Source organism: Dendropsophus ebraccatus, chromosome 14, assembly GCF_027789765.1.
Source record: "Dendropsophus ebraccatus isolate aDenEbr1 chromosome 14, aDenEbr1.pat, whole genome shotgun sequence".
NCBI lineage: Eukaryota > Metazoa > Chordata > Amphibia > Anura > Hylidae > Dendropsophus > Dendropsophus ebraccatus.
The window spans coordinates 59,613,152-59,732,950 of NC_091467.1; the positions used below are offsets into that span (position 1 = coordinate 59,613,152).

At 43.3% G+C, this 119,799-nt stretch overlaps 4 protein-coding genes, 1 long non-coding RNA gene and 2 pseudogenes across 5 annotated transcripts; 1 reads left to right on the forward strand and 6 right to left on the reverse strand.

Annotated features, from left to right (window-relative positions):
- Positions 1-23,175: 23,175 nt before the first annotated feature.
- Positions 23,176-46,100, forward strand: PLTP (phospholipid transfer protein). The gene is made up of 16 exons (XM_069954072.1): positions 23,176-23,282; positions 35,625-35,749; positions 36,407-36,506; positions 36,749-36,877; positions 37,397-37,552; positions 38,832-38,895; positions 40,667-40,730; positions 40,917-41,008; positions 42,050-42,226; positions 43,915-43,974; positions 44,240-44,404; positions 44,581-44,648; positions 44,931-44,973; positions 45,052-45,115; positions 45,306-45,382; positions 45,466-46,100. Exons 2-16 carry the CDS (start codon positions 35,638-35,640, stop codon positions 45,586-45,588), a joined length of 1,494 nt encoding a protein of 497 aa, XP_069810173.1. The 5' UTR covers positions 23,176-23,282; positions 35,625-35,637; the 3' UTR covers positions 45,589-46,100.
- Positions 46,101-51,729: 5,629 nt separating this feature from the next.
- On the reverse strand, positions 51,730-52,795 carry LOC138772846 (uncharacterized). Its single transcript, XR_011359834.1, has 3 exons — positions 52,724-52,795; positions 51,886-51,975; positions 51,730-51,815 (listed from the first exon to the last, which is right to left on the reverse strand). It is a non-coding gene; the product is annotated as an uncharacterized lncRNA (long non-coding RNA).
- A 1,820-nt stretch (positions 52,796-54,615) lies between these two features.
- Positions 54,616-60,024, reverse strand: LOC138772845 (lysosomal protective protein-like). Its single transcript, XM_069953567.1, has 10 exons — positions 59,858-60,024; positions 59,676-59,787; positions 59,541-59,591; positions 58,321-58,407; positions 56,994-57,149; positions 56,140-56,231; positions 55,942-56,009; positions 55,101-55,192; positions 54,897-54,969; positions 54,616-54,672 (listed from the first exon to the last, which is right to left on the reverse strand). The coding sequence occupies exons 1-8, from the start codon at positions 60,019-60,021 to the stop codon at positions 55,143-55,145; spliced, it is 780 nt and encodes a 259-aa protein (XP_069809668.1). The 5' UTR covers positions 60,022-60,024; the 3' UTR covers positions 54,616-54,672; positions 54,897-54,969; positions 55,101-55,142.
- Positions 60,025-66,968: 6,944 nt separating this feature from the next.
- LOC138772842 (lysosomal protective protein-like) lies at positions 66,969-91,005 on the reverse strand. Its single transcript, XM_069953564.1, has 15 exons — positions 90,920-91,005; positions 90,530-90,693; positions 90,348-90,459; positions 90,213-90,263; positions 83,411-83,497; positions 82,678-82,833; positions 77,441-77,532; positions 76,372-76,456; positions 75,662-75,753; positions 74,641-74,713; positions 74,341-74,489; positions 70,436-70,511; positions 69,506-69,595; positions 69,291-69,392; positions 66,969-67,694 (listed from the first exon to the last, which is right to left on the reverse strand). The coding sequence occupies exons 2-15, from the start codon at positions 90,691-90,693 to the stop codon at positions 67,611-67,613; spliced, it is 1,413 nt and encodes a 470-aa protein (XP_069809665.1). The 5' UTR covers positions 90,920-91,005; the 3' UTR covers positions 66,969-67,610.
- LOC138772829 (sestrin-2-like) lies at positions 86,467-87,630 on the reverse strand (annotated as a pseudogene).
- Positions 87,765-89,388, reverse strand: LOC138772830 (sestrin-2-like; annotated as a pseudogene).
- Positions 91,006-92,826: 1,821 nt separating the features above from the next.
- LOC138772843 (lysosomal protective protein-like) lies at positions 92,827-105,500 on the reverse strand. The gene is made up of 15 exons (XM_069953565.1): positions 105,429-105,500; positions 105,043-105,206; positions 104,861-104,972; positions 104,619-104,669; positions 103,336-103,422; positions 101,913-102,068; positions 101,674-101,765; positions 99,309-99,393; positions 98,206-98,297; positions 95,699-95,771; positions 95,403-95,551; positions 94,200-94,275; positions 93,811-93,900; positions 93,263-93,364; positions 92,827-93,046 (listed from the first exon to the last, which is right to left on the reverse strand). The coding sequence occupies exons 2-15, from the start codon at positions 105,204-105,206 to the stop codon at positions 92,963-92,965; spliced, it is 1,413 nt and encodes a 470-aa protein (XP_069809666.1). The 5' UTR covers positions 105,429-105,500; the 3' UTR covers positions 92,827-92,962.
- Between the last annotated feature and the right edge of the window lie 14,299 nt (positions 105,501-119,799).

Genomic DNA, 119,799 nt, shown 5'->3' on the forward strand with positions numbered 1-119,799 from the left:
CTCCTACTGCATGAGGCATGTGCAGCAGGAACTTATATATACAGATTGCTGACATGACTGGAGATACAGGGTTTAGCATGAAAATTATTCCTATACCATCATCCTCCTCTAGCGATTTTACAGTCGGCACTATGCATACCATCATGTAATGATCTCTGGGCAGCCGCCAAATCTAGGTTTGTCCATCACTTTATGGCTTCATCATACTGTGGTCCCGACCGTTCACCTGTTCTCTATACATAACATATCAATGACTGCCTGCAGTGCCATTATATGTGGGGTAGTTCCCTGGATGTGGGTAGAGGTGATCTGGGGTCTTCCTGTGTTATTACTCGGGGGATTAGCCGCAGATTAGGCGATGGTCGTGCTTTGCATTCAGGTGGCGTCAGCACACAGAGAGCTTTCATGTTCCCCATACAATGGCACTTTGTGCAGGCAGATCCAGCAGCCAAGATTCTGTCTTTACCCCGTCTCGCTCCGCCGTTCAGGCTTTTGATTAGGAGATTTAGGTATGGACAAAAATGTCTCAAGAACTAGGATTTAACCAGGGAAGTCTTTGGTTAAACCTGACACGTAAAAGCAAACCTCCTCTCTTGACCTTTCATCCTCAAATCTACTGGTCTGTGAGTGGTCGAGTGATGGCTACAATCATGTATCTCACCCCTATTGACATCAGCAGAAGGCTGATATATAAGTACACTCTGTCCAATGGATAGCGGAAAAGGGGGTATCCGCATCTCAATCCTATCTGTGGTTTATACATCTCTTTCACGAATCTCTTTGGTCTATTAACACATATAGAATCACTTTATGCTAAATGTACACATCTCAAAGGAGTATCCCGATCTGAAGTCATTCAATATCCACAGAATAGGGGTAACTAACTCGTCGTGGGGGTCTGCCTGCTGGGGCTTCCGCTGTTTCGAGAATGGGGACCCCGGTCTCCGGTTACTGCCAAACACTAGACCGTGTCCACTGCTCCTATAGAGATTAAATGGATTGGTTGGGGGTTAATATTGGAATGGGTTTGGGAAATATTGGTTTAAGGGCCCTATTACATACATGGAGACCTGACCAGAGAAGGCATCAGCTCATATACAGAGAATTATCAGTCTTAAAGGGGTAGTGCGGCGGTAAAGAATTATTCACAGAATACCACACATTACAAAGTTATACAACTTTGTAATGTATGTTATGTCTGTGAATGGCCCCCTTCCCCGTGTCCCACCACCCCCACGCGCTATACTCACCTGTCACGTGCCGACACCCGTCTCCAATCTTCATTCAGTGACGTCTTCTTCGGCCGGCCGGCAAACAGCTCCGTCTGTTCCGAATGCCGGCCGCCCTCTGCAGCGTCATCCGATGCTCAGCCGCGATTGGCTGAGCATAATTGTGCTCAGCCAATCGCGACTGAAAAGCTGATGACGCGGCCGCGTCATCAGCCGCGATTGGCTGAGCATAACTGTGCTCAGCCAATCGCAGCTGAGCACAGTTGTGACGCGGCGGAGGGGGGACGGGCGGCAGCGACTCGGCCGTCCGTCCGAAGATGACGTTTGGCACAAAATGGCGGACGGCCCTCAACACGGATCAGATAATGTATAATGCACCAACACTTCCGGGTACACGGGTGGGGGGGGTGGGACACGGGGAATATAACACATTACAAAGTTGTATAACTGTAATGTGTGTTATTCTGTGAATAATTTTTTTGTGCCGCACTACCCCTTAAAGGGCTCAATATTATAGGAACAATGGGATTTTTTCAATCTTCTGCACTTAAAGGGGTATTCCCATCTCAACTAACATAGTCAAACTTGGAGGGGACATCTAGTTAAATCATTGGCCGCTTGATAGAACAGAACGGCCGCAAGAACAATCATGGATCATCGTTTGTGTAATTGGGTGAATGATTTCAGGTTGTTTGCCATAGCGGTCGTTTGAGATTGTCAGTCGTTAATTCAAAAAATCGATTCGTGGAATAGGACCCTAAGTCTTTGCGGGCAAGGTCCTCTATTCCTATGTACCAATCATTCATGTAATGAGTTTTGATCTTGTAATGTTCTGTTTGTCACCCCCTATTACTTGTATAGCGCTCTGGAATCAAGGGCACTTTAAAAATAAATTATATATATATATATATATATATATATATATATATAAATTTATATGATTTCACTCCAGGGAAGCCATAAGATTATATAATAGTAGCAGTGTTGCTGTAATACGATATAAAATATAATAAAAAATATAACAATATAAAAATCTAAATGACTAAACTGCAGTCATTTTGCGAAATTCCCAGAATCAGAGCAGTTACGAAACTACTATAACCATATAAATGTGCGGGAAGAATTCCCTGAGTATAAAGTGTATGTAAAGATTATGTCAGCAATGTATAAATGAGGATGATTCTACAAAGTGGCCATTAGGTGGTGCCTGTGTCTCCTGCTATAGCTATATATGCATCCCTGTAACCCACACATGCACCAGGGTCCCCCAGATGAGTCAGGGCCTTGTTACTGTGATAAGTAAATGCCTCAGTGACTGTAAGGGCCCTATTACACAGGACGATTATCAAGCGAAAAATCGTTTTATCGTAAGAATTTGAACGATAATCATTCCGTAATTGATTGTTGATTTAGATCTGAACCTAAAATTATCGTTAATCGTTGGCTGTAACTCCACATTCGTTCACTCAAGTTCCGCATTTGTTCACTAATCGTTCAGTGTAATTGGACATTGATCCTTGTTTTTTTTTTTGCTATGATCAGAAGGTGTAAACGATCATAGTAACGATCGCAATAACGATTACAGTAGCGATCATAACTAACGATTATTGTTCTGTGTAATATGGGGAACAATTTCAGGTTAACGATAAACAATCCTGTTTGCAATAGTTTTTCGTTAGTCGTTAATCGCCCAAAAATGCTCCTTGTAATAGGACCCTAAGGCTGCTACACATCAGGTAAGTGAATACACGGGGGGGGGGGGGCTATGACAATGTAAATCAGGCACAGTAAAAACGCCATGATTAATGTATGATTGATGCACTGTGCAACAACCCATAGATGTTAAAATCTACAGAGTTTCTCTAAAAATAATATATTATTATTAGTATTTTTTATATGAATAATTATAATTTTTTTTTCTCATTAAAAAAAAGTCTTTTTTTTTCAGGGTATGTGTTAGTTTTTTCCATGAACAACAATCATACATTATGCTCAATTTCTTGTACTTCATGGATGAGCTTTTTTTTTTTTTTTTTTTTTTTTTAGAGCAAGACTTACATTTAAAGGGGCACTTCGGTGAAAATATTTTTCTTTTAAATGAGCTGGTTTCAGAAAGTTATATAGATTAGTAATTTACTTTTATTTAAAAATCTCCAGTCTTTCAACACTTATCAGCCGCTGTATGTCCTGCAGGAAGTGCTGTATTCTTTTCAGTCTGACACAGTGCTCTCTGCTGCCACCTCTGTCCATGTCAGGAACTGTACAGAGACGGAGAGGTTTTCCATGGGGATTTGTTACTGCTCTGGACAGTTCCTGACACGGACAGAGGTGACAGCAGAGAGCACTGTGTCATACTGGAAAGAATATACCACTTCCTACAGGACATACAGCAGCTGATAAGTACCGGAAGACTGGAGATTTTTAAATAGAAGTAAATTACAAATCTATATAACTTTCTGACACTAGTTTACTTGAAAGAAAAAGACTTTACGCTGGCGTACCCCCTTAAGGCCTTTTCTAAAAACCCAGCAAAATCAAGCCATGGATTATTTTTGGGAGAAACAGGGTATCTATTAAAAGGTTTTATAACTAATAAGAAAAAAAAGTTTATTGCCTAGACCTTGTATCAAAACTGTAGCTGATGTGTTACCCTTATGTGTATTATACATCTATCTGTGTATAATACACTCCATGCACTGCACAGCACGGGTACACTGCTGGAGGGATTGATGTATACGGCTTTTACACTCAGTGTTTATCAGCGCCTCCGCTGCTTAGTTATGAATAATTTATTTCTGTCCTTTTCTATCAGCTGTTGGCTGCCCAGGCACGCTGGGTGTGAGAGATCTGCTGGAACCAGTTACAACCCTAAAGGGAGTGAAGCGCTCAGCCATGCACTTCACCAGACTCTCTAGCGACTGGTGGGGGTCTGTACACCCAGACCCTGACCGACCAAAACTTGTGAACTTTTTGTACAGATAGCGTTTCTACCTTACCTGTGTAAGTTTTTTTTTTGTTTTCTTTTATTATGTATGTTTACCCGGCATTTTGCATTATACATACATTTGTATAGAGTTTATATTACACAACATAAAGCTGACAAAGTGGAGGTGTTTTTTTATATTTTACATTGTATTACATTAGTTGCTATACAAAACTGTAGTCAAAATATACACTGCAGAATATACACACTTAAAGGGGCTGTAGAGGGATGATATTTTAATTTGGGCATGGTATAAAAATTTATCGCACAAAACTCGCATGAAACTCGCACGAAAGTAGCTGCGTTTTTTTGTGGTGTTAAACTCCCCTGTGAAAATCAAAACTCGCATGTACAAATCGCACCAAGCACGCAGCGAGAATACACATACATTGACTTTATAGCAATCGGTATCACTGTGGATTTATGTGCGAGAAACTCGCAGCGATAAATACACAGCGATACAGTACGTGTGAAGGCACCCTTAGGTAGCTCACAGAGCATTGCCAGGACTGGATAGAAGCAAGTCTAGACATGTATGGGTTAGCAGTATCTGAATATCCTCATTCTCTGACAGCAAACTAATGGTACTTTTAGAGTACAAACACACACACCGTATACGCAGCTTATTTACTGCTGCAATACGCATCAGATACGCAGCAGTTTAGATCTAAATAACTGAACACAGCATCAAATCTGAACCACCAAGTCTGCTGCAGATCTGCTGCGTATACGGTGTGTGTGTTTGTACCCTTACACGGAGCGATAATTCACCCGATCGCACGATTAACGATTTAGAATGAAAAATGTTTTTTTCATAACGATCAGCGTTTACACGGAACGATACATCGTACGGAAAAATCGTTTTGCGATCGCTTAAGCCTATCTCATACATAGGTAAAATCGTTGAAAGACTGTTTACATGGAACGATCTGCGAATTTTTTGCGAACGATCAACGACGATTTGAGAAGTTGTTGAAAGATCAAAATGAACGATTTCTCGCTCGTCGCTTGATCGTTCGCTGCATTTACATGTACGATTATCGTTCAAATTCGACCGTTATCGTGCAAATTCGAACGATAAATTGTTCCGTGTAAAACCACCATAATATACTGAATACACACACATATATATACTGTATGTTGCAGTGAAATGGTAGAATCCAGAGATTTGATCAAATCCCGGGAAATGATTGAGGATGCCTTCACACACACCGGATCCGCAGCAGATTTGATGGTGCAGGTTTGATGCTGTGTTCAGTTATTTAGATCAAAAATTCGCTACAATATAGTGTGTGTAGTTATCCTAAATGAACGCGCCGTTCCATGGAAATGGTGGAATGAACGACTGAGGAGTTGCCCGGCTCTATGTTTGGCGGTGGAGGCGGACGGGGGGAGCAGAGTGGCACACCTCCCCGGCAGGCGTCTGAGGTGGACGGGGGAGCAGAGTGGCACATCTCCCCGGCAGGTATATGATGGCCATGGCGTCCGAGGCGGACGGGGGAGCAGAGTGGCACACCTCCCCGGCAGGTATATGATGGCGAGGCGGACGAGGGAGCAGAGTGGCACACCTCCCCGGCAGGTATATGATGGCGAGGCGGACGAGGAAGCAGAGTGGCACACCTCCCCGGCAGGTATATGATGGCGAGGCGGAGGGGTTAGCAGAGTGGCACACCTCCCCGGCAGGTATATGATGGCGAGGCGGAGGGGTTAGCAGAGTGGCACACCTCCCCGGCAGGTATATGATGGCGAGGCGGACGGGGGAGCAGAGTGGCACACCTCCCCGGCAGGTATATGATGGCGAGGCGGACGGGGGAGCAGAGTGGCACACCTCCCCGGCAGGTATATTAAGGCTGGGGCGTCCGAGGCGGACGGGGGAGCAGAGTGGCACACCTCCCCGGCAGGTATATGATGGCGAGGCGGACGGGGGAGCAGAGTGGCACACCTCCCCGGCAGGTATATGATGGCGAGGCGGACGAGGAAGCAGAGTGGCACACCTCCCCGGCAGGTATATTAAGGCTGGGACGTCCGAGGCGGACGGGGGAGCAGAGTGGCACACCTCCCCGGCAGGTATATGATGGCGAGGCGGACGGGGGAGCAGAGTGGCACACCTCCCCGGCAGGTATATGATGGCGAGGCGGACGGGGGAGCAGAGTGGCACACCTCCCCGGCAGGTATATTAAGGCTGGGGCGTCCGAGGCGGATGGCTGAGCAGAGTGGCACACCTCCCCGGCAGGTATATAAAGGCTGGGGCGTCCGAGGCGGACGAGGGAGCAGAGTGGCACACCTCCCCGGCAGGTATATTAAGGCTGAGGCGGACGGGGGAGCAGAGTGGCACACCTCCCCGGCAGGTATATTAAGGCTGAGGCGGACGGGGGAGCAGAGTGGCACACCTCCCCGGCAGGTATATTAAGGCTGAGGCGGACGGGGGAGCAGAGTGGCACGCCTCCCCGGCAGGTATATGTTGGCGAGGCGGACGGGGAAGCAGAGTGGCACACCTCCCCGGCAGGTATATTAAGGCTGGGGCGTCCGAGGCGGACGGGGAAGCAGAGTGGAACACCTCCCCAGCAGGTATACGATTCCAAGGCGGACAGGGGAGCAGAGTGGCACGCCTCCCCGGCAATCATGGGCGCGGCGGGGTGGACGGGGGAGCAGAGCGACACACCTTCAGGCTCCAGCTTGCTTTTGCTGCAAATTCGCAGCGAGAAATCCGCTGCAGTTCGTGTACGTGTGTTTGTACCCAAAAGTTACTGTCACTTAGGCTGGGTTCACGCTATGTTTTTGCAATCCGTTTTTTGCCAAAAAGGATGGAAAAACTGGATGCATGTGTGTGCATTAGTTTTTCCATTGAATTTCATTATAAAAAAAAGGTTTAAAAAGTTTTTTTTAACGTACCAAAAACGTAGTTGACCTCATTTTTGTGTCCGTTAAATAAAAACGGATACGTCTTGATCCGTTTTTTTTTTTTAATAATGGAATTCAATGGAAAAACAGATGCACACACATGCATCCATTTTTTCCATCCTTTTTTTTTTAATTTATCCGTTTATTTTTATTTTTTTTTTGCAAAAATGTAGTGTGAACCCAGCCTTACCAGTTGTTCGCCAGTCACTAGATAGAGCCTGGAGAAGAGTATGGCTATGCGCTTCTCTCTTCATACATGTCAAAAGATTTTAAAATGACATTGACCCTTTAAAGGGGTAGTCCGGCGATAAAAAATTATTCACAGAATAACACACATTACAAAGTTATACAACTTTGTAATGTATGTTATGTCTGTGAATGGCCCCCTTCCCCGTGTCCCACCACCCCCACCCGTGTACCCGGAAGTGTGGTGCGCTATACATTACCTGTCACGTGCCGACCACGGTCTCCGATCGTCAGCAGTGACGTCTTCTTCGGGAGGCCGGCGGATCTTCCCGAGTGCCGGCCGCCCTCTGCAGCGTCATCCGAAGCTCAGCCGCGATTGGCTGAGCATAACTGTGCTCAGCCAATCGCGGCTGAGCAGGTGATGACGTGGCCGCGTCATCAGCCGCTCAGCCGCGATTGGCTGAGCACAGTTATGCTCAGCCAATCGCGGCTGAGCTTCGGATGACGCTGCAGAGGGCGGCCGGCACTCGGGAAGATCCGCCAAGCTCCCGAAGAAAACGTCACTGCTGACGATCGGAGACCGTGGACGACACGAGATGCGGTGAGTATAATGCACCACACTTCCGGGTCTAGCGTGGGTGGGGGGAAACACGGGGAAGGGGGCCATTCACAGACATAACATACATTACAAAGTTGTATAACTTTGTAATGTGTGTTATTCTGTGAATAATTTTTTATCGCCGGACAACCCCTTTAAGTGTCTGTGCACACTACATATGTATTATAATACAGTTCACTGCCTCTTTCTCCCATAGACTGTAATGCAGCTCTCAGCTGATGCAAAACAACAACTCCAAGCATGCCCGGACAGCTAAAGATATGCTGGGAGTTGTAGTTCTGCAGCTAGATTGGGGGAAGCTGCTGTAACATTAAGCATTTTTTTTGTACCGAAAAGTTTTATGTGAAAAAAAAACAGGATTTTATTTTGTGTCAGATCCAAACTTCTCCAAAATGCCGAAGGAATCAAAGGAATTAGCCAAATCCTCTTAATACTGCAAGAATTCCTGCAATCCTGCCTGTACGTGGCTGAAGGACAGAACCCAGCATGGTCTGAAAGCTACATGCACAATACAGGACAGACTCACATACTATAACATATACAAGAAGCTGGCTACAGAACATATATAATACGGTATATATGCACATAGGATTCTCAGTCCAGTTACATCTAAGCTATCTGGCTCAGCACTGCCACACTCAACATGGCCGCCCCCTCCGACCTTCTCCCATGACATCATTAATGGCTCTAGCAGCTGATTGGCTGCAGCAGGTTTGTTTCTATTGGCTGATTTTGGAAAACAAACAAGAGGCTCCTCCTCGGTGCTGATTGGCTGACGGATAAACCATAGCAACACTAATTGAACTGTGGGAGAGGGAGAGAGGAAAACGAAAGAGTGTTTGTAAGAAGAGCGCGCAGTGTGTTCAGGCTGAATGTGGCGCCTTCCTTTTCACTTGAATTCTTATGACGACACGGCTGCTGCCTGCGAATGGGCTGGGGAAACACTGCCTGGCAACAAGCGGATAATTCGCCCGCCATAGCCGCCTGCATGTGGTGTTTACCAATAGCGTCCGGCTTTATCTGGTCTCTTATTAGAGGGGCATCTGTCACCAAGCAGACCCCATAATATACCAGTCACATGGTCTCCTAATCCTCCAATCACATGGGGGTTGTGTGCGATCAATGCTCATTCCTAAGCAGGATTAACCATGTCACTGCTCCATAAACATATACAATCACATGGACATTATAGCTGTATACAGGACTGAGGGGGCAGGGATATGGTGTGTTATTGTAGGGTATTACTATCTGATGGGTTTCTGCTATCTAGCTCTACTATCCATAATATAAGGCGCTATTATCCATACCATATAGTAATACTACCCAAACTATATAGCCCTATTATCCATAATGGCGCTATTATTCTTACTATATAGCGTTATTATCAATACTATATGGCGCTATTATTCATACTATATGGCACTATTATACATAATCATTGGCGCTATTATTCATACTATATGGCACTATTATCCATAATCAATGGCACTATTATTCATACTATATGGCACTATTATCCATAATCAATGGCGGTATTATTCATACTATATGGCACTATTATCCATAATCAATGGCGCTATTATTCATACTATATGGCACTATTATCCATAATCAATGGCGCTATTATTCATAGTATATGGCACTATTATCCATAATCAATGGTGGTATTATTCATACTATATGGCACTATTATCCATAATCAATGGCGCTATTATTCTTACTATATAGTACTACTGACCATACTATATAGCGTTATTATCCATAAACATGGCGCTATTATTCATACTATGTGGCGCTATTATCCATAATCAATGCCGATATTATTTATACTATATGGTCCTGTTATCCATAATATATGGCGTTATTATCAATACCACATGGCACTATTATCTGTACTATATAAAGCTATTTGTGCTATATGGCGCTATTATCCATACTATATGGCACTATTATCCATAATCAGTGGCGCTGTTATTCATACTATGTGTCAGTGTTATCCATAATATATGGCGTCATTATCGATACTATATGGCGCTATTATCTTTACTATATAGAGCTATTTGTACTATATGGCGCTATTATCCATACTATATGGCACTATTATCCATAATATATGGCGTTATTATCGATACTATATGGCGCTATTATCTGTACTATATAGAGCTATTTGTACTATATGGTGCTATTATCAATACTATATGGCGCTATTATTCATACTATATAGTACTACTGACCATACTATATGGCGCTATTATCCATAATCGATGGTGCTAATATTAATTATACTATATGGCTTTATTATTCATACTATATACTACTACTAACCATACTACATGGCGCTATTATCCATAATCAATGACGCTATTATTCATACTATGTGGCGCTATTATCCATAATCAATTCCTATATACTATATGGTGCTGTTATCCATAATATACGGCGTTATTATCAATACCATCTGGCGCTATTATCTGTATTACATGGCGCTATTATCCATAAGATATGACGCTACTATCCATACAATATGGCACTATAATTCATAATCAATGGCGCATTTATTTATACTATATGGTGCTGTTATCCATAATATACGTCGTTATTATCAATACCATATGGCGCTATTATCTGTACTATATAGAGCTATTCATACTATATGGCACTATTATCCATAATCAATGGTGCTGTTACTCATACCATATGGCATTGTTATCTATAATATATGGCACTATTATCCATACCTCAACTATTGCTTCTATATCAGTTTCCTGTCATCTTATGTTACTATCAATCCTAGTTATAGAGCTGTAGAGCCTTTATATTTTCCTACATGCAGTGAAAACTCTCCACTCTTTGAGAAGACCACCCCAATATCAAGACTAGATTATATGCCAATATAGTGGCTATTTTCTTTGAGAAGACCACCCTCATAGAAGACCACCATATTTCCTTGGATGAACAGATCACTTTTCCAAATATATAATATACCATACCTTTGGATGTAGTTCTGTTGCAGTAATTCCCACTCATCTTCAAGCAACATGATACGGCCATAAGGTTTGAAATGGAGGCCGCATTCAGAAGGCATATGTGGAATTGCTCAGTGGCCATAAACATGTCTTAATGGTGCGTTCACACCTACAGGATCTGCAGCTGATTTTCTGCAGCAGATTTCATTTAAATAACTGAACACAGCATCAAATCTGCTGCAGATCCTGTAGGTGTGAACGCACCCTAAGGGTATATTCACACGGACGGGCTCGCAGCGAGATTCTCGCTGCAAGCTCGGCAGGTCCTGGCAGTTCCCATACACTACATACTTGCTGCGGTCTAAACGACCGCAGCGAGTATGTAATTCTGCCGCCCTTAACCCCTCCTGCTCCCGCCCGGCTCCCCCCCTGTAAACATACTTTACCTGTCCTTGCTGCACAGGTCCGGCGTCCTGCTCTCCTGTCCGGCCAATTAGTGTGTTGCCCAGCCGCAGCCACTGATTGGCCGGACAGGAGAGCAGGACGCCGGACCCGTGCAGCAAGGACAGGTAAAGTATGCTTACAGCGGGGGAGCCGGGAGGGAGCAGAAGGGGTTAAGGGCGGTATAATTACATACTCGCTGCGGTCGTTTAGACCGCAGCAAGTATGTAGTGTATGGGAACTGCCAGGACCTGCCAGGCTCGCAGCGAGAATCTCGCTGCGAGCCCGCCCGTGTGAATATACCCTAACTCCGAATTCCTGAGTGGGTTATAACACGTGCCAACCCGCTGGAACCACAGTGCAGCAGAAGTGGAACTCCATGATACGGGGGTGCAGGGGGGCAGTTGGGTTATAAAGGCAAGTATAGGTTCTCTTTTATGTAGAGCAATTTTGACCATAAATTGGCATAAAAAAACCTCTGCTATTGTCTCCAATTGTCATAAAGTCTGTTTCCTTATTGTGGACAAGGTCCTCATGTTGTTGGTTGTTTATCAACCTGCGGCTGACCCCCACATTACCCTCACAATGGCATCTGTCATCATTTTCTGTCATGGCTATCTGTTTTATGGGTCAGAAGGGAAGGACCTTTTGCTCCCATTGATCTCATTATGTTCTTATGAAGGGGGCATTCTAATTTGGGGGGCTGTACTAATGAAAAGAAAAGGATACCCACCTGCTCACAGCTGTCATCATGCAGGAAATGACCAATAAATAAGGGCCCTATTCCACCGGACGATTATCGTTCAGATTATCGTTAAATCGTACAAATCTAAACGATAATCGTTCGTTTGAATAGCAGTTAAAGACTAACGACTGAACGAGAAATCGTTGATCTTTTAATAAGACCTGGACCTATTTTTATCGTTGCTCGTTCGCAAATCGTTCGCATTGAAAAAGAAGTTGGTTGGACGTTCGCAGCAGTGACGAACGCAATAACGACGACAAGACGACCGCAAGAACGATCATAAGTAACGATTATCTTTCCATGTAAATGGGCGACCATTTCAGGTCTTTCGTAATAGCGGTCGTTTGGATCGTTTATCGTTAACGATTATGCAAACGATAATCGTCTGGTTGAATAGGGCCCTAAGTGAGGCAGGCAACCGCAGCAGCCATTGACTGACTGAGCAGTGGGGACAAGAAGTGACAGGACCCAGGAAGCAGCTGAATGCAGTGGGAATCAGGAGATATAAGAACATCAGCTGTGGGGGGATCAGGGCAGGTGAGTATGGCCTTTTTTTTCACCATAAAGAATTTCGTACAGCTACAAAACTCCTATAACTTGTACTTCAATAATTCTAGCAACTGTTCCTATAACTGTTTTCTATGGCCTCAATTATGAAATCTGGCAAACAGAACAACTTGTTACCATAACAACCAACCACGGCGCAGCTTTCGTTCTTCCAGAGAACTTTAAGGAAGCCAAGACTTATATGTAAGATCTTCAGTTGCATGAAGCAGTTTTGTTTCTATCCAGAGGCTGTGCAGACTGAATGGGGCAATGACCAAGCATGGGAGCCGCCCTGTCCGCTAAAGTCTATGGGAATCACAAAGACAGCAATGGTGCAGTTATCTGATATTCAAAAATTTCTGTGTGTGAACAGACACTAAATGGTTGTTTTTGTGCTGCTTCCATAAACTAATCTGTCTAAACCAGCAGGAAAATGGTTATCTCATAAAGACGATCCCTATTTATGTTCCATACTAGAATATATGGACCTCGCTTGTCCCCTATCTTATATGCCAGATTGTTTTATGGGAAACGTTCCAGGATACCTGCACATTAAACGGCATTTTTAGGCTATGTTTATACAACGCATGTTTTGCATAAATCACGGCCGTTGTTGCAATTTGCAACAATGGCCGTGATTATAGTATACATTCCAGCCAGGATCCCATCTGGCCGCATGGCTCCGGCCGCACGCTCCATTGTGCGCAGTGGTAATTTGGGATGCAGGCACACCTTAATTCACCAGAAATTCAGAATTCACCAGAAATTCCGATCATCCGGCCGGTACTGCAGTAGCAGCTGGGATGATCTTCAGTAACACCGGCCGTTTTGTGACCCCAGCCTTAAAGGGGTTATCCAGTGCTACAAAAACATGTCCACTTTCTTTCATAGACAACACGACTCTTGTCTCCGGTTCAGGTGCGGTTTGCAATTAAAGTGGTACTCCAGCAGGGGGGGGGCACTTTTTTGCTGGGACCGGGGAGGAGGTGGCTGAGGGAAAAGACGTCCAATCAACTCCCCGGTTCCAGCGGTGGGTCCCGCATCGCGGCGCTCCGGTGCCCGATTCCTGGTCGCTTCCGGGTGTCTGATGCGGGCCCGAGACAATACATCTCAGGTCCGCTCAGCCACTCAGTGACAGAGGCGGGATCCGTTTCAAGTCCGCTCAGATCCCGAGTGGCTGAGTGGCTGAGCGGACCTGAGACATCACGTCTCGGGCCTGCGTCAGACACCCGGAAGCGGCCGGGAACTGGGCACCAGAGCGCCGCAATGCGGCACCTGCCACTGGTCCCAGCAAAAAAGTGCCCTCCCCCCCGCTGGATTACCCCTTTAAGCTCCATTCACTTCAATGCGACTAGGCAGCAAACCCCCTGCCCAAGCTGGAGACACGAGTGGGGCTGTCTCTGGAAGAAAGTGGCCATGTTTTTTTGGCACTGGATAACCCCTTTAATGTGGTGTATAAAGTAAAATACAAGCAAAATGTAAAAAAAATGCATTCAAGAACCAGACGTGTAATGCTGTATTATTATTCATAGACAGATGGATATCCCAGAATAATAAGAATTAGGGAATAAAAGTTTTTTTAGATGAACCCAGTAACCTACTCTTTCTGCAGTATTGAGAAAGAAGGTCAATGCAGTTCATAAGATGGGTCATGAGAGGATGAAGGACGTCTCACCCTATGGTAGAAAAGATCTGCTGGTGTAGCCCTAGACATGAACTTAAAGCAGACACTCCAGTATTATCACATGATGTCCTGTGGTTACATAGATCTTAAAAGCATATTACTGACACAGCTAAACCAAGACTATACATAGATACCACAAAAAGTCACCTCTATCTAAAAGAATAGCCATAGATTATAAAAGCTGACCATATCGACCAGGTGTTTCCCCAACACTCTATGACGGGGCATAACTTACCTAGGACTTTACACCAGATAGTGAGTGCTCGGGGAAGCCAGCAAGCCATTTAGCCTTGGCCAGGATATGTAGACACAGGACTAGTGTAGTCCCGGGTGAGAGAATACCTAGCTATGCCTTAGGTCTATGTTCCTCCAGACCATCCCCCCATTTCTTTAGGATTACTTTGATGGTCCCATTGGCTCTACACAGTGCAACTATTAGTCCAATTTCCAGATTGAGAATACAGGCTAACAGTGAACAATGGGAGAGAGTGATGTGTAGTTTTAGCATAGTGCACTGCTGAGTTGTCTCAGACAAGCTGGTCTTACATGGCACCATTTTCCAGGAGAAGGGGGGGGGGGCGACCTGTCAGGTCAGCACCAGCTTTCCCCTTGTTCCCTGCTCGCTGCCTGTGCTATACACAAAGACATCGAGCAGGGAGAAGCAGGAGGGGCTGCCCGAACAATCCTTAGAACGTTTGGGCTGCCCATTGAAGTCAGTGACGGCTTGCTGCCACAGCTCCTACCAGGTTTCCCCGAAAATAAAACACCCTCCTAAAGTAAAACACCCCAACTACCCTACCAACTAACCTAAAGTAAGGCATCTCCCCGAAAATAAGGCACTAAGGTACTCTAAACAAGGGCAGCCCCAGAAAGTAAGGCTGACCTTTGCCATCTGCCGCCACCCAGGACTCACCAAATCCCCTGGTGGATCTTTATAGCTGGCGCCGCAGGCATAGAAATAAGAAATCTCCTGAAAACAAGACATGGTGTAAAGTGAAACAGGCTAAGTTGCCCCTAGCAACCAATCAGATTTCATTTTCCAAAGAGTCTGTGAGGAATGAAAGGTGGAATCTGATTGGTTGCTAGGGGCAACTGAGCCAGATTCACTTTACACCATGTTTGATAAATCTCTCTAAGTGTGCCTGTTTTTTTTTGGGAAAAAAATATAAGCACTGTCATATTGAAATGCTGATTGTTGCCTTTCAACACGCACTTTTACACTAAACTATTATCGGCCTGATAATCGTTTAGTGTAATAGGGCCTTTAGACTGAGGGTGAATGACAATGACAATCATTAACAGACCAATGTGAGGATGCAGATGCCATGATCCTTTTATTGAACTGCCACCCTACACAGCATCGGCCCGGCCTGAAGCACTGGGGGTGGGCCTAACGAAACCCCCTCCTTTGTGTGACGTGGCTCCATTAGAATCAACTCCCCCCCCCCACGCCCCTAACCCTAACTAAGGGACCTTTTACACAGAAAGATTATCTGGCAGATTATCTGCCAAAGATTGGAAGCCAAAACCAGGAACAGACTATAAACAGAGACCAGGTCATAAAGGAAAGCCTGAGATTTCTCCTCTTTTCAAATCCAGTCCTGGCTTTGGCTTCAAATCTCTGGCAGATAATCTATCAGATGTGTGTAAAAGGGCCCTAAGGCTAGTGCTCATAAGGTGTAATGAATAATGAATGATGGTGGTCAAGCTTTCTCAAGTTCCCCTGTAAGTTTGCTTTGCTTCTCGCTGTATTGTATTACTTGCACACTAAACTTTTTATGCTGTTAGGGTGCGTTCACACCTACAGGATCTGCAGCAGATTTGATGCTGTGTTCAGTTATTTAAATGAAATCTGCTGCAGAAAATCAGCTGCAGATCCTGTAGGTGTGAACGCACCATTAAGAGACATTTTTATGCCTTAGGGTAGCTTCACACACACCGTATTGCAGTGAATTTTCTGCTGCAGATACTCAGCGGATATGCAGCAGATACGCAGCAGATTTGATGTAAATAACTGAACACAGCATCAAATCTGCACCATCAAATCTGCTGCAGATCTGCTGCTGATATGCTACGCATTGGTCGTGTGTGTTAACACCCTTATGGTGCGTTCACACCTACAGGATCTGCAGCTGATTTTCTGCAGCTGATTTCATTTAAATAACTGAACACAGCATCAAATCTGCTGCAGATCCTGTAGGTGTGAACGCACCCTTAGGCTATGTTCACACTACGTATATTTCAGTCAGTATTGTGGTCCTCATATTGCAACCAAAACCAGGAGTGGATTAAAAACACAGAAAGGATCTGTTCTCACAATGGTGAAATTGAGTGGATGGCCGCCATATAACAGTAAATAACGGCCATTATTTCAATATAACAGCCGTTGTTTTAAAATAACAGCAAATATTTGCCATTAGGTTACAAACACACACGGCATATACGCTGCGTATTTACTGCTGCGATACGCAGCAGATACGCAGCAGATTAGATCTAAATAACTGAACACAGGATCAAATCTGCTGCGTATCTGCTGCGTATCTGCTGTGTGTGTTTGTACCCTAAATGGCGGCCATCCACTCAATTTCAACATTGTGTGAACAGATCCTTTCTGTGTTTTTAATCCACTCCTGGTTTTGGTTGCAATATGAGGACCACAATACTGACTGAAATATACGTAGTGTGAACCCAGCCTTAAAGTGTAACTGTCATTTAAATGTCACTTTTCAGAAGTCAATATATATCAATAGTACAAGCGATTTTAAGAAACTCTGTAATCAGTTTTATTAAGTAAAAAAGACTTTCCTTCTGTATTCACTGTACTCAAAAAGCTGTTTTGCAGTCCCCCCCTTCACTTCTGAAGAAGCAGGATTTCTGTGTCCATTATGCTCTGGGGAGGGAAAGGGTGAGGGGGTGAGTGAGCACAGAGAGGAAAAGATGCAGCCCTGCACAACACTACATCCTGCAATCTTCTCTCACCAAGCTCCCACATAAGCACTAACCTTTCTAACCTGCGATTCCAGTGTTTTATGTGCCCAGACAGTCTCCAAACTGTACAGCTGCTTGTCTCCTCTCCCTGCTCACTCATCCCCCACGCCCCTCCATAGGTTATAATGTACTCACAAACCCGTCTTCACTCTGCTCCTCTGTAATAAAGACGGCTTTGCCTGATAATGAGCACATAAGAATTGTGTGTGTGGGGGGGGGGGGGCTGGGAAACAGTATTTTGAGTATAGAAAGAGGCTTTTTGCCTAATAAAGCTATCACACATTTTCTAGAAATCACTTTCCGCAAAAATATTTTAAATGACAGTTACACTTTAAGGGCCAGTGTGAACTGACCTTAAAAGATGTTACTAAAAGGCTGTTTTTCCCTCTAAATTCAATAGCAAAATATCCCATATTTCCCATTCCCACCATTGTTATGGGAAAACATAGGCGCTGGCAGCTTCTTTTGTGCCTTCCTTGGGGGACCATAGACCACCTAGTGTGCCCGGGCCCTGGGTTCTAGTACATACAGAATACTATATTTCTCAAGATAAAAAAACAAGTATTTATTGGTTCCTTGTCACTCCACAAAGTGCCTGCAACATTGCTTTGCATGTTAGATAGAGATAATGTGATCTGTCACATGCTGGCTGTTCCTTAAAGTTCATTCAAAGAAAATATGGGTAGCTTCCTTTTTGTGCCGACTTCAGCTTCTCTAGAAACCAAAGATAAGGCCAAGTCAGAGCATGTCATTCATGGTGTACCAGGGTTACTAAAGGTGAAAAACAAAGAAAAAAATATATGTAACCACTGCTCCCAACACCTCCTAACAGCTTGGACAGAGCAGTCTACGACCATCCAGCAGTCTCACGATGCATACCCTCTGTCAACTGAGCAAAATGTCATTGCAGTCAACCTCTTACCATGAGATACACTACCCAAAAGTAGCCTTTGAGAAGCATTTTCTAGGGATGTAGGGGGAAGCTCTTTTCTCAATGGAAGTTATGCAAATGGAAATCTTTACATTTATTTTTATGACGTTATATTACTGGTGGAATCCCGTGGCAGAATCCCGCCAGCTTCCGTGTCATAATGGGAGTCTATGGGAGGCTCGCGCGCCTCCTCTCTCTATGTGCTGAAGAATGAACATGTCTGTGTGTATCTGTCTTACTGCCCTTACCATCGTCCAGTGCTAACAATCTATATGTACACATTACGGTGATGGTAATGTACGTATATTGCTATATACACACACAGAAGGCCCACATATATTATACCTGTTCCTTCGCAGGAAGGAGAGTGTTTGTTACAGTGTATATCCCCTAGGATTGGTCCCCACCCTCTATGGACTCCACCCTAAGACCACTCATATACCGTATTTTTCGCTTTATAAGACGCACTTTTTTTCCTCCCAAAGTGGGAGGAAAATCTAAGTGCGTCTTATAAAGCGAAGACGGCTCCCAAGCAGTGCAGAGCACCGCATGGAAGCCGTCCCGCCCGCCCCCTGTATTGCCGCTCACTATGCATATGCATAGTGAGCGGCTCTGAGCGATCCCCTCCGCCCGCCCAGCCTGCCCCTCCATCGCCGCTCAGCTGAGCTGATCAGAAGCCCGGGAAAGTGCAATGAGCAGCACTTTCCTGGGCTCCTGATCGGCTGTCAGCTGAGCGAGCGGGTGGAGGTGGTCCCGGAACTCACCTGTCCGGCGGCCCCAGCAGCTCCTGTCTCCCGGCGGCCGCGCGCACTTCCGACATCCTCCGGGCACAGGCAGCGGGGTACAGAGACTGCCTGTGTCCTGCATGTGTTCTGCAGCCTCTATCATTCATGATAGAGGTTGCAGGACACTTCCGGCACAGGCAGCGTCTCTGTACCCCGCTGCCTGTGCCCGGAGGATGTCGGAAGTGCGCACGGCTGACGGGAGACAGGAGCTGCTGGGGCCGCCGGACAGGTGAGTTACTGGTTTGTTGTTTTAGGGGGGGAAATGGCTGCTATGGGGGGCACAGGGTACTAAGGGGGTCACTGGCTACTATGGGGGCACTGGCTACTATGGGGGTCACTGTCTACTATGGGGGTCACTGGCTACTATGGGGGCACTGGCTACTATGGGGGTCACTGTCTACTATGGGGGTCACTGTCTACTATGGGGGTCACTGGCTACTATGGGGGCACTGGCTACTATGGGGGGATTGGCTACTATGGGGGGATTGGCTACTATGAGGGGCACTGGCTACTATGAGGGGCACTGGCTACTATGAGGGGCACTGGCTACTATGGGGGGATTGGCTACTATGAGGGGATTGGCTACTATGAGGGGCACTGGCTACTATGGGGGGATTGGCTACTATGGGGGGCACTGGCTACTATGGGGGGCACTGGCTACTATGTGGGGCACTTTATGGGGGATTGGCTACTATGTGGGCACTATATGCTATCTCCAAACTGTGACAATGAGCAAAATATTTTTTTTTCTATTTTTCTCCCCTAAAATCAGGGGTGCGTCTTATCAAAAGGTGCGTCCTATAAAGCGAAAAATACGGTACCTTACTGTGGGGGAATGGAGAATATTGACCAACTGGCTACTTCCTGGACTCCAGGCCTTGATATGCTAATGTACAAATGGCCTTTGGACACACTGAGAGTTCAATGAATGATATACCAGATATATATATGTGGTCACAGCTCCTGTAACAGTACATTGGCTTTAAAGATTCCCAGGTCGCTCTATTAAAAAGACTTTTGGATGAGAGGGAACAATACTGTAGACCAGCCTGTGCTGCAGGACTACATAAGAGCTGTGATCAGAACCAATCATACTATTAGTGCCAGATCCGGGGCCACAAAGCTACTCACACAGCACCTCCTGGCATTACCCTTACAACACCTCCTGGTATTACTCCTACAATACCTCCTGGCATTACCCTTACAACACCTCCTGGTATTACTCACACAGCACCTCCTGGCATTACCCTTACAACACCTCCTGGCATAACCCTTACAACACCTCCTGGTATTACTCCTATAACACCTCCTGGCATTACCCTTCCAACACCTCCTGGCATTACCCTTACAACACCTCCTGGAATTACCCTTACAACACCTCCTGGTATTACTCCTACAACACCTCCTGGCATTACCCTTACAACACCTCCTGGCATTACCCTTAAAACACCTCCTGGCATTAACCTTACATCACCTTCTAACTATGCTCCTACAAAACCTCCTGAACACCACCTGACATTATTCTTCTGGAATTACTCTTGCATCACCTACTGATTATACTTCTGAACATCTCCTGGTATTACTGTAAAAATACTTCCTGGCATTACTCCTGCAAGACCTCCTGGTTATAGTCCTGAACACCTGCTTGTGTTACTCCTTTAACTTCTTCCGGTGTTACACCTACTACACCTCCTGGCATGGCTTCTGCTGTACACTAAAGACACGGCACATACTATATGTTGGAATACCTTTTTAGGATATCTTTGCCAAGACTGCAGTACTTTCCGGATGACCTTTATGGCCGTAGTGTTCTGATGCGGGCGCATCAGCGCGCGCCCGCATCAGAACTCCCCATAGCGCTCAATGAAGCTTCATTGTGTGAACTGACAGGGTTTCCTACGGCCGCAATTCACTGAATTGACATGTCAGTTGTTTGTGGTCCGGCATGGGATCCCGACCGGAGCTTATACGATGTGTATACGCTCCAGCCGGGATTGGACAAAACAAGTGGCAATGTTCCACACTGCATTAACCCTTTAAGGACGGGGCCAATTTTCGTTTTTGCGTTTTCGTTTTTTCCTCCTTGTGCTTAAAAGGCCACAGCACTTGCATTTTTCCACCTAGAAACCCACATGAGCCCTTATTTTTTGCGTCACTAATTGTACTTTGTAATGACAGGCTGAATTTTTGCATAAAGTACACTGCGAAACCAGAAAAAAAATTCAAAGTGTGGTGAAATTGAACAAAAAAACGCATTTCTTTTATTTGGGGGGGGGGGGGGGTAAAACTGACTTGTTAGGCATGTTCCTCAAGTCGTTATGATTGAAACGATATATAACATGTATAACTTTTCTTTTATCTGATGGCCTGTAAAAAATTCAAACCATTGTTAACAAATATACGTTCCTTAAAATCGCTCCATTCCCAGGCTTATAGCGCTTTTATCCTTTGGTCTATGGGGCTGTGTCAGGTGTCAGGTGGATTTGATGCGACCAAAAATGGGCAATTTTGTTGCGCTTACGCCATTTACTGTGCAAGATCAGTAATGTGATTAATTAATAGTTGGGGCGATTACACATGCGGCGATAGCAAACATGTTTGTTTATTTATTTATTTACTTTTATATCCGCCATGGGTGAACCACTGTTTCCTATAAATCCTGATAAAGCAGGAGGGGGTGGCCCTGATGTAGACCTTGTCTATTAGTCATACATGCAGTATTGGAGCCAAGCACAGGAGAGGACTGGATTACTATAACTAGCTGTATACAGTATCACTACTCTGTATAATACTGGTATATTGTATAGAATATGTTTCCTTTTTTTTCAGTCACACTGACAGACTACTAATTCTGAAAAGGTTTTTTTTTTTTTTTTTTATAGCTAATGGCCATCACCTAAGCCCTCCACCTGCCCTGTCCCTGCTCCAGCAGCTCTCTCTGTCAGCTAACAGACCATAAGCATCACTGAGCATCAGGTGACCTGGGTCTATATACACCCAGGTCACCTGATGCAGTCGGTCAATCACTGCTATCCTTGCAGCCAACTTGGCTGGGACATAGCGGGATGTGCCTGCCCCTTCCTACATGGTGATTGGCTAATTAAAGCCGCCAACCATGCATGGAGGAGACTATCATTTTTACTTGAGCACCACATGGTTTTCAGTTGAGTATCGAGTACTTCTGATACTCAAGTGGATAGTGAGCTTGAACCAGCCTGTTCTTTCATCTCTAGCGATAAATCTTACCAGTAGCATATACTTCCACTGGGATTTCATTGGTTTTGGTTGAAGTGGTGAGGTTCATGTGCAACTCTTGGAAGAAACCCTCTAAAAGAAGTTTATTATATTAACACAAGGCCGTACACAGATGTGTATACTGCACCTGTATTCAAGTGTTTCTATTACAGACCCTACATTTTTACTGAACCACAGTTAAAGGACCCAATGGGCATGTGGTTGTCATTAGGAACCTTAAAGGAGAAGGTCCTGCGTATTATAAAGTTCTGCAATCAGCAGGGAGGAAATTGATAACAAGTACAGACTTACCTCTCCTTGTGCCTGTGGTGAGTGGTGGGATCAGCCGCGGAAAGTTGTGATGACGCCATGACTCGGGTAAAGGCCTGTCCCAGCTGATGGACTGGCCACTCAGCCACTCAGTTACTAGAGCGGCATCCCGTCCTAGTCACTGACTGGTTGGGCGGCCAGTCCATCAGCCGGGTTGTGACGTGTCAGCCTCGGACATCCCGGTGGGGATCCCGAGGCCAGTCCAGCCGCTCACCGCGGGCATGGGGAGAGGTAAGTTTGTACTTGTTATCAATTTCCCCCTTTTATAATCCACTGGACTACTCCTTTAAATTTCTAAAATAGGTTTTATTCCAAAATGTCTCTATCCCATCCTGTAAACCATACTGGGGAGTACATTTTGTGTATTATTCTAGCTCCCCAGTGTGTACACCTCTGCTGGGTGTTGCTCGCCCCTCACTTCTGTGTGCACTTTGTGCGGTTCCCGTGGTTTTGTGCTGTATGTTTGTATCAAAGTCCTCGTGTGTTCCCCCCCCCCCCCCCCTTCTCCAGTCTGTATTACAAGACGAGATGCTGCCTCAGGCTGTGTTCCTTGTCCAGCTGTGTGGTCTGTGGGAAGGAGGAGGGGCTGTGCGTGGTGTGTGTGTATGAATGTGTATGAGAGTGCTGTATATAAGCCTCTGCAGGCAGCGTTCTGCTCTAGTACCAGTGCAGGGACTGCGCAAGCAACAGAATCCCACGAAGAGTAGGGACTGGGTGAGTGTGTACATAGATGGATGCTCCTTCTCAAATCTACCAGCACTTCTGTACCTTTCCATTTCTCCTACATCCACTTTCTTAGCAACAGATGTCACATTTTATCGTTAAATACTAATATTGGACTAAAAGGGTTTTAGGAACTTAAGAAACTAACCTGACCTAGAAAACCTGAATGCTGCAACTGCATGTGGGGTTACAGTATATATAGATACAAAATGGATAGGCTGTATCCCAGGTCTTATGTAACGGTGTACCTTATATTAGGCTAATTATGGTAGTGTTATTTGCCTACACATACTACCCCCACTAACATGTAACATTTTTAGATACAACTTATAGCAAAAGAGAGACTGTCTCCTCTATACGTATCCATCTGTAGGTGACTATATACATATCCATTGGAGGTGACTATATGTATATAGCTATTGCCTTCACTATATCCCTTCATTGGCGGAATGAATACTGGATGATAGTAAGACCCTTCTACATGACTCCCATAGATTTCCTATACACCTGTATTGTATTCATTAAGGATAATGTTCCTTTATTGAGCATTGGCCGAACGTGATCTCATTTTCTAATTGCTCTCTAGGCAATGGCTTCTTGTTCCCTGAAGGATATGCACAGTATACATAGGCGATCTATTATCCCGTTCCCAAGTGGACAGCTTGATCCGTTGATTTATTCTGATTTTTTTTTTTTAAGATAAAAAAAAAATTAACTTTTTGCTTATGGGGCTTTTTGACTTTTTCTGGATCAACACTGCAGGAGATTAGGCTGAATGGGATAGCCTTACAATGTTCAAAACTATTCATGTGTTCTGCATGTTGAGAGGAGAGATAAGTTGCTGCCCCGCTCCTCTGTCGGGGGCTTCTCAACCAAAACAAAAAATTTTTTAAATCCAACTTACCTGACCTTCCTCTTCCCCAGTTTTATCTGTAGTAAGGTAGTCAGGAGGCGATCAGTGGATTTACAGTAGGTGACTTTTGACTAATGTTTTTTTTTAGCATGATGATCATGGTGCAGTCTAGATTCTCTGGTGGCCATATATGTAGGCTTCAGGGTCTTCCCCCACACTGTAAGCCACTATATTTACTTTATTTATGTGATATTTGTGCATCATTTTTATTCTGTATTATTTTTCCATCATCTTTACATGGATTTGGGGAATGTTTGCCTAGTCAGTGTGTGTGTGTGTGGGGGGGGGGGTCTAGTCACAGTCCTGCACACAGGACCTTGCCATGATGGTATGTACCATATATACATGTTTTTAATTGTGCTTGTGCTGTATAAATTGATTACTATATTATTGGTGCATAGTTTTTAATTATATTTTAAGTGTACCATCTAGAGATGAGCGAACCGGGTTCGGGTTTGAGTCCATCTGAACCCGAACGTTCGGTATTCGATTAGCTGGGGCTGCTGAACTTGGATAAAGCTCTAAGGTTGTCTGGAAAACATGGATACAGCCAATGACTATATCCATGTTTTCCACATAGCCTTAGGGCTTTATCCAACTTCAGCAGCCACCGCTAATCAAATGCCAAAAGTTCGGGTTCGGATGGACTCGAGCATGCTTGAGGTTCGCTCATCTCTAGTACCGTCTAATTTTACATGCAGCTTTTTTCATGTCACCATGAAAATGCTACCTAAGCTATCAGCATCATGTTTTAGAGCAGAAGGAGCTGAGCAGATTGATATATATCTTTGTTGGAAAAGATTCAGTATAACTTGTAATTTATTGATTGAATGTTTACAGGCTAAAGAGTCCAGTCCATTGAGTGACCCCGCCCACTGGACTCCTTACCACAGAATGAGCAGGGAATTCTATCAACAGGTTGCAAGTTATACTGAATCTTTTCCAACAAAGATATATATCAATCTGCTCAGCTCTTCCTGCTCTATAACATGATGGTGATAGATTACATAGCATTGTCTTAGTGACAGGTTCCCTTTAACTATCAATCTATCTATCTATCTTTTTTATTATTATTATGTTCCCTGTAATTGTAGGTAGTGTATAGAGCATGGTGCAATCTTAAAGGGGTAGTCTGGCGGGGGGCATTTTTTTCCTGACACCGGGGAGTAGGTGGCTGAGGGAAACAACGTCTACTCACCTCCCCGGTTCCAGCGGCGGGCCCTGCATCGCGGCGCTCCGGTCCCCGGCCGCTTCCTGGTGTCTGACGCGGGCCCGAGACGTGACGTCTCAGGTCCGTTCAGCCAGTCAGTGACTGGCTGAGGCAGGATCCGTTTCGAGTCCGCTCAGATCCCGCCTGTCACTGACTGGCTGAGCGGACGTGAGGCGTATCGTCTCCGGCCCGCGTCAGACACCAGGAAGCGGCCGGGGACCGGAGCGCCGTGATGCGGGACCTGTCGCTGGAACTGGGGAAGTGAGTGGACATCGTTTCCCTCAGCCACCTCCTCCCCGGTGTCAGGAGTACCCCTTTAAAGGAATTTTTTTTCTTAGTTTTTAGTTAATAGATGAAGTTTTTGGTTACACATTATACTAAAAAAAAAAAAAAAAAAAAGATGCACCTATGTATAATTTCAGGAAATTTCTGAAATTTTTTGCACAGTCCATGTCACCCGACAGAAGTAACCTGATGCTAGATTGAATTTACCCTGTAATTTCAGGACATGGTTTGTTCTTTTCCAGGAATCCCAGCTCAGCATTCCTAAGACTGTAGAATATTTCCTATTACACTAGAATCTATATACTATACCAATAGAATTGCGTCTCCTGAAGGGATACTGGACACGTCACCAGTGATACAGAGGTGTAAATGAATGTTATGTCATAGGCAGCCACGTTTCCATGTCCTACAGAGGGTTTGCCCTAGGCTTTGAGTTCCAGAAGGAACCTGTAGATTAGGATCATCAAATTTTTTTACCAAAATATTCTAGATTTTTAGCAGGTAATAGCATCATGGGCAGCATGCAAGTATGTGTACTAGCTACATTGATGGACGGTATCCACCTGAAGTTCTTCTGGTCTCCTCGCTGACCTACATTCTGCATAGCTAAAATAATCATTCGAATGCACAACAGGTTAGGGCGCGTTATAGACTCCGCACACAGCGTCCGGCTATCCCAACCTTACATAGCATCCTATGTGCATTTGCTTTATGGCGCTGCAAGTGGAATTAGAAGCTGTATGTTGTCTGAAGAAGGCAACTGGTAAGTCTGCTATGGCCTGGTTTATGCGTCCCAATGGGCAGATTGGTAGCTGGACAAAGCCGGTGACAGATTGGAAGCAATTGTAGAACAGGAGGTGAGATTTAGGTCACTCGAGAAAAACATCTGTTGCCCCTCTTATTCAGATTTTATATGTTAACTGCATAAGTAGTTGTATTTGTAAGGGTTTAGGTTCGTTATATTGAAGGGGTACCTTTTTTTGCTTACTCTATAATATAACCATAAAATAAACGTATACTTTTTTTGTCTATATATCAGTTTCCATTGAAAGGCAGCAGTAAGAAGCAACACTGGCCTCTCTGCTGCCTCCCGTGTTCATGTTGGGAACTGCAGGACTATCTAAACCCTACAGCTCCGGTCCCCTGTCCGGGTCTGAACATGGCCAAGATGCACTAGATAATGACAGGGCAACAAAGGAGAAACTGAATGGTATACATATTAAAATTATTATTCCTTTTGGGAAACTTTCAAAACTTATTAGTTTGGGGAACTATCAAAACTTTTTAAAGGGGTATTCCACTTAAACATAACTTTTTGATATGTTGCTGCCCATGGTGAGACTAACAATTCATTCCATACTTGTTATTATCTATTCAGTCTCCTTCCCCCAGTTCTGAGCTTTTGCTTTCTGCTGAAGACACAAAAATCTGTCTGTGAGCTTTTCTCTCTGTCTCCCCCTCTTCCCCCCTCCCGTCTGAGACAGCTGATGTAACCAAGTCCCTGGTAGGCTTTATCTGCAACACTGTAACTTCTTTTTAATGCTGGGATGATTAATGATGAGTTTGTTAGCAAGTTGACCTCAGAAAAACCCTCCCAGCATTACAAAGAAGCTACAATGTTGCAAATAAAGCCAGCCATGGACTTGTCTGCATCATCAGTATCAGAAGGGAGGGGGGATGGGGGAGATGGAGAGAAAGGCTCAGATTTTTGTGTCTTCAGCATAAAGCAGCAGCTCAGAACTGGGGGAAGGAGCCTGAATAGATAATAACAAGTATGAAAGGAATTGTTAGTCTCGCCATGGGCAGAAACATATCAAAAGTTATGTTTGGGTGGATTTCCCCTTTCATGTGCAGTCCCTGGCTCACAGTGATTTCCTACTTGTCAATTTAAAGGACAATTTAAATACATGTTAACCATGTAATATCTTGTTGTCACAACATACCGGCTCATATTATTTTTGAGGAAACTGACCTGAAGGTATATTGTTTAAGAACTGTTAAAGATCTACAAGTCCGGGGATTTGTTGCACTGTCCGCACTGGCAGCTCATCAGAGAGAGTGTCTATTATCCCCAGGCATAGGCCCAAAGCCAAATTCTGACTGTGTCTTTTCGTGTTGTGACTCCAGAAACAAAAACACTCAGTTCCTTAGAAAGATCATATCAACTCGCGAACAACAAAACATATTTTGCAGGGATTTTCCGGCTAGTTAAAAAAACAACAACACATACCTCGTGCAAAAATATTTATAACCCCAAAAATTGCCATTATTAAGTTTCTTTTGTTTTCTTCTTAAGGATGGGAGTTTTATAACATTTCCGCTTTACTAATTGTTCTCTTATGACAGAAACTTCATGTGAACTTTATAGTCAGAGGTTATTTCTTACCACAACCTAACATTACCTTGGAGGTTAGCGATAGTTGAGCAACATTTTGTAGTTTAAATGTTAAAGGAGAAGTCCGACGAAAATTTTTATTAAAGTATTGTATTGCCCCCAGAAGTTTTACAAATTACAATATACACTTATTACGGAAAATGCTTATAAAGTGCTTTTTTCCCTGCACTTACTTCACTTCCTGGATAACATGGTGATGTCAGTTCCTGGATAAAATGATGATGTCACTTCCTGAATAAAATGGTGATGTCACGACCCGACTCCCAGAGCTGTGCGGGCTGTGGCTGCTGGAGAGGATGATGGCATGGGGACACTGAGGGACACAGGGCACTGGAGGGACACTGAGCATCCCTCTGCCATCATCCTCTCCAGCAGCCACAGCCGCACAGCTCTGGGAGTCGGGTCGTGACATCACCATGTTATCCAGGAAGTGACATCACCATGTTATCCAGGAAGTGACATCACCATTTTATCCAGGAAGTGAAGCCTTGATGCAGTAGTAAGTGCAGGGAAAAAAGCAATTTATGTGTATTTCCTGTACACAGCTGAACAGCCGTTGTTTGTACAGCGTGTCAGCATAAAGGGACTCTGTCACCTCCAACCCACCCCCTCAAAACTAAAGTCATCTGTAAGTAGGATAAAGGATGCTGATTCCAAATCTGTAATCTGTTGTTTTTTACTCCTTTGTATTTCCCTGCTGTAAGTCTACAAACCATGCATGTGGATGCATAGAGAAGGACTACTTAGCTCAAGGATATAATGGAGAGGACTACTCAGACTCCTTCATTTGTGGTTTGGAGCAAAGGAATTCAAGAACATAGAGACATAAAAAATGAAGATCTAGAATCAGCGTTGTATAGTCCACTGGTGTATAATCGACTGATAACATGAGTTTAGCGGTTTGAGGTGAGAGAGTCCCTTTAAAACATATGTACCATCAGGTACATTTGCTTTAAGATTTTCCCATGAATAGAACGGCACCGGCGCAGGGAAACTGGTGCCACAATCCTTTTTCTGAACCGCGGCCCGGTTCCTGTGTACGGCGCCATTCTATTCACGGGCACTGGCTGAAGCACTGGAGGTGGGCCGGCCCACCCCCAGTGGGAGGAAACCCTTGTCCCTCTATGACATGGCTCCATTAGAATCAATGGAGCGGCATCATAGAGGGGCAGGGGTTTCCTGGGCCCACCTCCAGTACTTCAGCCCCGGCCTGGCCGCGGTTCAGAAAAAGAACCATGGCACTTCCCTGCACCAACACCGTTTTATCCATGGGCAAAGCTTAAAGGGAATGTACCTGATGGACTGCTGACGGTATGCCATAATCTACATCAGCATAGCCTTTTTAGGCATCCCGATGTATACTTGTGAAATAGATAAAAAATTAGATATGAATGAGTCCCAAGGTAACATATAGTAGAAGGTATGGCCTTCCCATTCATTGGTAAAAATATACACAATACACATATATTTTTAGATTTTAGAAATAACTAAAACAGATATATATATATATATATATATATATATATATATATATATATATATATATTTCTGGGGTAGGTTTAGTTTTGCTGCAAGGAAAACACATATTGACCTGTGCAGTTTGTCATGGTTGTGGGGACACGTGAAATGCCATATTTTCTATCTACAGAAGTCAATGGTGATGACTTAAATAATCTGCACACATAGGATTTGTGGTTTAGAAAGTGAGGGTTGTTCTGGTCCCTAAACGTCTTGCTTGTGCTGAATAAAAGAAAATTTTTTTGAAGGTCTTGGTTGGTCCTCGGTTGCACTGAAATAGTCCTTATTTCTCTGGGTTACATATTTACTTCTATGTACAGATGGTTGTACACCGCAATAAGGATGGTTTCAAACAAATCATACTTACCTGCCCTTTTGCCCTGCGGCTGCTGTAACGACGGCTCCATGTCCCTGACTTTCTGTAGTGGATCACTGCTGGGGCCAGTGAATGGGCATTATCTGCAGGAATGAAACATCATTGGAAGTAGGCAGCAGACGTGAGAAGTGGGGACTGGGGGCCATCATAAGAGTGGGTTCTGGGCAGGTGAGTATGATTTGTTTGTTACTTTCAAAATGTTCTCAATCCTTTTATATGGATAAACCCCTTTAACAGTTATATGCTATTTTTAATACTGAGGTCTCTTATGTCACAAGAGAACCTTTGGGCCTCTTTAGGCTTCAGAGCCAGCAGTGCCTGCTACTTTTGGCCCCCTAACTACACCCTTGAACGTATCTATATGGTCACATGACTCAGCAAATTTTGAGCTACAACTTCCGAAACTAGCAAATCTCCATAGCCATGTGTTGACCGTAAGCCGATTTCATGGTCCATCACGGCCTTCAAGGGCATGTCACGCACTTTGCCTCTCTTCAAGGCCCTTTGTTGTTGACGGGATGTGAAGACATAACATTTTTTTTAGTCAAACTAAACAATATTGTGCGACAGAGTCTGAAAGACAAATCAATTTTTCAGCAAGGCTTATAAAACATTCATTATTACATGAAACAGAAGCGGATATGGTTAAATAAATCAGGACGCATTTATTTACAATGCTCCGGAGACCGCAAGAACTTCACAAACCTGTCCTGAACATGGAGGAAACATGTCCCTAAGGTAGTCCGGACACTACAACTTTGGCTTTATGAGCATTTAAGCAGAAATATACAGCAGTTCCTACTTGTTATAGGAATTCCATGAAAAGTTCCAGATGCATTGATGTTATTAGCATAGCGAGAATAACATCTGCTATGGGGCCCAGCAGCGGAGGCGCCCACCTTCTCTGGGTAAGGTGCAGCTACTGTGGATAAAGAACGGGACCATGAAAAATTCAATACAGAGCACTGTAACAGTAAAGATGACCATATACAATTAATAAAAGTAGGTTGTTGGTTATTGACTTATGTTACTTAATATTAACGACTTATCGATATTGACCAGTACAGTTGTTTAAACTTGCCAAATATTTTACATAAGTTTCGATCCACAGGTCTATAGTCCTACCGTCTTGCAGCGGATTTTGAATGTAGTGGCAGCTTTCTTCAAGTACGTCTATGCCGTGCTGGTTAAAAAATAATAGACACCATACTTACCTGCTCCCGTTCCTGCTCCTGTCACGCTGCTGTCTGATTCTTTGGGTCTCAGCTCACTGACAGCCCGCTCAGCCAATCACTGCGCTGTCCCATTGCAGCCAGTGATTGGCTGAGCGAGCTGTCAGTGAGCTGGGACTCCAAGAATCAGACAGGAGCACGCCAGAGGAATGGGAACAGGTAAGTATGGTGTATTTATTATTTTAACTGGCATTAAAGCAGCCAAAGAAATCTGTCACTACATTGTCGCAACGAGAATCAAAATCCGCTGTGAGAATACAGGACTATAACGGTAATGACTATCGCAATGAATTGCGCAGTGCAAGATCTGCTACAAACTCGTTACTTGTGAGTATATTCTAAATGGAGTATTTCCATCGGGGAGTAGTTATGCCCTGCAGTTATGCAGCATTCAGCTCTCTTCAGTGGCTCCATAGAGGCTTGCAACTCCTTTCTACAAGGATTTGGACTTCCTGTTCTCGAGATGGGTGGGAAGCAGTCGGACGCCCTGCAATCTCTTCGTTATGCTCTATGCTGTAAATAGGGCTTTGGGAATACCCCTTTAACTGTCCTACTGTTATCTTTTCCGACCTCCCCATACATGTAAAAGTTTGCCATGGCCGAACGTTCATATGTTCTCTATAGACAGCCCTGGTAGTGGCTTATCTCTCTAAAACAATCGGGTATCTATCTAAAACAATAGAGTCAGGCAGAAAAAGCACATCTGACCCTTCTCTTTGGTGGAGAGTCAGGAGGCTGCCATACACCTTAGGATGGGTTCATACTAAGTTTTTGCAATCCGTTTTTTGCAAAAAAAAACGGATGGATGTGTGTGCATTGTTTTGATCCGTTTTTCCATTGAGATCCATTCTTAAAAAAAACGGATCCATTTTTTTAACAGACACAAAAATAAGGTCGACTACGTTTTTGTGTACGTTAAAAAAAAAACGTTTTTATTATTTTGATCCGTTTTTTTATAATGGAATCGAATGCACACACATCCATCCGTTTTTCACTCCTTTTTTGAAAAAAACTGATTGCAAAAACGGAGTGTGAACCTAGCCTAAGACAAAACCAATCTTATTATCCAACTTTAGTCTGAGGTGTCTCTACACCATGGGTCTCCAAACTGCAGCCCTCCAGCTGTTGCAAAACTACATTTCCCATCATGCCTTGACAGCCAAATCCAAAGCTTTAGCTGTCCAGGCATGATGGGAGTTGTGGTTTCGCAGCAGCTGGAGGGCCGGAGTTTGGAGACCCATGCTCTACACCAAACATTTTCTGAACACATTCTATTAAGCAAAGATTATATATGGATGAATCTTATATGGATGATTATATATGGATAATTATATATGGATAAATCTTATATGGATGATTATATATGGATGAATCTTATATGGATGATTATATATGGATGAATTATATGAATGATTATATATGGATGATTATATATGGATGAATTATATGAATGATTATATATGGATGATTATATATGGATGAATCTTATATGGATGATTATATATGGATAAATCTTATATGGATGATTATATATGGATGAATCTTATATGGATGATTATATATGGATGAATTATATGAATGATTATATATGGATGATTATATATGGATGAATCTTATATGGATGATTATATATGGATGAATCTTATGTGGATGATTATATATGGATGAATCTTATATGGATGATTATATATGGATCTTTCAGATGAGAATTTCAAAAACTGAAAACTTCTTTCTAGATAATGATGCTATGCCATTGGTCACCAGACGTTCCATTGTGATCAACTTTAGTCTTATGTTTATGACCACCTTCAAAGTTTTTCCATCTGAACACCCCCTAAGTGTTTTTTTTGTGGGTAATTACTATGTGTCTCCCTCCCTACCCGCTATGGCTTTCTTTATAAACTACCTATAAAAGTTACACTGCTGTAAATAGTGACCATGAGTAAAAGCTGGCATTACGTAGGGTGTATATTGTGTGACTATAAAGAGCGGGTTAAATCTTACTCATATGGACTTGGTTGGCCACACATGCTTTATAGGTATAATGACAGGGACAGAGGCGGCTAATGTTACATTGTGGAAACGTGTGATGTGGTGTTGTATGGTCCTCAAGTTCTAACTTAGATCTGGAAAGGGTTTCCATGCTGGTTAGCATTTCACATAGTCATCTGCAGGCAGTTATCATAGACATTGAGATATGTGGTAATGCCTATTGTGAAACTTTCAGGTTTTGTTTTTCATAGGATCAGGTCACAAGATCCCGACATCTGTTAATGACTGTGGTATACTAAATATAATCTGACCACATCTGCTGAATGATCAGTACTGGGAGCGAGAGGCCCCTGGGCCTCAACATGGAGCTCTACATGAGGGTGGCATTTTAGGGCAAACATTCCCTAACAAGTAGCAGGTGTGGACCTGCTGAGATACTCAACTGGATCGACTTTGGGCCAGACTCAGGAGTGGAGAGTGGAGCCTAAGGGTCCTATTAGTCCTACTAGATAGTCGCTCTTTCGAATAGAGACAACGATCAGCCGATGATCGTGTCATCGGCTGATCGTTTATTTAGGTTAAAACCTAAAATCATCAGGCACCGACCACACATCGATGCGTGGAATAGTGATGCGCGGCAGGCGACCGACGATTCCACAAACACCATACATTACCTACACATGTTGCAGGTCTTCTCCTGTGCTCCTTCTTCCTCCCGGGCCCAGCGCAGCTTCAGAGCGGCCTGTCTAAGCTGACAGACCGCTCAGCCAATCACTGACCAGGACCGCCTTGGCCAGTGATTGGCTGAGCGGTCTGTAAGCTCCGACAAGCCGCACCGAAGCTGCTGCGCACGGGACCGGGAATCAGAAGGAGCGCAGGAGAAAACCTGCGACATGCTAAGGCAATGTATGGTGTTTAAACAAGGGCTGCAAGAACATCGGTAACAATGTCCCTGCAGCCCTTGCTAAACGATTATCGGCCCAGTAAACGAGCGCCGATCTAGCAAATCGGCGCTCGTTTACATTATTGATCGGACCATGGAATAGGACCCTTTCATCCCTCTAAGTTTTCACTCTTTGTCGCACTCCAGGAAATGGAAGCTGGACTTAGATGGTAGGTGGTATCATGTCACTTTTTAAAGAATGGTCCATGTGTAGGTATGGGCAGGCCATCAGACATAGGAAACCAGTGCATTGCCCTGATATGTAAAGGCAGGTCTAGGTGCGAGCATAGGTCTTGGGCAGAAGACAGACCATGTTGTCAGGAATGTGGCAAGCAGCTCAGGTTCAAAGGTCCAGGTCAAACACAGAAGAGACAATATAAAATAGAAGAATAAAGCAGGGGTGCACGTGTTATTTTCCACAACTCAAAGTGCAGCATGAAAGTGGATGGGGAGTTGAAGACACCCACTGGAGCACCCTTATTTAGACGTTAAGTAGATCAACAGGATGAAAGTAGACAAATGTATGACTTCCAAAGGTCACACCCTTCAGGACCCAAGGAAAACTGAGTCCAATGGAACTCAGGTGTTTTTTTTCACGACTCAAAGTGCAGCATGAAAGTGAATGAGGAGCTGTCGACACCCTCCAGAGAACCATCCTTTGGCTGTTAAGTAGATTAACAGGATGGAAGTAGACAAATGTATGGCTTCCAAAGATCATATCCTTCAGGATCCAAGAAAAACTAAATCCAATGGAACTCAGGGCCCTGAGTCTAACAGAACACAGGTCCCCATGAAGACGACACCAATAAGTCCCTTGAAACACGTTGTTCATTTTACCAATAAAAGAGTTTTACATTGGAGCTTTACTCGGATCCTGAAGGCTACAAGTGCCTTTGGAAGCCATCCATTTGTCTACTTTCATCCTGTTGACTGGAGACCAATGCAGTACAAAGTGGTCAAGCAGAAGGAAAGCCAGGCATGGGCCAAATATAAAAATTAGACATCTCTGGACACCTGCTGTATGGTAAACCACAATGTTGCTCAAGCACAGGTGAGTGGGTGAAGCAGTCTAAAATAGGACCAGGATTGGTGGAGGGCAAATATGGAGGGCACACTTGTCCTTTATGTTGCAGAGAGGGCACAAGTGGGCACCCTAAAGGAAAGAACATGTACTGCTGCAGGGAGAGAGGCAGCATGGCAGTGGCTCAGTAGGGCGCGGACCAGGAGGTATATATAGGGCGCGGACCATAAATCCTGAGCAAATAATTGTTGTGAATACTATGTGCTTACTGTGGCCAAACAATGGTTCCCAATAATAGCCGCCATAATGATCACCTGGTACATGTATACTGACCGGCTGGTCTATTACTTTCTGCAGACATTGGATGGCCTTTGGCATTCCCACCTAGGAGTTAGTTCATGCAGAGTTTTTAGATGTCTTATATCATTCCTTTGTAATTTGGTTTTAGGTTGTAAGGGACAATGGCAGTGTCGGCGTACCTTCTTTTACTCGTCCTACCATTTGTATTGTCAAAGTCGTCTTTACAGAACCCTGGTTGCAGAATACGGATCACGTCTAAAGGTCTACAGTTTGGTGAGTAGAAGTCATCACCTGCTGTCCTATACTAATACTATACTATTGTGTCTCTATACTAATACTATACTATTGTGTCTCTATACTAATACTATACTATTGTGTCTCTATACTAATACTATACCATTGTGTCTCTATACTAATACTATACCATTGTGTCTCTATACTAATACTATACTATTGTGTCTCTATACTAATACTATACTATTGTGTCTCTATACTAATACTATACTATTGTGTCTCTATACTAATACTATACTATTGTGTCTCTATACTAATCTAGAATTCTCATCTAGAATATAGCAGCGACCTACATCTAGGCAGCTCCATAATAAGTCTGTGGGGTCATCTGGACAGACATGATGGAGAGTGGGGAAGCGCTGTCATGTGCTGCCCCCTGCCTCCCGATCAAAGGGGGTCTCATCTGGGACCCCCACCAATCACAACTTTTGACATGTCCCAGTGCTTTAAGCACCGTGAGCCATTTATAAAAAAAAAATAAAAATACGGCTTGAATACCCCTTTAATGTTATGGCTGATCTGGCTATAGGTTAAGCATGTGAACCTCGAGCACCATAAGTAGAAAAATGTTATGTATGTATAGAGTCCATAAGGTTTTGTTCTGTGTGGGACTACATAGATATTTTTTTCAATTAGTTAAATATGAAGGACTAAAGTTTGTGGAACAGGAGCTGGAGAACATCACAATTCCAGATCTGAACGGAACTGAGGGGAGATTCGCCTACAGTATAAACAAGTGAGTACTCCTTGTAGTGTAAGAGAGTGCATATTCCATGCCAATAATACACTTTGATGGAATGTAAATACTATTTGTATAATGAACCTGCTTCATGGCTCTCACTTTGGCAGATAATTCTTGCTCTCGCGCCATCTTGGTTTTGCCTGCCAGCATTGGCAGCTTATGAAGCAGTTCTACTTGGTTACAATAGTCACTGTCTCACTGATAATTGTTTTCTTGGTCCTCTCTCTCCTCCGCAGTGTACGGGTCACACACTTACAGCTGTCACAGTCGGACTTGAAGTTTCAGCCAAACAGACAACTGGTGTTGGACATTAATAATGCGTCTATCAGCCTAAACTTCCATAGAAAACTTCTCTACTGGCTCCTGTGAGTATCATCCTCTTATATCACATAGCTAGGGGTTTAGCACAGGAGACAAAACACATCTGAGGCCTGGGTGGGCCCCCCACTTGATAACACATGTTTACTAGTGCAGAGGCTCTGCAAACTGTATAAGTGAATACAATGCAGTTACATCCAGTGACTACAGGGGGCATCATCACTGATTGGAGCCATTACCTTTCCCTTTTCTTCCCAATTCGTCCATCAAAATTTCGTCCAAGCATCATACTCTGCAAAGGCATCTTTCCACCACCATCCCTAGTTATTCCCACCCTCTACTCGGACCTCCCTTCCTGCCGCAACTTTAACAGTACCCTGCTCCTACTTTTATTAATACTGTGCTGGCTGCTGCCCCTGGTGCCCTTAAAATTAAAGTTACCCCCATTAAAAAACAGTGCGAAGCAGGCAGTTTTCCAAGTGGTAATACCTACACAATAATAGTGCCGTCTGCTGTGTCCCACACAGTGTCATTGCATTTTTGTGAATGATGTTGTTACTCTCTAGCTATGACGTGGGGACCATCAATGCCTCAGCGGAGGGAGTGCACATTAAAACTGATCTGGATCTTGCTAGAGATCCAAAAGGACGTCTGAAGATTTCCAATATGACATGTTATGCGTCCATCAACAGAATGCAGGCGGGATTCTCCGGTACTCTCAAGTAAGCTCACTAACATATCAGTATCACTATGCCCAAAAAGTCCATCTGTCTGCTTGTATTAGTGCAAAGGAGGTGAGCCATATTCAGGAGTGCTGGCATCTGTTCTTAAAGAAGTCTATCTATCTATCTATCTATCTATCTATCTATCTATCTATCTCCTATCTATCTATCTATCTATCTATCTATCTATCTACCTCCTATCTATCTATCTCCTATCTATCTATCTATCTATCTCCTATCTATTTATCTATCTATCTATCTATCTATCTATCTATCTATCTATCTATCTCCTATCTATCTATCTATCTATCTATCTCCTATCTATCTATCTATCTATCTATCTATCTATCTATCTATCTATCTATCTATCTATCTATCTCCTATCTATCTATCTCCTATCTATCTATCTCCTATCTATCTATCTATCTATCTATCTATCTATCTATCTATCTATCTATCTACCTCCTATCTATCTATCCATCCATCTATCTATCTATCTATCTCCTATCTATCTATCTATCTATCTATCTATCTATCTATCTATCTATCTCCTATTATCTATCTATCTATCTATCTATCTATCTATCTATCTCCTATCTATCTATCTCCTATCTATCTATCTATCTATCTATCTATCTATCTATCTATCTCCTATTGATCTATCTCCTATCTATCTATCTATCTCCTATCTATCTATCTATCTATCTATCTATCTATCTATCTATCTATCTATCTCCTATCTATCTATCTATCTATCTCCTATCTATCTATCTATCTATCTATCTATCTATCTCCTATCTATCTATCTATCTATCTATCTATCTATCTATCTATCTATCAATCTCATATCTATCTCCTATCTATTTACATTTTAAGAAGCTTTTTCAAGAACACTGTAGATTTGGCTCATGTTATGTTATTTCTTTTGAAAATACATAAGCACCATATAGAAAACATAAATGGAGGTCCCAGATGGACTGATGGACCTAAACTGTTCATGTATTCATGTGAATGGCGACTATGTACAGTAATTCTCCGTACCTCCAGAGTGGCCAAACATTGATTACCCCCAGTGATCAGTTGATCGCCAATTTGACTTCAGTTTGAAATAAAATTCTCTTAAAAATGCCCCCGAAAGTTCTGTATGTGATATCCTCAAACATATTGGCCTTGAATACGTCCTTCATAATCAGAGCCATTGGCTGTTGTATGGCCGTCATTATTTGTGGACACCTTTAGTCCAGTCTTGGTCTCACTTGCTCTGTGTCCTTTATTTCAGGAGGGTATACGACTTTCTGGCGTCTTTCATTACAACAGGAATGAGATTCCTACTAAACCAGCAGGTAGGCCCATATGTTGCTACTGTACTTTGCGTTTTATGTTATGAATGGCTCTATGGAGGAACCGAGAGAGCTGAGTATGCTGGAAGAGTGCTTACTCGTCTCTCTCTGGCACCTTCATAGGAATGAATAAAGCCGTGGGTCTTGTGGCATACCCGTGGCTCTATTCATAAAACAGAAGCCAAGGGTCCGATATGGAGATCAGACCCCTCTTATCGCTTACTTGTCCCCTATCCTGTGCAGTATTTTTTCTTGGAATACCCCTTTAAACTTTTTTTCTTTGATAATATTTCTAATTTTCCATTTGACTGCCTTTACCATAGAATAATTTTATAGCTTTCATTCTGACCCCTGGGGCTAGTGGACAAATCACTTTCCAGCAGTGCCCTCCTTATCATCACAGACAGTATATAGATAAGATGACATGACACTATTCACAATAGTTGATGCTCAGCATACAACCTCCCTCATGGAGCAACCCTTATTGTCACAGTACATGCCCATTCATGTGAAAAAGGTCAGCTCTAGACAATGGTGTCTATGTCCATGAGGCTGCTGTAAAGCATATCTCTAAATGCCGTAAAAAAAAAAAAAAAAAGCTCAAGCAAGATGTCTGCCCCCATATTACTGTACTATAAATGAAATATAAAAAATGCTAATCATAAAATAGAAACTGATTAGAAAAAAAAATAGAAGATATTTCAGTAATTGGCTCTAATCAGTTAGGGAAAAAAATATCAAGGTAATAAATTCCTTTTAAATGAAAAACAAAAAATAGTTGGTGTGAGAATTGGGGAAAGAGAAGAACCCCCCTCCCCTTCACATCACAGTGTGTCCAAGTCCTAGGGCAGAGGGCATCAGTGAGGGGTTACTACACCTTTTGTCCGAGTGTCCATTGTTGCCAGATTGAATTGTTATTTGAGTGGCGAGTGAAGAGCCGCTGGACACATGGCAGAACGGTGATCGATTGAACACTCAGTAAGCGACATAAAAGAACTTGACTAAAAGCCTTGAGAAAGTGCCAACATATTGTGTGTTACCATTCTCACATCCAGCAAAGTTGGTAATCTAATTTATCTGCAGCCACATATATACAAGCCTAGGCAGATTGGGGTAACGTAGTTTAAAAAAAGTCCATCCATCTAATTCTTGTGCAGTCCTAATCTAGGAGAAGACACTCAAAAACGACTCACGACTCCAAATCTGTCAAACAGAATAGATCCCCATATCAGTGACCCTTCTCCAAAATCTGTAATATTTTACACTCCAGAGATGTAAAAACTGTGTTTTTCAGAGTTTGTACGGACAAAATCATAAAATGCAGGACAGCAGGGGGTGCTTTCAACACAGCAGAAGAGTGACACTCACCCATTCTCCAGTTCCTGTGATGTCATGGCTGCCTGCTTAGCCAATCAGTGACTGAGGCGGGACACCTCCACAGCTGCTGATTGGCTGAGCGAGCAGTTCTTGTCAGAGGAGACCAGTAGGAAGCAAGGAGTGCTGTATTGTGTTTACAGCATCCTCTGCTGGCCAGGATTTTTTTTTTATTTTTTATTTGCCTGGACAACCCCTTTAATTAGAAGACTTGTATATGTGTGCTGTTCTCAAAACCAGTATATAACATTGTGTTCCTGGGCTTCAGTATTTCACATATAATGCTATCTTTATAGGTTTAGTGAATTCAGCATTTGTGCAAGATAATTTTAATTTATAATTTTTCTAATGTTTAAGACATGTCTCTAAAATAATTATAATTCTTGATGTTTTCTTACAGATTTGTCCAGCACTGAGACATGCCGGGCTGGTACTGCTGAATTCCATGCTTAACACTGTGCCTGGTGAGTAGGAAGCCATGTGTGTATCGTATGACCGTGTATAAGATGTACTCTCTTACCCCTATATGTGTGAGTGAGGGGGAGATAAGGAGAGACAATGCCAGGACAGACAGGTAACCTGTCCCAGATATGCCCCGTTCACATTATAAGCTTGATAACAGTTCATACTATTGTGCTTTTTCTTTGCAGTAAAGAATCCAGTGGATGATTACATAGGCATTGACTATTCACTCCTGAGCGATCCTGATGTGTCAGAAGACAGTTTAGATATGGATTTTAGGGTAGGTATAAGATCTTACATACATTATACTTATTAGAGAAAACTATAATATATGTCAGCCTTCTTAAGATAAGAAGATTTCAGCAGCACCGTGGGTGGAATGGTCATTGTGTATTAGGGCCGTGCTAGAAGAGTCATTGCCAGATGGGGTCTATATCTTCTTAGTCAATGACAGCTGTCCTTAAAGTGTCACTGTCACTTTTTTTGTTGTTGCAGAAATCAATAGTACAGGCTATTTTAAGAAACTTTGTAATTGGGTTTATTAGGCAAATATGCCATTATCAGCATTCAAAAAGACTTTCCCCAGGTCCCCCCCCCCTCCTCTCTCTCATTCACTGCTCATTATCAAGGAATCTCGACTCTTTTACATCAGTCGAGCCCTGTCTGTTCTATGGAGAGGGGAGGGTGGAGAAGGGAGATTAGTCAGCAGCAGAAAGCAGAGAACAAAGGATTACACAGTGGGAGCTGTGTGAAAGCCGGTATTCAGAGGTCAGAGAGGTCAGTGCTGACTTCAGAGGAGATAGCCCGGTGATGTAGCTGTAAATTAACTCTTTTTTGTCCTGTTTTGGAGCCTCATCTTCTTCCACCACTCCCCTCTCAATGGAAAACCATGAAGACAGGGGGGAGAGCTTCAAACTACTTTTTCATGATAAAAATGCATTTTTCGGCTAATAAACCCAATTACAAAGTTTCTTAAAATCGCTGTACTGTTGATTTCTGAAAAAAAAAACACTTGAAAGGGATTTTGTCATCACTTTAAAGCACCCACATGACAAGTTATTGGGACAGTCCCCAGTGGCTTTTCTCACCCCACCAGCCTTGGTAGATCTTACCCTGTTTGGGCACATGGAGAGATCTGGTGGGGCAGGTAAAAGCAATCTGCAACCACCTTAGGTTCCTTAAAGAAGTATTCCCACAGCAGACAAACCAAATCTGTTGAATGCTATTTAAACTGATTAAAAAAACAACAAAGTACGCCCTATCTAGGGTCTATTTTAGGTGCCGTATAAGCTCCACTAAACCCATGTTCTATTATTTTCAGGGCATGTTCTACTCATTAGATTCTGAGAATGACACAATCCCCAACACATCCCCGGCACTCCACATAAAGCAAAAGGAACGCATGGTCTATATCGCCCTTTCTGAATATTTTTTTGATTCAGCGATGTATGCGTATTACCGGTCAAATTTACTCAGTCTGGAAATTTCACATGAACAGGTAAGAATAATTTTTTTACTTCTAATAAATGATACTTTTGGTATTAATACATGCTCTTAAAGGGTTGGCACACCTGTAAATACTACCTTTGACTGTGCGGGTGCTTATAGGGGTTGTCTAGAACTCGTGTGTGTGTATTTTTTTCACCCCTCCTTAGTGTGTATATATATATATATATATATATATATATATATATATACTGCCCAGACTATCTCTTTGAGAGAAACTATTTAGACCTATTCTAAATAGAGCAGGTTATTATAGTAAACTGTTATGATAGTTGGAGGGATGCAAATGGGGGTATAACGTATTTACCACTAGGCACCCATGGTCCGGTGCCTAGGGCAGCACCTTGCAGGGGGGCAGCACCAGGGAGCAGAGGGAAGGAAACAAATTTTTAGTTTGTTTTCATTTTTTAAGTCTCCAACTCCCATTCAGACTTGCCATTAAATCTGGTGTCTTTTCGAAGGGGGGGGGGATGGCGTTATTGGTCAGGTCTGGTGTGGCGGTGTTATCCAGTCACAGTATGGCGGTATTGATCAAGTCTGGTGCGGTGGTGTTATCCAGTCACAGTATGGTGGTATTGGTCAGGTCTGGTATGGCAGTGTTATCCAGTCACAGTATGGCGGTGTTGGTCAGGTCTGGTGTGGCGGTTTTATCCAGTCACAGTATGGCGGTATTGGTCAGGTCTGGTATGGTGGTGTTATCCAGTCACAGTATGGTGGTATTGGTCAGGTCTGGTATGGCAGTGTTATCCAGTCACAGTATGGCGGTGTTGGTCAGGTCTGGTGTGGTGGTTTTATCCAGTCACAGTATGGCGGTATTGGTCAGGTCTGGTATGGTGGTGTTATCCAGTCACAGTATGGCAGTATTGGTCAGGTCTGGTGTGGCGTTGTTATCCAGTTACAGTATGGTGGTATTGGTCAGGTCTGGTGTGGCAGTGTTATCCAGTCACAGTATGGTGGTATTGGTCAGGTCTAGTGTGGCGGTGTTATCCAGTCACAGTATGGCGGTATTGGTCAGGTCTAGTGTGGCAGTGTTATCCAGTCACAGTATGGTGGTATTGGTCAGGTCTAGTGTGGCGGTGTTATCCAGTCACAGTATGGTGGTATTGGTCAGGTCTAGTGTGGTGGTGTTATCCAGTCACAGTATGGTGGTATTGGTCAGGTCTGGTATGTCGGTGTTATCCAGTCACAGTATAGTGGTATTGGTCAGGTCAAGTGTGGCGGTGTTATCCAGTCACAGTATGGTGGTATTGGTCAGTTCTGGTATGGCGGTGTTATCTAGTCACAGTATGGTGGTATTGGTCAGGTCTAGTGTGGCGGTGTTATCCAGTCACAGTATGGTGGTATTGGTCAAGTCTGGTGCGGCGGTGTTATCCAGTGACAGTATGGTGGTATTGGTCAAGTCTGGTGTGGCGGTGTTATCCAGTCACAGTATGGCAGTATTGTTCAAGTCTGGCTCGGCGGTGTTAAATGTGATACGATCAATATGATGTTCAGAATCTAGAAAATCCTAAAGCTAATTGGCCAGTGAAGATGGGGGGTCTTCAGGTTTAGTGCCTAGGGCAGCAGCAGCTGTTAATACGACCCTGGGTATAGGTAATAAAATGGTCCTGCCTTCTCTGCCACAGTGTACTTTACTCTATAGGATGTTGTTTTGTTATTTATTGCTTCTCTGTCGTTCAGATGCCTAAAGACTTGGAAGTCTTGCTGAGGACATCATACTTTGGAAGTCTAATGCTTCTGGTAAGGAGATTTTTACTGTTTTATTATATTATAAAGAACAATGTCGTTGGTATGTCACTGTTTGAATCTGATGTAACTGGTTTTGCAGAGAGGTAGGTACTGTCCTCGATTGTCCAGGGAAGTAAGGGAATGGAGGACCCTGGGTATGTACTACTGACAGTTCTGGTCCTGTCTCCGGAAATGGGAGATCAATCAATGATCGTCCAGTTATATCAAATAGATTATATGCTAAAAATACCTCTCACAATTCTAACATTTCATGCAGGATCCAGCGGTCGCAGAATCCCCTATGAAACTGGAGCTGCGTGTTTCGACCCCTCCACGGTTCACCATAAAGCCAACAGGAACAAGTGTTTCGGTGAATGCCATTCTGAACATCTACCTGACTCCAGTAGACCAGCCCCCTTTGCAGCTAAGCAGCATGACAATGGTAGGCCCACAACCTTATGACTTCACAGACTATTTCCGTGTAAGAATTACGCAGAAGCCCCCCAACTAATGTGTATTAGGGACCTTGCTATTGTCCTCCAGGGCCAATGACTAATACTTATGGCACCCATACATAGTTGGACATATTTTGAAGGTTTGAAACACGTTTCTCCATAGGAATCGCGCCTCAGTGCAAGGGTGACTCTGAAGAAGACCACTTTACAGGTTCAGCTGGACCTCAAGAGGTAATTGAGTCTACGCTGTTTTTGACTTCTTCCGTAAAATAAACTGCTCAGAAGTACTTAGGTACTTACTCCTAAGTTACCTAACGGTGTTATACAGCATTTGTAGGTCTCTTAGACAGTTATCGCTATTGGTGAAGTTTCGGTTTGGAACAAACTTTTTGCCAAAATTCAGCAGAGTAGAGTATTAAACATTTGAAAAGATTACTTATAAGTAATCTATAGACCTGACATAGTAATGTATGAGTAGCTACAGAAAAACATAATAATATTTATGACCTGTAGGTTCCGAATATATTCCAACAAGTCAGCGCTGGAGTCTTTGGCGGTGAGTGAAGGACTGAATTCAGCCTATAGCTCTTTTTGTACCAGATATTTTTATAATTTTTTCCCTTTCCTATTACAGCTTATCCCCTTACAAAGCCCCCTAAAGACTCTTCTACAGTTGACAGTGATGCCTGTTCTTAATGGTAAGACAGTATACTCTCTCTTATTTATAGAGGCGTAACTTTCATTTCTTTTGGTCTCCTCATATAGAAAAGAATGACTTAACAGGCTCCTCCTAGGTGTAACCACACCCTCTAACTCCGCCCCTGCTTATTCATACTCCGGCTATGAGGATCGCAAGGTCTTATAATATGTTTTAAATGTATTCTACAGAGAGAACAAAGCGCGGCGTTAGCATTCCCCTTCCAGAGGGTTTGGATTTTACTCGGGAGACAACTAGCCACCATGCCGTAAGTTGTACTACCCGATTAGTATTCATATGACTGCCAAGATTACTTTTCATTATAGTTATTGGTTCTTTTCTTCGCTCCAGGGTTTTATTCTCATTGGCGGTGATTTACACTTCTCCATGAGTCTTCGGGAAGTCATTGATAAATACCGTCCTGTTCCAACTCCTCCAGCAGAAACAACCCAAGAGACCAATGAGGCTATCTGAAAACATTGCGCCCTTCCTCGATGGCCGCTAAGAGATAGTACTGTGTGAGCTTATCACAAGGCTAAGGTGTCTCTAATTCAAGGACATCCCAAAACAGACCCAACCCAGTACCACAATATAGGAGGACGCCACAATGGATGTGGATAGGCTATAGTAAGGTGTGACCGGCATGAGGGCCCTAGCTTCCAGAGACACCTATGTATCGTGATCACGTAGAAACAGATAGCGGAGTACCATTTATTGCTACCACCCTAGAGACTGTTTAACATTTCTAAAAAAAAAAAAAACTTTGATCACCTGAGGAATTTAACCAACACTGAGCAAACAAAACACTAACAATCTTAAACTAACAGGTAATATACAGATTATAGAACAGGCTGATTGTAGCTTCGACTCGGGAAGAAGGTCTACAAGAACTTACTATTGAAGAAGCCACTGAACTCGTCAAAGCTTCTGCAGACTTGTCTGCTGGCACCATGTCAACCGTATGAAAAATAAAGAAATATTCAGAATGTGTAGATGTGGTCATTCAGTAGGTAGAATTCCAGAGAGTGTTGTAAACATATGTGACAGGTGAGAACTGTACTGTGGGACAATGCACATTGTGAGGATACTTTATACAGGTTACATAATCAAATAAGAAACACTGACATTTTCTTAAATTTCTAAAGTTATATAACTTTGTAATATATAATTGAGATATATATAGATATAGATATATAGATATAGATATATAGATATAGATAGATATATATTTTCATGACTGTTAGAGGGTTTTGATGTGTGCGGGACCCTGCAGTGTGAGCGGCCTCGCAGACATCAGTGTCTACAGCTGCCTGTCTTAAACCCCTTAAACACCACGATGCAAAGTCAGTGACAGGTCAAGCATATGTCAATGACTGATTAGAACCCCCGCAGCCATGCCACTTGCACCAACAAGCGGGCGTAAGCCACTTATCTCCGTCCTGTCAGATGAGCGATCTGGGCATAGAGTCTGCTCTCAGGCAGACTCTATGCACAGATCACCGATAGTACTGATCTATGCTATGCAATGGCATAGTATTTATTAGTGTATGCAGTCTAATGATTGCATGTTTAACAGTAAAATAAGTGTAAAAAAAAGTGTAATTAAAAAAAAAAAAAAGTTTTAAAAGTATTATTTTTAAAAAAAAACCTTATCCCCCCCCCTGAATAAAAGTTTAAAATACCTCTTTGCCCAATATAAAAATAACAAAAAAAAGTAAAAGAAATTAACATATTTTATATCGTAGCATGTGGAATTGTCCGAACTATCAAAATATAACAATATTGTTCCCGCAGGGTGAGTGGTGTAAACAGGAAAAAACAAAAACACCAGGATTGATGATTTTATTTAAATTATATTTTAGAAGAAAATTAATAAATAGAGATGAGCGAACCTTGAGCGTAAAATATTTTTTTACACCAATATGATAATAAAAACGAGAGATCAGGATGAAAAAAATTACACCTCAACCAGCCCTGTAGGTGGAGAAGTAATAGCGTTATGGCTCTTAGATGGAGGGGAGAAACATTGCACTAATTTGACCCGGACATCAATGACCTCGGTCATGAAGGGGTTAAAAAGGACCCTGAACACATTAAAGTGTTGCTGTTGTTATAACTTTCAATATTTAAATCAACGGTAGATGTGATATAAAGCAAGTTTGCAATTTACATTCATTATTTTTTTTCTTGTTATCCTGCTGTAATAAAAAGCTGAACTTACCAGAAATCCAGGTCCAGATTTTCTGCTGGTTGAAAAAAAACAGACTAAACCCAGGAATTCCAGCCATTACAGAGAGTCACGGCTCTATGAGTCCATCAATCACATGACTGCCTTCTCTCTGTGAGCCCTTAGATGGGCTGGGATACACGGGACTTCCTGTTTTCTGACCGTTTCCTGTTTTTTGAGAAAAAACAAAGTCAGTAAACAGGAAGTGCTGTGTTCCCCATGATAACTAAAAAAAAAATGAATGTAAATTGCAAACTTGCTTTATATTACATTTACTTTTGGTTTAGATTTTGAAAGTTATAACGACAGGTACACTTTAAAGAAACATAAGTCTTCCATGATTACAGTGAGACCAGATGGCTATTAACTTGGTATGGTGGATTCCCAACAGACTGGGATGCCATAACAAGGTGTGGTGACATACAGGACAGGGAACCAAGGAGTATTGGCCTCAACTTCATCTGCACACTGCTGGGAAATGCTTTTGAAGCTAGATTCTAATGACGGCTATAGAAATCTCTTCTTTGCGTACTACTAATGATATGGTATGTGCTTCATGTATCAACTACTCTACAATTCCGCCAAGCAGCAGTAGCATTGTGGTGGTGCTACATAAGAAGACACTGTACTTTGCAAGGAATACATTCAAAACCTCAAGCCTCATTAAACAATCTGCTATGTATTTCTGTAGCGCACCACATGGTAAAAATGGCTGCCATGCAAGATGAGTAACACTTCATAGCACGCCGCTTGGTAGCCTGACATAACCACAGTACTTAACTGCTTAGTCATTTCTTGTTGCTGGGTGTAGCCAGACTTCTGACCACTTTTTACAGCAAAAATAACAGGACGGGAATGAAGAAATGTCGACTGGGACATTCATAGAGTACTTGGAAAATTTTAAATAAAAAGCCAACTATAGACAAAGAGAGATTAAAGAGATTGTCTGGGAAAAATTCATAGTTAGCCACGCTGCTGGGGCTGCGGGGGACATGTCAGTAATGTATACTTACCTGTCCTGCTCCCCCAATGCTGCCTGTTCCCAGGCCAAACCCTGCGGCGCTGTCAGCGTTTTCAATACATCCAATGACGTGTCGCTCCCATCAGAAATGGCCACTCAGCATAGAGTCTATGCTATAACCGTTCATTTCCTATGGGAATAGGGCCTCATTGGATGTTATGAAAACACACAGTGGCACAGAGTGGGTGGACTGGACAGGTAAGTATACATTACTGACATGTCCTCCGCAGCTCCAGCAGCATGGCTAACTCTGATTTTTTTCCAGGACATCTCCTTTAAAAGGGGATTTCAGTATCGGAAATTGTTGTACCTTTTGACGTGTCGCAAAATGAGCAGGGAAAAGCTTGTGACTCCTTGTTCTCTGTGTATGTGACACATAGTGGTCCTATAGCCTTCAGCTTGGTCACATGCACAATACCGGGAAGAAAACACACTTCATGTGCACGTCTCCCGGCTCGTTCTTGCAGTCAGCCTGGATCTAAACACCCACGTCCCAACCAATTAAAACTTTTGACATATCTCATGGCAAAAAGTTTTTAGTTTTTTTGGGGGGAAAAGTGCCTCATTTGGTATCCCGAATACTTTGGGGCTACAGTGGTAGCGTCAAGAATGGCAGCGTGCAATAGGATGCCAAGGGGCTGGTTGTAGAAAGAACCCCATCAATTCCAATAATGGGGCCACAATTACCCCACTGTGCCTGCCCAGCCACCACTCCATTCACTCTTTAATTGCCCCGCTTGGTGGGTGAAACCTGTCATATTTAACATGTGTGATTGGAGCCTTATATTGATGGGTTCCAAGGAAGCTGAGATCCATGCTTCTGATGTTGAGAGAATTTAGTGGTTAGAGGGCCACTATTTTGCCCACAGCAATTAGGGGCAGTGGGGCATAAAGAATAGGGGTCTTCCATTGGAGGATAGAAAAACCTCAATCAAAAATATTATAATATCTCAGCAGCTGGCCGGAAGTGACTGGCAAGTACTTGCATTGTGAACAAACACGTTCCTTATATATTCACATAAGATTGAGCTAAAACTAGGCTATACAGAGAGGCATTGTGATAGGTAGCTGAGCAGATGTGTACCATAACATATAGGCCATTAGTTCCGGATATGGAAGGAATTATTATCACCTTATTCCAGGAACGATTATACTGCGTCGAGGTACTGACATCTGTTTGAATCTATTAAGATGGGAAATAAGTACATGATATATTCCCTGTTCTTGGAAAAACTTCTATTATGACTCTACTGCACCTACCACAAACAAACCATGTCCAATGCATAGGTCAATAATAGAACCCCAGCTGCTACCACATCATCCTAACTCGGTTCAGGGAAGAAAAAGAGCGCTGCACCTCACACCTATGGCTGATACTAGTACCTCTCGGCTGCATAAAAAACATCAGAATTCTGTATGTGAATTGATCAAGCCACACTGCCCCATGTACCACGTGCAGGTATCTGATACACATGGGTCCACACTGTGCCAGTCAGCGAACACCACCCCCGCAGGTGTGCACAGTCAGGGAAGGGGGGCCATGGAACGGCCCTGCAACCCCCATGCCACAGGACCGGACCCAAAAATGCCACACCAAAACCCAGCCAGCACCACCGGCGGAGGAAGCTGCCCCCAAACAGCACAAGTCTGGATAAGATATTGCACTCACCATAGCTATCAAAGACAGAATGGGACAGACAGGAGGGATTAAAACCATGAGCACTCAGGTGTCTCCTGCTAATTGCGGTCATGTGGGTCTCACCAGGAGAAGTGCAAAACACGGAGAAAAACTCGGCCTCACCCCACTAACAATGCTTCTGGTTATCACTTTCTCACAATAATAAAGTAAAGCAAAAAAAAACAAAAAACAGTAAAGTCCATTTGGTTGAACCAAGGGGAGGGAAAGGATGTTCATGAAGGGAAGGGGTGGTAGGAGGGGAGAAACCGATTCTTAGTTGGGTTCTAAGAACTTTGTGGTACGGCTCTGGTGTAATGGTCAACCCTTAAGAGAAATCTTTATATGATATTTTTATTACAAGAGAACTATTATATATTATTATAACAGTTATAAAAGCCATCAATAACATGTATCCATCACTTAGAATTAAAGCAAACTATCCAATATATGTGAACAGTAACATGAAGAAGTCTGGAGCAAAACACTGTGCCTTGGAGGGTCTAGAAGGGCTCATTATTGATGAATCGTCTGAACATCTCGAAAGCTTCTGAAGGTTTGTCTTCTGGCACCATGTGACCCGCTCCCTGCCAATCAATGAAAATTGTAAAAATTTCATAGCTCCAACATAGGTATCGCCTTTGGGGATGATTTTGGCTTGGCTAATATCTTAACAGAGTCTGCAGCAATGCTCTCTTCCTTCTGGAGGAAGCTACTTTGCATATTTCCCATTGGAGCATCGCATGGCCTACAAGACTCATATCTTCGGACATTGTCCTTAAGGAGATGTAATGGATAAATTTCCAAGAGAACTATGCATGGGATCTACATTAGGTAGACCTAGGATCATTAGATAATATACACTGACCCCCATTGACCACTTTGCGTCTATTTGCAGTAAATGTGTCTTTTTATGTAAGTTTTTTAAAGCTAAAGTCCAACAGATTATAAAATCCTGTTGCCGGCAGGTGAATATTGATTACAGGTACTAACTTACCTCTCCCTGTACTCGTGGTGAGCAGCTGGACCAGCTGCAGGACCCCCGCTGGGCTCTCGGAACTCCAGTACTGACATGTCACGATCGGCTGATGGACTGGCCCCTCAGCCAGTCAGTGACTGGGGTGGGACGCTGCTCCAGTCACTGATTGGCTAAGTGGGCTGTCCATCAGTCAGGACAGGCTACCCCCCAACCCCCCTTGGGGTTGTGTCCTCATCATAAATTGGGGGGAAAACGCCTTCTGGCAGGGGTCCCTAGGCCGGTCCCACCACTCATCGCAGTCACGGGGGAGATGTAAGTTAGTACTTGTAATTACCCCCCCGCCACCTGCAGGATTTTATAATCTAGTGGACTTCCCCTTTAAAAGGAACGTGTCAGGGTGAAAAAACCTTGACAAATCAGAGCATACAGTAAGAAAATATACAAACAAAGAAAAAAGGGGTTATCCAGAATTAGAAAAATATGGCGGCTATCCTCTAGAAACAGCACGACTCGTCTCCAGTTTGGTTGTGGTTTTGCAATTAGGCCTATTCAATTCAATAGAACTGAGTTGCAAAACCTCCACCCAAACTGGAGACAGAAGTGGTGCTGTTTCTGAAGGAAAGCAGCCATGATTTTCTAAGCCTGAAAAACCCCTTTAATGCGTCCTGATTTGAAATGAAGTAAGACAAGTCTGCACCTTCACAGTGAGGAGGGTTAGGTTGGTGTATTGCTTTGCATAACCAGCAATCTGTGACAGCTTTCCATCATTACTTCTCCAAGGATGGTATGATCCCTGCGACTAGAGAAGATTGTTAAATGCAGCAAGGATAATTCTTTTATATCTTACCTGATCACATCTGTCTAGTTACCTCTAAGTTTAGCGAATCCACAAACCACTCAATACCCAGAAAGTTACATGCCATGTCTAGATCTCCACTGTACACCAGGATGCGATACTTCTGCAGAGAAGGATACACAAGTAAGGCTGGGTTCACACTACGTTTTTGCAATCCGTTTTTTTTTCATCCATTTTTTGAAAAAAAAAACGGATGAAAAACAGATGGAAAAAATGTATGGATTTGTGTGCATCCATTTTGATCCATTTTTCCATTGAATTCCATTATTTCAAAAAGGGAACAAAACATACACAAAAACGCAGTCAACCACATTTTTTATAATTCTATGGAAAAACGGATGCACACACATGCATCCATTTTTTGCCAAAAAAAAACGGATTGCAAAAACGTAGTGTGAACCCAGTGTGAACCGAATAGACAAAAGGGAAAAAGCTGATGCAATAACACATCTGGTGGCATCTTACATCCCAGAGAATAAAGGGATCGGGCATGTGAAAACTCAAAATGTCTGACCACTCGCCACCCTTGACGTATGCCTGAGAAGAGTGGTGGAAACCACATATAAAGATGGTAGGCCACTCTTGCCGAAATCAGCATGTTCAGTAAAAAGGACCCATCAGGTTGATGAACTAAGCCCATGGCCTGTGACATACTGTTTTATTATAGGTTGTTCCTGTGCTGAAAAAAACTCTGCAAATGGCCCCCAGGATGTCCCTCATGACTGCAAGTATCCTGATATCCCACTCAGTCTTTCACAGGTGAGGGGCCGATGCAGGTTGTCCTCTTTTAAAGTAACATGTAAGGCCAGTTTAAGATATCCCTATTTCCAGAACACACCTGCTTCACTTACCTTCTCATTAAGGAGCTGATGGTATAGGTCCCGTGAATTTTGAAGCTCTCTGTTAAAATGCTGAAAGACTTCGGGGCTGCAAAACCATAGAAAGTGACATAACTCAGTGACAAATAACACAGGAAATTCACTCGCAGAAAATAGCGGAGGCACTCGCCGATTGTAGCAAAATATGAATTTCTTTTTATTCCACCATCAGGCAACACACATGGGTAGTGGATGAGCAATAGGCAACAGCTGTTTCGCACGCCACAGCGTGCTTCGTCACAACATGCGAAACAGCTGTTGTCTATTTCTCATCCGTTATCCATGTGTGTTGCCTGATGATGGAATAGAAAGAAATTCATATTTTGCTGAGTGAATTTGTCGACGACGTCCAAGGGGGACGGGACACCTTTATATGGTCGTGTTTAGACTAAAGGGAGTCCTGAGGTAAATTTCTATGTGGAAATAACACAGGAACCTATGAACTTGTGAGTGTTCAGGGACCACTATCTGTGGACAGTGTGATCATTAGAAAGGTCATTGCTTTTTTCCATGACTTTTTCTTCCTTCATAAATCTTTTAGTGCACAGCGTGCAAACCATCAGATACATTATGCCACCCCACACCAAATAGATATGACATTGTCCATTTAACCACGAAAACCAATCTCCAACTCTTATTGCTTTGGGGACTCATCACAGAGGAAAACAGACCTCCTGTTGTTCGTCTCCGGACCACTGGGACACTTAACGTTAAACAGTGTTGACATCTCGAGCTATGGGCATAACGGTAAGGACCCGTTCACGCTGAGCGAAAGTGGCGGAATTTTAAGAGGAGCGCGTGCCGCGGACGCTGCTTGAAATTCCACCTGTCCCATTGTTTCAATGGGATTCCTCGTGCGCCTCCGCTCTCCACCCAAAGAATTGATTTGTTTCGCTATTACAGAAATAATAAATGAAGAAAGGCAGAAGGAGGAAGGAGAAGACGACACCAATTCTGCCATTGAATTTTTTTTTTCTCATTCCATCCATGATTACGTAGACATAATGGGGTATTCTTTTCTGTTTTACAGTCATTCGTAAGCAGTTCTGACCTTTCTTAGACTAGCTTGCTTGTCCAGCAATGGTGACCTGGGAAAAGGGAGCCCTGTACCTGCTCCCCTGGGGAGAATAAGCAGATGCCTACTCAATCCTAAAATAAATCCCTCCACATTTGAAGCGAGCAGGCCAGACCACACTCCCTACACAATGGCCACTGGCTGGGAACAAGGCTTTAGGTTACCGGGGTGGGCTCAGATGGCCTCTTCCTGACCAAAATAAGGAAAGATCTTTTAAGCCAACTGGGATATGGAAAAGCAGGTTGACACCATCTTGATCACAGTAAAGCTCCCCATATATTTTTATGAAAAGGGGTTCAGAGCCGCTGGCATGACCTAGCAATTTGGAGGTTTATTTGGCTTCCTCCCCCAAAAGATGATGTTGGAGGAGTGACGGATTGTGCTTATTGGATTTCAACTGCCTAACCCATCTGTTCTCAGAGAGATAAGCCGCCAGCAGAGATGTCTAAAAGCAGCTTACCTCTCCTCAAGGTAAACATTAATTTTTGGCTCAACATTAATTTGTATTGGGAGATCGGGAGGGATAGCGGTCTGTCCAACAGCTTTGAAAGTTGTATGGCCACCTTACGGCCCAGCCACAAAGCAAACTCATAGGCTCCTATCGTATGCGGACTTGTCCCTGTCTAAGTCTAATGCTGCCCATGGTGGCCATTGTTCCCCCCCCACACACACACACACACTAAATGTAAAGCAATTACCTGCAGATCTCCCACTGGGGCAGCTCATGCGGGATGTGTAATGCTGACTGCACCTCTGGGTGGTTGAGGTAGGTGGTGAGGGCTGTGTAATTCACACAAGACACTATCAAGTACGTTGGCTTATGTAATCGGGACGTATTCCTCAGCCTCTGTACAACATGGAAGAGCAAAAGAGTCAATAAATAGAACATCTGAAAATAAACGTATCCATGTCACATCCAGATATACTAAAGGGGATGTTTATTAAGTCCGATCGTCATCTTTATAACTATTGGTTAGCAATACACAAAACGTCTTAAAAGACCTCCAACCCCCATTGGTTGTTCATATTTCCCTAAGATCTCCTATTTGCCTATAGAGGGTTTTGCCTTACCTCACTGAATAGGGAAACATGTTCCATAGACAGTATACCAGGGTGATAGGCTTTAATATGGTCCCCATAGTCTCTGCAAAGAGAGAAGCGTGTCTTATCATACAGTAGATGATCAAGCAACTTATCAATTTAAAGGGTACCTATCACTAGTTTCATGCTGCCCGAATCACACTGACACTCTCTTATCATGATTATTTTTTGTACCTGATATTGCCAGGTTCTCCCTCCACACAGGGCTGATAAAGATTATAAGTATTCAGTTTGGGGCTGAAAATATCTTCTAACGCTGAGGAAACCTAGAAGAAGAGTGACAACCATCATCATACTTTGCTTACATTGTCCCTGACACTTGAAAGGGAACCTGTCACCCCGCCCCCCGGTACCAGGGTGAAGGCCGCCCGAGCCCCGGATACTTACCCCATCTCGCCAAGTCCCGCTCCTGGAGCCAATCCCCGGCTGGAGATATCCCAGTCGGAAGCCCAGCGAGCGCTCTTCAGAGATGAGTCCGACGCCCATAGAGAATGACGGCTCCATTCATTCTCTATGGGCATCGGACTCATCTATGCAGCGCGCGCAACGGGCTTCCGACAAGGATATCTCCGTCCCGGGATCGGCTCCAGGAGCGGGACTTGGCGAGATGGGGTAAGTATCCGGGGCTCTAGCGGGGGTCGGGCGGCCTTCACCCTGGCACTGGGGGTGACAGGTTCCCTTTAAAAACTTCTGAGAGAGACATGCAAAAAGTTTGGATTCATTAGGGGAAAAGATTTTCAGACCCCCACCAATTTTTAGAGGGAAGAGAAGCACTCTGCTGAATGCTTCACTCCCTGGCTCACTGCAGTTTCATAGGATTACAATGGAAAAGCAAGTTGAAGATCAAAGTTTAAGTTAAGAGTGCCCACCTAACATTGTAACATTAGTTGAACCTTGCACCAATCTTGTACCAGTATTTCATCCCCCATTTATTTAATTTGTGGGTTGCTACCACACCGTTTATCCGGTGTCAGTCATAAAATACTTGGTGGTACTAAATATCCCCAATACTTACTGCGTCCTGACAGGCCTCGTCTTTGGACATTCTTCTCACAGCAAGTGGACTCCAGAAGTGACCATGTCCTATATCAAGAAGAAGAGGACAAATTAAATGGGGGGATGGGGCACTATATATATAAGAACGAAGATATATAAGATGACAGGACATTACAGAGATACATACATACTAAAACAGTGCTTACTTCTCACTCACTTTATATGCATCAGACCGTGGTAATATCCAAAATATATCAGGAAGTTAAAGTCCAATGTATAATCTGTAACCCCATTTCCTATAGCAAAGCCCTGAAATAGAATAATAAAAATCCAGCATTCATATGTTACCGTTTCTCATCCTTCTCAGGGCGTATGAGCCCTTATCACCAAAACTCATACTATTTCCCTGTTTCTTAAAGGAGTATTCTGCTCAAACAAAACTTTCCATATGTTGCTGCCCATGGTGAGACTAAGACATGAAACGATAATTAGCCGAATTGGCCCTATCTGGCCGATTATCGTTCCGTATATTAAACACAATGATCAGCCGATGACAACGATTATCGGCTGATCGTTGATTTAGGTTTGGACTTATAATTGTCGGGCGCCGACCGCACATCGTTACGTATAACAGCAATGTGCGGCCGGCGGCTGACGATTTGCAAAGTGTATACATTACCTATCCATGGTCCAGGGCTCCACTTGCGGTCTGCATCTCCCTGGATCCCACACGATGCAGCTTTAGAGCGGCCTGTGATTGGCTAAGCGACCTGTCAGCTGAGACAGCTCTGAAGCTGCAGCGGGCGGAAACCAGGCAGAAGTGGACCGCAAGAGGAGCCCTGGACCTGGACCATGGACGGGTAATGTATGCAGTTAAAGCAAGGGCTGCAAGGACATCGGTAACGATGTCCATGTAGCCCTTGTTAAACGATTATCAGGCTGTGTAATAGGCCCAGTAAGCGCGCGGTGATCTAGCAGATCGGCGCTCGTTTAGAGTTATTATCGGGCTGTGTAATAGTACTCTTACAATTCCTTCCATACTTGTTATTAGCGAGTAAGATGTCTTCTTACCCTCAGGTGTATACTGCTGTCCTTCATAACTTCCACTGCCAGAGAAGGGACATAAAAGCCACCATAACTCTCCCCCGCTATGTAAAAATCATTGGCGGTGAACTCAGGATACAGGCGGAAAAAATCCTTCAGTGCCGTGTAGTGATCCTCAGCAGTCTGGGAAAGAAGAAATAATGGGCATCATGTAGGCACAAGCTTCCTTCTTACTGCATTGTCAGTGTAGGCAGCGCAGCAGGGGGTGTGTGCTTTATGGCAGTAAAGGTAAGGGTAATGCAGTAGGCTGTGTGTGCTTTATGGCAGAGAAGTATCAGACTATTTCAATCTCAAGAAAGTGATGCAGTACTGTCTCTTACCTAAAAAGGGGGAATATAGAATTGGAACTTGTAAAAAAATAAGAAGGGTGCGAGAGTGAGGAGCCTAAAATGTTTGGCAGATTCTGCAAAAAAACAGTTGTGATTGCTAGAAGTCCTTGCCATGGCCTGTGCCAGATTAAAAAAAAAGAAGAAAAGCGAGCTACTCCAATCAGAGAAGACAACCCCTGTGAGGCACTGGATGTAACAGCACTGTAGTCACTTATGTGGTCTGAAGAGCTGGAATTCGCTCACATGTTCACTGTATGGGGTGATGATATGTTTGAACAGAATATTTCTAAAAATATTTGTCTATTGTAAACTAGTACTGATGGTATTATTGGTCTTAGTATACTGGATTTGGTTAGTAACAGTATGGTGGAATTAGTAGTGGTTATCATATGGTGGTAATATTTCCCCCTTGTATATTGGGATTGGTGATATTTGTCTTTGTGTACAGGATTTGACTGGTAACAGTATGATGGTAATATGTTTGGTGATAATATTTGCTTCTTATATACTGGTGTTATTTTCCGGCAGTATCACTATTGTATTCAAGTACATTACACATGCAAAATTGTCTTAACTATGTCAACATAGATAAATATGGGCCCCAAGAATGATTTTCCCCCCAGTGGGCACAAAGTAGTCCTGTCTGATACTAAATCATTAAATCCCCCATCTTCTGCTGACTCTGTCCCAGTCTATATGGCAAAGCTGTCAAATGTAAGCTGCCGAAAACAGGAAGTGTTAGCTTATTGTGTGTGTACTGTATGGCTAGTGTGGAAAGTGAAAGATTTTTTAAATCTATTTTCGTTTATTTTTTGAGGTTAATAAAAAACAAACGCACTAATGTAAAAACTAAGGGCATGTTCACACTAAGGAATACATGTTAGAGTTCCGCCCGTCCCATAGACTCAATGATGATCGCCGTCTGTCAAAAGAATTGACATGTACCACTACACATAAGCTCCTACCTGTGTATCACCAGTTACATAATTTTTGTCATCAGAATATGAAAATCCAACTCCAGCAGGGGATTCCAGATAGAGAACATTTGCAATCTAAAGCATGAGAGAGAAGAAGAAAACAAGAAGGACTAAAAGGATTGAAAATTAACCAATTCAACAACCATACATGGATTGAAAGCCACCAGATCAAAATCTACACGAGTTATGCATATTCTCCACTGCTTTGTATGGCTTTGCCCCTCTTCATATAGTGCACTCCCAACATACATACAGTTTGTGAACCCGTCATACAAGAACATGGCCTAAAGGTTATCCGATATGTGATAATAGACCATTTCTTTAGTAACTAAACAATCAAATCTAATTTTTTTGCCTCATATATTTGATATGTTTCTCTTTATCTACTTTTAGTCCAAATTTATGCAAAAAAATTAGAAAATTCTACAATCTGGCACCACTGAACGTCCAATGTATGTTTATGATGTATACGTCTGCCATACACCATACTGGCTGTACTTAACTATACAGAAAAACAAAGACATACCAACGTAATACAACCTGGCAAATAATAGGACACAAGAACTACTATATACTGAATAAAACCCAAGTGACAAAGGAAATGTAAATTACTCACCCCCAAAGCTATAGACCGTGATTTAGTCTCTGCACAGTTTAAATATGTGAGCAACCCATTAAAGGGGTACTCGAAAAATCTTTTTCTTTCATATTAGCTGGTTATACAGATTTGTAAATTACTTGTATTTAAAAATCTCAAGCCTTTCAGTACTTATCAGCTGCTGTATGTCCTGCAGGAAGTGATGCATTTTTTCTAGTCTGACCCACTGCTCTCTGCTGCCACCTCTGTTGATGTCAGGAACTGGCCAGAGCAGGAGAGGTTTTCTATGGGGATTTACTACTGCTCTGGACAGTTCCTGACATGAACAGAGGTGGCAGCAGAGAGCACTGTGTCAGACTATAAAGAATACACCACTTTTTGCAGGACATACAGCAGCTTATAAGTACTGGAAGACTAGAGATTTTTTAATAGAAGTAAATTACAAATCTATATATCTTTCTGAAACCAGTTGATTTGAAAGAAAATTATTTTTGCCAGGGTGCCCCTTTAAGAGAACATGAAAATACAACATAAAATGAAGTCAAACTATCACCACACATGGGAAAAGTGCAAAATATTGATGGTATATAACAAACTTGAGAATTATCACCTTATTCCAGGAATATTCATTGTTCTTCAGGGTGCTGCTGTCTGGATGAATCTATAAGAATAACAATATTGATATATCTATATTCTCAGAAAGAAAACCATGAGTACACAACTAAGAGTGATCTACTAGACCCACCAGGAAGGGTCCGTGCTCAGTCAGTAAACCAGCGAGGCTGCTGCAGCCAGGACCTCCATTCAGCCACAAGACCAGAGGACAAGACTTGGGATCTTCCTGACACTCCACAAACCTGCAAAGAAAAAGATAGTGGAGATATAGAGAGCGCAGGGCTGGGGGAGTATGGGTCACCGACAACTCACCAATAATGGAGGTGTTTTCCACTTGATGCACTAAGAAATCCAGAAAACTGGCGAAATGAGGGCTGGTTACTGAGACCAGGGAGGCCGAAGATTTCATCTACCTCGGGAGCGGGCTCTGCTGGAGATATAGCCAGCAACAGGGCACAAAGCAAGACCGGAAACATCTGTAATAGACGGGAGGGAGATCACATCATAACCAAGCTACGTCTTCTCATAGCCTCATACCTCATTCCAGAACTCAACTTTGCACATCTACAGTGTGTTCTATCTAGTATAATCCCATAGGATAAAATACACAAACTATTTAGGGAGGATCCCACCAATAATACCTTTATGGTGCGTTTACACAGGCAGATTTATCTGACCAATTTTAGAAGCCAAAGTCAGGAATGGACTTGAATCTCAGTCTTTCCTTTATGACCTGTTCTCTGTTTATAGTCTGTTTCTGGCTTTGGCTTAAAAAATCTGTCAGATAAATCTCTCTGTGTAAACGCACCATTAGACAACCTAATTTTCATAGAGCCCCTTATCCTTACCGTCTCCTGGTCTGGGTCTCAGCACAGTATGACTTAGATACATATGAAGTTCGGCTTTATAGACACATGACAATATCCGTTATCAATCTTTAGGAAAGAAATACTGTCTAGACATTTCTATTATATACAGGGTTAATATTTCAGGCCATATGACCAGAATCCATGTTATCTAATCAGAGATACGTTATGATGTGACTGAGCGATAAGCCATAGATAAAGTGAACTGATCCCTGTATATGATATACCAAAAGTTAGAGTAAAGTGAACCCCCGGCCACTTGTAAGCTGGCCTTAGGGCAGGGGTAGGGAACCTTCGGCTCTCCAGCTGCTGCAAAACTACAACTCCCATCATGCCTGGACAGCCAAAGCTAAAGCAAAGAAATCTGAATGTCAAGACACAGGCCTCCCTGCTTGTCTAAGCACTAAATAAACATATTTTATCCCCCACTATACAGGCAGCTTACACCCAGCCACCACAACAGAAATGATTTACCTTACTTGTAATCCAGCATCCCATGGAGGCTATCGGTCCTCTGTATAATGGTCACCCTCCACCCTCTCAGTACACACTGTGCAGTAATGATCAGCCTCCAGCACCTGGGCCATACTGAGAACCTGGACTGGCCTGTAAGGGAATGACTACTACCAACCTGCCAGTCATTCCATAAAATCCAGGCCTGAAAACAGGATGTACCAAAGTGCCTGGCAAGCGATGTCTTGTGATGGCAAGCGAGGCTATGTTCCCGCTACGTATAAACAACAGGTGTTTTTTTAAAGGGGTTATCCAGCGCCACAAAAACATGGCCACTTTCTTTCAGAGACAGCACCACTCTTGTCTGCAGTTCAGGTACAGTTTGCAATTAAAGCGACTCTGTACCCACAATCTGACCCCCCTAAAACACTTGTACCTTCGGATAGCTGCTTTTAATCCAAAATCTGTCCTGGGGTCTGTTCGGCAGGTGATGCAGTTATTGTCCTAAAAAACTACTTTTAAACTTGCAGCCCTGTGCCAAACTGACATGGCCTAGATTGTGTATGCATTAGGCTGGCACACCCTCTCCATCCCTCCTCCCCGCCCTCCTCATCATTAGGAATGCTCCAGCCAGGTATTCTCCTATTTATCAGCTGTGTGAATACTGAACATACTGATCGTTAAAGTGTCACTGTCGTTAATTTTTTTTTTTGCAGAAATCAATAGTACAGGCAATTTTAAGGGTACTGTTACACAGGCCGATGGGGACCCGATAATAACAGTAAACAAGCGTCGGCGCTCGTTTACTGAGCCTATTACACGGCCCGATAATCGTTTAACAAGGGCTGCATGGACATTGTTACCGATGTCCTTGCAGCCCTTGCTAATCTGGCATACATTACCTATCCATAGTCCAGGGCTCCTCTTGCGGTCTGCTTCTCCCCGGGTCCCCGATGTTTTAACTGACAGGCCGCTCAGCCAATCACTGGCCGCGGTGGTCCCGTCCTGTGATTGGCTGAGCGTCCTGTCAGCTGAAGGAGCAAGAGGCGCCCAGGACCATGGATAGGTAATGTATTTATTTTCCAAATCGTCAGCCACCGAACGCGCACCGCTATTACACGTAGCGGTGCACGGTCGGTGGCCGGCAATTATAGGTCAGAACCTATATCAACAATCAGCCGATGACAACGATCATCAGCTGATCATTGTGTTTATTACACGGAACGATAATCGCCCGGATATGGCCGATTCGGCCGATTATCATTCTGTGTAATAGTACTCTAAGAAACTTTGTAATTGGGTTTATTAGGCAAATATGCCATTACCTGCATTTAAAAAGACTTTCCCCAGGTACCCCCCCCCCCCTCCTGTCTCTCATCCACTGCTCATTATCAGGAAATCTCGACTGTTTAACATCAGTCGTGCCCTGTGTAATCTATGGAGAGGGGAGGGGGGAGGAGGGAGGAGGGAGACTAGTCACCAGCAGAGAACAAAGGATTACACAGCGGGACCTGTATGGAAGCATATTCAGAGGTCAGAGAGGTCAGTGCTTACTTCAGTGAAGATAGCCCGGTGATGTAGCTATAAATTAACTCTTTGTTGTCCTGTTTTGGTGCCTCATCTCCCTCCACCCCTTCCCTCTTTATAGAGAACAATGAAGACAGGGGGGAGAGCTTCAAACTGCTTTTTCATGATAAAAATGCATTTTTCGGCTAATAAACCCAATTACAAAGTTTTTTAACATCGCCTATTGATTTCTGCAAAAATCTCTAGGCCATTGCAGTTTGGCACGGGCTGCAAGTTTTAAAGTTGTTTTTTAGGACAATAACTGCATCATCTGCCGAATGGCCCCCAGGACAGATATTGGATTAAAAGCAGCTATCCGAAGGTACAAGTGGTTTGGGGGGGGGGGTCAGATTGTGGGTACAGAGTTGCTTAAAGCTCCATTCACTTCAATTGAACTGAGCAGCAAAACCCCACCCAAGCTGGAGACAAGAGTGGGACTTTCTCATGGTGAAATACAGCGATCCCGGATTACAATTATTTTCTCTATCTTACAAATTGTTCAAGAGATAGAAAATACGGCCATATCATGAGCACATGGCGTTATAAAATAAAGGAAGATTTCTCAGTCCAACATTGGGAAAAAGTTGTGGATTTTTGTACAAACTGAATCCCTCCCTTTCCCTCTTCCCCTGGGATCGGGAAATACAAAAAGCAATCTCATTGGTCTTAACAGGAACAGACCTAGTTTTGAGTCATATATTATGTTAAAGATATCTCAGAGTCAAAAACACAAGTTTAAATACCTTTTAGATGCTCACTGTCTACCTGATCATTAAGAAAAAAAGAGATCATTAAGGGGAACCAGCTCTTTGGAAGGTAGAGTGCTTTTTCCTCCTTCTTCTTCCCACGCCGCTTACCTCAGATAGGAGCCCCTGCACCAGTAGGTAGATAGGTGCCCCTGCACCAGTAGGTAGACAGGTGCCCCCTGTAGTTATATGCCTGCCAGCAGATGGGTGCCTTTTCTAGTAGGTATATGCCCACCAGTAAATAGATAGGTGCCTCCCCCAGTAGGCAATTGCTTGACTATATGTATGTAGATGCCCCCTGTAAGTAGCTTCCCTCCCAGTGGAATCCTGGTGCTACCGTTAGGTATATTCCCCACAGTAGGTGGTTGTATGTTTTTAGGTAACCAGCTGCCCCCAGAGTACCTTATGTCTGCTTCCTTTCAGTTGATGCAAGCACAATGTGTGTCATCATCATGCAGTCTGAGGTCTACAGGGCTAGTGACATGACATGGAACATGTGGTTGTTAGCTCAGTTGGCACTCACCTGCAAGTATGTCTTGAGGGCGCGCTTAGGGCCCTATTACACGGGACGATTATCGTGCGAAAAATCTTTAAATTGTTCGAATTTAAACGATTACCGTTCTGCAGGCAACGATCGAAAAATTGTTTATGTGTCATTGATTTAGATCTGAACCTAAAATTATCGTTAATCGTTCGCTGTAATTCCACATTCGTTCGCTCAAGTTCCGCATTTGTTCACTAATCGTTCAGTGTAATTGCACATTGTTCATTGTTTTGCTGCGATCAGAAGGTGTAAACGATCATAGCAACAATCGCAATAACGATTGCAGTAAGGATCGTAACTAACGGTTATCGTTCTGGGTAATATGGTGAACAATTTCAGGTTAACGATAAACAATCTAGTTTGCGAAGACTAGAGTCCATCAGGTTCAACCTAGGGAAACCAGAACAATACCTGGATCAACGTATCATCGGAAATCTAATGCCCATAACTTGTAATATTATATTGTTCAAGAAAAACATCAAGGCCTCCCTTAAACTTATTTAATGAATCGGCCATGACAACATAATGTGGCAGAGAATTCCACAGCCTTACCGCTCGTACAGTAAAGAACCCGCATATTTTTTCTAAACTAAATAGCACCAAGCTTGATAACCTGTCTTGGTCCTGTAACCAAGGGCGGCCGAAGATTGTGCTGTCTAAAAGCACTCTTATCCTTGGCAGCTGGTGCCTGCCACTGATCAGTTAAGTGGAGTTTACTGTCCACCATTACCCCCCAAGTCCTTCAAAAGTACTTTACGCACTGTTCTATTATTTAGCCCAACTCAAATGCATAACTTTACATTTGTCCACATTAAATGTCATTTACTATTTCTCTGCCCAAGCCTCCAGCTTCTCCAAATCCCTCTGAAATATTATATTATCATCCTCTGTGGTGATTACTTTAACCAGTTAAGTGTCATCTACAAATATTTAAATTCTACCCTGTAGCCCCTCTATAAGGTCATTTATAAACATATTAAAAAGAAGTGGACCCAATCCTGACCCCTGCGGTAACTAGTAACACTAGTATCTGTGACCCAATCAGAGTATGTGTTCTATGACTCTCATTTTATACACCAACCTTACATGTGGGCACAGTATCAAAAAGTCCAGATACACAACGTCCACAGCCTCACCCAGGTCCGGTCTATAACTGACCTCCTCATAGAAGCTGATCAGATTAGTCTGACAGGATTAATCTCTCTTAATCCAATGCTGGTGCTTTGTGATCAGATTATTTCCATCTCTTAGAAAACCCTTAAATATTTTAGCCACAGTAGATGCTAAACTTATAGGCCTATAGTTTCCAGGATCACTTTTTAACCCCTTATTAATTATAGATGATAGAATCTTTGAATATTAGGAATAAGGGTCTGTCTGACACAGCACTTAATTCCTGAAAAATTCTGAAATAGATGCCAACTGGGCGCGTTGATTTGTGGATTTTATGGTTACTCTTATTTTATAGAATTTTTCACAAAATCTCTAGCATGTAGTCTTGCCATTCACTCGAAAAAAGACTATAGGCACTAAGCATGTGGCATCTCATGGCTGACATCCGGAATTGATAATAGTTCAGACACACATAGAACGTAAAGCACAAAGAACAATAGTTGCCTCCGCAAGAGAGTCCATAAGCCCCATGGACAAGAGGCTGTTATGACGAATGACATAAGGGGCGCGATTTGTGGATTTTTATATTTTTGAGGCAGCGCCGCACTTCTTGCTGCTTTAGGCAGGTAAGAGATATTCAAGGATTTACATTATCCCTACTCATGTCATCTATCATAGGGTCTTCCTATGTAGATACAGTAGAGAAGAAGGTATTTAGTAGATTGTCCTTTTCCTCATCCCCTTTCACCATTAAACCTAAATTATTTTTGAGGGGGCCAACATTTTGAGTTTTAAGTTTTTTATTAATTATGTAGGTGAATTATTTGCATAGAGTATGTATCATTCAGGAGTTTAACCTAAGATGCTCTTAAAAATGTCCCATTTCTTTTATTTCAGCCTATATCACTAGGAGTCTCTCTTATTTGTTGAAAGTTGGCCTTTCTGAAGTTTGATGTTTTTTGTAGACCCCTTTACTAAGCATTATTGAAGTATAAATGAGAACTTATTATGTTGTGGTCACTTATTACCTAGGTGACCCCCTACCTCTACCTTTGACATTCTGTGCAGTCTATTGGTTATGATTAGGTCCAGAAGCGCCCGCCCCTCCCCCCTCTTGTTAGTACCTGCACTAGTTGGGAAAGGTAATTTTCTTTTATTATTTCCAAAAACCCGCTTCATTTGCTGGAGCTGCAGGTTTCTGCTTCCTAATCTATATTGAGGTATGCAAAGTCCCTCAAAATAATGACTTCATTCTGCTTCACAGCCGCATCTATTTGTCTTATTAGGAGATTTTCAGCTGTTTCCATTATACTTGGAGACTGGATAAGCCCTTTAAAGTGACTCTTTACCGACAATATAACACCCCCCCCCAAAACCGCTTGTACCTTCAGATAGCTGCTTTTAATCCAAGATCTGTCCCGGGGTCTGTTCGGCAGGGGCCTTTGTCCAACTGGCGTAGCCTAGAGTTTCTGTGCATTAGGCTGGCACAACCTCTCCATCCCTCCCCATCATTAGGAATGCTCCAAGCAGATTTTCTACTATTTATCACTTGTGTGAGCAGTGCACATGTGCTGGATTGTTAAGGCACCTGTGCAGTGTTCAGACAAGTGAGGAATAGGAAAATACCTGTCTAGAGCATTCCTAATGATGAAGAGGGTGGGGAGAAGGGACGGAGAGATTGTGCCAGCCTAATGCACAGACACTCTAGGCCACGCCAGTTTGACACAGGGCTGCAAGTTTAAAAGTTGTTTTTCAGGACAATAACTGCATCACCTTCCGAACGGACCCCAGGAAAGATCTTGGATAAAAGCAGCTATCCGAAGGTACAAGTGTTTTGGGGTGGGCAGATTGTGGGTACAGAGTCACTTTAAGAACAGTATGTAGTCTGCAAAAATTAAGGCTTTTAGTTATGTTGACCTATACCAGTTCCTTTAGAAAAGGGAAGCATTTCTAAGTATCTTCGGAGGGGGTCAAGGACTATATAAAAAAATAAAAAATAGTAGACGAGGGGCATCACTATCTAGTCCCTTGAAAATTGTAGTGCCCTCATTTTTAACACTGACCCTGGTATTTGTGTGATAAATTGTTATTTTATTAGTTCTATTAACAACAGAGTAAAAAAAAAATCCAGTATGGCTGAAAAAGGCCCATTCAGTTGTAGTAAGAGATGGGAAAGGATATGGATGAAGGGAAAGGGTGGTAGGTGAGGACACACTGATTTTTGAGAGCAGCATAAACTAGTGACAGAAATGCTGAACAGATCGGCATATTACTTACATTATTATGTTCAGCTGTTCTCCTAATATGCAGGAGAATAGGTTTCTTGCCACACCAGTCCCCCCACTCCTGCCAATCATCAGTTTTTTGCTTCTCATGAATATTGAAGACTACTGAGCTCATGCACATAATGGAGAGGACTACTTATTGTCCATGTTATTCAGGAGGATCTCTCTGGATCAGCTGCAGAGAACAATGTAAGTGATACATCATTCTGTTCAGCTTCTCTGTCACTACATTATGTTACCCTGAGATAGGACACTATAAGCCTACTGACAGAGTTTTTTAAAGTTACAGCTCTTGTATTATACATGCAAGAGGAAACTTTATATTATTTTTTTTATCACAAGAGAACCATTTATTATTGCTGAGCTTCAGATGATTTATCAAGTGTAAAAAGCCATCAATAACTTCTTAGAGTGAAAGCAAACTATCCAATATATGTGAACAGAAACATAAAGGAGTCTTGAGTGAAACCCTGTGGCCATGACTTGGAAGGTCTAGAAGGGCTCATTATTGATAAATCGTCTGAACATCTCGAAAGCTTCTAAAGGTTTGTCTTCTGGCACCATGTGACCCGCTCCCTGCCAATCAAGGAAAAGGGAAAATGTAAAAATAAAATTGTGTTTGGACATGTAAGAACTCCAGAGTGAACTCTTCTAATAATCCACAGTCATTACTAGGCTCTTATGGGAGCCAAGCTTTTATCTACGGCAGGGATAGGGAACCTATGGCTCTCCAGCTGTTGCAAAACTATAGTTCCCATTATGCTTGGACAATCCTAGATGTGGCTTTGGCTGCCAAGGTATGATGGGAATTGTAGTTTTGCAACAGTTGGAGTGCAGGAAATTTGCCATCACTAATCTACAGGGAGACACCAGAGAACATGTTCTCATCCTTCTGAAGGGAGCTACTTTGCATTAGACATACTTAGACATTGCATGGCCTATTAGATGGCCTCCACATGTCTTGGCATTCTTCTCAAGCAGATTTAGTGGATAATATGAACCATGCATGTGATCTACAGTGGCTAGACCTAGGATCAGCAGGCAATATACACTGACTCCATTGACCACATGGCCTCTATTGGCGGTAAATTCAGAGCCGTTTTTCTAATTGGGCTGGATAGGCGGTTGCCCGAGGGCCCATGACTCATAGGGGCCTCCCTGGAGCCAGTGCCAGGCAGGGAGTACCAGGGACACTTACTCTATTGGAGTGGGGGGATTGGGCTGCTGAATTGGAATGCACTGAAATTTGTGGATTCCCTGGTGATCAGGGGGGTATTTTATTGGGGGTTACTCTATAGAAATATGTTGGGTGGGACACCTGGTAACTTTATTGTAAGTGATTGGATTGGCTAGGGGCAGTCCAGGGGAAGGAATAGGGTGGCTTAGGATGTGGTAGGCGGTAAGGGTCTCAAGGTTGGGGGGGAGCAGTTCACAGTTCTGCCCAGGGGTCCATAATGCTGTTAAAGGAGAAGTCCAGTAAAAAATTTTATTAAAGTATTGTATTGCCCCCCCAAAAGTTATACAAATCGCCAATATACACTTATTACGTGAAATGCTCATAAAGTGCTTTTTTTCCCTGCACTTACTACTGCATCAAGGCTTCACTTCCTGGATAACATGGTGATGTCACTTCCTGGATAACATGGTGATGTCACTTCCTGGATAACATGGTGATGTCACGACCCAACTCACAGAGCTGTGCGGGCTGTGGCTGCTGGAGAGGATGATGGCAGAGGGACACTAAGGGGCACAGGGCACTGGAGGGACACTGAGCATCCCTCCGCCATCATCCTCTCCAGCAGCCACAGCCCACACAGCTCTGGGAGTCGGGTCGTGACATCACCATGTTTTATCCAGGAAGTGACATCACCATTTTATCCAGGAAGTGAAGCCTTGATGCAGTAGTAAGTGCAGGGAAAAAAGCTCTTTATAAGCATTTCGCGTAATAAGTGTATATTCATGATTTGTATAACTTTTGTAGGGCAGTACAATACTTTAATAAAAATTTTCATCGGACTTCTCCTTTAAGACAGCCCTAGGTGAATTTGTCCTTTTATTTAATTTTTGAGAGGAATGTGACATGGTGAGACAATGTTAGGCAACAACCACAATTCAGAGAATACAGTGAGGCAATATGAACAATTGAATGTCTGATGTGAGACAAGTCTGTACCTTCACAGTGAGGAGGGTTAGGTTGGTGTATTGTTCTGCGTAACCAGCAATCTGTGGAAGCTTTCCATCATTACTTATCCAAAAATGGTATGATCCCTGCGACTACAGGAGATTGTAAGGTTATAGTATAGCATATACAGAATATACAGCAATTACTTTTGACCTTTATGAAGAGAACTCCATTATGTTTTACTTGGTCACAAAAGTCTAGTTACCTCCAGGTTAAGCGAATCCACAAACCACTCGATACCCAGAAAGTTGCATGCCATGTCTATATCCCCACTGTACACCAGGATGCGATACTTCTGCAGAGGACAAACAACAATCACAAAAATTATATATATATCTTTATTTATCATTTCCATACATTGGTTAGCAACATTGGGGGAAAGAGTGGAAAAAGACCAGTTCTGTAAAAGCTATGGTAGATAGGCATAGAATAGAGCAGACTTCTCTCCCAGAGAACAAAGAGATCGTCTATGTTGAAATCCATTATGCCTGACTGTTCTCTACTCTGAGAGAGTTGAGAGTCCACATACACACTAGGAAGGAGATTTATCAAACTGGTGTAAAGTAGAATTGTCTCAGTTGCCCCTAGCAACCAGTCAGATTCCACCTTTCATTTTTCAAAGAATCTGTGAGATATTAAAAGTGGAATCTGGTTGGTTGCTAGGGGCAACTGAGACAATTCTACTTTACACCAGTTTGATAAATCTCCCCCTAGATGTTAGGCTAAAAAAATCTAACAAGTATGTCCAACATGATGGTCCGTCTAGACAGAACGATTATCATTCAAATCTTCAAACGATCACATTTGAGCGATTATCTGCTCGTGTACACACAGCTAACGATAAAGTGACAAGCGAGAAATCGTTCATCGTTGTCTCTCAACATGTTCTCAAATCATCGCTGGTCACTCGCTGATAATTCGCAGATTGCTTCATCTAAAGTCTTTCAAAGATCCATGAGATGGCCTTAAACGATCTTAACGCAAACGTAATAACGATTTTTTGGAACGATTTATCTCACTGATTGGCTTAAAAAACAAATTGTTACTTCAAAATATTTAAACGATCGATTGAGAGAATTATCAAGGCCCATGAGACTTTCCTATTGCCAGAAGCACTGGAGCCTAATTTACTTGCCTTCTCATTCAGGAGCTGATGGTACAGGTCGCGTGACGTTTTCAGCTCTCTTTTAAACTTCTTGAACACCTTCTCACTGTAGAACAATACAAGGTGATATAACATAGGACAGAGGGGAATAACAAGAGACCATGAACCTGTGAGGGAGCCACGACCACTATCTGTAGCAGTACATACAACGGTTATGCTTATTGCTGTTATGTCACATGACTCTCTCTGCCCTTCCCGTCCTTTGTAAAAATTTAGGAACTTACTTTTTGTTGATGCATACTTGTTTTTTTAAATCCATGGAAGGCAATGGTCAAAACCGACCCAGGATGTAAATTTACATCCTGGCATTGCTAGGGGAGTTCAGAGGGGGGCCACGTTCTGAACCGCCGCCATTCTGGCTGCTATCTGCAGCCCGGGACCACGGCAATTAGCGGCATGGTCTGATCACCATGCCCGCTAATTAACCATTTAAATGCAGCTGTCATCGCAGAGGAGCGGTCCCTCCATCTGAGCTGGCCAGGGGTCTGTGCTATAATGGCGCTGATCCCGGCTTGGCAATCTATTGTTCTCGGCTGCAGCAAGCCAGAGCAATAGATCGCCTATCTCATTGATCAATGCAGTATATCTATACTGCATAGATCTTAATGAGCGATCAATGTAGTGATATTAGTCCCAGAGGGACTTCTAGTTAGTGTGTCTGGATCACCCCCCTTTTCCAATTTTATAAATAAAAACAAGTAAATATACATATTTGGTATCGCCACGTGCGTAATCGCCCGAACTATTAAATCATCACATTCCCGATCTCGCACAGTAAACGGCGTAAGCGTAAATAAATTTCAAAGTGCAAAATTGAACATTTTTGATCGCATTAAATTCTGAAAAATTGTAATAAAAAGTTATAAAAAAAATTGCATATATTCAAGTAAGGTATCGATAGAAAGTACAAATCGTGGAGCAAAAAATGACACCATAGACCAAAGGAAAAAAGCGCTATAAGCATGGTAATAGTGATTTTAAGGAACTTTTTTTAAAGGTTTTATTTTTTTTAAGTCATCAAATAAAATAAAAGTTATATAAGTTATATATCGTTGTAATCGTACCAACTTGAGGAACATGAATAACATATGAGTTTTATCATAGGGCAAATGGCGTAAACACATAACCCCCCCACACACACTCATTACACCATTAATTTTTTTCTGATTTCACAGCATATTTTATGCAAATATTAAGTCTGTCATTGCAAACTACAATTGGTGGCGCAAAAAATAAGGCCTCGTGGGTCTGTAGGTGAAAAAATACAAATGCTATGGATTTTTAAACACAAGGAGGAAAAAGCAAAAGCGCAAAAATGAAAATTGGCCAGGTCTTCTAAGGGTTAAATGCCATACTGTACTCCCATTTTCTTGCATGAGTGAAGGAGTAACCTGACCAGGCAGTGCAACATAGTAATAAGTGTATATTGGTATAACTTTTGGGGGACAATACTTTAATAAAAATTCTCGCCAGACTTCTCCTTTAACCCTTTGAGGACCAGGCCCAAAATGACCCAGTGGACCGCGCAAATTTTGATCTTAGTGTTTTCGTTTTTTCCCTCCTCCCCTTCTAAGAGCTCTAGCACTTTCAGTTTTCTATCTACAGGCTGTGTAAGTGCTTATTTTTTACAGGAATAGTGGTACTGTGTACTGGCTTCTTTCATTCTACCATAACATGCATGATGGAATCCCGAATATATTATTTATGAAGATATAAATAGGTGAAATTGTAAATAAGAATGCAATATGGTAACGTTTGGGGGGTTCCTGTGTCTACGTAATGCACTATATGGTAACAGCGACATGATACTATTATTCTATAGGTCAGTCTGAACACAACCATATGCAGGTTACACAGATTCTCTAATGTTATATACCGTATTTTTCGCTTTATAAGATGCACTTTTTTTCCTCCCAAAGTGGGAGGAAAAACCAAGTGCGTCCTATAAAGCGAAGACGGCTCCCAAGCAGTGCCGAGCACCACATGGAAGCCGACCCGCCCGCCCCCTGTATTGCTGCTCACTATGCATATGCATAGTGAGCGCCACTGAGCGATCCCCTCCGCCCGCCCAGCCCGCCCCTTCTATCGCCGCTCAGCTGAGCCGATCAGAAGCCCGGGAATGTGCAATGAGCAGAACTTTCCTGGGTTCCTGATCGGCTAAGCGGCGATGGAGGGGGCGGGCTGGGCGGGCGGAGGGGATCGCTGTCCTACTCACCTGTCCGCCGGCCCCAGCAGCTCCTCTCCCGACACTCCGATCTCCCGTCATCCTCCGGCATAGGCAGTGGGGTATAGAGACGCTGCCTGTGTCCCGGAAGTGTTCTGCAGCGGCTGCAGGACACTTCTGGCACAGGCAGTCTCTCTGTTCCCCACTGCCTATGCCTGAGGATGACGGGAGACCGGAGTGTTGGGAGAGGAGCTGCTGGGGCCGGCGGATAGGTGAGTAGCCTGTTTGTTGTTTTTCTGGTCGCAGGGGGGATTGGCTACTATGGGGGGCATTGTATGGGGGCATTGACTACTATATGGGGGCATTGGCTACTATATGGGGGCACTGTATGGGGGCATTGGCTACTATGGGGGCACTGTATGGGGACATTGGCTACTATGTGGGGCACTATATGGGGGCACTGTATGGGGACATTGGCTACTATGGGGGCATTGGCTACTATGGGGGCACTGTATGGGGACATTGGCTACTATATGGGGGCATTGACTACTATATGGGAGCATTGGCTACTATGGGGGGCACTATATGGGGACATTGGCTACTATGTGGGGCACTATATGGGGGCATTGGCTACTATGTGGGGCACTATATGGGGGCATTGGCACCGATCACACTGCTGCTATCTCCAAACTGTGACAATGAGCAAAATATTTTTTTTTCAATTTTTCCCCCTTAAAATCAGGGGTGCGTCTTATCAAAAGGCGCGTCCTATAAAGCGAAAAATACGGTATATATATTTTTTTTATGAAATCCTTTTTTTGGCAATTAATTATTAATAAAATGGGCCTATTGTGACGCTTATAACGGCTTTAGTTTTTCACCTACAGGGCTGTATGCGGTGTTATTTTTTCCGCCATGATCTCTAGTTTTTATTAATACCATATTTGTGAAGATCGGACGTTTTGATCACTTTTTATTAATTTTTTATTACATATAATGTAATATTAAATCGGTAATCCGCGCACTTTTTTCCCTCTTTTCGTGTACGCCGTTCGCCGTTCACAATGACACTTGTTATATTTTAATAGATCGGAAAATTACGCACGCTACGGTATATTATATGTTTATTTATCTATTTTTATATGTTTTATTTATATAATGGGATAGGTGGTTATTTAAACTTTTATTGGGGGAGGGGCTTTGGGGTAGTGTGTTGGTGTTTTTAACTTTTTTTACACACATTTGAAGTCCCTTTGGGGGACTTTTACATAGACTAGTGTGATTACACACACTGATCATTGCTATGCCATAGGCATGGCATTCATCAGTATTATCGGTGATCTGCCTGTCACTTACACTTAAACGCTGCGGCCGCGCCGCAATCGCGGCATTTAAGGAGTTAATGACACACGGCAGCGTGATCGCTGCAGTGTGTCATGAACGGTGAGGTGCCGGCTGCTGATTGCAGCCGGCCCCCACCTGCTATGGGGGCGGAGCGGAGCGCGCTTCATACTGGGACAGTCCAGTTACAGTCCAGGGTCGTCTGGTGACAGACTTCCATGACGTAACTGTACGTCCAGGGTCGTCTAGGGGTTAAGGGAACCTGTCCATGATTCATGCTGCCTGTGGTTTGAGCAGCATAAAATTGATGACTGGTTCCCCTTAAGGTGGTAAGTTTTTTTCCATATTAAATTCCATATAAAATAATTACTTGCAGATCTCCCATGGGGGCAGCTCATGCGGGATGTGTAATGCTGACCGCACCTCTGGGCTGTTCAGGTAGGTGGTGATGGGCGTGTAATTCACACAAGGAAACCCCAAGGATATTGGCTTGTTTAATTGAGAAATATTCCTCAGTCTCTGTTAAACATGAAAGAACAAAATGACTGGAAAATCTACAGAATATTCCTTATTCATGTCACATTAAGAAGTCATAAGAATGGTTGTCATTTGAGTCTACCCACCATCTTCTATGTCTCTGTAGAGTGGTATATCGCCTTTATGCACTTACCTCGCTGAATTGGAAATGACTCTCCATGGACAGTATACCAGGGAAATAGGCTTTAATATGGTCCCCAAAGTCTCTGAAAAAAAAGAAAAAAAGGTCAGTGAACTTATCTATTTGAAAGGAACCTGTCACAGGCAGTATGAAACACTGATATAGTCCCATATCACAATGATATATGATTCTCTCAGAACATCCGTACCATCCCATTCATAGTCATGACTTTGGTCGGGAACAGGGATCATAGCAGTTTGTCTCCATCCTGCCAGCCCTGATTGATAGATATCTCTCAATAAGCAAACATGGGGAGATTTATGAATAAAAATGGGTTACCCCGATGCACGATTGCACATGAAGTTTGATCTATAGGCATATTGTTATAGAGCAGGCGGAGTTAAAGGGGTAGTGCGGTGTAAAGCATTATTTCACTAAATAACACACATTACAAAATTATACAACATTGTAACGTGTGTTATTTAAGTGAATGGTCCCCTTCTCCATGTCTCCCCTCCCCCCACGCTAGACCCGGAAGTGGGATGCTGTATACTCACGGAATCACTGTCGACCATGACCACTGTCTTGGGACAATCACGTCATCTTCAGGAGGCTGGCCCACCGCTCCAGCCCTCCCTCCAGCCAGCCCCCCTCCAGTGCGTCATCAGCTGCTCAGCTGCGATTGGCTGAGCATAACATGGAGAAGGGGGCCATTCACTTAAAAAACACACATTACAATGTTGTATAACTTTGTAATGTGTGTTATTTAGTGAAATAATGCTTTACACCGCACTACCCCTTTAAGAAGATTGATATATAGGTTTTTGGAAAAATTTTGAGGATAATTCATACTGAGGCATACTGAGCTTGATATGATATAATGAAGAGGGCCACTAAGTGCCTTAGTGCATGGAACCTGTGTGTGTAGGGAGCGGACAACACCCGCAAAGAACAAAATAAAATGACACAGTGGTCTGATCCACTATAGATGAACATATTTTTTTCAGATTTTTTTTTTTATTGATAAATGTACCTGATCTCTCCAGCTTCTCCTTCCACACACGGCTGATAAAGATTATAAATATTCTGTTTGGGGTTGGAAATTATATTCAAAACTGAGGAAACCTAGAAAGAGAACAATAACCCTCAGCATGCTTAAGGCTATGTTTACACTACGTCAGTTTCCGGCCGTAGCGCGTTCCGTGAATAAGCAACCGGAGGTTTACGTAGTTTGCGTACAATGGAAAGTATACGATGTATGGCTGCACAGTTCACATTACGTAAGAACTTACGCCAGGATCGTACACCGTAAAAAATGAACCAGACCATTGTTTGAGGACGAAAATGCTGTAACTTACGCCCGTAGCATAACATGCGGTCCCGTACGTAGTGACGATTTCTTCATTTTTGCACTTTTCTTTGCCGATCCAAAAGGTTCTGTGGGGTGTCCGGGGCTAGCCGAAGATTTCCAAGTAAAAGACCGCTGTCAGATCGCTACGTAGGGCGCTCGGGAAGCGTAAGTAGACTACGGGCGTAAGTTCGTGGACCGTACGTAGCCGGCCGCAACTTACGTAAATCCCCGGCCGGAGTTTAACACGTATATGTCCGGCCGCAAAAATATGCGGCCGGACATATACGTAGTGTGAACATAGCCTAAAATTGTAGCGTCAAGGGAGGCTCTACTGATTTGTCTTATCGATAATGATAAATTACTTGGTGACACCAAACAACCCCAGTACTTACTACAGCTCGACAGATTATGCTTTTGGACTCTATAAAATTGCAAACGTTCTTCTTACAGCAGGCGGACTCCAGACGTGACCATGTCCTATAACAGAACAAACATTACAAATGGTGGACATATGACATTCGGCATTATAGGCTAACGTGGACCATTGTTAGTGGTTTCTGCGTCTTTACATCTCCAAAGAATACGATGGGGGAATTTACTATTGCAAATTCTCCATCTTCCTGTTCTCTCAGCAGGTACAAAGGATTTACTATTTCAGTACATTGTTCGGGCAAAACTGTTTTAATGGCTTCATGATTGGAGGTTTTTAGAAGACAATGTCTAACCTGGGGGACTTCATAACAAACTCCGATTGCAAGGATATGTTGGCAACCTGTCACAATCAGGTGGCAATATATTTGTTCACAGGTTGTATGGCCCGAATGTAGCCAGTTAGAGAGTTAGATGGGGTCATTTCCTGCACTTAACTTTTAATTTTAATTTAAAAGCGTAGTCTGCTTAAAGGGGTATTCCAAGATAAAACTAACTTGTCCCCTATCCACAGGATAGGGGACATTTAAGAGATTGCAGGGGGTCCAACCTCCGTACCGCCCGATGCTCTTCATATCGGCCCGCGGCTCCTTTATTTTGAATAGAGCTGCAAGTACGGCACATGACCGGCGTCTCTTTTCATTTTCTATAATGCCGCCGGAAACTCCATAGAGAATGAATGGAGCCAGCAAATGGAGCCCGCGATCTTTTACTTTTTGGAGACAAGCTAGTTTTATTGTGGAATAGCCCTTTAACTTCTTAGTCCAAATGAAAACTCAGCTACATGCAGGAAATGACCCAAGTTTAGTCAATAGACTACATTGGGAACAAACTAGTAAGAGCAGTCTGTGCTAGTCCGTGCACAGATACGTTGACGGGGTGTGTACCCATGCATGGGATGGCAGAATTGTGGTGTGAATGCAGCCTAAGAATGATTGCGTTTGCATGTTCTCCCCTATTGTAGGTTTGGTAAATGACAGGACATATAGATCCTCTACATACATTCTGAACCAGTGTTTACTTCTTACTCACTTTTTATGCATCAGACCGTGGTAATAGGCAAAATAGATGAGGGATTCATAGTTTATTACATAATCTGTAATACCATTTCCTATAGCAAGGCCCTGAAATTGATAAAAAATATAGAGCTCATGTTATATACGAACAGAGGTCTTGCAGCTATATTCAAGGCCTTGCACCACTCCAGTTTCCTGTGGTTCAAACTATTGTTATTGTGCAAATATCGTAACATACATGCGACATTTCAGCGTCTCTATGACGTCTTTTTCAAGCATGATCTGTGACCCCTCGTTACTGAATTCTGACAACGAGAGATATACATATACCTCATGGCAACCGATCATGTATTGAATTAGTGCTCAGCTCAGGTTTAGGAGGTGGTGTTACAACCACATCCGCTGCACATACCTCTTCCCGCAGCCGCGCTGTCTTTCCTGGCGGCAGCCGAGCTCGTTCCCCCGGCTGCACATGGTCCCGGACATCCCCAATCTCTTCCTCCCGCATGGGCTGGCATGTGCATCCCCATCTCCTAGGGAGCGCACACGCCGGCTCTGCTTCAACTTAAAGGAACAGTGCATCCCTAATTGGCTGTGCACATAATCACCTCCCTATAAAGCTGCACCTGTCCTCACATTCCCTGTTGTAGCCTTTGCATGCTTTCCATAGTGTTTGGTCCCAGCTCACCGTGTTTCCTGCCCTTTGGTTCCAGCCATTCCTGATTCCAGCTACCTGTCTGCTGTTCCTGCCTAGAGTTCCTGCTGAGCCCCAACCTGCCTGTCTCCTGCTGCATCTCGCCCACCACCACTAGCAGCCAAGCCAGGGGTAGTGACCTGGCGGTCGCCTGCCGCAGCGAGCCCATCCAGCCTTGCGGCGGGTCCTGGTGAAGGCTGGATGCCCCTTAGACTCCGCTCCATGGTGCGGCTTACGTCATCGCTAGTGGTGGCACAGTGGATTCACGACTCCAGTCGTTACAGGTGGCTGTCTGGTAAAGTTAACGTTAGGAGATAGAAAATAGAAGCTAGAAGATGGCGAAAGAGGAAACAGATTGGAAGAAGTACGATATGAGAGAGTTAAATGCTAAGGCCTACCCAACAATGTGTAGGACCAAGCATGTTTCTCGTGAATCACCAACACCTTGGGCAGTGGCGTAGCTACCGCCGCGACCGGGCCCGCCGCGACCGGGCCCGCAAGGCCCTCGCGATCAGTCACTCTTGTGACCGCAAGCATTGTTTTGCTTGCGGTCACAAGAGTCTGGCTCCGTCTTCCCCTGGCTGCTGCGCGGCTGCCGGGTGTCGCGTCTTTTTCCTTGCAGCCGCGCATCCCAGAGCTCCCGGAACCGGAAGTCAGTGCCCAAGGCGCGCAGGGAGCTCTGGGATGCGCGCGCTGCCGGGGATAAGACGCGACAACCCCGGCAGCCGTGCAGCAGCCGGGGACAGACCAGGAGGAGTGAGGATCAACGTGGGAGCGCGTTGTCAGGTGAGTTAAGTTTTGTTTTGTTTTTTTATCAGCCTGCAGGGTGGGGGGAAAGAGGGGGGCATCTATGAGGGTGGGGGGAAAGAGGGGGCATCTATGAGGGTGGGGGAAAGAGGGGGGCATCTATGAGGGTGGGGGGGCATCTATGAAGGTGGGGGGAAAGAGGGGGCCATCTATGAGGGTGGGGGGGGAAAGAGGGGGCCATCTATGAGGGTGGGGGGGGGAAAGAGGGGGCCATCTATGAGGGTGGGGGGGGGGAAAGGGGGCCATCTATGAGGGTGGGGGGAAAGAGGGGGCCATCTATGAGGGTGGGGGGGGGAAAGAGGGGGCCATCTATGAGGGTGGGGGGGAAAGAGGGGGCCATCTATGAGGGTGGGGGGAAAGGGGACCATCTATAAGGGAGGAGGGGGGTGAAGGGGACCATCTATAAGGGAGGGGGGGGTGAAGGGGACCATGGACCATCTATAAGGGAGGGGGGGTGAAGGGGACCATCTATAAGGGAGGGGGGGGGGAAGGGGACCATCTATAAGGGAGGGGGGGGGGAGAGGGGGCCATCTATAAGGGAGGGGGGGAGGGGGCCATCTATAAGGGAGGGGGGAGGGGGCCATCCATAAGGGAGGGTGAGGAGAGAGGGGGCCATCCATAAGGGAGGGGGTAGAGGGGGCCATCTGTAAGGAGGGGGAGAGGAGGCCATCTATAAGGGGGGGGGGAGAGGGGGCCATCTATAAGGAGGGAAACATGGGGGGAGAGGGGCCATCTATTTGGGGGGCAACATAGGGGGAGAGGGAATACACAGAGGGGGGCATATATTATTAGGGGGTCACAGAGTCAGGGCTACCCACTAAATGAGGGTGCAAAGGGGACAGTACAGATGTGCAGTGTGTATAGAGATAAGGATGGTGCCGGAGTGAGGAGACTAATATGTCTGTCTGGCAGATTCTGTGGATTCGTGGCTCGGAGAAGTTCTCATAACGGCCCAGGACGGATGGAGAAGATGAAAAGGAAAGAACTCCGATCAGAGAAGACGTCTCCTGTGAGTCACCTGATATAACTGCACTGTAATGTATATGGTGTATAGAACCTGTGTAGAGCTGGGGCCACCTCTATATGACTGGATGAGGTGATTTAGTATACTGGATTTGGTCAGTAACAATATGGTGGTGATGGTAGTGGCTGTGGTGTGGCGATAATGTTTCCTTCCTATATACTGGTATTACTGGTAATATTGGTCTCAGTATACAGGATTTGGTCAGTAACAGTATGGCGATATTATGTACAGTGATAATACTTTCTCTTCCAATATGCTGGTGTTATTGGTAATATCTGTCTTGGTGTGTATATATATATATATATATATATATATATATATATATACACACACCAATAGCATCACTTGGTCGTGAAAGGAGGGGTGGGGGCCAAGTTGGCCTCTTGCACCAGGGCCCAGGAGACATTAGCTACGCCCCTGACCTTGGGTACCAGTCTTGCCCTGGCCTGAGGGACAAATCTACCATGGCCTTTGAGAAGAATTATTGTGCTGTTTTCCCTCAGCCTGAGAGGGTGGCATTTAGTCCAGACCCTCTCAGTATTCTGAAACCTTGGTTGACCTGCACTCAGTTTTGGACATTCTTTTAGCACTGGGAGGCAAGTGGAGACAACCGCATATATATATAACAGCATCAGTCCCATGCAAGAGGCCACGCAGTTTAGAGCTCTCTGATTTCGAGACAATACCAGCTTTCATGATGGCATTGTATGGTCAGAATGGGGTTAATTGAATGGATTGGCCTGCCCAGAGCCCGGGCCTTAACCTTATCATCGTCTGAGATGAGTCAGAGGCTTAACCCTTAGGTGACCCTGGACGTACCCGTACGTCCACGGCTGCCTCACCGCGTTCAGAGCCGTGGTCCCGGGTGCCGCTTGTAGCCCGGGACCGCGGGTATTAGCGGGCACGGTCCGATCAAAGTTGACAGCTGCATCCGATTACTGAATGCAGCCGTTCCCTGGTGTTTTACCCCTTCCGGGGTCAGCGCCGTAATGGCGCTGATCCCGTCTCGGCACTCGATTGCTTCCGGCTGCAGCAGCCGGAAGCAATCGATGTGCCTATCTCATGGATCTGTGCTGCATATCTATGCAGCACAGATCTGAATGAGAGATCAGTGCACTTATACTAGAAGTCCCCCAGGGGGGCTTCTAGTATAAGTGTAAAAGTTAAAATAAAAGTGATGTTATTAGTAAAAAGCCCCCTCCCCTAATAAAAGTCAGAATCACCCCCCTTTTCCCATGTTATAAATAAAAATAAATAAATAAATGTTTGCTAAATAAAACATGTTTGCTATCGCCGCGTGCATAATCGCCCGAACTATTAATTAATCACATTCCCGGTCTCGCACGGTAAACGGCGTAAGCGCAAAAAAATCCCAAAGAGCAAAGCTGCGCATTTTTGGTTGCATAAAATCCAGAAAAATTGTAATAAAAAGCGATCAAAAAGTCGCATATGCGCAGTCAAGGTACTGTAAGAAAGAACACATCATGACGCAAAAAATGACACCTCATACAGCCCCATAGACCAAAGGGTAAAAGCGCTATAACCCTGGGAATGGAGCGATTTTTAGGAACATATATATGCTAACAATGGTTTGAATTTTTTACAGGCCATCAGATAAAATAAAAGTTATACATGTTACATATCGTTGTAATCGTAACGACTTGAGGAACATATATAACAAGTCAGTATTACCCCAGGGTGAACGGCGTAAAAACGAATACCCCCCAAATAAAAGAAATGCATTTTTTTTTTCTGTTTTTTTTCTGGTGTACTTTATGAAAAAATTCAGCCTGTCATCGCAAAGTACAATTAGTGGCGCAAAAAATAAAGGCTATGTGGGTTTCTAGGTGGAAAAATACAAGTGCTATGGCCTTTTAAGCACAAGGAGGGAAAAATGAAAATGCAAAAATTGAAATTGGCAGGGTCCTCTAAGGGTTAAAGTCACTGTCGTATTATTATTTTTTTCAGAAATCAATAGTCCAGGCGATTTTAAGAAACTTTGTAATTGGGTTTATTAGCCAAATATGCCAATATCTGCATTTAAAAAGCCTTTTCCCAGGTGCCACCCTCCCTCCTCTTTTCCATCCACTGCAAAAAATCTGGAAATTGTGACTTGTTGCATCAGACATACCCAGTCTGTTCTAGGGAGAGGGGAGGGGGGAGGAGGAAGGAGGGAGTTAGCCGACAGAAAGCAGATAACAGAGGATTACAGGCAGGGAGCTGGGTGACAGCTGTAATCAGAGCTCAGAGAGGTCAGTGGTGACTGTCAGAGGAGATAAAGGGCAATGTATTTGTAGATTAACTCTTTGTTGTCCTGTTTTGGTCTTTTGTTTAGCTCTCTCCATAGGAGAACAATGAAGACAGGGGGGAGAGCTTCAAACTGCTTTTTCATGATAAAAATGCATTTTTCGGCTAATAAACCCAATTGCAACGTTTCTTAAAATCGCCTGGACTATTGATTTATATTGAAAAAATATTCACGACACTTTAAGGAGTGCCCCCACCTTCCAAAATCAGTGAAGGGTCACAGCTGTGTAAACTATTGTAGGTGAAGAAAATTTGCTTTCTTTTTCACAGGTGTCCAATTACTTTCTGAATATATATATATATCTCTTCATATTCTCCATAATTGTCTTCTGGTCCCTACTGCCATATTCTTTATACTTCACCAAGTTACAGCACATGGATGTAATACTAATCTTTAAGCAAATCTAAAATGTCTTCTTACCCTCAGGTGTATACTGCTGTCCTTCATCACTTCCACTGCCAGAGAAGGGACATAAAAGCCGCCATAACTCTCCCCCGCTATGTAAAAATCATTTTCACTGAACTCAGGATACAGGCGGAAAAAATCCTTCAGTGCCGTGTAGTGATCCTGAGCAGTCTGGGAAAGAAGAAAAGAAGGGGGAAGGTCATGTAGGCACAACCTTGCTCCTTACTGCAATGTCTGTGAAACCAACACAGCCCAATGTCTATTCCTTCCCCAATAGAGTGGAGATGCCCGCGGAGCCTCAGCTATATATATAATATATAATGTTACTTTCTTGCCTTGTCTTGGTCCCTAGGAGTACAATACAGCTGTTGTTTAATCCCAGCCCTCTGCTGACTGTCCCAGTCTATACAGCAAAGCTGACAGATAAGCAACGTAAAAAACAATGTCTTATCTTATTGTGTCCTAGTGTGTGTACTGTGTGGCTAGTGTGAGAACTGGAAGATTTATGACATGTCCTACCGTTTTGACTGGAACCAGTGAGGAGAAGCACACGACTGCTCGCTTCCTCTTCCTGCAGGATACAATCCCATACAGTTCTATAGGAATCCATCTCCACTCACACCCAAAACCCGACCAGTCACAACTTTTAACCTATCTCCAAGCCATGTTAATATTTTTTTTAAGTAATGGTGACCATTTAAATTAAAAACTTTAGTTACATGCTATTTCTCTACATATAAGCTCCTACCTGTGTGTCACCAGTTTTATATTTTTTGTCATCAGAATATGAAAATCCAACTCCAGCAGGAGATTCCAGATAGAGAACATTTGCAATCTAATACAGGAGAGAGAAAAGAAAATTAGTAAATTATTTACTAAAGACTGATATCTAATATGCTATTGGTGTAGGTTGTAGGCCCATTAGATATGGGCTAGCATACATTAAGGACTCTACACCAATTTCTGACAAACTGTCGTAAATCCATTGAGCAATGGGAGACCATATCCCTCCAATGCACTATCCCAAAAATTGGCAAAGGCATTGTAAAAAGTTGCAATCTTCGATTTCCCACAATTTTTTTTTTTGTAAATATATAATCAAGACCTTTATTCAATTTCACACATTAAACAAAACAAAGATTGCAAAGATTAAAAAAGAAAAAATACAAGAAATATCTTCTTATACAGTCAACCTGAGAAAAACAAACATTCACAGTATGAAACATGCCTACAGACTCCAAGAAAAGGAAATTTTTTCTTGGATGTCCTACGGCAATAGCAGTACTAACGGAGGGTATCACTTAGCACACAGGGTATCACTTAGAAACACACATGTCTGCCAAACGCTGAAGTTTCATACATGTCTAGTCTGGAATGCTTCACAAAAGTGGAACTGCTTGACCATGTAGCAGCCCTACAGATTTTTTCTAGAGTAACATATCTGGATATTTCCCTAAATGCAATAGTCCTTAATCCATCTAGGCAATGTTGCCTTAGATGCTTTACTACCTCTGTATCTGCGGGCATAGTGTAGAAATAGTTGTTCCGCAAATCTAGTAGGCTTCGACCCCTCAAGATAATGCTGGACCGCCCTTACGAGATCCAGATGAGAGATGGAAAGATCCTCTAGTTCAGGCCTTGTTTCCCCCTTGCTTCTTCAGGTAGAAGACTGTGGCCATATTGTCGGGCTGGATAAAACTGCCTTGTGACGCAGTACATGATGAAAATGCATTAATGCAGCTTGACAGCCTATAGCTCGTTCCAATTCCACGACATGTGAATATGCTGGAGACCAGTTCCTCTGCACCCACTTGTTGCAGACATGAGCACCCCAGGCCCAGGAGGAGGCATCCATTTCTAGGACTATCTTGTCCTGAGGAATCAGTGAGATCTCTTTCTTCAAGTGACCTGAATGGAGCCACCGCTCTAGATCTTGACAGGTTGATTGACAGATCAGAAGAGGTCTGTCTAACGAACCATGGTGTCTGTTCCAAGCCGTAAAGATATTCGCTTGAAGGACTCTTGTGTGGGCACGGCCCTATAAACTGCATCTATAGCGGAGACCTAAGGTTTTCATAGCCACACTGATGGATATTAAGGGATTCATGATCAGATTCAAAACTTTGTGTTTGATCGTTGAAATTCTCTCTGGGGACAAGGTTATGGACATCTCAGTGGAGTCTAGTATGAACCCCAGAAACCTCTGTGAAGGAGCAAGATGCAACCTTTTCCAGTTGATCAGGAAGCCATGATCCTTCAAGAATTGTTGTGTGATCTGCAGATGCGCTGATAGGAGACTCTCGGACTGTTGAAGGGCTGCTGTCAAGACAATGGCCACCTTGGTGAATACCCTTGGTGCTGACAAGAGACTGAAAGAAAGGCAAGTAAATCGAAGATGGTGAGTGCCCTGCTTTGTTTGAAGTACGAGTCTGTGAAATTTCCTGTGGGCCAGCAATATGGGAAGATATAAGAAGATACGCATTGTTGGGTTCTATAGTGGCCATGAGGTGGAAAAGACTATATGTTCTCCATTTTGAAGTGTTTTTTTTCCTGGAGATGTTTGATTAGATAAATCTATGATGAGATGATGTTTGTTGTTTGTCTTTGGTAATGTAAAAATTCAGGAGTACAGTATATTCCTCTGCCTACTTGATGTTTTGAAACTTTTTCCAAGGCCCCTATTTCCACAAATTCCATCAACAGCGTGTAAAATGTTTTGGAGGAACCTGTCTTTTGTTTTTGTTTTTTGAATCCTAGAGAATAACCAGAAGTGACCACCGAATTAACCCAAAGATCTCCTGTTGTATCTATCTGGTTTAAGAAAAATTGGGATAATCCTGCTCCCTCGGGTGGATTTGTCTGTTTCGTGTCATAATTTAGATTACTTTTTCAGCCTGGAATTATTTTTCCAGCAGAGAAGAAAGATGTATCCTGGAACTGCTTGAAATTGCCCCTTTCTATTTATTGAGGCCCCTAACAATGGACTGAATATGTTTTCCAAACAGACTGGTTGAAAAGGTAGAGAACATAAGTTGTTCTTGGATGGGAGGTCACCAGACTACTGTTTTATCCACAATGCCCGGCAGATAGAGTTGGCCAGGGCAAGGCTTCTTGATGAGGTGAAACGTGTCTATCGGAAGATCACACAAGAATTCTGCAGCTGATTTAATTGTAGGAATCTTCTTTAAAATGTCTTTTCACCTTCCTTCAATTTTCTAGTAATTTAGCATAATCAAGTGTGGAGGGTCCTGCCGACAGGGACAGCTGACATAGAAGCATAGAGACAAAAGAAGCAGCTTTCTATGCATAGAGTCTTTAAGGAGTACAGACTCTTCTGAGGGATTGATTTCTGAGTCAATCGCCATGCCAAGAAAGGTATTTACCATTGTGGGAGCCCCAAACCACTGTCCTAACACCTCCATAACCTGCAATAGCACCAAACACTCCCATGTACTGGATGGGCCTACCAACAAAAAATAATTGAAGTAATGCAGTACCAACTGGGCCTCCTGTGGCACCCCCTACTCCAAAAATGTGCTAAAGGCCTCAAAATAAGCATAAGAAATAGAGCACCCCATGAAAAAACAACGATCCACGTTATAATGACCTCCCCAATGACAACCCAATAACACAAAACTATCCAGATGAACTGGAAACAGTCGGATCGCCGCCTCAATATCCACTTTCGCAATAACCCATGCCCATATTACTGAACCCAAGCCACAACCATGTAAAACAATGTATATGACACGGAACACAAGTCTACGTAAATGCAGTCATTTGCTGATCTGCCCTCTGGGTGTATCAAATGGCGAATGAGCCAGAATTTTTCTTGCTCCTTCCTAGGCACGACACCCAAAGGGGAGGCCGGAAAACTCGGGCATGGGAGCCCACCATGAAATCCAAGGTTATTTCCTTGGACAATTTTGGATGGGATTTAAACTTGGCATGCAACTTATGCAATAAAGAGTATACATGGTCTTCCTATGTAAAGTCATGAGCACAGAATGTAGGAGGAGCCTTCGAGTGAAGTCAATGTAGTCAAAATCTGGGTCATCCAGTGGTGTACACTTGGCGAGCAGATAGATCCATTACACTTTCTCTCTTCTTCGGTTCAAATCTGGTCTCCCTTCTTGACTTGCTCCTTTTCATTCCATTTCTTCATCTGGCCCAAAAAATGGTCTGCTTCTCTTGGAGGGCTGGTTCCCTCACTATTTCATCAAGAGAAGCAGGGTGCTGACTGCCCTCTATTCCCTCTGGAGGGTAGATGCCACAACCAAGAAGGAAAGAAAATTGGAAAATTGCATGGAAGTGAGTGAGTAGGACAATTGCATGGATCCACTGTGCAAGAGGCCAGGCTTAGCCACGTGCAGATTATAGAGGAGACTTGATGTGTTCTTTGGTTATCAGCCATGGTCTGTGAGCAAGATATTTATTTTGATCATTTAGTCTGCGCAGTTTGAAAGGTGCATAACTTAGACCTTCTAACAAATGATGATCCCCACCAACTTAAAGAGAACAGGATGAATGGAGTGAAACTAGAAGTAATGTCACTCTGGAAGGGATAGAGCTTTATTCATATGCATATGCTGTTCTGCTGGGTCTTTCAACATATCCTCAAATATTCTGGGTGAAGCCCCATGATATCTGCCATGTTATCATTCAAAACTGGTCCTAGCAACTGTGACACAGGGATGTATGCACCAGGTCCCTGGTATCCCTTGATCTTATCTGATCATCTGAATCCTTCATGATCCTGTGGGCACAGCATAGCTGGCATCTGAGATAACAATTCTCACAAATTCTCGGGCAAGTACAACAACTGCCTGCCACCCTAATGGTGGCAACGGAACAGATAGCCTTCAAAATTGCAGAGAAGTGGGAAGCCATGAGAGAGCAAATGGCCTCCAGCAACATATCGTATTTTCCGGCGTATAAGGCGACTGGGTGTACAAGACTTTGTCCCATCAAACCATGAACCCTAAATTTCCACAGCCAGCAGAATAGGAAACAACTCCAGAAGTACCAAATTCCTAACTAACCCTTGGTCCTTCCAAGACCCCGACCATGTCTCCGCGCACCATTGACCCTGAAAAATAGCCTCAAAACCGCATGCGCAGCAGGGGCCACAACACCTCAAGCTGAATTTTGGGTCCCTGAGGAGTTCCATTCACTGCCAGATGCGAATCCTCCAGTTTGATCTGAGGACACGACAGATGACAATACACCAACACAGAGTCAATCACCATGCCAAGAAAGGTAATAACCGTTGTTGGGCCCACCATTTTCTAAGGCAACAGGGGAGCCCTAAACCACTGTCCTATCGCCTCCATAACCTGCAATAGCACCAAATACGCCCATGTACTGGATGGGCCTACTAACGAAAAATAATTGAAGTAATGCAGTACCAACTGGGCCTTCTGTGGCACCCCTTCTCCAAAAATGTTCTAAAGGTCTCAAAATATGCACAAGAAATAGAGCACCCCATTTAAAAACAACGAAAACTATCCAGATGAACCGGCAACAGCCAGAACGCCGCCTCAATATCTGCTTTCTCAATCACCCATGCCTATACCACTGAACTCAGGCCACAACCATGTAAAACGATGTATATGACACGGAACACGTCTACGTCAATGTTGTCAAATGAGCCAGAATTTTTCTTGCTCCTTCCTAGGCACGACACCCAAAGGGGAGGCCCGAAAACTCGGGAACGGGAGCCCGACATGCAATCCAAGGTTACTTCCTTGGACAATTTTGGATGGGATATAAACTTGGCATGCAACTTATGCAATAGAGAGTATACATGGTCTTCCCATGTTAAGTCATGAGCACGGAATGTAGGAGGAGCCTTTGAGTGAAGTCAATGTAGTCAAAATCTGGGCCATTAAGGAAGCGGTGTACACTTGGCGAGCAGACAGATCCATTACACTTTTCTCTTTTCTTTGGTTCAAATCTGGCCACCATCTCTTCTTGAGTTGTTCCTTTTCATCCCATTTCCTAATCTGGGCCAAAAATGCTCATCTTCTCTTGGATGGCTGATTCCCTCACTATTTCATCAGGAGAAGCCGGGTGCTGACTGCCCTCTATTCCCTCTGGAGGTTAGATGCCACAACCCAGAAGGAAAGAACAAAGTGCATGGAAGTGAGTGAGTAGGACAATTGCATTGATCTACTGTGCAAGAGGCCAGGCTTAGCCACCTGGAGATTTTAGAGGAGACTTGATGTGTTCTTTGGTTATCAGCCATGATCTGATGATCATTTATTCTGCACAGTTTGAAAGTTGCATAACTTAGACCTTCTAACCAATGATGATTCCCAACAACTTAAAGAGAGCAGGATGAATGGAGTGAAACTAGAAGTAATGTCACTCTGGAAGAGCTTTATCCATATGCATATGCTGATGCTGGGTCTTTCAACATATCCTCAAATTTTCTGTATGAAGCCCCATGATATCTGCCATGTTATCATTCAGAACTGGTCCTTGCAACTGTGACAAAGAGGTGTATGCACTGGGTCCCCTGGTATCCCTTGATCTCATCTGATCCCCTGAATCCTTCATGATCCTGTGGGCACAGCATAGCTGGCATCCTAGGTAACAATCCACATAAATTCTGGGGCAAGTACACAGACTGCCTGCCACCCTGATGGTGGCAACGGAACAGATAGCCTTCAAAATTGCAGAGAAGTGGGGAGTCGGGAGAGAGCAGATGTTCTCCTGCAACATATTTATAGGGGGTGGCAGAATGATTCACACTGCCATCTTGGTCCTGGATCAAAAAACAACCAGGCCAACAATCTGGAACATAAAAATACTGCTACATACTGTATAAAAAATATGGAAATGTAAACTAAAAAGCTATAGGCAATAACAATGAACTAGTCTCTGCACAGCTTTGATGTGAGGAGCCAATTAAAGGGGCTTTTTAGGCAAAACAGCAAATACAGTAGAAAGCTGAGGGCACTCACCATGAAGTTGTGATTTAACTTTATTCCAAAATGTAGTTAAAAACTTCAGTGATGCATGTCACTATTCAGCAGACGCCAAACCATTTCATAAGGACAACATAGACATGACGGCCATTTCGCACGCATACGCGCTTCATCAGATCCTCATCGAACCTTTTGGTGGAGTGGTGTCGGTGATTCCCTAATACTCCGCTTTTTAGACAAAACAAAAAAAGCTCTCCACAAGATGGGTCACCAGGGTTGTCACTAATTATTAGGGTGCCAACACACAGCACCCCTACCATTTAGCTGTTTCGTGCTTGTACTACAAGTGAAGTGAATGGGATTGGTTGCAGTTGTCTCTGTCCACTGTGTAGTGCAGGCCCTTAACAGCTGATTGTGAGGGTGCTGAGTGGTGGCACACCGATCAGTGACAGATGAGCTATCCTGATGATAGGTGATCATTATGTTTTGTCCAGAAAACCCCTTTAAGAGATTATGTAAAATACAACATAAAATGAAGATAAAATATCATCCCACATGAGAATAATGCAGAATAAACAAATTATACATATATAAAAAAACAAACAAGAGAATTATCACCTTGTTCCAGGAATATTCATTGTTCTTCAGGGTGCTGCTGTCTGGATGAATCTATAAGAAAAACAATATTGATATATCTATATTCTCAGAAAGAAAACCATCAGTACACAACTAAGAGTGATCTACTAGACCCACCAGGAAGGGTCCGTGCTCAGTCAGTAAACCAGCGAGGCTGCTGCAGCCAGGACCTCCATTCAGCCACAAGACCAGAGGACAAGACTTGGGATCTTCCTGACACTCCACAAACCTGCAAAGAAAAAGATAGTGGAGATATAGAGAGCGCAGGGCTGGGGGAGTATGGGTCACCCACAACTCACCAATAATGGAGGTGTTTTCCACTTGATGCACTAAGAAATCCAGAAAACTGGTGAAATGAGGGCTGGTTACTGAGACCAGGGAGGCCGAAGATTTCATCTACCTCGGGAGCGGGCTCTGCTGGAGATATAGCCAGCAACAGGGCACAAAGCAAGACCGGAAACATCTGTAATAGACGGGAGGGAGATCACATCATAACCAAGCTACGTCTTCTCATAGCCTCATACCTCATTCCAGAACTCAACTTTACACATCTACAGTGTGTTCTATCCAGTATAAGCCCAGAAGATAAAATACACAAAGCTACATTACATACATTATTTGGGGGCAAATCTCACCAATTTTGGATAAGCTTTAGACAATCTTATTTTTATAGAGCCTCTTATCCTTACCGTCTCCCGGTCTGGGTCTTAGCTCAGTATGACCTACATACATATGAAGTTCGGCTTTATAGACACATGACAATATCCGTTATCGGTCATATGCAGGGAAACCACTATGTGCTTTCATATCCATTATCACTATCACTAAACCCTATCTAACAATTGGCTGCAATGCTTAGGAAAGAAAACATCAGAATAATGTCTACACATTTCTGTTACACACTTTGTTATTATTTCAGGCCATATGACCAGAATCCATGTTATCTTATCAGAGATACGTTCGGATGTGAAATACATTAGATAAACTGGTATAACCCCTATAAATATAATGATACATACATATGATATATGAATCAGGAAATAAAGGGGATACAACAGCCCCTGACCATCTAGCTGTATCATGCCCCTATTTAATTGGATAGAGTTGGCTACCGATCCCTGCACAGTGTCACCAGTAAAATCTTGCACTTGTACTTAAAGGCACAATTCCTCTAACATTGTGTGTGTGAGGTTATTGTGACTGTTTTTCCTGCCCTCTAACCTTTTCAAAATAGTTAATAAATAGAGATAAATCCACCGATTGGCTCCCAGTGTGTAATGTAGTATTACAGTCCAGTCATAAAAAAACTTTTGTTAGGTGTCAGTGAAGGAAATGCCCATCATTGATTTTTTACCTCTTCCTGTGCCCGCGATGTGCCGCCTGACTGACCCCAGGAAGAGCCCCCCCAGAAGGCATTTTCTTCTGAGTTGTGATGATGCCATGACTCTGATGGACAGCCTGGTCAGCCAATCACTGACTGGAGAGGGAGCAGCCAATCACTGACTGGCCGAGCAAGCTGTCAATCAGCGGGGTCGTGGTATCGGCTGGGAAGAAGTTCCCAGAGGTCGGCAGGGCTTCCAGAGCAGCAATCAGGCACAGGGACGGGTGAGTAGTGGTGGGTATTATGTTCCCCACCCCTGCTTTTTCCAAAAATCATAGCATCCCCGGATATCTCCTTAGCAGTAGGGAATGCACGAATGGGGCAACTGTGATTTTCCGTGGAAGACACTTTGGGGGAAATTTATTCAGGGCGTTGCACCTATTTTTAGGTGAATAATTGGATTGTTTGATCATTTTTTGGTCTAAGTTCTATCCATGAACCAGTATTCAATGGATGAATATTTTTTAGATTTTTTTGTGAATATTCTGCAAATATTCTATTCACAAATATATGAATATTTTGTTAAATTAGTCCTAAACTGTAGAGAAATCAGACTTTTTAGAGTCTTTAGTAAATGTCCAACTTTTGGCTTTAGCCAATGGCGTTATGTAGGCCATATAAAAAAATCAAGTGGACCCTGGTCTTATAACTATAATCTCATGGTACTAGCTCAATCATTTTTAGGGTAGACGAAAGCTGTATGCCTAAAAAGGTTAAAATTTTCTTTCACATAAATGAAAAAGGACATTGCGGCCATTTCTGAATGGATTCAAAGATCCCTAAAGCCTGAGATTTGGCGTAGGGACTCATGTGGGCCAGGTGACCTGCACGTGGTACAAGAGACAATATGGTTTGATCAAATTATATACCAACATCCTGGGGTTGGTTTTTGTAGCCGAGAGGCATTAGCGTCAGCCATAGGTGTGAGGTGCAGCGGCTCCTTTCTCTCCATGTTCATAAATGTAAGACTGATCCTGTTTGTCACTCAACCAGTTGTCGGGTTCTATCAATGACAGGGTAAAAAAGAAGAGAAATGCCAATATGGTTGAAAAAAGTCCATTGCTTTCAACCAAGGGATGGCAAAGTATGTGAATAAAGGGAAGGGGTGGTGGGTAAGGACACACTTATTGGTCTTGCACTGGGTCTTGAGACTGGCACCTTACATGGTATAAAAGGAATCTTACTATTTTTATTACAAGAGAACCATTTATTATTTCTGAGCATAAAATCAAGTATAAAAGCCATCGATAACCTGTAACAATCACTTAGAGTGATAGTAAACTATGAAATATATGTGAACAGTAACATGAAGCAGTCTGGAATGAAACCCTGTGGCCATGACTCAGAAGGTCTAGAAGGGCTCATTATTGATGAATCGTCTGAACATCTCAAAAGCTTCTAAAGGTTTGTCTTCTGGCACCATGTGACCCGCTCCCTGCCAATCAATAAAAGGGAAAAAGTGAAGAAAAGAAAGAAACATGACCACTTGGCCCTCATTGGTGGTCAACGTGTCTTTTTATATAATTTTTGAGAAGACTGTGATAAGGGGCCAAACATTGGGCAATTCAGAGTACGGGAGAGAAATAGAAAATAAAAAAGATTGCATGCAGTTCTGCTATGGCATATAGCCTGAAGTGAGACAAGTCTGTACCTTCACAGTGAGAAGAGTTAGGTTGGTGTATTCGTTTGCATAACCAGCAATCTGTGGAAGCTTTCCATCATTACTTATCCAAGGATGGTATGATCCCTGCGACTAGAGAAGATTGTTAGGTTGGTGGACAGCAGATACAATACTGAGCAGCAGAAGTAGAACTTGGAGATGTTGACAGGGGGGGAATAGCGGGTGAGCAGTGGGATCGGCCTCGGGACCCCTGCTGGGCTCTGGGATATCTGGCGCTCACACGTCACAGTCCAGCTGATAAACTGGCTGATCAGCCAGTCAGTGACTGAGGCGGGACATTGTTCCAGTCACTGATTGGTTGAGTGGCCAGTCAATCAGCCGGAATGGGTATTGTCCCCCCTCGAGTCGTGACGTCATCATGACTCGGGGGAAAATGACTTCCAGCGGAAGTTCTGTAAGCGGTCCCGCCTCTCACCACGGGCACAGGTAAAGGTAAGTTCCTACTGGTTTTCAAATTCCTCCCCCCACCGACAGCCACATTTTAAAAATCGCTGGATTTCTCCTTTAAGTCTAGTTACCTTTAGGTTAAGCGAGTCCACAAACCACTCAATACCCAGAAAGTTACATGCCATGTCTGCATCTCCACTGTACACCAGGAAGCGATACTTCTGCGGAGAAGGACAGACATGTTTTATAAATCTCCCCCATAGTGTAAATATACTGTATAATATATAAATGTATACTATAGCTATCAGTTACTACCAGCCAGACCGCTGCTTTTACAGCTGAGTGGTGGTCGGTAATTTAGACAAAAAGTTGTCAACAATGAGAGGGTAAAAGCAGCATATCAGGAAAAGGAGAAAAGTTAGCTAAATTAATGTATTTGCAAAAAATTCAACATCAGGAGTATAAATATTATAGTTGATATGGGAGTACCCCTTTAAGATACCACTCCAACCTAACTTACCTTCTCATTGAGGAGCTGATGGTATAGGTCACGTGAACTTTCCAGCTGTGTCTCAAAGTTATGGGTTACTTCCTCACTATAGAATAAAAGATGATATATTATTGGGGAATAATAAGTCATCATGGGGCCTTGGTGAAATTGTGAGGGTGCAATTACCTATATTTAGTGTAAATAATAACTATAAGGCTATGTTCACACTTTTTTTTTTTCTTACTTTCAAACTAGCCCTATAAGGGTAAGTTTATGTGTGATCCTCTGATGGCTCATATAATATACTGCTCTGTTACTGTGATCCAGTGTATTATACCTTCCATCATGAATTATCTTCTGACAAGGCCGTACACAAGCATATCCAGGGCAGGCCTGGGGATCGGCCTACTAAGCTCGGAGGTTTCTCTGGTTCTGGAAGTTAGTGTGGTTGCTGTCATATTGATCCCAGCATTGGTGACCCACGTCAGGCAGCTAGGCTGCTGCTATAAGGTTTTGACCTAGCACAGACCCCCTTAGTGACCACCGTACTAAAAAGTGTGGATGGTCAGTAAGTGGTATAGAGCTGTTATTTTTTATTGATACATGCAATTTTTTTTCAAATGCAAATAGATGAATATTCTGCTCTGATTGCTAACTTTAGACTTAGAACGTGGAAACAGCAAGTTCTGGAGTGAGAGACATTACTTGCTGGTAAAGCCCTAATTTAACCCCTAAAGGAAATCTGTCAGCATTATGTAAGGCTCAGACCTAAAAAATCAAGGAGACAGTGCCAAGCCACAGCATGCAAGCCTTGTCCCTCCCACACCTCTCCCTGCCTTAATTGATGGGCCTACAAGGTGCAGAGCTGGAAGCCAAGACTTGAAAGGAAGTACTCCCCTGCTCTGTGGTGAGTCTGTCCATAAGATGTCCAACACGGAGGACCATGCCCTGCCCCCTGTGCCCACCACTGAGCCTCTACGTGCCTCAGGAGGACACTGAGGGGCTAGGTATATGTGCACATGCTCCTCCATGTTGGCCATCTTATGGACGGCCTCACCACAGAGCAGGGCAGCACAGCCTGGAGGAGCTCTATGAGGTACACAGGGAGCTGCTATCAGTAAATAATATAAATACACTTACTTATGCTACACACAAAACTATTTTACTATAAAGTGTCCAACCCCTTTAAGCAGGTGGCACATTTTTCCATATTGAATGCCATATATACGATACCTGCAGATCTCCCACTGGGGCAGCTCATGCGGGATGTGTAATGCTGACCGCACCTCTGGGTTGTTCAGGTAGGTGGTGATGGCCGTGTAATTCACACAAGGAAACCCCAATGATATCCGTTTGTGTAATTGAGAAATATTTCTTAGCCTCTGTTGAACGTGAAAGAAAACAAGAGACAATGACTGTAACATTTATTGGACTGGAGAAGAAGGCTCAGGCAGGGGTTGTCACTCATGTTCACCTGTTGTATCCTATTTGCCTATAGGGTGATTTGTAAATTGTCTCTATGGACTTACCTCACTAAATTGGGAATAACTTTCCATAGACAGTATACCAGGGAAATAGGCTTTAATATGGTCCCCAAAGTCCCTGCAGAAAGAAAAGAAGTGTGGTCTATCATGCAGCAGGTCATTGAACTCAATAAAAAAGAACCTATCACCAGTTATATGCTGCTCCCTATAGGCAAGCAGGTAGACATCTGTCAATCAAGTTGCCGGGGACCACCCCTTATCCCAATTCCCAAAGAACTTTGTTCCCCTTTTTATGAAGGATCTTGATTTTAGGGGGCCAGTTTAGTGTGGGTTATTTAAAAAAAAAAATAAAGCCAATATGGCTCTTTTCTGGGTTGGCTTTTTTTTTTTTTTTAAGCGAGAATGTATGTAAGTGTACTATTAATCCATGCATTTTTGATTGACTGTTGGCTGCCTAAACACAGCATGGATAGATAACTGCCAATCACTAGCTGGTGGGTGGAGTTTTCTGCTTCTCATGAATATCCAGGACTACTGGGCTCATGCACATAATGGAGAGGACTACTTATTGTCCATGTTATTCAGGAGGATATCTCTGAATCAGCTGCAGAGAACAATGTAAGGCCCCCTTCACACGTCCGTGTCAGTTTTTACTGTCAGGAAATCCTGATCAGGAGACCTTAAATGTCATCAGGATAGTATCAGGATTTCCTGACAGTAATCCGTTTTTACCATCAGGAAACCATCAGGAAAAACCTTCAGGATTTCCTGATGAGATAATATTGTCTAGTATGCCAACATAAATCACAGGTACCCGTGTACCTGGATGGCCACAGGCTGCAGAACTACAACTCCCATCATGGCCTACCAGCAGAGCCATGATGGGAGTTGTACTTCTGCAACCTGGATGGCCACAGGCTGCAGAACTACAACTCCCATCATGGCCTGCCAGCAGAGCCATGATGGGAGTTGTACTTCTGCAACCTGGATGGCCACAGGCTGCAGAACTACAACACCCATCATGGCCTGCCAGCAGAGCCATGATGGGAGTTGTACTTCTGCAACCTGGATGGCCACAGGCTGCAGAACTACAACACCCATCATGGCCTGCCAGCAGAGCCATGATGGGAGTTGTACTTCTGCAACCTGGATGGCCACAGGCTGCAGAACTACAACTCCCATCATGGCCTGCCAGCAGAGCCATGATGGGAGTTGTACTTCTGCAACCTGGATGGCCACAGGCTGCAGAACTACAACTCCCATCATGGCCTGCCAGCAGAGCCATGATGGGAGTTGTACTTCTGCAACCTGGATGGCCACAGGCTGCAGAACTACAACTCCCATCATGGGCTGCCAGCAGAGCCATGATGGGAGTTGTACTTCTGCAACCTGGATGGCCACAGGCTGCAGAACTACAACTCCCATCATGGCCTGCCAGCAGAGCATGGTGGGAGTAGTAGCCCTAATCTCACCTGTCCCGGATCCTGCTCTGTCGGGGCCGCGAGGTTGGGGTCCGGGTCAGAGTGCAGTGCTGAGGTCCGGGCAGCGGCGGCGGTCGGAGGTGCGGAGCATCCGGCGGGCGGCCTGGTGGTGAGTTCCCGGGGGGGGGGGGGGGCGGGAGAGAGGGTCAGATGCGGCGGCGGGGGCGGCGGCGGGGTCGCGGCGGAGGTACTGGAGCATCCGGCGGCCGGCCCGGTGGTGAGTTCCCGGGGGGTGGGGGGGGGGGGGCGGGGGGGGTTGAGAGGGTCAGATGCGGCGGCGGCGGGGGGGGGGGGATCTGTAGTGCCGGGCAGCGTGTGCGGTGCGGTGCGGGGGGGATGGGGGTGTGCGGGTGATCGGACGGCGGCCGGGGCTGGCTCTCTACCAGTCCGGAATCGCGGGCACTTTCCTGATATACATCAGGAAAATGCCCGTGATTCCGGCGCTCCCATAGACTTCTATGGGGGCGTCCGTGCCGGATTTCCGGACGAAAATAGGACAGGATCTAAAAAATCCGGTCCTATTTTCCGGAACGGACACCCTTCCGGAAAAATCCGGAAGGGTGTCCGTGTCCAATGTTAGTCTATGAGTCCGGAAATCCGTCCGGATTTCCTGATAGGAAATCCGGACAGATTTTCCGGACGTGTGAAGGGGGCCTAAGTGATACATCATTCTGCTCAGCTTCTCTGTCACTAGTTTATGCTACTCGTCAATGTGATTGTGTACTTGATATCTTTACTCACTTTCATCTGATTGCTGTTTTTCTGGTGACTTCTGGTATTTCTGTTTGGCTCTATCCGTTACTGATATTTTTTGACACAGGCTGATAACTTTGCTTATACCTTGGTGACTTTTGTGACTGATAACTTACTGTACCCCTACTGACATGACAGATAACTTGTCTCTGCTCATTCTGGTTTAAGTAGTCAAGAGGGTGGTCCTTCACAGTGATTGACAGTTCTCTCTATATGCAGGTTAATGCAAACTAAAACCTATCAAGCTTGGTATACTATATTGGCTAGGGCTATAAAATGTTGTTGTTTTTTTCATTATTATTTTACTGATTCGTTTACCTGATCTCTCCAGGTTCTCCCTCCACACACGGCTGATAAAGGTTATACATATTCATTTTTAAGCTATAAACATTATTCATCGCTGAGGAAACCTAGAAAAAGAATCATAATCATCATCATGCTTAAAGAGTATGTGTTAACTACAATTCACGTTCCAAACTGCTGACACTATTACATAGCTGTTAGGTCAAGGAGACACATGGTACATTTCATATATCCAGCTGTGCTTCCAGAATATAGAACAATGCTTTTATTTTATTGTTGAAATTGTGAAAATTATGTTACCAAGCATTGAAGTGTTGTAACGTTTCCTCGCCCCCCACTTCCCACCCCAATCTCTTTCTGGAGCAGCTTCCAACTGTCAATCAATCAGAGCTAGGGATGATAGTGGGAGTGAGGAGGTGCTGCAACCCTTAGCACTTCAGGAGCTTAGGAAAGCCTCTTTAACTATTTGCTCCAGAGAAGGGAAGCATTTGTCTACGTTCTGGAAGCACAGATGGATATATGATAGGTACCTTGTGTCTCCTTGACCTAACAGCTATCTAACAGTGCCAGAAATCTGTCACCTGACTTGCAGGAGACAGATTTAGGGCCCTATTCCACCGGACGATTATCGTTCAGATTATCGTTAAATCGTTCGAATCTAAACGATAATCGTTTGGTTGAAATGCAGTTACCGATTAACGACCGAACGAGAAATCGTTGATCACTTTATAAGACCTGGACCTATTTTTATCGTTGCTCGTTCGCAAATCGTTCATATTGAATAAGACATCGTTCAGTCGTTCGCAATAGATACGAACGCAATAGCGAATAAATAGCGAAGAACAAACGATCGCAATTACGATCATAAGTAACGATCATCGTTCCATGGAAATGAGTGAACGTTTTCAGGTCTTTCGCAATAGCGGTCGTTTGAGATCGTTAATCGTTAACGATACTGCGAACGATAATCGTCCGGTGGAATAGGGCCCTTACTTTAACATTGTAACTTCAGGTGCCGTCTTACAGATGTGGTTGTACATAGCTATGACTTACAGTATGTTTTCTACCATTTACCAGATGTCAATAGCCATAAAAAACTTGGTGGCACCAATACTTACTGCAGCCTGACAGGCCTCATTTTTGGAATGAATAAAATGGCAACCGTCCTTCTTACAGCAAACGGATTCCAGAAGTGACCATGTCCTATAAGAACAAATGGCGGACAAGTGACATTAGACATTATGGCGATGATTTACTAATGTTCTGTCAGAAATTTTTTTTTTCTTTGCCCATTTTCCTTGCTAATAGCACGAAAATGCCAGAAACACAAATTACCCATCACCCAGAAACCAACATATTTCTCAAACTGGTTCTAAACTGGTTCTAAAAATCAGCCTTCTCTAGTGTGGCAAAAGATGGAGTTTTAGTTTTGACTTGGTGGTTTCTGCCTTTTTATAACCAGAGAATATAGGGTGAAAATTTATTAAAGGGTTGTAAAGCAGAACCGGCCCAGTTGCCCCTAGCAACCAATTAGATTCCACTTTTTATTCTATCTTAACAGATTCCTTGGAAAACGAAAGGTGGAATCTGACTGGTTGCTAGGGGCAACTAAGACAATTCTACTTTACACCAGTTTGATAATTCTCCTCCATATTGTGTATGGAAGGATAGGTGCCCCTTAGGCCTCATTCATATGATACGTCCATGTTGTAAGGAATGCTGTGTGAAATATTGGTGTATTTTACTACATATAGTAGACAATATCTCCTACAAAGACCACCAGACCTGGCCCAGGTCCTAACACAGAAATCCTATACAACAAGACCACCACTCTTATGGCAAAATATTGATAACTTTATTTATATCACATATAAAATCACAAACAAATGGAGTAAAATTATGTGAACAAGAGGTACTGTAAAATTTACACAAGAATAATAAGACAAAATGATGAATCTATAAAAGGGAATAAGTATATTGTCTACCACTGGAAATGGTAGATGAATCCCTCTCAGTCCTAACAAACTAGTCTCGGCTGGAATGTACCTGCACAGACTAAGCTAAATGCCTGCCATTTATATAAACGCCTCCCACGTTGGTCACATGATTGCACGCTCTAGCGCGGCGTCCCGACGTCAGACGTGCACCCCCGTGAGCGGGGCGCGCTGACGTCACTGGTCGCATTGCCACAGCAGCGAACCTGTTTACAGCGGGGGTGTGGCGTCTCCCGTATCTCTTTCTATGTGTCTCAGAAGCGTCCTATCTGTGAACCACAGAGCATTCCAACCATTGTGGCATAATACAATTGTATGGGTCAGTGTGGAGAAATAAAGCCAATATTGTCAATTATGAGTACATGGGGTAAAAGTGCATACAAACAATAAATAATTCATCATTGCATAAAAATGTATAAAAGTGTGAACATAAATACATGTAACTGTGCAAAAGACTTATATATCTATTTTGTGCAAATAATTCATTAATATAGCGAACATGGCGTCTCATATAGAAACAGATACGGGAGACGCCACGCCCCCGCTGTAAACAGGTTCGCTGCTGTGGCAATGCGACCAGTGACGTCAGCGGGCCCAGCTCATGGGGGTGCACGTCTGACGTCGGGACGCCGCGCTAGAGCGTGCGATCATGTGACCAACGTGGGAGGCGTCTATACCCCGGTAATCCTCAGTCTTAGTGTATAAGGGGCAGGACAGCAGGGACTAGCACTCCTCTGTGATCAAGCGTAACGCGAAACGTGCGTTAGAGGTGGTAGCACGCAGCTTATATCAGGTACTGTTTTCAGGTCTTTGGGATTGAACTTTCTATGTGACTCAGAACTGTCTATTTACTATTGTACTTTTGTTCATCCGGGACTGGTGCAATGGCAGGCATTTAGCTTAGTCTGTGCAGGTACATTCCAGCCGAGACTAGTTTGTTAGGACTGAGAGGGATTCATCTACCATTTCCAGTGGTAGACAATATACTTATTCCCTTTTATAGATTCATCATTTTGTCTTATTATTCTTGTGTAAATTTTACAGTACCTCTTGTTCACATAATTTTACTCCATTTGTTTGTGATTTTATATGTGATATAAATAAAGTTATCAATATTTTGCCATAAGAGTGGTGGTCTTGTTGTATAGGATTTCTACATATAGTAGACGCACACACTTTAGAAAATCTTTATAGTCCAGGGATGGGGAACCTTCGGCCCTGCAGCTGTTGCAAAACTACAATTCCCATCATGCCTGGGCAGCCAAAGCTAAAGCTTTGGCTGTCCAGGCATGATGGGAATTGTAGTTTTGCAACAGCTGCAAGGCCAACGGTTTCCCGTCCGCGATATAGTCTAATATGGTACTAGTAAGGGAGCAAGTGATGGGGTGGGGTGCTAGCTACAGAGTGCACGGTATATAGAGACATATGGAATAATTGGACATAAAGATCCTCTGCATATATACTGAACAAGTGCTTACTTTTCACTCACTTTTTATGTATCAGACCGTGGTAATATGCAAAATACATAAGGGAGTTGTAGTCCAATATAAAATCTGTAATCCCATTTCCTATAGCAAGGCCCTGAAATTGATGATAAAATACAGAGCTCATGTTATATGTTAGAATCTGTCATCTCCTTCCTGCACGCTGTGGATCTGGTACCCCTCATTACCGGAATAACACCGGTACCAACTCCAATAGTCAAATAAATATAAGATGTCTTCTTACCTTCAGGTTTATACTGCTGTCCTTCATCACTTCCACTGCCAGAGAAGGGACATAAAAGCCGCCATAACTCTCCCCCGCTATGTAAAAATCATTGGCAGTGAACTCAGGATAAATCCGGAAAAAATCCTTCAGTGCCATGTAGTTATCCTGAGCAGTCTGGGAAACAAGAAAAGAAGGGAGAGAGGTCATATAGGCACAAGCATCCTCCTTACTGCAGTGTCTGTGAAACCAATGCAGCAGTTTGTGTGCTTTATGGCAGTAAAGGTGCGGTATTTCAGCAGGGTATGTGTGCTTTATGGCAGTAAAGGTGGGGTATTGCAGCAGGATGTGTGTGCTTTATGGCAGTAAAGGTGGGGTATTGCAGCAGGATGTGTGTGCTTTATGGCAGTAAAGGTGGGGTATTTCAGCAGGGTGTATGTGCTTTATGGCAGTAAAGTTGGGGTAATGCAGCAGGGTGCGTGTGCTTTATGGCAGTAAAGATGGGGTACTGCAGTAAGGTGTGTGTTCTTTATGGCAGTAAGGGTGGGGTATTGCAGCAGGGTGTGTGTGCTTTATGGCAGTAAATGTGGGGTATTGCAGCAGGGTGTGTGTGCTTTATGGCAGTAAAGGTGGGGTATTGCAGCAGGGTGTGTGTGCTTTATGGCAGTAAATGTGCGGTATTTCAGCAGGGTATGTGTGCTTTATGCCAGTAAAGGTGGGGTATTGCAGCAGGGTGTGTGTGCTTTATGGCAGTAAAGGTGGGGTATTGCAGCAGGGTGTGTGTGCTTTATGGCAGTAAAGAAGGGGTATTGTAGCAGGGTGTGTGTGCTTTATGGCAGAGAAATGTTATAGAACAGGGGTGTCAAACTCAAATAGAGATGATTGACAGTGGGGAATTGCAACGCACTGCCGGGTACGTCTCCCTGCTCCTTCTCCTGATCGGTAAGGGTCTCAGTGGTGATGTCAAAAGATTTTTATCATGACAGACATCTCTTAATGTGTGACTCTTTTTGCTGATTATAGTGATTGGTGTTCTAGATGTCTCTAAGACATGTCAAAGTTTTGAATTAAAAACTTTAATTAAAGGGGTAGTTAAAAAAAACTCTTTCAAATCAACTAGTACCTGAAAGTAACAGAGATTTATAATTTACTTCTATTAAAAAAATCTTCAGTCTACCAGTATTTATCAGTTGCTGGATGGGGATCTGTTACTGCTCTGGACAGTTCCTGACATGGACAGAGGTGGCAGTAGAGAGCACTGTGTCAAGCTGAAAGAATACACCACTTCCTGCCGGACATACAGCAGCTGATAAGTACTGGAAGGCTTGATATTTTTTTTAATAGAAGTAAATTAAAAATCTCTAGCACTTTCTGTCACCAGTTGATTTAAAATAATTTTTTTCTGAACTACCCCTTTACTATGTCACTACACACAAGCTCCTACCTGTGTGTCACCAGTTATATAGTTTTTGTCATCAGAATATGAAAATCCAACACCAGCAGGGGATTCCAGGTAGATAACATTTGCAATCTAAAACATAAGAGAAAAAACTATGTCGGGGATTACTAAAGACTGACAATGTATTATGCTGTTCTGATATGTGACTCGCCATTAGCCACACATGTACCACAAATAGAAAAGCAAGTCAGATATGAGTGGGCATATATTACCCCTACAATCAACACCAATTTCTGACATAAATTGTAATAAATCCAGTGGACTGTGTTCCTCCTGCTAAGCTCCAGTCCAAAAATTATTAAGGGCGATGTAAAAAGTTGCATAGTTTTGTGCAACATGAGCATACACCAAAACATCTTCACTACAATAGGTGAAAAGATGTAATGCATGGGGAAAAAATTCCACAAAATGTTAAAGGCGTACTTCAGAGAAAAGTAAAGGCGTCAGAAAGTTATAAAGATTTGTAAATTAGATTTTAAAAGTATTCCAGTACTTATGAGCTGCTGTATGTCCTGCAAGAAGGACAAGTATTCTCTCCAGTCTCACATAGTGCTCTCTGCTGCCACCTTTGTCCATGTCAGGAACTGTCCAGAGCTGTAGTAAATCCCCATAGAAAACCTCTCCTGCTCTAAAAAGTTCCAGACATAGACAGAGGTGGCAGCAAAGACTGGAAAAGGTACATTACTTCCCGCAGGATATACAACAGATGATAAGTACTGGGAGACTTGAAATTTTAATAGATGTATTTACAAATCTGTATAACTTTCTGACGCCAATTGGTTTGGAATCAATTTTTTTTTAACCAGAGTACTTCTGAATGGTTAACACTGCTGCCTTAGTATGTTGAGATCCTGGATTAAAAAACAACCAGGCAGGGGCATAGCTAGGATTCATGGAGCCCCATAGCAAAAAAAAAACTGTACGGGCCCCGATGAATTGTACCACCAGTCCCAAGAAGTATTACTATATACTATATATCACCAAAGCCACAAAGGGAATGTCAACTGCTCAACCAGTGTATTTTATACCTAATTTATTAGTATCTAGAGCTTGGGAGATGGGTGAATAGTAGCCCTAGCATTATTTTCAGCAGTTATATGGACTTTCACCACAGATAATGAGGCCCAGGCACCCTCTCGGTCAGTCTGGTGAGGCGCAAGCATTGCCTTGGTCTGTTGGCTGAGGCTCCAGTAGAAAAAGTTTGAGAAGCACTGGTCTAGTGTGTTCCCAGCTGAGATATGTGAGCGGCCTATTAAGAGAATTATCACCTTATTCCAGGAATATTTATTGTTCTTCAGGGTGCTGCCATCTGGATGAATCTATAAGAACAAGAATGTGAGATAGATAAATGGATAGATAGATAGATAGATAGATAGATAGATAGGAGATAGATAGATAGATAGATAGATAGATAGATAGATAGGAGATAGATAGATAGATAGATAGATAGATAGATAGATAGGAGATAGATAGAGATATTACACAACCAACAGTGATCTACTAGACCCACCAGGAAGGGTCCGTGCTCAGTCAGTAAACCAGCGAGGCTGCTGCAGCCAGGACCTCCATTCAGCCACAAGACCAGAGGACAAGACTTGGGATCTTCCTGACACTCCACAAACCTGCAACGAAAAAGATAGTGGAGATATAGAGAGCGCAGGGCTGGGGGAGTATGGGTCACCGACAACTCACCAATAATGGAGGTGTTTTCCACTTGATGCACTAAGGAATCCAGAAAAGTGGTGAAATGAGGGCTGGTTACTGAGACCAGGGAGGCCGAAGATTTCATCTACCTCGGGAGCGGCCTCTGCTGGAGATATAGCCAGCAACAGGGCACAAAGCAAGACCGGAAACATCTGTAATAGACGGGAGGGAGATCACATCATTACCAAGCTGCGTCTTCTCATAGCCTCATACCTCATTCCAGAACTCAACTTTACACATCTACAGTGTGTTCTATCCAGTATAAGCCCATAGGATAAAATACACATATATTACATAGACTATTTAGGGGAAGATCCCACCAATTTTGGATAAGCTTTAGACAATCTAATGTTTATAGCTCCTCTTATCCTTACCGTCTCCCGGTCTGGGTCTTAGCACAGTATGACTTAGATACATATGAAGTTCGGCTTTATAGACACATGACAATATCCGTTATCGGTCATATGCAGGGAAACCACTATGTGCTTTCATATCCATTATCACTATCACTAAACCCTATCTAACACTTGGCTACAATCCCCAGTAAGGAAAACAGCAGAATAATGTCTAGACATTTCTATTATATACAGGGTTAATATTTCAGGCCATATGACCAGAATCCATGTTATCTAATCATACGTTATGATGTGACTGACCGATAAGCGATAAATAAACTGGCATAACCCCTATATATAATGCTACATACATATAATACACATCGTGAGATAAGTCATATGCATAATCAAATACTATTGTGTTCTCCCAACAGCCAAGGAGTAAGTTGGCATAACTGGGGGCACATGGACTCCCCATATCCATGCCCCTGAGATGGCCGAAGATCATAGAGTTCAACAGAAAATAGTTTTGATTAAATATACTGTATATCAGTCAACCCCAGAACAAACGTGTTATGTTGTGTTAAATATCTACTACGGCTTTCCAGGAAGTATTTGACGGCCCCTATCCTGATATCATGCCAGATGGAGGTGTAGAGGTCTTCTCATCTATCGAGGCCAAAGCCATCCCTCCTCCAGAATAAGACCATGGATCTCTTTAGGAGATCCATCGTGTCGCGGGTGTAGGACTGAAGTGAGACTACAAAAAGTGCTAAGATATTGTCTACATATATGCTGATATTTTGGCTGAAGCCATCCACCCCCAACACAATTAGTCAGCTTTTAAAGGTATCATTGGCCTTATGGACTTTAGGGAGCCCGTAAAACATTTTAGGAGAAAATGGATACTAAAATTTATACTCAGCTTTACTAATCAGTTTTTTTTTACTAATCAATTTTTTAATACTCGTTATTTGGGTCACATGGCAGAACTTTATAACTTGACCGATCATTGAGCAGGGTCTGGCACATTTCGTTATACTGGACATGGCTTAGGACAACTATATTACCACCTTTATCAGACAGTTTGATTGAGATCTCTCTATTACTTGACTTCCATTTCAACTTGGGTGTAATTACGGGAATGTGGTTTATGTCTTAGGTGTAAGATTTCTTAGTATCCGCTAGTTAAGAGGCATCTATGTTGCCTGTATAACAAATGGGTGGTACTTTAATGTTTTTGGAGCAAAAATTGGTGAACAGACCTTGACCCCTTTCAGGCATATTATCCATCAGTAGTGATTCTAGGTCCCTCAACCCAGTCAAGTCTTCCATGTCTAATTCCAGCTCTTGGCATTCACATTTGTCTATGGTTCAAAAGAATTTTTTCCCCTAGTGTTTTAGGCAAAAAAAAGATTCAGATCTTTGACCCCCGTGAAGAGGTCGAAGTCGATTGTTAGCACGAAGGAAATCCACCTATCAATTCTTCAGATGGACGTTTGGTTTTCTTTATATATTGGCTAGCATCACCCCGACTCTGAGTATAGTAAGGAAACATAGAGATAGAATATAAATTGCATGCAGTTCTGCTATGGAATATAGCCTGAGACAAGTCTGTACCTTTACAGTGAGGAGGGTTAGGTTGGTGTATTGCTTTGCATAACCAGCAATCTGTGGAATCTTTCCATCATCGCTTATCCAAGGATGGTATGCATCTCCTCTGTATACCAGGATGCGATACTTCTGCAGAGAAAGAGAGAACACAATTAATAACATCTTAGCCCATTAAAGGGCCCATTGGGTGAGCGGGAGATACAGCAGGCATACGCCAGGGAGAAGGGGTGAATCTGTGGCTTCTCCCTGGCTGTAGGTTTCATAAATGTCCTCCATAGTGGTACCTAACTGCACATAAAGTGGTGCCTTATTACCCAAAGAACAAAGGGAGCAGGCATGTTGAAGTCCAACATTCGCAATAGTTCTCTACACTGACATTTTCCTGGGTAGATATTAAGTGTGCACAGCAGACCAGACATTGGGAAGTGAGTACGTTTTTAGTGTTCATATCCTGTTTCACAGAGTGCTGAAGTACTGTTGGGGTACCCTTTATGTCCATTGTTGCGGAGAAGGTTTGGGTCAAAGCTCATTTTGCTGCGATATTCGGGTATTACACTCAGTAATATACGTGTGTGTATACATCAGATGGTAGAGAAGGTTGTTGGTTGTTAGTTTAAAAAGAGTAGCAAGAAAATTATCTACTGATCTAAGGTTCCTTTTACACTTAACAATCTTCAGTTGTGCATGGCCGCAAACGAGTGTCGATCAGTGAGTTTTTAGGAGGCACGAGGAATCGAGTGGCCGAGCCACACAAACGATCACTGTATTGTTTGTGCAGCCATGTAAAGGTATTGCTATAGGACGCACATGACCTGTTCACACAGGGTCCGTAGTTTGCCACATTACAAAGAATGCAATCAGCGTTTTCTCGCTCCTTGGCTGATCCCTGTGATTTTTACACGGGTTGATTATTGGCTACAGGAAATTTTCTAGAAATTCCTTAAAGGGCTGGTAACTGAGACTCCTGTCTCTGCTGAAGATATAGCCAGCAACAGGGCACAAAGCAAGACCGGAAACATCTGTAATAGACGGGAGGGAGATCACATCATAACCAACATACATCTTCTCACCGCCTCATACATAACTCCAGAACTCAACTTTACACACCTGCAGTGTGTTCTATCCAGTGAAAGCCCAGAAGATAAAATACACAAAGCTACATTAGATAATTGTTTGTAGATCCCATCAGTTTTGGTTGAACCATCGGCCAATGTTTGTAGACCCTCTTATCCTACCCGTCCCCTGGTCTTGGTCTCAGTACAGAATGGGTTAGATACCTATGAAGTACAGCTTTATAGACACATGACAATATCAGGGTTTTTTTTGTAGGATTCACTTTGGAATAATATAAATTGTTCAAGACTGCCTCTGATAGTCCTCCATTTGCTAAAAGGGACTGGTCAACCTTCACACTCTCATGTACAGTTGAGTGCTGACTGGTGAGTTGAGGGGCGGCTGCCAGAAGACCAGTGGCATCAGCACAGCCCAACCAGGGAGAAGATGGTGCTGAGAGCAGGAGCCGAGGACTGGAGATGTCTATGGGTTAGATCTGTTGACAGGGGTGGTCCGGTGGGCATAGTAGGGGTAACCAGCAGCCAGTGAGATTTTGGCAGGCTTGGGCTGATTGGTTGCCTTTAAGGAGAAAATCTGGTGCAATGTTTTTGTGGATATTTTTACATTATTGCAGTATCTTAAGGAATCTCAAGTTAAAGCTGAGAAAGGGGATGAGAAAAAGCCCCCCGAATCCAAGGTTTTTGTGTCTTTGCAGCTGTTATGGGTGTGAAAGCCCCCAAGGAGGAAAGGGTTTTTGTTTTGCCTTTAACGACAGACAATGCAAATGGGCTGCCAATTGCAAACACAGATATGAGTGCTCGTTCTGTAACAGGGCTCGTCCAGCATTCAGATACTTCAAAAAAAGCTAACCAAACCAACCCAACCCAACCAGCAGCCATCTTCTACCAAATAGGCACTTTCCAAGAGCATTGACTCCAGTGAAGTTAGCATACATGCTTCCCTGGCCAACTCGATATCCAGAAAAGTTAAGTTTGATGGTTGTTGTTTATGACAAAGTTTTTAATGTTCTAGAGGTTTTCGGTGAAGGTTGTATGTGGGTTCAAAGTGTAAAATCATTTAATCTTAATAGGGCAGTGGCTCAGCCAAAAATTAATAAAGCAACATCTGAGGGTAAAATGGAACGTCCGTTCACCACTCCCTTTTTGAGAATTTTAGGTGGATTTAAGGTAGATTCAAGAGTCAGTTATGCATCTTAAACTGTGTTGTGTCTTTGTCGCTTTGGCCGTGGTGCTTTAATGGGCGAAGCGAATGTAAAATCAGCGTTCTGGTTGTTACTTGTGTGTAAGGAGGATTTCCATTCATTCAGATTTCAGTTTCATAGGTTTTGTTTATTTGATAAGGTGTTGAGGGTTGTTTTTTCTTTGTTGAATGGGTAGTTAGGTCAGAGTTTTCCAGCAGTGGGATCCTGCACTACTTAGATGACTTTTTATTTATAGGCAGCGTTGAGTTAGATGATCGTCTTGACCTTTTAAGAACTTTGATGCAGACGTTTGGCAGTTAAAAAAGTTTTTCCATGCAAGTGGAATTTAAATTGCCACACGAGAAAGTTGATAGAATCTTTTGGCTGGTTAGGTAGTTCAAGGCTTAAAATAAAGTGACATTACAGTAGTTTTTATATGGCAAAAAGAGGTCCTAAATCATCTAGAGCACCTAGAGTTAACAAGATCGTTGAAAGATGATTTACATCTGCGGCTTGGTTTCTTATCTACTCTCTACTCTCTTTTCTGGTGGCTTCGGTCATTCGAGGTCATGAATTCAAGAATAGAAGAATTGTGATGAATACTGATAAAAAAGGTGTTTTGTACGTTATGAATTGTATTTCCTCCAAATCAGATCTGGTAGTGAAATTGCTCAGACATCTGGTTTTATTGTGTTTCCTCCTTAATATATGAGTGAAATCTAGGTGTGTTCCTGGAATCTATAAAGATGGTGCAGATTCTCTCTCCCGTTGGTTTTCCAGATTCAGGGAGTTGGTGCATCTGTGGAACCTGTTGTGAGAACGATTGAGCAATAATTTAAGAATTCCGTGGTACCCAGAATGTGTCTTCTTTGAAGAAAAGACTGTTTGTCTAGTGATGTGAAACCGCCCCGTGAATTTGTATCTAAGCTGTTGGATGAGGTCTTTTCGCCGAGTCATGTTGGTAAGTTGGTGGCCGGTGGCCGGGGTGGCTGGTTTTAAGTTACTTAAGGGGTATCATAGAAAGCAGATGGCAGGCTGCAAATGACTTTGCTTAGAAACAATGGTTTGTTGCAGAGTGTAATTGTTTGCTCCCATGTATGCTCATCTAGTTGTGAAGTTTGGTTATTTCATACTGTGTTTTCCTTTGCATTTTTGGCTTCCTTCGAATTGGGGAACTAGTTGCAAAAAATAAGCAGGCGGCGTCTCCATTGTTGTTTTCAGAATGCGCATAGCTTTGCCTTAGGTTTTTATCTCAGTTCGCAGATCCAAGAAGGACCAGTTAGGGGAAGGGTTGTTCGCTGTTGTGAGGGTTAATGCAATATCAGGGGCCCACTTTTGTCCAGTGGAGTTGTTTACTAGTTACCTAGTTACTTCCCTCATTCTTTTAGAATAGGGGCTACAATGGAGGTTGTCCGGGTTGATGAATCAAATCTAGAGGTAGATGGTCGTCAGACAGTTTTGGTTTGTATGTAAGACCCAACCTTTGCATATAATGTTATGTTTCCTTTTAGGTCAAAAGAAGAAGGTAGTGTTGGTCATAGGCCTCTCCTTAGGGGGTAGGAGGGCATAAATACGTATTTATTCAATAAACTTAGGACTGGATAGTTTGTTATTTGGGGTCTTTTGGCTTGGCAGTGGAAGCCTCTATTGGAATCGGTTAATGGATAAAGTTTTAGTCCTTTTCTCCAAGTGGCTTTACCTAGATATCATCACACACGCAGGCGGTAATGATGTCCGGAAGGTTAACACGGTGTCCTGTTGGTTGAATTTAAAGTGAATATACCATCAGGTACATTGCTGCTTAATCGATGGGCACTGGCGCGGAGATGGCGGTGGACGATCCTTTTTTTTTAATGCTGCCCTATTCCTGTGCTCGGTGCCGGTCTTTTCCTGAGCACCAGCCCGCCTCGGAGCACTGGGGGCACTGATGATGAATATGACGGTAAAGAAAATGAAGAAGCAGATCTTTGGACTTAATGTACTTTCCTGCCAAATATGTAATGAAGAAATCCCTTTAAAGCATTTTACCATAATTAATATTAAAAGCTGCCATTTGCCCATTTGGTTAATGAATATCCCTAAGGCTATGTTTGCACAACATATTTTTTTATGACAAGAACGGCCGTTGTTGTTATAGAGAAATGTGTTTCATTAAAGTCAATGCAAACAACAGCCGTTGTTCAATACACTGTGTGCCGTTGTTTGCTACGGTCGTTGAAATGATTCCAATGTCAATTATTTACTGCCATTGTGCATTGATATCAATGCAATTTTCAGTGCAACAATGGCCGTTATTTGACACTCACAACAACAATCGTTGATTTTGAGTGCCAAACAATGGCCGTTGTTTGTACATTGTGTGAACATAGCAAGTCAATTTATAAGGTTAAGGAGAAACTGCACTGAAATAGAAGAATTTGTAAAGGAAGTCACTGAAATACAAGAACAATTCAGAAACGGCGCTTCAATGGAAGTTTGGAATTTGGAGAGTGGGCGGCACAGGACCCAGTAGCGTTGGCGGAACAGGACCTGCAGCGCCGGCAGCATTGTAAAATATTGTTTAATCCTGGACAACCCATTTAATAAAAGACAAACCTCCTAATAATACAAACCCAATTGTCCTATTACCCATTGGTTTCCATCCATGTAAAAAGTGCAAGGGTTGTGTAGGTGCAGGATGTTAAATGGTAAGTGTTACTAGAAATGGGGGAATGAGGGATATAGTGACAATGCTGATACAAAAAACAGATTACATGTAAATCTATAGGAATCATCTGCTGTATAGAATGTCTGAGTAAAATATTATATATAGGACGTAGAAAACGACAATTAACTGTAGAAATTATAATTCCACTATACAGAAAAAGGTGGAGGCTTCTGTAAGGGATTAAAAAAGTTACCCCCCACCGGCGGGGAGGTAGCTTTATTGAACAAAGGTCGAAGGCCGAAACCAATGGATATTCACCTTAAATACCTTATTTCCAAATGGTCTGAACACAGACCTAGAATCTGCAATCTGTAACAACGGCCATTATGTATTGAAAAATTACACTGTATGAACATGGCCTAAAAGGGCAATGCCCCCCAAATTTCTATATTTGTTTCAAACACTCCCCGTCTTTGTCCCTTGACCTACAATCCGCCAGATCAAATCTCTCTTTCTTAAATTCTTCTGGCGACAGGATCCCCCTTACTGTCCTCACCTCCCCTTTGCAAATGTTGTATTTGTTTATTACTTAGTTGTGTATAAAAAAAAAAAATTGGCACTGCGTTGCTGGTATAAAAATTGGCCTGAGTAAGAAGGGAAAAAAAACCAAAAAGACATAGATGCACTTTAACAGTGGTAACAGTGGCTCAGCAGTAGCTATAGGTTGTTAAGTGGTTTCTTGAAGGGGTTATGTGGTGAACAGAAAAGGTCCTAACTCTTCTGCTCTCCGGTGCTCCACTTCCTCCCTCCCATCCTTGCTGAAGAGAGGGGGGTGGGGGATGTTACAGGCGCTATGGGCAATGTGTGCAGAGGAAACTAAATCTGTATGCAAAGATAAATAGTTGCCTGATGTTGCCACAACATCAGTAATATCAGACAGCTATGGGTCATTGCCCGCAACCTCACCCTGAGATCATCCTGGCTGTCCATGAACTTTATGGGGGACATTTGTTGTAGATATATATAATCATATTTCTGTTAACCTTCAGTTCAGGAGAATATTACTGTAGATGACGCTGATATAAATGTAATTTTTCCAAAACACTGTGTATAGCACATGTCTAAGGTGAGAGGCCTCGGGCTTGTTTGGGAAGCAGCATTGAAGCCTAAGGAAGAAATAACCAAGTAAACTATAAAAAACTTTCTATGGAAAATGAGGACAAAGCAAAACGAGACTCAGAGCAGGATCGGACCAGTATATAAGGTATATATATATTATATATGTTACAGCTTTTAGTATAAATGTCTATTATTTATATAACATCAATTTATCCTGTGATCTACAAATATCTTATACTTTCAGGTTGAGTGGGAAGTGAAGGCGTAACCTTTTACCGTTCAAAATCAGGAATGCGATTATTGAATAGTTCTGGCAATTCCGCACACGGCGATACCAAATATATAGATTTTTTTATTAATCAAACAACGCTTTTTTTTTTTAAACAGTAACTAGGAGTCCATCTGTGGAACTTCTATTATAACTATACTGATCTTTCGTAGAGATCAGTGTGGTACATATGTACTGCATTGATCAGTGAGATCAGTGCTTGATTACTATGGGTCCATAGCAATCGAGTGCTGAGTGGGGATCAGTGTCATTGCGGCGCTGAGACCCGGCCAGAAACAGAGATCGCCCCTCCATGATCACATCGCAGGGGAGTGATCTCGCCACTAGACCACCAGGAGGGGGATTTAGGCCTTTTAAATGCAGATGTCAGTTTGGATCAGTGATCAGCCCACGCCCGCTAATGGCTGCCCATGTGGTTCAGAGCAAGGTCACGGAATGACCCCTCTCGCCGCCCCAGGACGTACGGGTAGGTCCTGGGTCGACAATCGGTAAAAGGGTTACTCCCAACTTGCTGAAAGGATCCCAGCTCACAACAGCCAGCTTTCATCTACAAGAAGTGCTTGGGAAGCTGAAAACCGCTGAGCATCTACCCCTCATGGATAAGTGTAAGTATTTGTTCATCAGTATTTCTCATCTGTGTGACCTCCACCATAAAGCTTTGTGGCCTTGCAGGTAAAAGACTCATTCATACTTTTACATGAAATTATGCATCAAAGATAAATGTGGACTATGAATGCCTTGTATACAACAGCTTTGATTTTTAGTTCCATATTGTATCTATTTTGTTGTCGTTTCAAAAGATTTTACAAAATGTACAATTTTTGTCTGACCCTTTTAGAGTGGCGATCTCACAACTTATTCTTTTTATTACAGGGACTGGGACCTGAGCTGGGCCGTGTGCCAGTAGTACACACACATGTACATCCTTTCCCTTAGTTGTCTGAAGTGAATGCACCTTGCCCTTACTGCTGGTGATAGTGAACTGAACATGCTGGCACTGTGCTGGGCAAATGATTTAAAGGACAGTAAAGTAAGGGACTTTGGATGGCATGGGGTAGAAGGGGTTACTTATGCATTGGCTTTGCAAGGTGCTATGTGAGCAAACATGGAAGACAGTAGTCTAATTTAGGAAGAAATATGTTAGAAATCACATAGGCTATAAAACATGTGGGGGAGGGGGGAGTTACCTGCAGTGACAGTGACCGTTAAACTATTTTGTTTTGTTTTTTACATTATTTTTGTTAAAGGAGAAATACGGCCTCAGGCATTTTTTTTACATGGCAGGGCACAGGGGGAAACAACAAATGGCACCAATTTCTCTTAAAAACAGGCACTACGTTTTATTTTTGGGGATGTCTTAATTCTCTCTCCCCAGTCCCCACGGAAAAGAAATAAGACATCCTCCCCGGAATACTCACACCGGGACTAACAGCGCATCAGTGGCGGGATGTGCATCAGGCATGCAACGAGACGTGCGTCAAACGTGTGGAGGACGTGGGGGCCATAGATCAGGCTGCCTGCGGCACCAGCTGTGAAGGTCCACGAGGGGATTAGGTGCTGGGTGGCAGTGGGCAGCCTTACTTTCGGGGGTGCCTTACTTTCAGAGGGTGCCCTAGTTTAGAGTAAGGGGTGCTTTATTTTAAGGGGGTGCCCTAGTTTAGGCTTGAGGGTAGGGTATTTGGGGTTGCCTCATTTTAAGAGGGTGTTTTATTTTCGGGGAAACGCGGTACCCCTCCCCGTGCCCGCGATCCACCATCTAACCAGCCACAGGACCCCTGCTGGGCTCTGGGATCTCCTGTGCTGCCAACATCCCAACCCGGCTGATGGACTGGCACTCAGTCACTGATTGGCTGAGCAGCCAGTCCATCAGCCGGGACGGGCATTCTTTCCCAAGTCGTCACGTCATCACAACTCGGGAAATGCCTAGAAGGATGAAATTACATGTTACTGTGGACCCAGGCTATGAGTACAAGCTGTGTGCACCAGCTACAGCACAATTTTAGCCAAAATATAAGAATATTTTAAAAGATGACACTAATAGACCATTATATATAATACAAGGAGATAAAATACTGCTGTAAATAAGAGCTTGAAAGCAGAAGCTTGGAGGTAAGCGAACCAGATGTGTTACATAGCATATGGCCCGTGTTCTCTAGGTATGGAAGGAATTACTACCTTATTCTAGGAATGTTTTCCGTACGTCAGGGTCCGGTCATCAAAGAGGAAATAACATGAAATCTCCTGTATTCTCAGAAAGGAAAAGGACTAATATTTCATTTGTTGGTATGGTCTGCCAAACCTACCTCAAAGGGACAACGGCAGTACAGGAGAGGACATCATCGGGGGACGTAAACAGAAGCTGCGGACCACCTCAATGGTGCCGGACACCCAAAGCAGGTGACATTCTGCCAATTGGTATGGATATTGTACCTGCTGCTAAGACCGTATAAGTTTGACTTTCTGAACAATTCCAGTGGCCACTTCAGCTCACACCTGATGGTCTTGATGCTTGGACTCAATGGCTTCCTGCTCACTATTACCCCAGACTCTTCTCATCCAAATATTCATTGGATCTCTGGACGTATGATCTACTCCAAATTTTCTGATAGGAATCTTATGGCATGTAGGAAAACCTCACTGAAAACAGCAAGTGATTTGATTACATGGAACTATCCAGGTATGCTCTACATCCAAGGCAGAGGCCCTTGTTACATGTGTTATGAAGTGGAAGACAACCAGAAAGTATATACTATTTAGATGCTACATATGATGCAGACCAGCTCAATGTCATTCTATAAGTTTGAAGATCTTTTCCTGGACGTCCTACAGCAGACCAGAATAGGTTATGTTCCCTTTCAACAAGGCAGTTGAGACATTATTTAGCAGTAATAATCAGTTAAAGTGAAAGCCATCCCTAGGCAACTAGGGAACAGAAAGACATTTTCTGAAAATGTTGGTTAAATGAGACTAATACCTTTTTCTTTTTCTTTCAGGGTTCTGCCTGTGCAGGGATGCGGGCAGTGTGTTTTTGATGCCGGCGTTGGAACTGGAAGTCCCACCCTCTGACGTCACCGGCTCCTTTTCCGGACGAAAATTAATACCCGTAATGAATTTCACATCTGCAACGCTCTAGGGACTTTTGAATGATCCTCCTTAGATGCAGGAGCCGCTTGTTGGTGAGATTTATGTTGTCTCCGCTCTATGCCAGTCTTGGCCGAAACTGGAAGAGACATCAGATGCCAGAGGGACCTGGCACACAGGCAGCCGAGGGTCAGACGAGCAATAAAAGTTCCTACTGACAATGTATATATTACATAGCCATGTATGTACCCTTGGCAGGTCTTTATTTTTGCATTTGAGCTATTTAAAGTCTCCAGTGTAGCTAGTCACGATAGCTCACGATAGCATATATTCTATGGCATCACTGTATTCTTTAACCCTTTGAGGACCAGGCCCAAAATGACCCAGTGGACCGCGCAAATTTTGATCTTAGTGCTTTCGTTTTTCCCTCCTCCCCTTCTAAGAGCTCTAGCACTCTCAGTTTTCTATCTACAAGCCATGTAAGTGCTTGTTTTTTACAGGAATAGTTGTACTTTGTAATGGCGTCATTCATTTTACCATAACATGTATGATGGAATTCCAAATATATTATTTATGAAGATATAAATTGGTGAAATCGTAAGAAAGAATGCAATATGGTAACGTTTGGGGGGTTCCTGTGTCTACGTAATGCACTATATGGTAACAGTGACATGACACTATTACTCTATAGGTCAGCCCGAACACAACCATATGCAGGTTACACAGATTCTCTAATGTTATATATATATTTTTTTATGAAATCCTTTTTTTTGGCAATTAAATATTAATAAAATGGGCCTATTGTGACGCTTATAACGGTTTTATTTTTTCACCTATGGGGCTGTATGGGGTGTCATTTTTTCCGCCATGATCTCTAGTTTTTATTAATACCATATTTGTGAAGATCGGACGTTTTGATCACTTTTTATTGATTTTTTTTAATATATAATGTAACATAAAATCGGTAATCTGCGCACTTTTTCCCCTCTTTTCGTGTACGCCGTTTACCGGTCGCAATGACGCTTGTTATATTTTAATAGATCGGACAATTACGCACGCTATGGTATATTATATGTTTATCTATTTATTCATTTTTATATGTTTTATTTATATAATGGGAAAGGGGGGTGATTTAGACTTTTATTGGGGGAGGGGTTTTGGGGTAGTGTAATAGTGTTTTGAACTTTTTTTTTTTTACACTTTTGAAGTCCCTTTGGGGGACTTGTACATACATTACTTTGATTTCTACACTGATGAATGCTATGCCATAGGCATAGCATTGATCAGTGTTATCGGCGCTCTGCTCATTGAGCCTGCCTGTGCAGGCTCAGTGTAGCAGATCGCCGATCGGACCGCATGGAGGCAGGTAAGAGACCTCCAGCAGTCCGTTTCAACGATCGGGACCCCCGCAGTCACACTGCGGGGGTCCCGATCGGTAAGTGACAGGGGACTCCCCCTGTCACTTACACTTAAACGCTGCGGTCGCGCCGCGATCACGGCGTTTAAGGGGTTAATGACACGCAGCAGCGCGATCGCTGCAGCGTGTCATTACCGGTGAGGTCCCGGCTGCTGATTGCAGCCGGCCCCCACCTGCTATGAAGCGCGCTCCACTCCGGAGCGCGCTTCATAGCGGGAATAACACCCATGACGTAAGGTTACGTCATGGGTCGTCTGGGGACAGACTTCCATGACGTAACCCTACGTCCAGGGTCGTCTAGGGGTTAATTAATAGGCATTTTATTTGTGAAATCTTATTTTTCAGCTTCTGGAGAAAAGAAGAGTCAAAAATCCAGGCCCAGGGATTGCAGAGTCTGCGCTCAACCATTACCTGATGAAGCCTCCAGTGATATCTGCAACATCTGCTCGACAGCATCTCCTGATCAATTCCAATCTGAAGCACAAATGTTCTTCTCATGGTTTAAAGGTCGTATTTCCGAGATGTACGGTGAGGCTCAACCTCCTAAAAAGAAGAAATCCTCTGCTAAGCATCTGTCTCTTTCTTTTTCATCTCCCTCTGAAGGTTCCTGCTATTTGCTTGATAGCTCCGATTCTGGTATGGATTCTCCCGAAGACTTTTATTTGTTTCATAAAGAAGATTTATCTGCACTGCTAAAATCTGTGAAACAAACCGTGGAATCAGAAAGGGGCTTTGCAGGGGAAATCGGCCAAGGATGCTCCATCACTTTCCATCATCTTAATATAAAGTATTTCCCCATCATCCTCTACTAGAAGAGTGGTTTGAAATGGACTTGAAGAAACCTGACAAAATATTGGATATAGTCTATTTATATATTGGAACATAAAGAGACAGAATGCTGGGAAGTCCCATTTAAAATTGATCTTGCGGTCACCAAGTTGGCAAAAAAGTTCATTTTTCCATCAGAAGAATTGTCTTTGATAAGATTCGATGGATAAAAAAGTGGACTCCATGGCTAAAAAATCCTGCTGTGGCATCTAGGGTCGATCTTTCATCTATAGCCGGATCCCTCAGAGTCTGGCTCAGCCATATTACAAAGGTTGGCACCTGAAGAGAGGACATATTGTAAAAACTTCCATAAATAAAGGCTGGGGCGGAGTTCCTTTGTGATGCTCCACTGGATTCATGCACATGTCTTTCAGAAATCTCGCTTATTCTAATACAATGGATTAAACAATGGGGTGGAGACCTCCCCTTTAAGCAGAACTTTTGCTCGCTTCCTTTCCAGCCAAAAAGTCTCTTTGGCCCACAACTAAAGGACGTCATAAAAAACCAAAATGAGGACAAGGTGTCTCTGTTTCCAACATTCATGAAAGATCCTCCTAAAGAATTTCAGCAAAAGAATCGTTGATCCTCCCCTAAATTTAAAAGAAACTTCAGATTCAATAATATCGGAACTTTTGTGAAAATCCAAAGATATCCTACCATACCACAGAAGAGAAACCAACCAAAAAAGTCTGAATGACGCCAGTGTCCTGGAGCCCAAGGTTGGAGAAAAAACTGCAGCAATTTTTTCTCGTTTGGTCCTGCTCCATAGACGACTCTTGGGTCCTATGTGTGAGCAAGAATGGTTATTCTTCTGTGAGACACTACAGACTGGACATGTCTAACACCTCAGCCTTAGGCAGAAGAGTGTGCAGGGGTGCTGCCAATACTTGATTCCCGCACAAAATTAAGTCACTTACTGCTGTCTATGTCTCATTCTGTGCTGCCATAGGACGTCCAGGAAAAAATAACATTTCTTGTACTTTCCATTTCCTGGAGTCCATAGGCAGCACAAAGGACCCACCCTTAATAAACATTTTCATGTTTTGCTGCATACTGACTCGGTGCCTTTCCGTTCCCTTGTTGCTTTTATAAGAATGGCTTCTACTTTAATTATTACTGCTAATTCTGTCTCTTCTGCCTCGTTGTAGGGAACGAAACTTA

Bases quoted from the DNA above. Each gene is read 5' to 3' on its own strand.
- PLTP (XM_069954072.1), top strand. From the start codon at position 35,638: ATGGCAGTGTCGGCGTACCTTCTTTTACTCGTCCTACCATTTGTATTG. The intron at 37,553-38,831 runs GTAAGCTCACTA...CCTTTATTTCAG, and splicing joins GGATTCTCCGGTACTCTCAA to GAGGGTATACGACTTTCTGG. The intron at 43,975-44,239 runs GTAAGGAGATTT...CATTTCATGCAG, and splicing joins TTGGAAGTCTAATGCTTCTG to GATCCAGCGGTCGCAGAATC.
- LOC138772845 (XM_069953567.1), bottom strand. From the start codon at position 60,021: ATGTTTCCGGTCTTGCTTTGTGCCCTGTTGCTGGCTATATCTCCAGCA. The intron at 59,788-59,857 runs GTGAGTTGTCGG...TTTTCTTTGCAG, and splicing joins GGAAAACACCTCCATTATTG to GTTTGTGGAGTGTCAGGAAG. The intron at 56,232-56,993 runs GTAAGAAGACAT...ATTCTATTTCAG, and splicing joins ACAGCAGTATACACCTGAGG to GGCTTTGCTATAGGAAATGG.
- LOC138772842 (XM_069953564.1), bottom strand. From the start codon at position 90,693: ATGTTTCCGGTCTTGCTTTGTGCCCTGTTGCTGGCTATATCTCCAGCA. The intron at 74,714-75,661 runs GTACATTTATCA...CTTTTTTTTCAG, and splicing joins GGAGAAGCTGGAGAGATCAG to AGACTTTGGGGACCATATTA. The intron at 74,490-74,640 runs GTAAGTGCATAA...CATGTTTAACAG, and splicing joins GTCATTTCCAATTCAGCGAG to AGACTGAGGAATATTTCTCA.
- LOC138772843 (XM_069953565.1), bottom strand. From the start codon at position 105,206: ATGTTTCCGGTCTTGCTTTGTGCCCTGTTGCTGGCTATATCTCCAGCA. The intron at 103,423-104,618 runs GTGATAATTCTC...CTTATGTTTTAG, and splicing joins ATAAATATTCCTGGAATAAG to ATTGCAAATGTTATCTACCT. The intron at 95,552-95,698 runs GTAAGTCCATAG...CACGTTCAACAG, and splicing joins GTTATTCCCAATTTAGTGAG to AGGCTAAGAAATATTTCTCA.